This window comes from Mercenaria mercenaria, chromosome 4 (genome assembly GCF_021730395.1).
Source record: "Mercenaria mercenaria strain notata chromosome 4, MADL_Memer_1, whole genome shotgun sequence".
In the NCBI taxonomy this organism is placed as follows: domain Eukaryota; kingdom Metazoa; phylum Mollusca; class Bivalvia; order Venerida; family Veneridae; genus Mercenaria; species Mercenaria mercenaria.
The window spans coordinates 83,412,683-83,551,083 of NC_069364.1; the positions used below are offsets into that span (position 1 = coordinate 83,412,683).

At 36.2% G+C, this 138,401-nt stretch overlaps 3 protein-coding genes across 5 annotated transcripts; 2 read left to right on the plus strand and 1 right to left on the minus strand.

Moving 5' to 3' along the window:
• Positions 1-4,760: 4,760 nt before the first annotated feature.
• On the minus strand, positions 4,761-105,820 carry LOC123553036 (protein mono-ADP-ribosyltransferase PARP4-like). The gene is made up of 36 exons (XM_053542310.1): positions 105,687-105,820; positions 87,011-87,167; positions 86,288-86,486; positions 84,760-84,908; positions 84,091-84,225; positions 81,132-81,287; positions 80,017-80,154; positions 79,078-79,251; positions 78,175-78,335; positions 77,156-77,293; positions 76,481-76,579; positions 75,747-75,930; positions 75,111-75,264; positions 74,171-74,301; positions 66,125-66,349; positions 65,160-65,321; positions 64,210-64,323; positions 63,469-63,606; positions 62,944-63,130; positions 61,340-61,413; positions 59,468-59,655; positions 56,965-57,064; positions 56,490-56,660; positions 54,837-54,917; positions 52,577-52,657; positions 52,057-52,158; positions 51,547-51,639; positions 50,899-51,063; positions 49,754-49,829; positions 37,696-37,799; positions 36,630-36,774; positions 36,079-36,242; positions 33,677-33,753; positions 23,104-23,164; positions 12,536-13,337; positions 4,761-4,840 (listed from the first exon to the last, which is right to left on the minus strand). Exons 2-36 carry the CDS (start codon positions 87,137-87,139, stop codon positions 4,761-4,763), a joined length of 5,337 nt encoding a protein of 1,778 aa, XP_053398285.1. The 5' UTR covers positions 87,140-87,167; positions 105,687-105,820.
• A 74-nt stretch (positions 105,821-105,894) lies between these two features.
• Positions 105,895-120,355, plus strand: LOC123553540 (ras-related and estrogen-regulated growth inhibitor-like protein). Of its 3 annotated transcripts, none has more exons than XM_045343245.2 (4): positions 105,895-106,042; positions 117,610-117,666; positions 118,991-119,067; positions 119,617-120,355. In XM_045343245.2, exons 1-4 carry the CDS (start codon positions 106,024-106,026, stop codon positions 120,085-120,087), a joined length of 624 nt encoding a protein of 207 aa, XP_045199180.1. In that variant the 5' UTR covers positions 105,895-106,023; the 3' UTR covers positions 120,088-120,355. The 3 variants fall into 3 exon arrangements, with proteins under 3 accessions (XP_045199180.1, XP_045199181.1, XP_045199179.1); XM_045343246.2 differs by having other exon boundaries at positions 105,895-106,036; XM_045343244.2 differs by lacking the exon at positions 105,895-106,042 and adding an exon at positions 112,761-113,206.
• Positions 120,356-126,939: 6,584 nt separating this feature from the next.
• LOC123552323 (uncharacterized) lies at positions 126,940-129,738 on the plus strand. The gene has a single exon (XM_045341886.2). It carries the CDS (start codon positions 127,195-127,197, stop codon positions 128,842-128,844), a length of 1,650 nt encoding a protein of 549 aa, XP_045197821.2. The 5' UTR covers positions 126,940-127,194; the 3' UTR covers positions 128,845-129,738.
• The last annotated feature ends 8,663 nt before the right edge of the window (positions 129,739-138,401 follow it).

Genomic DNA, 138,401 nt, shown 5'->3' on the forward strand with positions numbered 1-138,401 from the left:
TGATTATATCATTCAGCCTTATTCGGAAGGATCACAGGATACGATGAAACCGGTGACACTGTGATGGAAATGTATTCTGTACTAGTTCAAAATATCTATATTGACCGTTAACATTCACCAGCGTTAACTTTTACTTGTGTTTAAATGTGCTTATTTAAAGAACTTGACACTTTAAGACATCTTTACCTAATTTATGATTTTGATTACTTATACCATTTGTAATCAGATGTACATGGTGACATTTAGAAATGATGTGAAGTGCCTGCGTTTAGGAGATACATATATTCCTGTTTGTTAACTTTTACTTAGGTTTAAAGGTGCTTATTTGAAACACTTGACTCTAAGACATTTTGCCTAGTTTATGATTATGATTACTTATACCATTTGCAAATCAGATGTACATGGTGACAGTTATAAATGATGTGAAGTGAGGGCGTCAAGGAGATACATATATTCCTGTTTGTCATTTTAAAATTGCTTAGCTTGTTATCTTAAGCCGGTACCAGAACTTATAACTTTAAACTCTAAATATTTTCTTTTACTTTCATCTCTTTTATTTATTTTCTCTCTTCTAATCTTTCTTCTGTCATACTGGCGGAAAATTCTTACGTCTGGGTGCGACTAGGGCATGCCATACTGAGTTGTTAACTGTCAATTACTAAATCTTTTTGCATACTCATGGGTCCCTGACCAGCCGCCGCCATTTACCGGGGTTGGTGACACTCGTGGGTTCAAAATTCAATTTTTTCTGGTTCATTTTTTCGAGCATTTAAGAATTGGCCAGAGAGCGAAAAGGGCTAGGCGTTCTTATAGCTGCTCAACCATTTACATAGGTTACATTTGTTGTTATTAGGTTTATGTTGCGCCAATGGTATCTGGTTCGTATATGGTACATGGTGTACCTGGTTATTGTATGGTACCAAAGGGGTACCTGGTTTGTATAAGGTACATGGAAGTACCTTGTTCGTATATGGTACAAAATGGGTACCGGGTTCGTATATGGTACATGGAAGTACCTGGTCCGTGTATGGTACAAAATGGGTACCGGGTTCGTATATGGTACATGGAAGTACCTGGTTCGTATATGGTACAAAATGGGTACCTGGTTTGTAAATGGTACATGGAAGTACCTGGTTTTTATATGGTACCAAAGGTGGTGCCTGGTTCTACCTGGCTTTGGCGCAACGAGGTTCAAATTATCTAAGGCATGCCCGGGTCGCACCCTTTGTGAGGATTTTCAACTTCAATCGCCATTTAACGTTTGAAGTTGTAAGCCACTATGACCGTCTTTCAATCCACACTTACCCTAAACGTAAAAATAAACTTGTGTTTATAATCGGAAGTGTTTTTATTTTCTTTTAAACAGGAAAGCTTAGGTTATATGATGGTACATCAACCTAGGAATTCTATCCTAGAATAAAAATCACTGCTGGCATAATTTTTGTATTGGAAAGTCTAAAAACAAACTGGTCATGATGGTGCTAAATTGCTAACACAAGTTACAATTTTTGCAGAGAATCATCAAAGAGACATTTCAAGGGTGGGCCTTCAAAATGTGATTAACATTGGTGAAGGACATGTTACAAAATAAAGCAGATTGTGCTATCTGGTTTTAAATTAGTATGTCCTTTCTAGCCTTTAATATCAGCTAGTGGAATCTGCAAGATCTGTCACAGGAGACAGCAGACTTGGCTATTTTGATGCTGAATTGTGAAACTGGGCACATATTTGAAGTTTGAATCAAATAAGTGAGATAGAATAGAAATGCATTACAACTTGAACCTCTGAAATTCTAGCAACAAGAGGGCCAAGATGGCCCTAGGTTGCTCACCTGAGAAACACAGTGTAAACATGTTTGACCTAGTGATTTCATGGAAATATATATTCTGACCAATTTTCTTTAAGATTGGACTAAAATTGTGGTCTCCTAAGTGTAAACAAGTATTTTCTTCAATTTGACCTAGTGATCTAGTTTTAAAGCCAAGATGACCTACATTCGAATTTGACCTAGATTTGATCAAGGCAATCATTCTGACTTAATTTCATCAACCTCAATTGAAAAATACAGTCTCTATCGCATACAAAACGTTTTTCTTTGATTTGTCCTAGTGGCCTAGTTTTTAAACCCAGATGATCCATATTCAAATCTGACCTTAATTTCATCAAAGCTATCATTCTGGCCAAATTTCATAAAGATTAATTGAAAAATACAGTCTCTTTTGCATACACAAGGTTTTACTTTGATTTGACCTCTGACCTAGTTTTTGACCACAGATAACCCATTTTCGAACTTGGCCTAGATTTCATCAAGTTAATTATTCTGACCAAAATTCATTATGATCAATTGAAAAATACAGCCTCTATCGCATACACAAAGTTTTTCTTTGATTTGACCTTGTGGCCTAGTTTTTGACCCAAGATGACCCATTTTCATATTCGGCCTAGATTTCATCAAGGTAATCATTATGACAAAATTTCATGAAGATCAGTTGAAAAATACAGCCTCTTTCGCATACACAAGGTTTTTCTTTGATTGGACCTAGTGGCCTAGTTTTTGACCCCAGATGACCCATTTTTCAAACCTGGCCTAGATTTCATCAAGATAATCATTCTGACCAAATTTCCTGAGGATCAGTTGAAAAATACAGCCTCTATCGCATACACAAGCTACATGTTGACAGACAGACAGACAGACGACAGACGCTGGACATTGAGCGATAACAAAACCTCAACTGAGCAAAAAGGGGGTATAACTAAAAGCATTTTGGTGCCAGTATCATGAACATTATGTCATTTGGAACCCCCATTTTAAATTTGAATAAAATCCATTTAGTAACAACAGAGATGTAAAGAAAAAGGCATCAAAGTTAAATTGAAATTCTAGGTAAAAAAGGGAGATAAGTCACTAAATAATTGTGCAAGAATAATGGACCTTGTAACATATGATGAACATGACAATGTGGAAGAACATTTTAAGTTTGAATCAAATTCATGAAGTAATAACACAGATCAGTGAACATTAAACTGGAAGTCTAACTAAAAGGGGGGAATAACTCATGAAATATTGGCGCCAGATTTATGGCCCATGTGTCATAAGATGTGGGTGATGATGTGCTACAACTATGACAAGTTTGAATCAAATCTGTCTTGTAATAAGTGAGATAGAGTGAAAGTGCACCAAAATTTTAGAAATTGTTACAAAAAGGGGACATGAAAAATTGCTAGAGTTATGAACCTTGTGTCATATGATGTGGGTGTTAATGTGGAACAAATATTTAAATTTGAATCAAATCCATTCAGTAAAAAAAACTTGTAGAACAAGAAATGCCCCATCCCCCACCCCCTTGATGCATTCAGTAATTGCGCAAGGAACAGAAATTATTTGGTCACTGTGCACAAAAGTGCTATTGTTCTTGGTCAAGTTCACCTTGACCTTTGACCTACTGACCTCAAGATCAATAGGGGTAATCTGGTTATGAAAAACCTCTCTATTAAGTTTTGTGATCCTAGACCCAAGCATTCTCAAGTTATCGTCCAGGCACATTTTAGCTGTTCCAGTCACTGTGACCTTGACGTTTGACCTACTGACCTCAAAATCAATAGGGGTCATATGCTTGTCATGATCAACTTCCCTATTAAGTTTTATGATCCTAGGCCCAAATGTTCTTGAGTTATCATCCAGAAACTGTTTAACTGTTCTATATCACTGTGACCTTGACCTTTGACTTCTGATCTCAAAATCAATAGGGGTCATCTAATAGTAAAATTATTTTAACACTGGGCATTCTATTTCATACAAGAAGATTTTTAAAATGTCCACTATATACAAATGTACATATAGGGAAAAGTGACCATGCCCACTGGCAGCCACGATTTTTGAAGAATCATGGTAGAATGTCACACAAGGGCAATTTGAACATCATACAAGAAGATCTTTAAAGTTTCCACTACATACAACTACCTTAAAGCAGGGCATTAGACAACTGTTGGGAACAGGTACTCATACTCTCAGAATGGGGAAATTTTCGTCTTTTTAAGACAAAAAGGGGAAGTTTTTAGCCATATATATGTTACTAATTTTCACACTTATTAATACTGTTTTCAATCATTTCTAACTAATATAACTATATTGCAGCAGTAACCTTCCTTAGAGGCACTATGATATAACTTCAAAAGAGAGTTCATATCTGGTTGTGTCAAACAATTTTTTATCAGGGGAATATTCTTCTGAGAAAGGGGAATAAACATATCATTTTATGGGGGGAATTGGACCCATATTCGGCCCCAAAAATGGCCAAACATTAGTGCCCTGAAAAAAGACCCCTATTGGTTGCCAAAGGTTTGACATAACAAAATAATTTGAATATTCATGGAAGAGTGTTACATAAGGACCATTTGTGTGAAATAATTTTGTAATCAGCCAAGCTGTTTAAAAGATTTACTTTGAAGATCTCATTGATTTCAGTTCTACTGGCCCCTGTGTGCAACCAAGTGGAATGGTTTGAACAATTGAGAAGAAGACCACCCTAGGAATGTTCAGGCTAAGTTTCATCAACTTCATCGCATGGAAAAATTTTCAGGGAAGTTGTTTGAAGTGTGGATGGTCTGAAAGACGCAGGACAACAGTGATCAAAATAGCTCATGATGAGGGGAAACTGTTCGGAGAATAAAGGTGGAAAATAGCTCATGATGAGGTGAAAGTACAGTTTGGAAAATAAAGGTGGAAAGAGGACCCTTGAAATGGTTTTACAACTAATATGTTAATCAGATACCTTTCTCAAACGTAACTTTGCCTCTTCTCCATCCATTCTCATGTCACTAAATCTGGAAACTCCAGCTTCTAAAAAACAAGAGAGCCAAGATAGCCCATGGGCGCTCACTTGAGTAACATACAATAACAGTGTAAACATGTCTAATCTAGTGAGACAAATTGAGACAAACATTCTAACCAATTTTCATTAAGACTGGACCAAAAACGTGGCCTCTTGAGTGTAAACAAGCATTTTCTTTGATTTAACCTAGTAACCTAGTTTTTGATCTCAAGTGACCCAGATTCGAAACTCCAAGACTTCATGATAACAAATATTCTGACCAAGTTTTATAAATATATAGAATCAAACATGTGGCCCCATAGGTAGACCTGAACTTTTATCTCGATGATATCTAGGTCAAGTTCAAAACTGGGTCACATGAGCTCAAAAACTAGGTCACTGTAAATAATAGAAAAAATGACCTCATACTCAGTTCAAAACTGGGTCATGTGGGGACAGGTGAGCGATTCAGGACCATGATGGTCCTCTTGTTTAAAGAATCCACAAGTGTTCATTAATACCCTCCAAGGTGTCCGTTACTACCCGACCTGTTCACTAACTGCCTCCAATATCATGACCAGTCTTACATATTATCTAACATATTGAAAATTGTTGTGTTTTTGGCATTGCTTTCCACTAAATACTGAAGGCCAGGTGTATAATCATTTATAACAGAGTTCAATTTCATTGAGAAGAAAACACAGCTTCACTGCACCAGAATAGCCTTATTTAAGTGTCCATTAATACCTGACCCAGCTACCCCTTTTCTTCTGTATTATGAAGTTGACTGAAAACTACCTACCTACTTTACGGACGGATGCACACACACACCGATAGACGGACGCCATGCGCACATGACCCACTTTCGAACTTGACCTAGATATCATCAAGGTAAACATTCTGACCAATTTTCATGAAGATCCATTGAAAAATATGGCCTCTAGAGAGGTCACAAGGTTTTTTTATTTTTAGACCTAATGACCTAGTTTTTGACCGCATGTGACCCACTTTCGAACCTGACCTATATATCATCAAGGTGAACATTCAGACCAACTTTCATGAAGGTCCGTTGAAAAATATGGCCTCTAGGAGGTCACAAGGTTTTTCTATTTTTAGACCTACTGACCTAGTTTTTGACTGCACGTGACCCAGTTTCCAACTTGACCTAGATATCATCAAGGTAAACATTCTGACCAATTTTCATGAAGATTCATTGAAAAATATGGCCTCTAGGGAGGTCACAAGGATTTTCTATTTTTAAACCTACTGGCCTAGTTTTGGACTGCACGTGACCCAGTTTCAAACTTGACCTAGATATCATCAAGTTGAACATTCTGACCAATTTTCATGAAGATCCATTGAAAAATATGGCCTCTAGGGAGGTCACAAGGTTTTTCTATTTTTAGACCTACTGACCTAGTTTTGGATCGTACGTGACCCAGTTTCGAATTTGACCTAGATATCATCAAAATGAACATTCTGACCAATTTTCATAAAGATCCCATGAAAAATGTGACCTCTAGAGTGGTCACAAGCAAAAGTTTACGGACGGACGGATGGACGCACGGACAGACGGACGACGGACGCCACGCGATCACAAAAGCTCACCTTGTCACAAAGTGACTGGTGAGCTAAAAACACTCAAATAACCTTTTAAACAACAAGAAGTAATTGTAAGACTAACAAATACAATTCAGTTCATTTCAATTTGATCATATACAATTGATAAGCAATGCGAGAAAAGGCACCATCCAACATCATGTTGAGAGCGTCATAAAAACTTTCGAGAAAACCAATTGATTGTGCTAATATTAACTTAATTTTGCAAAATCAAAAAGTAATGAAATAAATATATTTCTCCAAAAATGACGCTGTTTTCTTTGGTATCCTAATTAAACCCTTTCTCTTCTTGGACATAATAGTGAATATTAAACATATCTTCTAACTCAACAAAGTTACTCAAGACCTCACGTCCAGAAACAAATGAGCCGTGCCATGAGAAAACCAACATAGCGGGTTTGTGACCAGCATGGATCCAGACCAGCCTGCACATCCGCGCAGTCTGGTCAGGATCCATACTGTTCGCTTTTAAAGCCTACTGCAATTAGAGAAAATGTTAGCGAACAGCATGGATCCTGACCAGACTGCGCAGATGCGCAGGCTGGTCTGGATCCATGCTGGTCGCAAAGCCACTATGTTGGTTTTCTCATGGCATGGCTCAAATGGTAAAATAACAGATCCACATTTACTGTATGGTTACATATCATACTCAATAGGAGCATAAAAACTACAAAACTGAGTATCATTATGCTTCTGAGCAATGTTACCTTCTTTAAACAATGCATTTAACTGCCATAACCATGACTGTTATATGAAGAACCAACTACTTACAAGACCTTTATGGGAACATTTTGGGCAATGCAATATCATACAATGAGCATAAGTTTTCACATACACAGCAATTCGTTAAAAAGACTATTAAAATTTTGAAGTACAGGAGATCACACCTGATTCATTTTTCACCTTGTTGACAGTAAACTTATGACAATGACACCTGCCACAGAGACATGGAACCACTGTGGCTTCTAGAGTGGTCAAAAGCCTTTCCTTTGGATTTGACCGGGTGACCTAGTTTTTGATTCCACATGACCCAGATTCAAATTTGACCTAGAGGTCATCAAAAAAAGCATTCTGACCAAGATTCATAAAGATTGGGTCACAACTGTGGCCTCTAGAGTGTTCACAAGCTTTTGCTATGATCTTGCCTACTGGCCTAGTTTTTGACCCTACATGACCCAGTTTCAAACTTGATCAAGAAATCATCAAGTCAAACATTCTGACAATGTTTCATAAAGATTGAATCACAACTGTGGCCTCTGCAGTGGTCACAAGCTTTTCCTTTGATTTGACTGGGTGACCTAATTTTTGACCCCACATGACCCAGATTCAAACTTCACCTAGAGGTCATCAAGGCAAACATTCTGACTAAGTATCATAAAGATTGAGGCACAACTGTGGCCTCTAGATTGTTCAAAAGCTTTTCCTATCTGGCATACTGACCTAGTTTTTGACCCAGTTTCAATCTTGACCTAGAGACCATCAAGACAAACATTCTGACCAAGTTTCATAAAGATTGGGTCACAACTGTGGCCTCTAGAGTGTTCACAAGGCAAATGTTGACGCACATCGAATGACCCTCGAAGGACGATGACCGGTCACAATACCTCACCTTTAGCACTCTGTGCTCAGGTGAGCTAAAAAAGTAGTAAAAGATAAAGCAATGAGCAGTTTTAAACTAAAAATACTTCTGAGTTTTAAGTGAATACTTCTGAGTGAATTTCCACAGCCTTGCCTTGCAGAACATAACAAGAGCTGTCACAGGAGACAGTGTGCTCGACTATTTTGATACTGGACAGTGAAACTTGGCACATCTGAGGAAACTGAAGTTGTCACTGGAGTGTTTAATGGTGGATGAAGATATTGTACAACAGCTTGAGTCTATGTCAAAATATTAAGTAATGAGGGAGGTAAAGATTAAGTGTATCAAAACAAGAGGGCCATGATGGCCCTATATCGCTCACCTGTTATCATTGCACTTGAGGACAAGAAGGTCCTCAGAAAAATATCTAAGTCGAAAGGACAGGAACAACAAAGGGAAGAAATTTAACCAAAAAGAAAAAAAAATCTTACAAGGTACAGATATGTTAAAATACACCTAAAAATTGGAGGTACCATCCATGTTGTACCACAGAAAACTGGTCTCGTGTTTTCCGTACGGCCAATAATAAAAATGTTACTAAAAATAAGCTATTTATAGTAATGTAAAAGGGAAGTAATTATAACTAGAGCTATCACTAAAGGTGATGAATGTACCCCCCGCATGCACTGACACAGTACATTGCAATTTGACGCACACAAGATTGCATAATTATGTGGACTGTATGTATATAGAATGTATGTATACAGTATAGTAACAAAAAACAAAGTCCCATAACTATGCAGAATATTTATCTAAAAGAATGTAACATGCACCATGCACAACTAGGGTTGGTACTGATAACTTGTGTGAAGTTTCATTAAATTGTGTCAAGGGGATGAGGAGATATGGTGCGCACAAGATTGTGTCTATGTATATAGTATAGTAACAAAAAAAAACAAAGTCCCATAACTCTGCAAATTTTTTTTCTGAAAGAACCTAACATGCCCCATGCACAACTACTGTTGTTACTGATCACTTGTGTGAAGTTTCATTAAATTGTGTCAAGGGGATGAGGAAAGATGGTGTGCACAAGACTGTGTCTATGTATATAGCATAGTAACAAAAAAACAAAGTCCCATAACTCTGCAATTTTTTTTCTAAAAGAACCTAACATGCCCCATGCACAACTACTGTTGGTACTGATCACTTGTGTGAAGTTTCATTAAATTGTGTCAAGGGGATGAGGAGAGATGGTGCGCACAAGATTGTGTCTATGTATATAGTATAGTAACAAAAAAACAAAGTCCCATAACTCTGCAAATTTTTTTTCTAAAAGAACCTAACATGCCCCATGCACAACTAATGTTGGTACTTATCACTTGTGTGAAGTTTCATTAAATTGTGTCAAGGGGATGAGGAGAGATGGTGCGCACAAGATTGTGTCTATGTATATAGTATAGTAACAAAAAAACAAAGTCCCATAACTCTGCAAATTTTTTTCCTAAAAGAACCTAACATGCCCTATGCACAACTACTGTTGGTACTGATCACTTGTGTGAAGTTTCATTAAATTCTGTCAAGGGGATAAGGAGAGATGGTGCGCACAAGATTGCGTCTACGGACAGACGGACAGACGGACAGACAGACAGACAACCTGAAACCAGTATACCCCCCCTTACAACTTTGTTGTCGGGGGGTACAAAAATATAAATATTGTAAGTGGACCAAAGAAGGATCTGCCAAATAAATCTGTTGACATAAATGAAATTTCAGATCAGTATCTTCATTAGTTATGGAGATAAACAATTTTAATTTGAAATAAAGGGAGGTAATCTGACATAAAATCAGTCCATAGTTATCTACCCTGATTGTCTCAGTTCAACTAATAACAATAATGAAATTTCAAATTAGTCCTGTAAGTACTTACTGATATAAATCCATTTTGATTACAATCAGGGGAGGTAATCAGATATAAAATAAATCTGGAACCTATGATTGGATCTGATTTGTCATGGAATCCAAGATTTATTGTTGTGGAAGATATTTCGGAAGTTTGTATCAAATAAAACCATAAATGAAGTCTCTAAAGTATATGGCTACAAAAGCCAAAATAGCCAATTTTGGACCTTTAAGGGGCCATAACTCTGGAACCCATGATAGAATCTGGCAAGTTGAAGAAAGGAAGCAAGATTTTGTGGTGATACAAGTTGTGCGCAAGTTTGGTTAAAATCAAATCATAAATGAAGCTGCTATTGTGCAGACAAGGTCAAAATAGCTAATTTTGGTCTTTCAGGGGCCATAACTCTGGAACCCATTATGGGATCTAGCCGTTTCAAGAAAGGAACCGAGATCTTATGGTGACACAAGTTTTATGCAAGTTTGATTAAATTCAAATCATAAATGAAGCTGCTATTGTGCAGACAAGGTCAAAATAGCTAATTTTGGCCCTTTCAGGGGCCATCACTCTGGAACCCATAATGGAATCTCGCCAGTTCAAGAAAGGAACCGAGGTCTTATGGTGATACAAGTTGTGTGCAAGTTTGGTTAAAATAAAATCATAAATGAAGCTGTTATTGTGCAGACAAGGTCAAAATAGCTAATTCTGGCCCTTTCAGGGGCCATAACTCTGGAACCCATAAAGGAATCTGGCCAGTTCAAGAAAGGAACCAAGATCTTATGATGATGCAAGTTGTGTGCCAGTTTGGTAAAAATCAAATCATAAATAAAGCTGCTATTGTGCAGACAAGGTCAAAATAGCTAATTATGGCCCCTGAAACTCTGGAACCTATAATGGGATCTGGCCAGTTCAAGAAAGGAACCATGATCTTATGGTGATACAAGTTGTGTGCAAGTTTGGTTAAAATAAAATCATAAATGAAACCACTATCGTGCAGACAAGAAATTGTTGACGGACACACGGACGCACGGACTGACGACGGACGAAGGGTGTTCACAAAAGCTCACCTTGTCACTATGTGACAGGTGAGCTAATAAGTACAATTCTAAGCATAAAGGGAGCAAAATTCATAAGATATTGGTGCAAGAGATATGCACCTTGTGTCATATGGTGTGGGTGATGATGTGAAACAACTACTTCAAGTCTGAATCAAATGTATTTCGTAATCACTGAGATATACTTTAGTGAAAATGCATCAAAATTAACCTTAAATTCTAAATAAAAGGGTGCATAATTCATGAACAATTGGTGCAAGAGTTATGCACCTTGTGTCATATGATGTGGGTGATGATGCTGAACGACTATTTTAAGTAGGAATCAAATCCATTCAGTAAAACCAGAGATAGAGTTAAAGTGAATCGAAACTTTAACCTGAAATTCTAAGTAAAAAGGGGGATAATTCATGAAAAAATTGTGCCAGTTTTATGCACCTTATGTCATATGATGTGAATGATGATGCTGAACGACTATTTTAAGTAGGAATCAAATCTATTCAGTAATAACAGAGATAGAATAAAAGTGCACCAAAACTTTAACCTGAAATTCTAAGTCATATGATGTGGGTGATATTTTAAGTTTGAATAGAATCCATTCAGTAATAATAGAGATAGAATGAAAGTGCATCAAAACTTTAACCTTAAAATCTAAAAGAAATGGGTGGATAAATCATGAAATATTGGTGCCAGAGTCATGGCTATTATGTCAGATGATGTGGGTGATTATGAGGAAAGACTATTTTAAGTTTGAAACAAATCCATCAAGTAATTACAGAGATAAGAAGAAAAAAGAGAAAGTGTAAAAAAACTTTAACCAAGTTGGGGACGCAGAAAGATGCCGACGCCAACGCCGCGTCGAGTAGGATAGCTCTCCTTATACCTCGTACAGTAGAGCTAAAAACACTCAGGTATGAAAAGATTACACGTGCATGTCTGACTATATAATTTTTTCCCCTTAAAAGCATACTGTTTCTTGTCATCTTATTATTAGGGCAGTATGGTTTACCATACCCGACACATAAGAAATGCTAAAAATCGAAAACAGCTACAACTTCCTCATGAATATGTTTCAAAACGTACAAATACGTGTGTCTAATTTTTTGTGGTAATCCCTGATTTTTAGATAACATTTGCAATGACAAATCTTACACTACCACTCATGATTCCTTAGCTGAAGTGCTTATTTCAATTCGAAAACATTTTAGGTAAATATACACTCAACTAGAACATAAAGTAGGAATTAAACAAGCATTTGAATGAGATCTTGCATGTTCACTAATTACCAACAGTTCACGAATACTCCAACCCATTATACCTTTATAGGGGCTAGCCTCGAATGAATATCTGCATATCAAATATCATGTTTATTCAACTTTGTATCTTAAGATTAAGAAGATTAGTAGTTATTTTTCTGTAGTATTGCATCCATTTTAACTAACTTTTTAAAAACACTTTTTAGAGTTTTTCTGTTAACATATTTTATAGACTTTGCAATGTGTTTGAATGAATAAATGTTGCCTGAATTTTCCAGAATCACGATAAGTATCTTTCCTTTTTATCAAAAACTGCTTACCTTGTAAAGCCACTTGTGGTTCTTTAATTGCTCTTCCATCTGCTGCTGGCATTTTAGCTGAGTCTTTCACTGTCATTCCTTCTTTCTCTTCTGCTGTAAGTTCATCTAATTCAGCTTCAAGTTCAGCATGGTCATCCATCTTTGCCATGTCCATACTTATTGCCTCTGAAATGTCTGTGTCTGCATACACATCTTCATATAAACATACATCTTCACAGCCTTGTGCATAAAAGGCTGTGTCTGCACACACATCTTCTTCTAATAAATCTTCAGGTTCATAGGTTTCTGCATAAAACTCAGTCATACCGTAAGGTTCATCTGCCCTTGCTCCATCTGCACGCATAGCAGAACTACTACTTTTCAAATAGCTGGAAATATCTGGAGCACCGAATTCAGCTGCCTTCCTGAATTTAGCTTTTGGCACTGCGCTAAATTTAACCATAGTAGGAGGACTTCCCTTGTCTCTATCTTCATCTCGTACAGCAGTTTTAGCTTTTGTCACTGGCCCAACAACTCCATTTCTTGTTGTTTCAGTAGACTGACCAGTGCTAGAATATCGGTTATACATGTATCTGACACCAGCATCATATTCAAACAGGCTAAATCCCATTTCTTCCTCTGATTCTTCACTCTCACTATCTGCTGCTTTCATAACCTTATCAGCTGAAGAAACTTTCTCCAAAGTTTTCATTTTCACATGATCTTCTGACACTTTTCTAGGACTTGAATCATCTGATTTAAGATATTCTACTGCTGATGATGATTGTAAATAAAATGGAGATAGTGATTCACATTCGGATTCCTGAAATGAAATAAAGAACAGAGGTTTACAGTCTGAATGCTCCACTCTTATGTAATTATACAAAGAACAAGCATCACCCCAGCATTAGAAGTCCCCTGCTGAAGAGAGCATGTCACATTTGCTGCCACTGGAACAAATTAATTAATTAATTATATATAGATTTTTTTCATATTTAAATTAAAGTTCAGGACATGCATATTCTGAAAATAACCCATACACTATTCGCCAAGTTTCATGAAAACATCTCTTGTACTTTTAAAGTAAATGTAAAATCTTTTTTTGATTGAGGGATGGACAGATAGACAAGGATGGACAGTTAACAGACAGGAATGGACAGATAAACAGGGATGGACAGATAGACAAACTGATGCAGAAACAGACAAAATATGATGAGCATTGTTGTATTTTATACTATAGTAATGCTACAGCAAGATTGTCTGTTGCAGTTACTTCCCTTGACTTACAATATATATTAGCTGTGTTGTAATAAATTTGATTCAGTGTTAGTTAGTTAGTCTTACAGTAAAAATCTAGAAATACTACACTCTTATGTCTTTATTCATTCTTTCAGATAGAATTATATTGCCAATAATAACACATAATAAAACAAGCATAATTATTATCCATACTGCCTTCTATTTATGTCCAATGTATCAAGAAAGTATCTACTGTTTAAATTTATAAAGTTATTGCAGAATTCATCATTTGTGACAGATGTCTGCACTGACCTCTAGATTTTGGCTAAAATTTTTTTTTTAAAACTGAAGTCTGATCATATCATGAACATTAGAACCTGAGCTTTAGTTTCTAAACTATCTTAAAAATGCCAAATCAAAAAAGCATGCCCATGTCTAGAATCGAACCTGGGCTGTCCTGGAAATAAAAAAAAATTCCTGTGTTCTTGACCAAAACACCATAGAATAATACACACATAATGAGAGTTAAATATCAACTTTAAAATTGAAACTGAAACTGAATAATTTGATAAAATGCCCATGATGATGATAACTTTATTCAAACAAACAGTCATCACCGCACCCTGCCCCCGAGGCCATTTTACCCCTACTGCCAAATACCAGTGCTTAAAGCCTTACATGTTATTCTCAGACGGGCTGCATAATATTATAGAGGTTAAAACCCCCTGGTCAATGGTGCCATCACTTATTATTTTAACAAGAGGACCATGATGGTCCTGAATCGCTCACCTCTTCCCACATGACCCAGTTTTGAGTATGACTTCGTTTTTTTTCTATTATTTGACATAGTGACCTAGTTTTTAAGTTCATGTGACCCAGTTTTGAACTTGATTTAGATATTATCAAGATAAAAATTCTGATCAATTTTCATGAAGATCCATTGAAAAATAAGGTCTCTAGAGAGGTCACAACGTTTTTCTATTATTTGACCTATTGACCTAGTTTTCGAAGGTACGTGACCCTGTTTTGAACTTTATCTAGATATCATCAAGGTGAACATTCTCACTAAATTTCATGAAGATCTCATGAAAAATATGGCCTCTAGAGAGGTCACAAGGATTTTCTATTTTTATACCTACTGGCCTAGTTTTTGATGGCACGTGACCCAGTTTCAAACTTGACCTAGATAACATCAAGGTGAACATTCAGATCAATTTTCATGAAGATCCATTGAAAAATATGGCCTCTAGAGAGGTCACAAGATTTTAATAATTTTAGACCTACTAACCTAGTTTTAGACCGCAGTTGACCCAGTTTCAAACTTGACCTAGATGTCATCAAGATGAACATTCAGACAAACTTTCATACAGATCCCATGAAAAGTATGGCCTCTAGAGAGGTCACAAGGTTTTTTTATTATTTGACCTACTGACCTAGTTTTTTAAGGCATGTGACCCAGTTTCAAACTTGACCTCGATATCATCAAGGTGAACAATCTGACCAATTTTAATGAAGATCCATTCAAGGGTATGGCCTCTAGAGAGGTCACAAGGTTTTTCTATTTCAAGACCTACTGACCTAGTTTTTGATCACAGTTGACCCAGTTTCGAACTTGACCTAGATATCATCAAGGTGAACATTCTGACCAATTTTCATGAAGATCTTGTGAAATATATGGCCTCTAGAGAGGTCACAACGTTTTTTCATTATTTGACTTACTGACCTACTTTTTGAAGGCACGTGACCCACTTTCGAACTTGACCTAGATATCATCAAGATGAACATTCTGACCAATTTTTATGGAGATCCATTCACAAGTATGGCCTCTAGAGAGGTCACAAGGTTTTTCTATTTTTAGACCTACTGACCTAGTTTTTGACCGTACATGACCCAGTTTCGAACCTGACCTAGATATCATCAAGGTGAACATTCAGATCAATTTTCATGAAGATCCATTGAAAAATATGGCCTCTAGAGAGGTCACAAGATTTTAATAATTTTAGACCTACTAACCTAGTTTTAGACCGCAGTTGACCCAGTTTCAAACTTGACCTAGATGTCATCAAGATGAACATTCAGACAAACTTTCATACAGATCCCATGAAAAGTATGGCCTCTAGAGAGGTCACAAGGTTTTTTTATTATTTGACCTACTGACCTAGTTTTCGAAGGTACGTGACCCTGTTTTGAACTTTATCTAGATATCATCAAGGTGAACATTCTCACTAAATTTCATGAAGATCTCATGAAAAATATGGCCTCTAGAGAGGTCACAAGGATTTTCTATTTTTATACCTACTGGCCTAGTTTTTGATGGCACGTGACCCAGTTTCAAACTTGACCTAGATAACATCAAGGTGAACATTCAGATCAATTTTCATGAAGATCCATTGAAAAATATGGCCTCTAGAGAGGTCACAAGATTTTAATAATTTTAGACCTACTGACCTAGTTTTTGACCGCAGTTGACCCAGTTTCAAACTTGACCTAGATATCATCAAGATGAACATTCAGACAAACTTTCATACAGATCCCATGAAAAGTATGGCCTCTAGAGAGGTCACAAGGTTTTTTTATTATTTGACCTACTGACCTAGTTTTTTAAGGCATGTGACCCAGTTTCAAACTTGACCTCGATATCATCAAGGTGAACAATCTGACCAATTTTAATGAAGATCCATTCAAGGGTATGGCCTCTAGAGAGGTCACAAGGTTTTTCTATTTCAAGACCTACTGACCTAGTTTTTGATCACAGTTGACCCAGTTTCGAACTTGACCTAGATATCATCAAGGTGAACATTCTGACCAATTTTCATGAAGATCTTGTGAAATATATGGCCTCTAGAGAGGTCACAACGTTTTTTCATTATTTGACTTACTGACCTACTTTTTGAAGGCACGTGACCCACTTTCGAACTTGACCTAGATATCATCAAGATGAACATTCTGACCAATTTTTATGGAGATCCATTCACAAGTATGGCCTCTAGAGAGGTCACAAGGTTTTTCTATTTTTAGACCTACTGACCTAGTTTTTGACCGTACATGACCCAGTTTCGAACCTGACCTAGATATCATCAAGGTGAACATTCAGATCAATTTTCATGAAGATCCATTGAAACATATGGCCTATAGAGAGGTCACAAGGTTTTTCTATAATTTGATATACTGACCTAGTTTTTGAAGGCACATGACCAAGTTTCGAACTTGACCTAGATATCATCAAGATGAACATTCAGACCAACTTTCATACAGATCCCATGAAAAATATGGCCTCTAGAGAGGTCACAAGGTTTTTCTATTATTTGACCTACTGACCTAGTTTTTGAAGGCACGTGACCCACTTTCAAACTTGATCTAGATATCATCAAGGTGAACATTCTGACCAATTTTCATGAAGATCTCATGAAATATATGGCCTCTAGAGAGGTCACAACGTTTTTCTATTTTTAGACCTACTGACCTAGTTTTTGATGGCACGTGACCCAGTTTCAAACTTGACCTAGATATCATCAAGGTGAACATTCTGACCAATTTTCATGAAGATCTTGTGAAATATATGGCCTCTAGAGAGGTCACCAGGTTTTTCTATTTTTAGACCTACTGACCTAGTTTTTGATGGCACGTGACCCAATTTCAAACTTGACCTAGATATCATCAAGATGAACATTCTGACCAATTTTCATAAAGATCCCACAAAAAATGTGACCTCTAGAGTGGTCACAAGCAAAAGTTTACGCACGGACGCGTGGACGGACAACGGACGCTGCGTGATCACAAAAGCTCACCTTGTTACTATGTGACAGGTGAGCTAAAAACAGAAATATCACACACTACCCTATCCATAGAGCCTGTACCAGCAAGTACATGTAATTTAACAAACCTTGAAAATATGTGTTGAAATGTAAAATTTTACAAAAACTATCACCTGCTGTTATCAAATATAAAACAATTATCAAAACAATGAAGTCTCTGAAATACAGTCTAGGATTTTTTTTTTTTTTTTTTTTTTTTTAAATATATTAAGTGATTTACTTCTGCGTAGTAAACCCGCCCGCTTAGCTCAGTAGGGAGAGCGTTGGTCTACGGATCGCGGGGTCGCGAGTTCAATCCTCGGGCGGGGCGTATGTTCTCCGTGACGATTTGATAAAAGACATGGTGTCTGAAATCATTCGTCCTCCACCTCTGATAATTCATGTGGGGAAGTTGGCAGTTACTTGCGGAGAACAGGTTTGTACTGGTACAGAATCCAGGAACACTGGTGAGGTTAACTGCCCGCCGTTACATGACTGAAATACTGTTGAAAAACGGCGTTAAACCCAAAACAAAACAAAAACTTCTGCGTAGTTCTAACTGCAGTTCATTCCACGGTTTTGGACCAATAGCACAGAAACTTCTATCACTGAATGTCTTGCACTTGTTGCATGGAACAACATAATGCCATTCAGAATTTTCTGACAATCTGAAACCTTGTCTTCTAGGAAGTTTGATGAAGATCTATTAAGCCATTCAAGGAAGAAGTTGTTAAGGGTTTTCCTACTTTAAGCTCTCCAGTAGCCCTTTACAGTGAAGTAATAGACCAAAGTTTCAGCTCATCTTGCCACTGTGGAACTTTCAATGTATGCGGATTAATTAAGTTATCTCATTCAAAACTAAAGATATTAAGCCGAAACCATTTTTCTATTTTAAGCAATACTGACCTTGACCTTGACCTGAGTGACCCCAAAATACATTCTGATCCTATTTGCTTGATATAAGTTACCCACACAATGGGTTTGCTGACAGTTAAGGTCTACCCTAATAGAAGATATTGAGTGGAAGCCATTTTACTATTTTTACTATCAGTGACCCAAAACAGGATCAAAAGTTACTTCTTCATAAAAGCTTGCTATACAACAAGTTTGGTGACTATAATTTAATCATGACTTGAGTTATAAACATGAAACCACCTTTTTGATGATTACAATGAAAATAACAACCTTTTTTGGTAATTGTAACCCTGACCTTGATTTTTTATCCCACTAAAAATAAACAAGAGTACCGCAATGCGAAGCAATATATGCCAGAAGGTATGACCTTTGACCACTAAGTGAGACCAAAGGGTTATATCAGAGAATTTAAAGAACTTGACTGTTGAAGCCCAAAGGACAGGAACAACAAAGGGACGAAATTCCCAAAAAAAATTCAAAGTCCATAAAAAAAACATCTAAGACCATGAAAAAAATCTATAAAAAAAATTGTAAGTGAACAAACAAGAGGGTCATTGACCCTAAAGCGCTCACCTGTGTAATAAGGCTTCAAGTATGTTTATGTAACATTCTGGTACAAGTACAAAGTTAGATTTCTTCTGCTAGCATAATAAAAGTATATACATGTTACAAACATTTTTGAACTTAGGGCAATAATTTTAACAATTATGGTAGACAGTACAACTCTGATATCACATGCCAAATATCAAGACTCTAACTATTATTGATTCAGAGAAGAAGATTTTTAAAATTTCTTATATATAAGCCTACAGTTAGTACATGTCACGCACAGGGGCATGGACATTTTTTACCTTAGGGCAATAATTTGGACAATTATGGTAGAGAGTCACACCCTTATATCACATGCAAATATCAAAGCTCTAGAGAGAAAGATTTTAAAAGTCTAATAGCTGAAAACCTATTTCTAACCAAAAAGACCCATATGTTCAATGAACTAGAACCATTTGAACAACTTTAAAAGAGGGCTACCCAGAGATCATTTGTGTAAAGTTTCATCGAAATCCATTCAGTGGTTTTGGAGGAGATGTGTTGATGAAAAATGACCACGCCCTCTGGCGGTCATGTTTTTTAACGAATCAAAAAATTTTGAACATTATTTGTAGAAGGTCACACAAGGACCATTAAATTTTGTGTAAAATTATTTCAAAATTGGGCTAACAGTTTTCTACAAGAAGTTTCTCCTATATACAAATAGGCAAAAGTGACCACGCCCCCTGGCAGCCATGTTTTTTGACAAATCAGAATAATTTGAACAATCTTGGGAAAGGGTCACACAAGGACCATTTGTGTAAAAAAATTTTAAAATGGGGCCAACAGTTTCACACAAGAAGATTTTTAATGTTTCCACTATATACATATACAGGGAAAAGTAACCACGCCCTCTGACACCTATGTTATTTGACAAATCAAAATAATTTGAACAATCTTGGCACACAAGGATCATTTGTGTAAAATTAGTTTAAAATCGGGCCAGCAGTTTCACACAAGAAGATTTTTAAAATTTCTACTATATACATATAGGGAAAAGTGACTACTAGACAATGCATCATACCAAATATCAAAAGCCTAGGTCGTATGGTTTCAGACAAGAAGATTTTTTAAGCTTTTTTCTATATAAGTCTATATAAAACTTGGGACCCCCAGGGCAGGGCCTCTTTTCACCCAAAGGGTACAATTTGAACAAATTTGGATGAGGACCATAAGACAATCCTACAAACCAAATATCAAAGGTCTAAGTGTTGTGGTTTCAGACAAGAAGATTTTTAAACTTTTTTTCCTATATAAGTCTATGTAAAACTTGGGACCCCCGGGACAGGGCCACATTTGACCCTAGAGGGATAATTTTAGAACAATCTTGGTAGAGGACCACTAGATGATGCTACACACCAAATATCAAAGCCCTAGGCCATGTGGTTTTGTACAAGAAGATTTTCAAAGTTTTCCCTATATAAGTCTATATAAAGCATGTGACCCCCGGGGCAGGGCCATATTTGACCCTAGGGGGATAATTTGAATAATCTTGGTAGAGGACCACTAGATGATGCTACCCACCAAATATAAAAGCCCTAGGCCATGTGGTTTTGTACAAGAAGATTTTCAAAGTTTTCCCTATATAAGTCTATATAAAGCATGTGACCCCCAGGGCAAGGCCATATTTGACCCTAGGGGGATAATTTGAATAATCTTGGTAGAGGACCACTAGATGATGCTACATACCAAATATCAAAGCCCTAGGCCATGTGGTTTTGTACAACAAGATTTTCAAAGTTATCCCTATATAAGTCTATATAAACCATGTGACCCCCTGGGTGGGGCCATATTTGACCCTAGGGGGATAATTTGAACAATTTTGGTAGAGGACTACTAGAAGATGCTATACATCAGATATCAAAGCCCTAGGCCTTGTGGTTTTGGACAAGAAGATTTTTAAAGTTTTTCCTTTCGGTTGCCATGGCAACCAGAGTTCTGCTTGGAATTCAATTCTTTTAATAAATTTTGTAGAGCTTCACCCAAGGAACATTCCTGTGAAGTTTGGATGAAATTGGCCTAGCGGTTTATGAGGAGATGTCGTTTAAAGTAAAAGTTTACGGACAGACAACGGACGACGGACGAAGTGCGATCACAAAAGCTCACCTTGTCACTCCATGACAGGTGAGCTAAAAACCTGGTTAAAATTGAGAGAGACCTTTACACTGATGCTACATACCAAGTTCGATGAATATCCACTAAGGTGTCCATGAGAAAAAGACGTTTAAAGGTGTTTCTATCTTAAGCTCCGGTAGCCCCTTATAGTGACATAACAGACCAAGTTTGATGAAGATCCATCAAGTGGTTCATTAGTTGTTTTGAGGTACTTCCTTTTTCAATGGAGCCAAGTGCCCTCACTAGAAGAAAATCTATAGATCAAGTTTGTGGAGTTATAACATGCATTTTCAGAGAAAAAGATGTTTCAAAATGATATCCATTTCTGCTTGAGGATCGCTCACCTGAGTAATATGAGCTACATGTTTCAAATGTCAAACTGATGCTAAATATAAGAAAGTAGGTCAGTCTGGTCACTGAATTTCAGTTTTAAGATCGGTGTGCAAAACTGTATATGTCATTCAAATTTCAAGGCTGTATCTCAAAAACAAGAAAGTAGGTCAGTAGGTTAAGGTCACAGTCAAGTGACCCCTAATTACTTGGGGTCATCAGGTAATTATAATTAAACAGTCTAGGAAATATGATCTCATAACTTTTGAAGTATTTTTTTCCTATATAACTCATATAAAAACTAAGTGACCCTCTGGGGCCTCTTTTCACCCCAGGGGCATAATTTGAACAATCTTGTTAGAGAGCCACTAGGCAATGCTACATACCAAAATATCAAAAGCCTAGGCCTTGAACTTTCAGACAAGAAGATTATTAAAAGTTTTTTCCTATATAAGTCTATGTGTGGGGCCTCTTTTCACCCCAGGGGCATAATTTGAATAATTTTGGCAGAGGACCGCAAGGCGATGCTACATACCAAAGGCCTAGGTCTTATGGTTTCAGACAAGAAGATTTTTTAAGTTTTTTCCTATATAAGTCTATGTAAAACTTGGGACCCCCGGGGTGGGGCCTCTTTTCACCCCAGGGGCATAATTTGAACAAACTTTATAGAGGACTATTAGATGATGTCACATGCCAAATATTGAGGCTCTATGCCTTGTGGCTTTGGACAAGAAGATTTTCAAAGTTTTCCCTATATAAGTCTATGTAAACCATGTCATCCCCCAGGGCAGGGCCATATTTGACCCTAGGGGGATAATTTGAACAATCTTTGTAGAGGACCACTAGATGATGCTACATGCCAAATATAAAAGCCCTATGACCTGTGGTTTTGGACAAGAATATTTTTAAAGTTTTTCCTTTCGGTTGCCATGGCAACCAGAGTTCCGCATGGAACTCAATTCTTTGAATAATTTTGAAAGGGGGCCACCCAAGGATCATTCCTGTAAAGTTTGGTGTAATTCTGCCCAATAGTTTTCAAGAAGATTTGTTTTTAGAAAATGTTGACGGACGCACGACAGAAAACACACGACAGACATTGAACTGTCACAAAAGCTCACCATGAGCCTTTCGCTCAGGTGAGCTAAAAAGTGATTCAAATAAAGGCCCTCTGGGGTTTAAATTTTCTGTTATAATTTAGACATGAGCATATTTAAGAAATAAATTTTTTTTTAGGTTGGATTTTAACTTAACTGACACAATTTAGGTCACATGGCCACTTTCAAGCATCTAATTATAGAGTAAGATCCAACATGTCCCTTTGTGTGCTATTACATGAAAAGCTGGGCACCTGGGTTAAAACAATGACATTCAGTAAGTCAATTTGTAACTTCCTCACCTGGAAGCCTTCTACATACAAGGTTTCAAACCCACAGTGAAGAGGGGTAAGTAAATTTGACTTCATAAGTACATTCTATGTTCCATTCAAGGTTTTGAAACACAGTTGTGACTGGTATGTGATTTAAGTCACTCAGTCATAAAGGCCCTAAAAATTGATATAACAGTCAAGCAGATCATTGAGCACAATATTTATTCAAGTGAAAATGTTACCGTTGATTCTGAATCTTCATCCCAATTGTCATCAGACTCATACTCATCTTTCATTGCGGTCCTGAAAAGAAAAGAATGACATTCGTTATAACTAGAGATTGTTTTTGAAATAACGGCTGTTAGGGATCAGAAACACTTGACTGTTCAAAAACTTTGTCACTACTAAAAAATTAAATCAGCAAGAAGGCCTTGACGGCCCTAGTTCTTACCCCAGATAACCTAGTATCTAACATTGCCTAGATTTCATAAACACAAACATTTTGACAATGTTCTATATAACTCAGGTAGATCACTAACCAAATGACATAGTTTTTGATCTCAGGTATCACATTTTCAAAAGTGACCAAGATTTCATACAAACATTCTGACTAAGATTAAAGATGATCAGATTGAAAAGTGACCTCTGAAGTGTTACTAAAGTTTTTCTATGATTTGACCTAATGACTGTTTTTCCCAAGTGACCCTGTTACAAAATTATCATAAATATTACATAGACAAACATTCTAACCAAGTCTCATGAAGATCAGGAAGAAAATGTGGCCTTTTGAGGGCTAACAATGTCTTACTATGATTTACCCAGTGACATAGTTTTTCACCCAGATAACCCATAAATGAATTTGATCTAGATTTGATAGAGACAACTATTCTGACAAAGGGTTATAAAAATCAAGCAGAAAATGTGGCCTCTTGTAACAGTTTGAACATGTTTTTTCTATGATTCAACATCATGACCTAATTTAATACCTCAGGTAACCAAGTTTTGTATCTGTCTTAGATTTTGAAGACACAAACATTCTGACAAAGTTTTATGAATATCAAATGGAAACATGGCCAATCTTTTTCTATGATTTGACCAAGTGACCTCGAAGAAGATTTCAGTTAACCAAGTTTTAAAAGTGACCTAGATCTTATAGAGACCACCCTTTTTGACAAAGATTAATCATGATCCAGTAGAAAATGTGGCTTCAGGAGTGTTAACAAGGTTTTTCCATGATTTGGCCTAGTGACCTAGTTTCTCACCCAGATAATCCATAATTGAACTTGACCTAGATTTCATAGAGAGAACTATTCTGACAAAGTTTAATGAAAATCAAGTAGAAAATGTGGCCTCTAGAGTTAACAAGGTTTTTATATGATTCAACCTAGCGACCTAGATAAAGACCTCAGGTAACCAAGTTTTGAATCTGGCTCAGATTTTGAGTTTTATGAAGATCATGTAGTACAATCCTTTTCTATAATTTGACCTAGCGACCTAATTGAAGAACTCGGGTAACCAAGTTTTAACTGTAACCTTGATTTAATGGAGACAAACATTTTTGACAAAGAATTATGATGATCAAGAAGAAAATGTGGCCTCTGGAGTGTTAACAAGGTTTCTCTATGTATAGGTTAGTGTTTATTAATGTGTATATACAAAGTTTAATCAGCTATGAGTGGCGCAGCTGCGAGGCTGACTAAGTTTTGTAAATGCACATTAATAAACCCTTAACTATTTAGAGTTTGAAATTATTTTTTGTTTCTGGATGATGTCAGAGCTAATAAAATCAATAACACACCTCTTGTCCCTTCTATACTCATGACTTACCTGATTAATAAGGCCATCCTTAAAAAATTGTTTGTTTGCAGTAACGCGACCCAGAATTTTTAGTGTGAGTAGGTAGGTAGGGATTTTTTTTTTTTTCGTTTTTTTTTTTTTTTTTTTTTTTTGTATGCTAATTGTACAATACCTGCATTTCCATTTTAACCCTCTGGTTTATACACCTGGGTACTAACACTTCTCTGTAGAATGCTAACTTGATTGTAACATATCTGCAAGGGTGGTAGTTTTCACATAGTATGAATACTAATATTACTAGTAATATCACCTTTTTAATAACAATAAAAACAACAGATTATAAGCCTGACACCAGTCAGAAACAGAGCTTATTATCTCCATATGAACTTAAAAATTTAAGATTATCAATATATTAAACAAAAATAATTGGCCAGACCTTTTGAATGTCCTTGCACTGGCTAGGGTAATAAAAAACACATTACATTCCTTAGGATTCAGCATTGAAGTACATAGCAAAATCTTTGATATTTTAATACCCTGTAGACCCGAATCTGATTACTAGCACCGCACTCCTTCAAAGCCTATGTATCATGTAATTTTAAGACAATACTAAATTGTTTTACATTGTTTTCTCAGGGCTTAAGCTATGTTAATATTTTAGGGAGAAGTCATTTCTTTCTCAGCTAAGATTAAGGAGAAGTGGAGTGATTTTAGGGAAACGCGGAAAGCTTTTTAATAGCGCCATGACAGGCAAGTTTAAAATGGAACTAAATATACTTAGCAATGTAAACCTAATTTCTTATCCTTGTGAATCTAATGTGATTAAACTGCAAATTAAAGTTTTTTTCGCTCTTGCAATGATTGCCTTAACCAAGAAAAGCCTAATCTGAATATGAATACAATTAAAAAAAGCTAGGTTAATTCAAAGAAGTATAAAATATTTATTTTTATAGCTCTTTGGTTAATTCCATATCAGCAAAAATAAATCAAGCTTCCAGTGCTAATGCACTCAAAGTCAAAACACAAAAACCCATAAAAGCATTTCACAGTCACTTCTTGAATTAAATACATGTCAATAGCAGTGACATCACTATGACATCACACATAATACACGTCTTCTTTGATCTGCAAGTGTCTTCTTTGATCTGCTACTGTCGGCACACATAAAAAGAAACAGTTGTCAAACAGATTAAAGCCAGTTTCTGATGGCAGGTGTCAAAAATTTGCATGAATTTCAGTTACATTATTTAAGTCACAGAAAGTTTCAGTAATAATAACTATGTTTCTAAAGTCTGTGTTTTGAAAAATAGGAAAAAGTGGACCCATCGAAATTTAATTTCACGCAAATAGGAAAATCTGGAAATGTAAACATTATGGATTTCTTTCACTGGTTTTAGTCATTGCATTGAAAGGATGCTTAACTTTATAAAGAAATTTTCAGGTAAGAAAATTTTGTTTGTCTAATATTTTTGACGTTTATTGTGCTCTTTCCAAGTGACTTGTGTAGTGTCACTGCAGTTTTATCCTCGGGGCAGATTAAAAAGATTATGCAACGACAAAAGATCGAAACTGAAATTATTATTTGTTTGCAAAATTGTTTGAGAAATTATGACAGAATGATATCCAAGAATTTATCTTTCCCAGATGTTTTACGTACGAGAAAAATCATTATTTTACAAATCTAAAACTCGGTTAAATACGTCTCCAGTATTGCACAGATAACACTATGTACCACGATTTGTCCATGTGGAATTTTCTAAACAACTTTTTGCATAATTTTGTAGTATATCAGGAAATCGGCAGGGCGTTCGGTAGACCCGAGCTTCTGGGTTTTCACTCGCACTTATCGAGAAAAACTCGTATTTGACCCGCACAAAAAAAATTCCCGTGCGTCGGCTTGACCCGAGGAAATTTTCTTTTATGCGTATCGAGTTCGAAAGAACTGCCCCTTGTCAATCAAAATCCCGGTGAATTCGAAAATTGTTCGCCGCCATAAGGGGAAGTATGGCAGTAGGCGGAGCTTGGTATATTAATCAGCTTCAGGCAGATGTCAATCATGCCACGCACCGACTGACACGTGGGCTTCTCGCGGTTTGTATTTGATACAATAATGTCCGTCATTGCCAAAGGTATTTATTGATCAATGTGTTAAAGTTAATTGATAAACAATGCATAGAAGAGCAGCCTAATATCGTATTTGTGTCACTTGTTAATTAGCGGTATACAGAAAGCGTAACATTCACACATTTTGTTTCTTATCGGTCATACCGATCATTCATGTAGTTGAACCTCAACGAACACTGTCTAGGAAAACTTATACAAATACAAATAGTTACCCAAAAGAAATAACGAAACAGGAAAGAATAAAAACACGGCACCGAAAAAAAAAAATCCGAATTTTAGGTTAAAAAATTGTTTGAGTCGCGGCGATTTTCGTGAGTCGGTCGCGTTACCGCAAACAAACAATTTTTTAAGGATGGCCTAAATGACTGCAAGTTAATGCTGATTTACAAAAATAAATTTCCCAACAATTTGAAAAGTACTGCAATGCCACTGGACAAAAATAATTTCATACACTAAGAAATGACCCTATGACTTTTAGTTTTTCAACTCCTGTAAACCACTTTTAAAAAGTATTGTTAATCGGTTTTGATAAATATATCACATGTCCAGAAATGAGACCGTGTTTTGAAGAGTATTGTCCCTTGATTATTAAGCCAGATCGGTTAAATTTGGTTGTTTCCCTTTATACCACTTTAACGCGGGTATTGACTTTCGTTAATCTCTCTTATCTTGATAATCTTGACCTTACACTGGTTTTGTTAATTAGGGGTATTGCGACAACATTGTGAAACTTTTTACACAAGTGGAGTTTATACCTTGCCCGAGGCAATTTGCAGTGTATTCCTCAAATTGGTGATTTTGAATGATAATCGGGTTTTTGTTTCAAAATTGAGAGCCGGAAAGGATATTCCCATTTTAGATATATATTTAAACTTTTGATTATATCTTTTAAGGGCAAAATATATGTGAATCATAAATTAAAAGTTAATTAATTAAAAAATAATTTTTGAAATTTAAATATTTTTATTCAAACATGTAATTTAAAATAACAGTTTTAACCTAATTTGACAAAGACGGAATTAGGTCGACGTACATGTTTATTACCTGATATACATAACATTCTTATTTCTTCAAATTGGTGATTTTGAATGATAATCTGGAATTTGTTTAAAAATTGTCAGGAAGCATATAATTCCCATTACTCAATGTATTTTTAAAATATGTATTTAATGACCTCCAGATCTGGCTAAAAATAATCTTTCTCTCAAATTGAAGTTTGTTAATACTAGAAGATGTACGTGTTTTTGTGTCTAAAATATCTCGTCGAAACCAATAGCACTATAGCGGAATAAGTGATTTATGACTTCAAAATAAGATTTTTTTTATAATCGAGACAGTTTACCTTGAGTAAAGCGTTACAATCGCTTTTCGATTTTCATCATATAGAAAAACAGCAAATTCTCAAGTATTTCCGTAATATATAGTTAAACTTTGTCAGTAATTAAGTTTTAAAGCCTTCTTAAGAAATATAGCATTTATTTCCATATATCTATAAAAGTATTTGTTCTTGTTGTCGAACGATCTGGAGGATAGTCCCTTTAATTTTTAAAATATTTTTATGAGGGCGAAATATATTATGTATTTCGAGTCTCCTTGAAAATGTGTCTTTTCAATTTAAAAAAGTTTTTAAATATTATGGATCTGTGGCCTATAAATGCGTTTTACTTTACAATAATGTGAATTTGATTTTGAACGTAAGATAAATTATCAAAATTTATAACTCCATATCCATAATTTAGATTTTAACTTTAAAGTGTATTAATGCAAGAGCCGTAATAATTGTCCCTTTAGGCCCGGGGCATGTCAGACAAACAGATACTAATCCAATTTGTAACGGTAATAAACAGAAATATGTCAGCATTCGGTTAACTTATTGTCAAACCCGTTATTTGACTTTATCATACATATATAATCATTACAAAAAGATAAAATAAGAAATTTTTAACAACAATATTATAATACTTACAAACAAGAAACATGAAATTTACACCCGACCCAATGGACTTGTTATATTTACATGTACAATATTCAAGTTTAAATATGAACATGTAGTTCTATATGTTAATCAACTTTATGTTATGTTACGTTTTAATGCAATAAATAATTCTAGTAGTGAAAATGGTATTAAATGAATTAAAAAATGGAATATTTTTATTTAAACATGTAATTTAAAATAACTTTATTTTTATTTAATCTGACAAAGTAATGACATTAAAGATGGAATTAGATTGACACACATGTCTATTTAATTCAGTTTATCCGGTGTCATCAGTACACGTGTACTGTGATGGGCAAAATTTTCCAAATTAGTAAAATCAGTGATATTCAAACGTTTAGGGAAGCAAGACGACATAAAAATGATTTTAAAATAAACTCATTGAAAGAAAGATTAACTTTTCTAGTTTACTTCAATAACTTAATAAATGTTGTGAGATGATTATAAATATAAGAATAAATCATTCTAAAAGACCATGTAAAGCTTAAAATCTGTCATTTCCTACAGAAATCAGTGGGACTCTGGATCAAAATTAGTTACTTATTTCAAACGCTTAGGGAAGCAAGAAGATCATATTTTATTTTATTAAAAATTATATTGAAAGAAAGTGCAAATATTGCAGATTACTTCAATAACTTAATAAATATTGTCAGATGATGCTTTTGATGTCATCTGATGTGTTAAAGATTTTCTCCTTCTATATTTCAATAGGCGTAAATTGACCGATAATAGCTAATCGATACACTCGATAACCTGTTTTCAAGGGAGACAATTTCGCCAATAAGCCAGCAAATTGGCTTAGATTTCTGGGTATGAAAGCCGTATGTTATCCACTTTAAATAAAGTCTTTACCTACTTACTTACTTTTAACCTCGACCTAGGTTTACTGAGGCAAACTTTCTGACCTTTAAGGAGATCAAACAGAAAATGTGGCCTCTACAGTGTGTTAACAAGGTTTTAATGATTTAACCTAGTGTCCTAGTTTTTTTATCTCTGGTAACCTAGGTTTTGATGGAAATGTCTCCCATACCACTCCAAATCTTTGGGAGACATAATTATAAATTATAAATGTAACTGATTAGGAATAGGCTCTTAACTGAAAAGATATGCCAAAACCACCAAACATTTGGGTTATACTTGGAAACAAGTATTGATAAAAAGTTCATAATTCACTCTGCAATAACTATGTAAACTGCCTTTTTCATGAAGAAAATCAGGTTATTTTCAACATTTTCTATCATTGATCAAAAGTAAACTTCAATGAAGTCTTTGCTTGAAAATTCCTGTTCATATCAAAATGTTTTTAAAGAAGAGCAATATACCCCTGAAGGGTTATGTGGTGGGCAAGAAAATATTTTTTTTTGGGGGGTGGGAGGGGGGAGTTCCAAGTTTCAAGTCAATACCTTTAATATTCTTAAAGTTTTGCTTTGGACACAAAATAAGATGGGCAGATTTGACCTTGACCTTGGTTCATGCACTGCACATTGTCTCATCACCACCTACCTACAACTAAAGTTTGAAGTCAATCCTTAAATGGTTAATAAGATATGCTCCAGACACTAAACTAGAAAATGCTTTTGTAAAAAAGCGCATATCTCCCCCAATGCAAAGTCCTATAGGCAAGAAGTCAATAGGGGTCAGGAGCAAAAAGTCAAAGAGACACTGATGGTTGGCTGCAATAGGGATCATCTACTTGGCATGTCCAGTCATCCCGCTAAATTTCAACACTCTTGGCCTAGTGGTTCTCAAGTCACTGTTCAGGCTCCTGTGACCTTGCCCTTTGATCAAGTGACCTCAAAATAAATAGGGGTCATCTACTCTGCATGTCCAATCATCCTATTAAGTTTCAACATTGTAGGTCAAGTGGTTCTCAAGTTATTTCCAAAAAATGATTTTACATGAACAGGCCACTGTGACCTTGACCTTTAATAGACTGACCCCAAAATCAATAGTGGTCATCTACTCTGCATGTTCAATCATCCTATGAAGTTTCAACATTCTGGGTCAAGTGGTTCTCAAGTTATTGATCGGAACTGGTTATCAATGTTCAGGCCTCTGTGACCTTGACCTTAACGGAGTGACCCCAAAAACAATATGGGTCATTTACTCTGCATGAACAATCATCCTATGAAGTTTCAACATTCTGGGAAGAGAGATTCTCAAGTTATTGATTGGAAATGGTTTTCCATGTTCAGGCCCCTGTGGCCTTGACCTTTAACAGAGTGACCCTAAAATCGTTAGGGGTCATCTACTCTGCATGACCAATCATCCTATGAAGTTTCATCATTCCAGGTCAAGTGGTTCTCAAGTTACTGACCGGAAATGGTTTTCAATGTTCAGGCCCGTGACCTTGACCTTTCACAGAGTGACCCCAAAATCGTTAGTGGTCATCTACTCTGCATGACCAATCATCCTATTAAGTTTCAACATTCTGGGTCAAGTGGTTCTCAAGTTACTGACCGGAAATGGTTTTCAATGTTCAGGCCCCTGTGACCTTGACCTTTAATGGAGTGACCCCAAAATCGATAGGGGTCATCTATTTTGCATGTACAATCATCCTATGAAGTTTCAACATTCTGGGTCAAGTGGTTCTCTAGTTATTGATCGGAAATGGTTTTCCATGTTCAGGCCCCTGTGACCTTGACCTTTGATGGAGTGACCCCAAAATCAATAGGGGTCATCTACTCTTCATGACCAATCATCCTATGAAGTTTCAACATTCTGGGTCAAGTGGTTCTCTAGTTATTGATTGGAAATGGTTTTCAATGTTCAGGCCCCTGTGACCTTGACCTTTGACGGAGTGACCCCAAAATCAATAGGGGTCATCTGCTCTTCATGACCAATCATCCTATGAAGTTTCAACATTCTGGGTCAAGTGGTTCTCTAGTTATTGATCGGAAATGGTTTTCAATGTTCAGGCCCCTGTGACCTTGACCTTTGACGGAGTGACCCCAAAATCAATAGGGGTCATCTACTCTTCATGGCCAATCATCCTATGAAGTTTCAACACTCTGGGCCAAGTGGTTCTCTAGTTATTGATCGGAAATGGTTTTCAATGTTCAGGCCCCTGTGACCTTGACCTTTGACGGAGTGACCCCAATAACAATAGGGGTCGTCTACTCCAGCAGCCCTACAACCCTATGAAGTTTGAAGGTTCTAGGTCAAATGGTTCTCCAGTTATTGCTCGGAAATGAAGTGTGACGAACGGACCGACGGACGGACGGACAGGGCAAAAACAATATGTCTCCTGGAGGAGACATAATAAAACAGGCAGATTTGACCTTTGATCTCAATTTGTGACCTTGACCTTAAACCAACAGACCAAATTCATGTTCTGTGCACATTGTCTAATCACTACCTTTCTACATGCCAAGTTTGAAGTCAATAAATTAAATGATTAATAAGTTAGGCTCCCTATATGAAATATGACAGACAGATTTGACCTTTGAACTCAATTTTTTTTCTTAGCCTTTGACCTACAAACCCAGTTCATATGCTCTGCACATACCTACATGCCAAGTTTTGAAGTCAATACCTTGCATGGGTATTTAGTTATACTCCGGACACAAAATATGATGGCCAGTTTTGACCTTTCAGCTCCATTTTTGACCTTGACCTAAAGAGAAGTGTTCTGCACATTGTCTCATTGCTATATACCATCTATATGCCAAGTTTAAAGCTAATACCTTTAATGGTTAAAAAGCTCCGAACACAAATTATGATGGATAGATGGACTAGCAGACAGACAGACAGACACAAGCCCCATCACATCTTTTTTTTTTCAAAATGGGCATATAAAAATCAATAAATTTCAAAGAACTTTGATCTCTTTGGTGAACTTATAATCAAAAACACTGTGATAGTTTTATATTACAATGTAAGTATGACTCTTCACAGGACATATATGGTAAGAATCAAAGAAAGACAAGCACCTGAACAGTGTACCTTAACCTTATATTTAAATACTGCATCATGAATTGACTCAGAGGGAAATATTTTTTATTTAACATTCAAACAAATAAATATCCTTCTTACAACCTATTTTGTTAGTTGTCAGACATATTGCTTACATGAAAACATATACAAGACATACATATATGTTGGCCCTATATTGCTCGCCCGAGTTTAGTTGCTTGCTTGAACAGTTAAAAGCTTCAACTAAATAAATACAAGCAGATAATGTGTATGATTGTGTTTTAGAGGGGAGGGGGATGAGGTGGGGTAAGACATAGAGGAAATGATGTAAATGACAATATGAAACATGATGATTTTTAAAGTTTCCACTACAGAAATATGAGGAATCAGAATAATTTGACCAATTATGGTAATGTATCCCACAAGGACCATTTCTGTGAAATTAATTAAAGTTCAGGCCAGCAATTTCATACAAGAAGATTTTTAAAATTTCAACTATATTCACAAAGGGAAAAGAGACCACACCCCCTGGTGGCCATGTTTTTTGATGAATCGTATTAATTTGAACAATCTTGGCAAGGGTTACATAAGGACTATTTAATGTGTGAAATTATTTTAAAATAAATTATTCAACTAGTCTAGTGATTTAAGAGAAGATGTTGTTGTTAGAGATTTTTCTATGTTTAGCTCTGGTGGCCACTATGTGTAACCAAGTGGAGCAGTTTGAACAAAATTAAAAAAGGCCCCCTAAGTAACATCCAGGCCAAGTTTCATCAACTTCCAAACAATGGTTTCAGAGGAGTTGTAAGAAGGAAAGGGTGGATGGATGGACAGACGGGTGCCAGACAGTGAACTAGAAGTTGTTGGAAAATTGATCGGAATAAGCAGGAGTTTTCTCTTAAAAATAACAACCCTTACCCCATCCCAATCCCCTCCACCAACCTCAGAAATATAAGAAACACAAGCTAGTCTGAAATCCTTACTCTGCTTCAAAACACAATTCAGCCTCCTCTTCATAATCAGCCTCCTCTTCATTAAAGGCCAAACTTTTACTGTGCGACTAAAAATAAAAGTAAAAATTTCAAAAAATGTTTGGACTAAGTATTCTGCATTTCTTCATCTTACATTTCACTAGGTTTTATCTCCAAACAAAAGGATCAAATAGTCCTTGGCCGCTCACCTTAAGACCATATGGAATTATCTTGCTGCAAGAAAATACAGACCCTACTGCATACACAAGGTTTTTCTTTCATTTGACCAGATGATGTAGTTTTTAACCCAAGATCCCCCATATTCAAACTTGGCCTAGATTTCATCGAGACAAACATTCTGATCCCATTTCAAGAAGATCCAGTAAAAAAATGCAACCTCTATTGCATACACAAGGGTTTTTTTATGATTTGACCAGATGACCTAGTTTTTGACCCAAGATGACCCATATTCAAGCCTTGTGTAGATTTCATCAAGAAAAACATTCTGATCAAACTTCATGAAGATCCAGTGAAAATGCATTCCCTATTGCATTCACAAGGTTTTTCTTTTATTTGATCTAGTGACCTTTTTTTTTTCCATCCCAGATAACACATATTCAAATTTGGCTTAGATTTCACCAAGACAAACATTCTGATCAAATTTCATGAAGGTCCAGTGAAAAATGTAGCCTCTATTGCACACACAAGTGTTTTCTTTGTGTTTGACCTAGTGAACTAGTTTTTTACCCCAATTGACCCACATTCAAACATGGCTTAGACTGCACCAAGGCAATCATTCTGATAAAATTTCTCGAAGATCAAGTAAACAATGCAGCCTCTATTGCATACACAAGCTAAGTGTGAACAAACGAAAGACATCAGATGCCGGTTATCGAGTGACTACAATAACTTATCCGAGCATTGCTCAGGTGAGCTAAAAACATAAAATCATCCTCTAAATTTTGCTGGTAGGAGACCAGAAAATTGTCCTTGGTTTATCAATAATAACCTTAGTACTAAGTCTGGAGTATTTGCAATATTTATCTCTGACCTACAGCTAGAAAAAAATAAACAAAAACCGCAGTCCTCAATAATTATCAGACCTTTTGAAAGAGTAGCTAAGGCATTTTCAAGCTATACATGTATATCAAGAAAATTAATTACTTAACTAAATGTGTGTCCATAGGACACAGATGCCCCTGACTCCTGTCATTGTACATAGTATGACTCAAGGTTAAACATGGGGGCCTCTGTGGCAGAGTGGTTAAGGTCGCTGTCTTCAAATCACTTGCCACTCATCGGTGTGTTTCAAGCCTCACTCTGGGTGTTGAATTCTTCATTTGAGGAAGCCATCCAGCTGGCGGAAGGTCCGTGGTTCTCCTCAGGTGCCTGCTCATGATAAAATAATGCACGGAGAGGCACCTGGGGTCTTCCTCCACCATTAAAGCCGGAAAGTCACCATATAACCTATCATGTGTTGGTGCGACGTTGAATCCAACAAGGTTAAACATTTTTTCAAGATGTATGAAATATAAACTTTTAAGAACTTACTGTGTATTTTTCAGTGAAGACCATAACTCTGACCTAGCTGAATGAAATCCTAAAGAGAACACACAGTCCAAAACTAAACAATCCTCTAATGTTTTATGACTCTAGGTAAAGTACATTTTGACATACATGCAGCACATACAACTTCAAACGTAACATCAGTTGTGCAACTTCACATGCTATATAACAATCCTCTAATGTTTTATGACTCTTAACTCAAACTTTTATCCCATTTATGCATATTTTTTTTGACAATCACTCTGGTGTGACTGGTAAAATTCCAGAACAGAACGACATGTGCACAACTTCATATGCTGAATAATATTCCTAGGTGTTTCATGACCCTAGGTCATATACTTTTTGAGATATGTCTGACACAACTTTTATGTCTTTTTATGCATATTCTTTTCCTATGTCAACGGCCATAACTCTGGTCCGAGTGGTTTATCTAGCTGAATAATATTTCTGTAATTTTTACATGCCACACAAATTTAGGCCCTTTTTATGCTTTTTTTAATAAGTCAAGGGCCGTAACACTGGTCTGACTGTGTGAGATCCAAATTTAAACCCCTGGTGGACTGCTTCTAATACTGAATTTCAATCATGTGAGGATTGACGACTCTGTGGCAAATACTTCTTGAGATATATGAACAACATTTTCCATAACCTTGTAATAAATGCTTTTCAATTTTGAACTGAAAAACTAGTAAAAAACAGCTCATTCTTAATAATTAAGTCAATCCTGTTGAGTGCTTACACTTCATTCAGTTGTCTTAAAACACAGAGTAAACAGCTTTAAATACAGCAGTATATACATGTATTTCCAATAACGTTTCACAATTATATCCCTTTATATCATGTCATACCTTAGTATTAATACTATCTAACAGCTCATTTTGTTTTTCAAGTTCTTCTCCCATATCCACTGCCATACATCTAAGGGAAGCAAGCATATCAGATTGTTCCTCCTTTTTTTCTGCTACAGCTGATCTGGCTATCCTTCTCTTTAATACAGGTTCATCTCCAGGACCTTGGCAAATACAGAAGTTGATATTTCAGAATGTGCCACGACGATAAAATTATCCTCTTTTCCACTAAACGAAAATGTTTACTCAACCAGAATCCTTAAAAGTACTTGCAATACAGATATGTGTGGTGACCAAAATACTGTGATGACCAGAATACTAAGTCAATATCTTTAGGATGAATAAAATTCAAATACATTAAAACATGATCTTTTGTGACATTTCAGTATAAAAAAAAACACATTTAACTACGAACATACTTCATGTGGAAATAGAGACAAAACTGTATAATGTAATGCCAATCCAGCTTTGTGTGACCACCAGAATGGTTTGCCTCTGGGATATATTTTATAGTTTCATTAAATATTACAGAATGAGCCAAGTCACCATACCTCCCCTCAGTCTTAACACAAGATGCAACATTGACTCATGCTGGATGTTATAGTCCTGCAGTGATCTACCATCTTCTAACTGCTTTCCAGCAAATATCAATCTCTGTTGATCTGGTGGTATTCCTTCTTTGTCTTGAATCAGTGCCTGCAAAATGCAATCATTGAAGTCACATGGCATTGTGGTCATATGGCAACTTTCCAGCTTAAACATTTGAGGAAAATCCCAGGGGACCCTTTACAGGGCCGCTGGGTAAAACCAAAAGCCTTTCACAAACAAACAGTATAGTTTCTTCAACAAAAATATCAGTGGTAACCTCAACCATTCAGCCTTATATAATTCATCAAAAACAAACACATAACTATAACTATGAACCAATATAAATTCTTTCAACCTAGTACCATTAATGCTCCCAGTGAGTCTATTGTCACCTTTTATTTTTTGTGTTTACCTTAGTAAGATGCTATCATAATTATTTTTAAATAAAAAAAACATTTTTCATTTACCTATAAAACCAATGAAATGTTATAGCAAATGTACAAACACAGTCATGATAACAAATATATTTAAGGCCAATCCACCTATTATTAGCTTGCAAACAAAAGCTTTAGCAAAATTTTCTGAGATGAAAAAGGGACATAAATTTGCATGAGTATTGTTAACTAGAGCTATGAAACTTGCCATATGAGGTCATATTGAAATGCCGGGAGACATACATGCAAAACTTTCACATAATTTCTATATTAAAAGGGGACATGATTTTGATAAAATAAAAAGAGTTATGTAGCTTGTCCTATGAGTTTATCTCATAAGGCCAAACACAAATGTTGAAAAAATTTGACCTAGTGGTTTCTGACAAACCTGTTTACAACCGAGTAAAACTTATTATGCAGACGCCAACACCAACAAAAGGGTGGCAACAAGACTGTAATATTTGAAAAGTTTAGTTGCACTAAAAAATTGGTAACACTTTAATTTAACATGATAACTAACACTATATATACTATCATAAAATGTGTAGTTAACATTTGGCTATATCAACAGATTTCAAATCAGAAAAATCAATACCTTTACATCAGCTATAGTACTGCAGGCATCCAAATCCATACTAACTGTCTTCCCCGTCAATGTTTTGACAAATAAGTGAGAAGTCTTCTGCGTTTTTGGATTCCCTAAATAGTAAATTAATTTAAAAAACATTAAACACTGCTTTTAATAACAAGAGATCACAGAGTGATCTTGGCGCCCACCAATGTGCCATTTTTGAGTGTTCCAAATTTCAAGACTTACTGACTAGCTCAAGGTCAAATTTCATTTCCGTACACAACACTGTGCATGTGGTCCAAATTCAAAAGCTGTAGCTTGAGATGTGAAAGTAGGTCACTAGATCAATTTCAAGGACAAAGTTCTTTGTACACAAAACTATGCATGTGCATCAAGTTTGAAGGCTGTAGTTTGAGAAATTTGAAAGTAGGTCACTAGGTCAATCTTAAGGTCACAGTTTATTTTGGTACAAAAAACTATGCAAGTGGTCCAAATTTGAAGGCTGTAGCTTGAGAAATGTGAAAGTAGGTCACTAGGTCAATGTCAAAGTTTGTTTCGGTACACAATCCTATGCATGTGGTCTAAATTTGAAGCCTGTAGCTACAGAAATGTGAAAGTAGGTCACTAGGTCAATCTTAAGATCAAAGTTCATTTCAGTACACAAAACTAAGCAAGTGGTCCAAATTTGAAGGCTGTAGCTCGAGAAATGTGAAAGTAGGTCACTAGGTCAAAATCAAGGTCAAATTTTATTTCGGAACACAGAACTATGCATGTGGTCCAAATTTGAAGCCTGTACCTTCAAAAATGTAAAAGTAGGTCACTAGGTCAATGTAAAGGTCAAAGTTTGTTCGGTACACAAAACTATGCAAGTGGTCCTAATTTGAATTTGAAGGCTGTAGCTCGATAAATGTGAAAGTAGGTCACTAGGTCAAAATCAATGTCAAATTTTTTTGACACAGAACTATGCATGTGGTCCAAATTTGAAGCCTGTACCTTCAAACATGTGAAAGTAGGTCACTAGGTCAATGTAAAGGTCAAAGTTTGTTTCGGTACAAAAAACTAAGCATGTGGTCCAAATTTGAAGGCTGTAGCTTGAGAAATGTGAAAGTAGGTCACTAGGTCAAAATCAAGGTCAAATTTCATTTCGGAACACAAAGGTCAACTCATGTCAAGGTTCATCTTGCCTCTCAAAACCATACATGTGGTCCAAATTTGAATATTGTAGGTTACTGACAAGAAGATTTTAAAAGCTTTTCCCTATATAAGTCTATATGAACCATGTGACCCCCGGGGCGGGGCCATATTTGACCCTAGGGGGATAATTTGACCAAACTTGGTAGAGAACCACTAGATGATGCTACATAACAAATATCAAAGCCCTAGGTTTTGTGGTTTGGGCAAGAAGATATTCAAAGTTTTTCCCTATATAAGTCTATGTAAACCATGTGACCCCCGGGACGGGGCCATATTTGACCCTAGGGGGATAATTTGAAAAATCTTAGTAGAAGACCACTAGATGATGTCACATACAAAATATCAAAGCTCTAGGCCCTATGGTTTTGAACAAGAGGTTTTTCAAAGTTTTTCCCTATATAAGTCTATATAAACCATGTGACCCCCGGGGCGGGGCCATATTAGACCCCGGGGAAATAATTTGAATCATCTTGGTAGAGGACCACTAGATGATGCTTCATACCAAATATCAAAGCTCTAGGCTCTGTGGTTTTGGACAAGAAGATTTTCAAAGTTTTTCCCTATATAAATCTATGTAAATTATAGAAATAAACAAAGGGCCATAACTCACTAAAAAATTGTTGAACCAGTCTGATTTTCAGAGGGACACAACTAGAGTACCAATACATCATTCTGACAAAGTTTGGTCAAAATGCCCCTGGTAGTGTCTGAGGAGATGCGATAACGAGAAATTGTTAACGGAAGGACGGACGGACGGACAGACGGAAGGACGTCGGACCACAGACGCAGAGTGATTTGAATAGCCCACCATCTGATGATGGTGGGCTAACAATGTGTGTGTCCAAATAAGATAAATTATTTTCAATTAAAAATAATTTGATTTATTTATTCAAGAAATACTTGTTATGCTCGTTGCCATGGTCACACGGTTATCTCTCGGTCTTTTCTTATAACTGGTTCCCGTCTTTCTGACTAATACGAATTACACATAATTACTGGGCCGAGAACAATCTTAATAACGGCTTATAAAAGCAAAAAACACGTGCAGCCTTTCTCACTTACGTCGTAGTCTACCTGTAAAGAACATCGAACTTACAACTTTTCTTCTGCTACGTATATATATATATATACTAGTAAATCTACTCGGATTCTAATGCCGCGTGGGCGTGTTAGACAGCGAGGCGGCAGGGCTAGGGCAGGAAGGCCAGCCAGGGCAAACAGAAATGCCGACGGCCAGCAGAATGAAGCAGGCGGCCAGCAGAATGAGGCAGAACGAGGCAATAACCATCCAAACACCCGCGGGCAGAAACGAAGAGCCGATGACCTTGAGCACGCTGAAAGGACACCGGCACGTGGTCTGGCAGAGCCATCAGATATAGATGACGGAGGCAATATACTGTTACAGGAAAATGCCGGTGGGTCTAATTTTATTGATTTTGAACAGGTTTTTCGTAGTTCAGGTCTTATGTCTTGTAACGGTAATGAGACTAGTTCAAGGTCAAATAGTACTTCTAATATAGGATTTGACAATGGACACGACAAAAATGTACCTCTGCCACCCCGTCAGATCAATGAAACGTGTCAGAATGCCTCCTTTAATCATAACTTTCCATCCGTTCGTTTATCAAATGATGATTTGACTGCACATGTACCATCATCGTTAAAACAACAAATCTGTCGTGGAGAATACGTTAATCTGGCCTTACTCTTAAAAGGGGCTATCGAACTGTCTGAATTTTGTAAGGGTAGTGTTTTCAAACTCTCGGCGGATGGCCACATTGAGTCATCTCATAAAGAGTGCAAAGATAAAATTACATCTAGAGAAAAATGGACCAATGCATTTATAATTTATGCTTCCATTTACCTTCCGACACATAGTGATAAAGTTCACGAGTTACTTCACTATATGTTTAACATATGGGACTGTGCAATGCGCCAAGGGGGCAACGGGTGGAGAATTTATGATGAACAATTTCCCCTTTGCCAGGCTATATGTCCGTCCCCATGGTCACAAACAAATAACGAACTTTGGTGGCGATGTATACAGGTCAAAGATAATCAGTCTGCAAATCAGTCAGTTATAAATCCTCTCAGGTACACGTGCCATGATTTTAACAGAGGTAGTTGTTTCTGGTCAAACTGTAAATATCCTCATATATGCGCAAAATGTTTTGCACCACATCCTGAGGTCACCTGTTCCCAGTCCGGTTCTTCAGGTCAAGGTCAAATGACAAGCCCTCAGTTTAATTTTCGTGGCAGGGGCTTTCGCCGACCGTTCAGAGGACCTAAACGAGGTCAACCAAGAAAACAGTAAAACTGTAAGCTTTAACTCAACAAACAGCCCATCAGTTCAACAGCTCACCAATTTTGATATTTCTAATTTGGCAAAATCACCAGTAAAAGTGGAAGCCTTGAAACAATATGCACTCTTGTACGAAACCAGTGAATCTAAGTTTTTACTAGACGGTTTTACGAAAGGATTTTCCATTCAGTACACAGGTCCTCGCTTACCACGAGATTCAAATAATTTGCGTTCTGTTACACTCAGTCCGGAAATAATAAAATCTCAAATTAATAAAGAGTTAGAAGCAGGAAGAATAGCTGGTCCATTTGTTCATCGCCCATTTCCTAATTTAATAGTTTCACCGATAGGCTTAGTTCCTAAAAAAACACCGGGAGAATTCCGAATGATTCATCATTTGTCACATCCCCCTGGCGGTTCAATTAATGACTTTATTGACCCAGATTTATGCTCTGTCCAATACACTAGCTTCGACAAGGCAGTTAAGTTAGTTCAAGATCTAGGACGAAATTGTAAACTTTTCAAGTCGGACATTAAAAGTGCATATCGTTTAATACCGATTCACCCCGATGATTTTGAATTACTGGGATTTTGCTATGATGGTCATTTTTATTTTGACAAAGCGCTCCCGTTTGGGGTATCAATAAGCTGCATAACTTTTGAAAGGTTTGCTAGGTTTCTTGAATTTTGTGTTAAATTAAAACTACAGTCAGATAGCTTGATACACTATTTAGATGACTTTCTAGGGGGAGACAAATCTGTTGAATCATGTACTCGTGCTTTAGAAATTTTTAAAAGTACAATGTCTGAACTTGGTGTGCCTTTAGCGCTCGACAAAACTGAAGGCCCTACAGAGGTTTTGATCTTTTTAGGCCTAGAACTAGATTCAAACCATATGACGGTAAAAATTCCTATAGCAAAAATGCAGGAGGTTATACAAAAAATCGAAGAAATTCTTTCACGAAATAAAACAACATTAAAGAAAATGCAGTCTCTCATTGGGTCATTAAACTTTTGTTGCAGAGCCATAGTAGTGGGTAGGCCTTTTATACGCCGACTAATAAACTCAGTTTGTGGTCTCACGAAGCCTTTTCATCGCATTCGAATTAAAAAAGAGATACGGCTTGATTTGGCAATGTGGTTAGTTTTTCTAAAAAAATTTAACGGTATCTCTGTTTTTCATGACCGTTATTGGATCACGAACACCGATACAGAGTTATACACTGATAGTGCGGGTGGCAAGGGATTAGGCTTTGGTATATACTTCAAAGGCCATTGGTGTTCGGCGAAGTGGCCGGACACGTGGCACACGTGCGGCATCACGTCAGATATAACAGTACTGGAATTGTTCCCGATTTTGGTAGCTATATTCATTTGGGGAAAGGATCTGATGAATAAAAAAATAAGATTTAACAGCGATAATATGGCTGTGGTTCACATTCTTAACAAATTATCCTCTAAATCAGAACGAGTTATGTGCATTGTCAGGATATTAACGTTGAGATGTTTTAACTTGAATATTTTAATCAAAGCCTCTCATGTCCCGGGTTGTAGCAATGAAATCTGCAACGCTTTATCTCGCTTTCAGTTGAACAAGTTCAGAGAATTAGCTCCAGACGCAGACGTCAGCCCCCATTCAATACCAACTTTTCTATGGGACATCTTCGATCTAGAGCTAGACAACTGCTTCTGTCAGGGATTTCAATGAATTCAAGGCTAACATATAATACTGCCTTTCGGGCATTTGAAAATTTTAGGCGGTTATACAATCTTTCAGACAGTTGGCCTATACCAGAACAACAAATCACTTTATTTATGGCTTATTGTTTCGAAAAAGGGTTGTCACCCAAGACAATCACGAGGTATATAGCTGGGCTAAATTATTTTCACAAACTTTCTGGATATTATGATATAACCCAGGTTTTCATTGTTAATAAATTACTAGAGGGTTGCCATAGGAACCGTATCACACATGATAACAGAGCCCCACTAACTCTGCCTATTTTGACATCTATTTGCAGAGTTCTAAGAGAAATATGCTTCAATGCGTATGAAACAAAACTGTTTACTTCGCTCTTTACTTTAGCATACTTTGGATTGTTCAGGGTTAGCGAATTAGTTGTCTCCTTTAGGGGACAATTTGATGGGCCCATTAAACGATCAGATTTGTTCGTGATTGATAACCAATATCTTACAATTCAACTTCGGCATAGTAAAACAAACCAAAGGGGAAAACCGACTAAAACTACCCAGAGAATCTGGGCCTGTCTGTGCAGTGCAAGCATTAACAGATTTCTTGGCCGTAAGACCAAAAAATGAAGGAATATTATTTTGTCATCAAGAAGGCACCCCAGTTACCAGAACTCAATTTTCAGCCATTCTGTATAAATGTCTGAGTAAAAATCAAATTACTGGTACATTTAAATCGCATAGCTTTAGAATTGGTCGGGCTACAGACCTGGCAACTAGGGGTTATTCAGCGAGTGTAATTATGAAACTTGGTAGATGGAAATCTAATTGCTATAAAGTATACATCCGAACGTAATTCTACAGTAAAGAGATGTTTTCCCACTCTTAACTGTATCAGCGGACAACATTTTTTAAAAGTGCATTGAAGTCAGTTCTTCCTGGTAGTTATTCCGTTTAAAGCGAATTTTCCACATTTAAGGTATTCTTGTCAATTCCATCTAATAACTATTTGTAGATGTGTGGGTCCTGGGAGATTCAATACCGTTCTGGGCTGGTAAACGAGCAGCAGACACCGGTAAACCCAACCTTTCGTTACCCGATATAACTATAGCTTGGTGGGGAATAAGCGGACTTCGATGGACATCATTTCGCCATTCAGTACAGACTCAAGTATTACTGTCATCGCCACCAAGGGCTATCATCTTACATTTAGGTGGTAACGATTTGACAAGTTTATCTTCTATCGAGCTAAGGGAGTTAATAGAGACAGAAGTGAAATATCTACGCGATGCCTTCCCCGAGACAATTATCATTTGGGTAGATATTTTACCAAGGAGGGTCTGGAGGGGGGCCTGTAATCTCAAAGCTATTGACGTCAAACGCAAACGAATAAATAGATCGGGCCGGATTATTACAAGTCGGTCTGGCAGGAGTGATATAGTGAGCCCAGATATTGATACGGCTACTAATTTTTTCAGATCTGACGGGGTCCATTTAAATGAGGTGGGGTTGGAGTTTTATCTGTACTATTTGAAATCTGCCATAATAAAAAATCTCTGTGCGTCTCAATAATAATTTTGGGGGATAAATTGAAATTTATTGTGGCGGTAAAATTTTTATTGGCCGGAAGGTGACCAGGCGTTGCAGTTTCTATGAAGTAAATTTAACAAGTTATTGTTATTTACAATTTCCAATTTCGCTTACTTCGGAATATGGGCGTGACTTCTCTCCTCGATGGCATTCTATTTTGCGTTCAAGAGGAGACATAGCCGTCCGTATTCGGATTTTTCTATCTTATTTCGCAGGTCACTACTTTATGTAAGCTGTTATTGTTACTCTGAGTCACCAGGTTATTTCAATGGTTGTCAACTGGACTGTTGCTTCTGGTTACTTGTTTACTTATTGTTGTCGACCCGAATGTTGCTTCGGGTCACTAAGTAGTGGTAAACTCGAATGTTGCTTCGGGTTTGTTTGTAGTCTGTCGTTGACCTGAATGTTGCTTCGGGTCACTAGGTCTGGCCCATGTAGTTTTGGTAAGGCCTAGTCGACGTGTTTGCTGCCAGTAACGCATTACAGGTTCTACCGGCATACCTCGTATCGAGCTGGTAGTGTGATTATGGGTCCTTTGCTTTCAAGGTTGGTACCGATTCACGGTACGGTCAACTTGGAAGCTGGGGTCTATGACTGCACGATCAGTGGGACTCCTTTGGTAATGCGACACGTAGCAATTGATGCCATTAGTAATATTTTCAAAGGTGACTCGGCGACCGGGATCCTTTTGGCAATTTCACTTGTAATGTTTGGCACGCTTGCAGGTCCCTTCCGGTCGATGAGCTAGCTACCAAATTTGAGCAGCCGACACAACCAAACTTATTAATTTGAAATGATATGAATATACATGTAATTCGTAAGCAATATTTCAAGGTTTTATTATCACGTACCTATATCTATTTGAATATATTGTCGGTACAGATTGGTGACATGTTTAATAAATTTAGAGAAGGCTGTATGTATTGTTTTTTATTTCGAGTAATATCAAATAAGATAAATTATTTTCAATTAAAAATAATTTGATTTATTTATTCAAGAAATACTTGTTATGCTCGTTGCCATGGTCACACGGTTATCTTTCGGTCTTTTCTTATAACTGGTTCCCGTCTTTCTGACTGATACGAATTACACATAATTACTGGGCCAAGAACAATCTTAATAACGGCTTATAAAAGCAAAAAACACGTGCAGCCTTTCTCACTTACGTCGTAGTCTACCTGTAAAGAACATCGAACTTACAACTTTTCCCCGCCCGCCTCAGCCCGCAAAAGCTACCATATTTTTGATTAATAAGATTGTTTCACCTATACTATACCATGTGATAACTATTTTTGGTCAGGAATTGCTGTTGGTTGTATATATTTTCAGGATACCATATTTCAAATTTCTGTTGTATCAATGTTGAATTCTGACGGTGTCACCAACTCATGTACCCAGAGCCATAAGACGAATGCAATTCAGATGTGAAAACAGTATATTGTTATGAAGACTGTGATTTTATCAAATAAACGGTTACAGGCGCCTTAGCGGTACATGGAATTAATGCTGATGTGAACAGTCATTTGTAATATACTTATTTAGTGTGAACACTGATTCATTGGAAGTGATTTGTCAGTTAATGATCATAGTGCTCGGGTATTTGTTTGTTCTTATTACACATTTTATGTGCATTTATATCGTGTGACATTTTGTGCTAGCTTAATGGGACAATTATTTGACATTACATGTATACTAAGCAGCATAATTCTGGACATTTAGTGTATTTACTTCATGAAGACGTAATTCTATGCCTAAATAATATAAATGTATGTATATAAAGAGTCGGACAGTCTATCTTAAGGTTTCATTCATATATGTCGCTCTATTTATATGTTGTATATTGCGGTAAAATTTTTATTGGCCGGAAGGTGACCAGGCGTTGCAGTTTCTATGAAGTAAATTTAACAAGTTATTGTTATTTACAATTTCAAATTTCGCTTACTTCGGAATATGGGCGTGACTTCTCTCCTCGATGGCATTCTATTTTGCGTTCAAGAGGAGACATAGCCGTCCGTATTCGGATTTTTCTATCTTATTTCGCAGGTCACTACTTTATGTAAGCTGTTATTGTTACTCTGAGTCACCAGGTTATTTCAATGGTTGTCAACTGGACTGTTGCTTCCGGTTACTTGTTTACTTATTGTTGTCGACCCGAATGTTGCTTCGGGTCACTAAGTAGTGGTAAACTCGAATGTTGCTTCGGGTTTGTTTGTAGTCTGTCGTTGACCTGAATGTTGCTTCGGGTCACTAGGTCTGGCCCATGTAGTTTTGGTAAGGCCTAGTCGACGTGTTTGCTGCCAGTAACGCATTACAGGTTCTACCGGCATACCTCGTATCGAGCTGGTAGTGTGATTATGGGTCCTTTGCTTTCAAGGTTGGTACCGATTCGCGGTACGGTCAACTTGGAAGCTGGGGTCTATGATTGCACGATCAGTGGGACTCCTTTGGTAATGCGACACGTAGCAATTGATGCCATTAGTAATATTTTCAAAGGTGACTCGGCGACCGGGATCCTTTTGGCAATTTCACTTGTAATGTTTGGCACGCTTGGTCCCTTCCGGTCGATGAGCTAGCTACCAAATTTGAGCGGCCGACACAACCAAACTTATTAATTTGAAATGATATGAATATACATGTAATTCGTAAGCAATATTTCAAGGTTTTATTATCACGTACCTATATCTATTTGAATATATTGTCGGTACAGATTGGTGACATGTTTAATAAATTTAGAGAAGGCTGTATGTATTGTTTTTTATTTCGAGTAATATCAAATAATGCTTCATTTACACAGAAAGATATCTAGCCATATCACAAAGGTATTTCTGTTTTTTGCTCTTGCAGCCCCTAAAAGGTGCTTAAGTGTCCCAAATTTGAATAAATTTGAGAGAGGACCTTACAATGATGCTACAGACAAAATTTGACGAAGATCCATCAAGCGGTTCATGAGAAGAAGTGGTTTAAAGGTTTTTTCTAATTTTAGCCCTAGCGGCACCTTAAAGGGGCCAAGTGCCCTCATTTAAACAATTTTTGGGAAAGCATCTTACAAAATTATTCTACAGACAAAGTTTCATGAAGATCCATTAAGCGGTTCATGGCCAGACAAAACAAGAGCACTGCCTTGCGGGTGCTGACGCTCATCTGATTTTTTTTGTATAATAGAAATATTGTCCTACCTATGATTTTCTAAGTCTAAAAAGGGCCATCATTCTTGCAAAAAGCTGGATAGAGTTATGTTTCTTGATGTACAGCATTCGCTTATGATGATGAAAAACTGTTGCAAGTTTTAAAGCAATAGCTTTGATGGTTTATGAGAAAAGCTGACTTAAACATAATACTCAACCAAGAAAACTGATTTTCTAAGTCCAAAAGGGGTAATAACTAAAAGCAGGACGGAGTTATGTTTCTTGATGTACAGGGTCAGCTTATGATGGTAAACAAGTGTTGCAAGTTTCAAAGCAATAGCTTTGATAGTTTATGAGATAAAGTTGACCTAAACATAAAACTTAACCAAGAAATCTGATATTTTCTAAGTCCAAAAGGGGCCATAAATCTTGCAAAAAGCAGGATGGAGTTATGTTTCTTGATGTACAGGGTCAGCTTATGATGGTGAACAAGTGTTGCAAGTTTTAAAGCAATAGCTTTGATAGTTTAGGAGAAAAGCTGACCTAAATATAAAACTTAACCAAGAAAACTGATTTTCTAAGTCCAAAAGGGGAAATAATTCTTGCAAAAAGCAGGATGGAGTTATGTTTCTTGATGTACAGGGTCTGCTTATGATGATGAACAAATGTTGCAAGTTTCAAAGCAATAACTTTGATAGTTTTGGAGAAAAGCTGACCTAAACATAAAACTTAACCAGGCAACGCCGACGCCGACACAGACGCCGACGCCGATCAAGTGATGACAATAACTCATCATTTTTTTTCAAAAAATCAGATGAGCTAAAAATGACCTAGTATATTTGACCTTTATGAGTGATATTGATCTTTGAGACAGGGTCCTGGGTCTTGCATGGCATGTCATCTCATTATGGGGAACATTAGTGCCAAGTGATTGTAGTATCTCTTGATGAAAGGTAGTTTTTGACCAGAAATGAAACAGATCCTCTTAAGTTTTGACTTCAAAATGTAACCTTAATCTCTGAGCTAGGTGTCTGGGTCTTCAACGCATCCATGCAAAGTAACCAGACACAAAACAGACCCTAATAACATTTGACATCCCAAGTATGACCTTGACCTTGGAGTTGGGGTCTGGATCTTTTGTGCGAAACGTTGTCTCAACATTTGTGCCAAGTAATTTCAAAATCCCTTGATGAATGGCACAGCTGTGGACTGGACATGACACAGACCTGTTAACCTTTCACCTCCAAGTGTGTTCATGACCTTTGAGCTAGGGGTCTTTGTCTTGTGCAACACAGGTTGTCTCCTTAATTGAACATTTTTGCCAAGTTATTTTAAAATTCCTTCATGGTTGGACACAGCCCACTTCTTTTCCCCTTTTTTGTTTCTCAAAAGGTGGGGAACAACTGAAATTACAAACATTTAGTCTACAGGATTTAAGGAAAAGCCCTCTATTGTAACTGTCACATACTAAAAACATGTAGTAATTAAATATCAAGTTAAGGTAGTTCTTCACATCTGCTAAATAGAGTAATGATGCAGCAGCTTCTGACTGGAAAACATAGAGTAAAACCTGGACCAAGCATACAGTAAGGAAAATTGGCCAGATGTAGAGGTCATCCTGTGTTTGCATTTAGGAAAGCATTAAAATTACTTTCGCATAAGATAAAAACAACAAAAAATTGCTGTCACACGAAACAATTCCAAAATGCCCTCAAATCAACTTAAAACTTGCTGATCTATTAAATTACAGGTAAATATCTATAAGATATGGACAGACAAATTTTATTTGATCAGACAATGTTGCTTTTCAACAGTGAAAAGTTTCATTAAAATCTTCCCTGTGAAAAAAATTTAATTGCAAAAATGTCATTAAAATTGTAGAGACCTATTATGCATTCCCCTTTGAAGACATACAGTAGTATTGCTAGTCCCTTTAAAGATATGTATAATATCAGACCATGGCTGATGAATAATGATATGTATAGAAAACCTGTATTTCAAGATCACCTGTGAACAGGGACCCCCTAGCTATCAAGAACAATAGAATCATTTCAAACAGATTCAAACACTTCAAGTACCCTTTCATTTCTGAATAAAGACCATATGCATTTGACCTCTCAGCTGACCTCAAAAGTATTTTTTTTATGTACACTCGGGTTTTTCTGCACACAACAGTTCTTACCTATTCTTTGAGTTCCAAATGCCTGACTGAAGTCAACTTTATCATCCAGGTCCCAGCTGTCAAATGCTTCTTCAAGCTAGAATCAAAAGGAATATATGAATTCTACAACCTGTTAACAACTAAACAATCAAACTGAATGTATGTCTGCCATCTTCAAATATCTCATCATCCTAAAACTCCTCTTACATTTTTTATCTTCTTTACATTCATCAAGTTTTATGTGATTTGTACACCAAGATTACATGTAAAAGAGGATGCAGATTACTGTTTGTACAAATTTGTGTTAGTGTTCTGGGATGATATTACAGCTGGCTATTGCCCCTTGCATTTGTACCAGGATTATCAATATGTTTCATAGCCTACTTCTTTTCAGAAATTTGTCTTATTTTAACAGGAATAAAGTTGTCTTTCCTATGGCTTGCCAGCTTGATTTTAACAACAAAAAGTAGAAAATGTCCTGTGGCAAGCATGTCAAATAGAAATCCATTCAACTTTTATGTAACATAGAGTTCCCCTTTAGTCTGTGCTAAGCGGGTGGGAAGGTGTTGCTCTCATCAACAGATTCAATCAAACAAGTCTGCTATTACTTTTGCTTGGTCGCATTCTATGCTTCCAAAGGATCTTCTTAAAGATTTTATTAACTTTCACAACAGCATTCTTGCTGTGTGGCGGCCCATAACTGGACTCAGTCTGCTTATATTTTCTGGTCCTTTTGGATCATAGAGTCCATTAAATGTTTATGGACAATATAGTTCCCCTTCAGAAGGTGCTATTCAGAAGGTGCTAGTGGAGTGCAAGGTATGCTGAACCTTTCGATACCCCTCATGAACAGATTTAATCAATCCGGGTCTACTATCAATTTTGCTTGGTTGCACTCTTATATTTAAGGATATCTTCTTAAAAGATTTTATTATTCACATAAAGCTTTTTCTTGAAGAAAGGTTATGCATTTCTTAACATTGCCGGAAACATACAATTATTTCTAAAAATATAACTAAACAGTCACATAATTTGCCTAAAAGAAGATTCTGCATTTGTATTAAGACATGTACCACAATGAATAAATACAGTAGAAATAGTATAGAAATAGAAATAGTATTCCACTGTGTACATGTTTTCCTAGAAAATAAAGATATCATAAATACCATCAACATTTTCTCAGTCTGTAACTCATTATCTGTGATCTCTTGAGCCAGTCTGATTCCTTCCTTCAGGAAGTCAATTTGTTTATCAGAGGAGTCAAAGTTCAGCCTTACATTAGTAAGTACATCATCGATTGCCTTCTCATAATCAACCTCTGGCTTCTTCTCCTGCAATATATAATTATCACAAGATTGTTTGTAGCCCTCTTACTATGTATTTTCACCATAGCATTTCTTTTATATATTTGTCTTAGTGTGTATTTCCCGTTTCAGTAACAACACTTGTTTACTGCATTGATTTAACTTGAAAATTCTAAAAAAGTATCTAGCATTCTGTTTTAACAGTTGCATAATCAACAAGCTGTAAAGAGAGATTTTTTTATTGTATGCATTGTTTAAAGTGTGTATAAAATATATATGTGAAATGTACTGCAATTTTCTTTAACTTCCATATTTTGTGTGTGCCAACAGAATGCAAATTTATGAATCAAGCTGTGATTGCCACAAATCTATAACCAATCAAAAATCTTGATTTTCTTAAGGAATGTGGCTGAGTTTGAAATGTGTGCAATGCAAATATAAGTATGCATACAGCCTTTGCTCTTTAGATATACATGTACATGTGTACTGTTAAAATATATCATACTGTACCTCTTCAAAGCCCATATACTGAAGCTGGTCGACATTTTCTCGTTCCACCAGTTCTGACATAGAGGGTGCATCTATAGCCTTTTTCTCCTCATCCTGATAAAAATTACATAAAATCCCTAATTTGAAAACACACAGCATTCTGAGAAAAGATTTTTACTTTAATTGATAACTTTCAATTTCTGGCCATATTTTTACTTCAAAGATCAATATACTTACCTTAACTAAACAGAAGCACAATATCTGATTCAAAAAGGGATATTACTCAGAAAATATTCAATGACTTTAAGAATTTTGATTTAAAGAAATCCTACATGTACCAATTCCATATCAAATTTTATCAGCAAAAATGATTACATGTAGACACTGTGTAATCATGACCTAAATGAAAGCAGGGCTACTTAGCTGATTGAATAAAAATCTATTAGGTGGTGACAGTAAAAGTAAGGTTAACCAATCAAGATGCAAAAATAACCAACTTGTAAACAAAGGTATGAAAATGTGAAAATATACCTTATCTCTTTTCTCTATAGCAACAAAGCTGGTGAACTGTGTTACTATAGTATACTGTTTACTCAGCTCTATAATATAGTCCTTGGTGTTCATCTTCACTATCTGTAATGAAATGTAAATAAAAATGAAATTATGAAACTGGCAGTCTGCCAAGCTGAGCTCCTTCTTAACTCAATTTAAATGTTTATTTGTTTTGTTGGGTTTGACGTCACACCAACACAATTACAGGTCATATGGCGACTTTTAATATATATGTTTCTGTTACATTCTTTTACAGTATGCACATCTACCTCATGAACAGTACAGAATGGACAAGTACCTCAATGTCAGTACCGTTCAAACACCTACCTTATTGTCTGTATGGTATGACCACATATCTCATGATCAAAAAGTATAGAAATCTACCTCATGGTCAGTACGATACAAACATCTACCTCACATTGCTAAGGTAGGGACACCTACCTCATAATCTGTAAGGTATGGACACCTACCTCATGGTCAGTAAAATATGGACACTTACCTCATGGTCAGTACGGTCAGCAGAGAGAACTCCATCCTCCCAGTCACTGATTATTGCTCTTGCTGTTAAACGATGAAGAATCTGGAAAGTGAGAAAAAAAAACGTGATGTTGCCCAATACATATAAATTTTTTATATAATCCAAGAGCACAGACTTTTCATTTACTTATCCAGACCCAAAAGGTTTGAGGACAGTCTCGGAGATAAAAAAGGTATGCTTAATTTAACAAGAAATGTTTTGTAGCTATGTCATAAATTCAAAGCTGCAAGATTTTTTAAACAAGAGGACCATGATGGTCCTGAATCGCTCACCTGTCCCCACATGACCCAGTTTTGAACTGAGTACGACGTTGTTTTTTTCTATTATTTGACATAGTGACCTAGTATTTGAGCTCATGTGACCCAGTTTTGAACTTGACCTAGATACCGAGATAAAAATTCTGACCAAGTTTCATGAAGATCCATTGAAAAATATGGCCTCTAGAGAGGTCACAAGGTTTTTCTATTATCTGACCTAATGACCTAGTTTTTGACTGCACGTGACCCACTTTCGAACTGGACCTAGATACCATCAAGGTGAACATTCTCACCAATTTTCATGAAGATCTCATGAAAAGTACGGCCTCTAGAGAGGTCACAAGGTTTTTCTATTTTTAGACCTAATGACCTAGTTTTTGACCACACGTCATCCACTTTCGAACCTGACCAAGATATCATCAAGGTGAACATTCTGACTAATTTTCATGAAGATCCATTGAAAAATAAGGCCTCTAGAGAGGTCACAAGGTTTTTCTATTTTTAGACCTACTGACCTAGTTTTTGACCGCATGTGACCCACTTTCAAACCTGACCTAGATATCATCAAAGTGAACATTCAGACCAACTTTCATGAAGATCCATTGAAAAATATGGCCTCTAGAGAGGTTACAAGGTTTTTCTATTTTTAGACCTAATGACCTAATTTTGGACCGCACGTGACCCAGTTTCAATCTTGGCCTAGATATCATCAAGGTGAACATTCTGACTAATTTTCATGAAGATCCATTGAAAAATATGGCCTCTAGAGAGGTCACAAAGTTTTTCTACCTTTAGACCTACTGACCTAGTTTTTGAAAGCACGTGACCCAGTTTCGAACTTGACCTAGATATCATCAAGATGAACATTCTGACTAATTTTCATGAATATCCATATAAAAATATGGCCTCTAGGGAGGTCACAAGGTTTTAGTAATTTTAGACCTACTGACCTAGTTTGACTGCACGTGACCCACTTTCGAACATGGCCTAGATATCATCAAGATGAACATTCTGACCAATTTTCATGAAGATCCATTGAAAAATATGGCCTCTAGGGAGGTCACAAGGTTTTTCTATTTTTAGACCTACTGACCTAGTTTTTGACCGCATGTGATCCACTTTCGAACATGGCCTAAATATCATCAAGATGAACATTCTGACTAATTTTCATGAAGATCCATTGAAAAATATGGCCTGTAGGGAGGTCACAAGGTTTTTCTATTTTTAGACCTAATGACCTAGTTTTGGACCGCACGTGACCCAGTTTCGAACTTGACCTAGATATCATCAAGATGAACATTCTGACCAATTTTCATGAAGATTCATTGAAAAATATGGCCTCTAGAGAGGTCACAAGGTTTTTCTATTTTTAGACCTACTGACCTAATTTTGGAAAGCACGTGACCCAGTTTCGAACTTGACCTAGATATCATCAAGATAAACGTTCAGACCAACTTTCATACAGATCCCATGAAAAATATGGCCTCTAGAGAGGTCACAAGGTTTTTCTTTTATTTGACCTACTGACCTAGTTTTTAGTGGCACGTGACCTAGTTTCGAACTTGACCTAGATATCATCAAGACGAACATTCTGACTAACTTTCATGAAGATCCACTGAAAAATATGGCCTCTAGAGAGGTCACAAGGTTTTTCTATTTTTAGACCTACTGACCTACTTTTTGACCGCAGTTGACCCAGTTTCGAACTTGACCTAGATATCATCAAGATGAACATTCTGACCAACTTTCATAAAGATCCCATGAAAAATGTGACCTCTTGAGTGGTCACAAGCAAAAGTTTACGCACGGACGGACGGACGGACGACGGACGCTGCGCGATCACAAAAGCTCACACTGTCACATTGTGACATGTGAGCCAAAAAGACTAGGTATTTTTGTATCAAGAAAATATAAAATTGTGTATCAATAAATTAAATAATTCACAATATGAAATGAAATCTAACATTTCCATCTGTAATGCTGAGATCTGAAGTAGACACCATTGTAGAAACTTCTTCCCCGGCTATGCTTGCTCGCAATGTTGCCTGCAATATAATACTTGTCATCAGGTACCCTACTCCATTGAAACACATCAAAAGAAAAGTCTAAGAGTACTAATAGTAAATCAATGTTAAATAATAAATGATAATCAAAAGACATGCTGTAATTGTGCAATGTATGTTAAAGTGCACATCATCACTATACAATGATAACAATTCTATTTTATAACATATTTTTTTGCAAATCTGAGAATCTTATAGATATAATTAGATACATTTTCAAGATCATTCAAAACTCAAAGAAAGTACTATTATCTGAAATTGAAAAATATACCTTGATCTAAAATCATACAAGTCACACTGATTTAACCCTTACCCTGCTAAATTTCTACAATGAACTTGTCCATCTACCAGTCTTGGCAGTACCATTTACTATTTAAAGTGGTGCTTACCCAAAAGATACTGACTGAATAGCGAACAGTGCAGATCATGACTGCATGGATGTGCAGGCTAATCATGATCTACACTGGTTGCAAAGGCAGAATCAATCATGTCCAGCATAATAATGGTTAATATCCCAAACCAAAATCGCAAGCTTATTTTTTAGCTTGCGGCAAGCTTGTTGCAAGCTTGCAGATGAAGCTTGCTGCAAGCTCAGAATTGGAACCTCGCAAGCTTGCAGTTCATTTCATTTTGCAAGCTTATGCTCATGAACCTTGCTGCAAGCTTAAAATTGGAACCTTGTTGCAAGCTTGCAGGCCCTTGTATTTGATTTCAATTTGCAAGCTTGCTGTAATCTTGCGCAAGCTTGCAGAAATTGAAAGTTCCTAAAAAAAAATTCCTGCAATTAGGTCTGCAAATTAATTAATGAAACAAGAATCCCTGAACTATTACTTCTATATATTAGTTATTATAAAATATTATGACCTATAACAATTATAGGCCATATGGCAACTTTCTAGCTTCTATTGGTGGAAGTAGACACAAGGTGCACGTCTGGTCATTATTTCATATCACGGCAGGCATCTGTATATAACCACTGACTTTCCATATGCCAAATGGACAGCTTTCTAACACTGAAGAGTTCTACACTCAAAGTGAAGTTTCGAAACCACAGCAGTGAAGGGCAAGTGATTCATAGTCAGTGACCTCAACAACTCTGCCACAGAGGCCCCTTTAAACATGATTTTGTAGGAAAGTCTGTATATGTAGTAGCTTGTCCTGTTCAGCCAGAGCCCATATTCATCAATATTTTACATGTACACTTGGACTGGAAAATATTAAATATTTATGATTTTGTTTTAAGTAAATTGCTGAGCTATTTATAGCTCTTAAAACACATTTATGCAAAGTTTTATCACAATTTGTGCAAAATGTGGAAAACTTTGCATGCTTAAGTCTACATCTAAATTTCAGTCTTACAACATTGATAAATGACCTGCACCATGAGAAAACCAACATAGTGCATTTGCGACCAGCAAACAGCATGGATCCTGACCAGACTGTGCGGATGTGCAGGCTAGACTGAATCCATGCTGGTCGCAAACGCATTATGTTGGTTTTCTCATGGTGGGGCTCAAATACTGGCCCAGCTTATTGGAGAGAGAGAGTATTTACCATTGTACAGTTTGGTACATATCCATATATAACTGATCTGGAACCATTGAAGAGTGCCGTGATTTGTCGAGGAGCTTGTACAGGAGATGGTACGTCTGCTCCGTGCTGTTCCCAGTCAACATTTACAGATGTCAGTCCTGGTTGGGCAGCCTTGTTGATTTGAGATTTAACCTTGGAAAAGGAATATTAATGATTCAAAATTAAAACTACACATAATAATCCATGACAGAATTGTTGCAATACAATAAGTTTTAAATAAAGAAACACAGCAGAACAAATTGCATGTGAATTAAAGGAAAACACCTGTTTTAAAGGATGTATCTAAATGGAAATAACACATGCCACATCAAGAAAATAAAGAAAATGAGGGATTCCGCTTTTTTAGGTGACTATCAGGCAGGGGTTTAACTGTTCTACTTTTAACAATTGCTCTGGGGTCATAATATATTGCTACATGCCAGCATCACCAACATACCTTCATTTCCCATTTAGATTTAACTTTGGTATCAAAGTACTCGAAGGATCCTGCACCAACTCTAGCCAACGCTCTTAGTAAATGTCTGTCTGCAGTGCCACTGTAAAAAAAAATATTTGACATCCCCTACTTTAAAGCGCCAGTCAAACAAATTCGCTTTGTACATATTTACTTCATATGGCAGGTCACCAAATATAAATGGTAACCAGAGCAGTATCAACACAGAGTAAATATTCATTTGACAAAAACCTCCACAGTAAGACAGATTAAAAAACAAGAGGGCCAAGATGGCCCTAGGTCGCTCACCTGATAAACACACCATAACAGTGTAAACATGTTTGACATAGTGATTTCATGGAAACAAATATTCTGACTAATTTTCATTAAGATCGGATCAAAAATGTGGTGTCTTAAGTGTAAACAAGCATTTTCTTCAATTTGACCTAGTGACCTAGTTTCTGAGCTAAGATGACCAACATTCGAACTTGACCTAGATTTGATCAAGGCAATCATTCTGACTAAATTTCATCAACCTTGATTAAAAAATACAGCCTCTATCGCATACAAAACGTTTTTCTTTGATATATCCTAGCGACCTAGTTTTTGACCCAAGATGACCCATACTCAAACTTGACCTTTATTTCATCAAGGCTAGCATTCTGACCAAATTTCATGAAGATCCATTGAAAAATAGTCTCTATTACATATACAAATTTTTTTTTTTGATTTGACCTAGTGACCTAGTTTTTGACCACAGATGACCCATATTCTAACTTGACCTAGATTCCGTCAAGGCAATCATTCTGACTGAATTTTATGAGAACCCAGTGTAAAATGCAGCCCCTATTGCATACACAAGGTTTTTCTTTAATTTGACCGGGTGACCTAGTTTTTTATCCCAAAAGACCCATATTCAAACTCCATCTAGATTTCATATAGACAAACATTCTGATTAAATTTCATGAAGATCCTATGTAAAATGCAGCCCCTATTGCATACACAAGGTTTTTATTTGATTTGACCTAGTGACCTAGTTTTTAATCCCTGATGATCCATATTCAAACTTGACCTAGATTTTATCAAGGCAATCATTCTGACCAAAACTCATGAAGATCAATTGAAAAATACAGCCTCTATCGCATACACAAGGTTTTTCTTTGATTTGACCTAGTGACCTAGTTTTTGATCCCAGATGACCCATTTTCAAAACTAGCCTAGATTTCATCAAGGTAATCATTCTGACCAAAATTTATAAAGATAAAATGAAATATACAGCTTCTATCGCATACACAAGGTTTTTTCTTGATTTGACCTAGTGACCTAGTTTTTGACCCCGGGTGACCCATTTTCAAACTTGGCCTATATTTCATCAAGGTTATCATTCTGACAAAATTTCATGAAGATCAATTGAAAAATACAGCCTCTATCGCATACACAAGGTTTTTCCTTGATTTGACCTAGTGACCTAGTTTTTGATCCCAGATGACCCATTTTCAAACTCGGCCTAGACTTCATCAAGGTAATCATTCTGACCAAAATTCATGAAGATAGAATGAAAAATACAGCCTCTATCGCATACACAAGGTTTTTCCTTGATTTGACCTAGTGACCTAGTTTTTGACCCCGGGTGACCCATTTTCAAACTTGGCCTAGATTTTATCAAGGTAATCATTCTGACAAAATTTCATGAAGATCAACTGAAAAATACAGCCTCTATCGCATACACAAGGTTTTTCCTTGATTTGACCTAGTGACCTAGTTTTTGATCCCAGATGACCCATTTTCAAACTCGGCCTAGACTTCATCAAGGTTATCATTCTGACCAAAATTCATGAAGATAGAATGAAAAATACAGCCTCTATTGCATACACAAGGTTTTTCCTTGATTTGACCTAGTGACCTAGTTTTTGACCCCAGATGACCCATTTTCGAACTCGGCCTAGATTTCATCAAGGTAATCATTCTGACCAAAATTCATGAAGATCAGTTGAAAAATACAGCCTCTATCGCATACACAAGCTAAATGTTGACGGACGACAGACAGACGACAGACGACTGACGCCGGACATCAAGTGATCAGAAGGTGAGCTAATAACGAAGAACAAAAAGAATAATTTCACTATAAACTGTCATACAGAACTTTAAACTTGAAATCTCTCTCTGAACAAGGGGTGTAACTCCATTATAAAACTTCTCCCAGATCCTAAATGAAATCTATTCTCTCTCTGTACAGGGGGCATAACTCCACTAGAAAATATCATTTAAACCTAAATGCAACCTATTCTCTCTGCAAAACAAAAGAACTTTATAATCCATCTATGGAGAAAAATGTATGGGAACAAATCCAAGTCCAAGGGCTATAACCCTTAAGGAATATGTGCAACGGCTATTCTCTCAATAGTCAAAATGAAAACCATACCTTTGCAATTTGTTTATGTGATCATCTTTAAACCAAACTCTGCTTTTTAAACTAATTTTTAATTTGCTACGGCCAATAATTTACCTAACTCCAACTGTGAATATCCTGGTATGTTGGCAATTTTTCCTGACACTGCTCAGCAACAGTTCCGAGTTGTTCATGTGTCCGTCAGAGATCAAGAGGACATTCTGCATGGAGCTCTCCGGTTTCATGAGGTAAAAAGTATGCAATGGTCGCACAACCTCTGTGTTACCCATAGTTGCTGAAAGACTCTGCAGGAAGAAAAAAACGATATTATTTCCATGTTAACCCTTGACCTGCTAAATTTCTAAAATGAACTGGTCCATCTTTCAATTTGAGCAATACCATTCATTATTCAAAGGGGAATATTTACTGACTGAATAGTGGACAGTGCAGACCATGTGCAGGCTGATCTTGGTCTGCACTGGTCACAAAGGCAGGATCACTTGCCGCCAGCAGGCTTATGGTTAATGTCCTAAATCTATAAAAACTCATTATCACTCAATTATATAGAATGGCACTGGGCAACTGTTAAACCAGATATATTTAATAGGGATTAATTTTCATATCTTATAAAATTTATGAAAATTAGTCCTCACAAAAAAAGTATGATTTTAGATCTAATTACTTTGTAAGAAAAACTGATTACTCCTGTGAGGATTAAATCTGGCTTTTGAAAACTGTTTTTAAATACTGCAAAATGTTGGCAATGCAAAAATAGGACATTATAGTATTATCTTATTTCACAGTGATACAATGTCAGTATCGAGTTTCCTCAGCAGAAAATACCAGTCCTGTTGTCTAGCTATGCTATCAGTCTGTATAAAGATGACCTCAATACATTTTGAATCCACAAATTCAGTGCTGTATTTATCAGTTATAATGTTCAGATTTTAAGACAAACTATGAGACATTTTTCAAAAGCTATCTTTTACACTGTTCTCAATACAGCAAATGTTAAATGTAGCAATACCTAGCTACAGCAAAATGTAATGTAATTTCCCTTAAAATGCAAAACTAAATTCATATTTGAACACTGAATGCTTTGTTACATGATGAAGATCTAAATCAAACAGAACCAGGAGCTGTGTTCAATAAACGCTCGATGTCCCCGGTGGCATCCTTGTCGATACAAAGCAACCTAAGTCCAAAACGAGGTCAAGGTCAAACTGAGGTCAGGTGATGTCTGAAGATGAGGGATGGTCACAGGTTACATCTGCATTAGTATCAAGTCATTCTAGTTAGGGGTATTGATGCTAGATGAAACAGTCCCATTTGGTTAACCTCGTACGGACGGACGAATGCATGCACGGACAAACGAAGGGGCATAGAAAGTGGAAACCTACAAGTCATCCAACACAACAAAAATGAAAATGTTGAAAAACATATTTCCTGCACTTATGGAGAATATATCTTTGAAAGTACAGTCAAAACTTAGACAATTTTATCAGCAAGACTGACAACGAAGACAAAACTCCGACTTGTACACACAATTTACAAGAAACATCCAGTTTTCCAAACAATACTGTGTCACACCATGACAAACTCTGATACTGGTTTCATATTTACAACTTACCATGACAAACTCTGATGCTGGTTTCATATTGACAACTTACCATGACAAACTCTGATGCTGGTTTCATATTTACAACTCACCATGACAAACTCTGATGCCGGTTTTATATTGACAACTTACCATGACAAACTCTGATGATGGTTTCATATTGACAACTTACAATGACATACTCTGATGCTGGTTTCATACTGACAACTTACTATGACAAACTCTGATGCTGGTTTCATATTGACAACTTACCATGACAAACTCTGATGCTGGTTTCATATTTACAACTTACCATGACAAACTCTGATGCTGGTTTCATATTTACAACTTACCATGACAAACTCTGATGCTAGTTTCATATTACAACTTACCATGACAAACTCTGATGCTAGTCTCATATTTCCTGCTGTTTTCACAACACAAGATGGAAACAATTCTTTCCATGCTGAAAATAAAATGTGTATTATTAAATAAGTTTAGAATATAAGTCATTTAATTGTCAAAATATAGATACTGTCACAACTTTATTTTTTTTAGAATTTTTATCCATAAACATTTTTTGTGCCTGTTCTTAAATCAAGGACAAGTTTATGTCACATTTAGGTAAATGGGCAACTGAAACAAAATGCTATTAAATCCAAAACTAAAAGTACCAAACAGTCTTATGAGAAGATGCATATTCACAACACCTTTACAAATCAATAAAATTCTATCTCTCCAACTGAGAGTATCTTTGACCTAGGACTACAAATGAAACAAGAGTGCCAGACTGTCACAAAATACGCCCACCATAGAACTTGGCCTAATTCAAGGGGCATAATCCAAGAGTGCCTAGGGGGATTTGGGTGGTTATCATACTTGGCCAAGATATTATGCCCACAAACATTGTCAGCAAGTTTTGGAGAGTATCTTTGACCTAAGACTATAAATGAAACAAGAGTGCCAGACTGTCACAAAATACGCCCGTTATCGAACTTGACCTATTCAAGGGCCATATTCCAAGAGTGCCTAAGGCGATTTGGCTGATTATCGATCTTGGCCGAGATATTATACCCATCAATATTGTCAGCAAGTTTGGTGAAGATCAGACGAAAACTGTCGGACTTGGAGAGCGGACAAAGCTAAATTTGCAGTTTTTCGAGTAATTCAAGGGCCAAAATCCAACAGTGCCTGGGGCGATTTGGCTGGTTATCGAACTTGGCCGAGATATTATGCCCACAAACATTGTCAGCAAGTTTTGTGAAGATCGGATGAAAAATGTTGGACTTAGAGTGGACAAGGCCAAATTCGCAGTTTTTTGAGTAATTCAAGGGCCATAATCCAAGAGTGCCTGGGGCGATTTGGCTGGTTATCAAACTTGGCCGAGATATTATGCCCACAAACATTGTCAGCAAGTTTGGTGTAGATCCTATGAAAACTGTTCGACTTAGAGAGCGGACATGCTTTGGATGCTGCCCACTGCCACGGGTGTTCACATAATATGCCCCGCTCTTTCAGAGACGGGCATATACAAAGGGTCACCTTCTAACTAGTTGCAAGAAACCCATGAAAGTTGATGTTAGACTGGAATTCTCACCCAAACATTCTCAAATTACAGAGCAGAAACTATTGATCAATATTAGGTAATATAACATGTTAGAACACGTTTCAATTTTACTTTGTACACATATTAGTAGAGGGAATGCAGGGCAATCAATAACATTTTAACAGGTGATTCAAAGCAGATAGTGATAGAAATTTGTACTTTTCTGGGAGACTTTCCCTAAACATAGATGGATGTTCAAATAAAAATCAATGCGAGTATCCTATTGCTCTATGGTCTTATTGACAAACCCATATTAATGTAGAAAAAAATACTTTTCTATGAGACTCCTTCCCTAAACATAGATGGATGTTCAAGTGAAAATAAGTGGGGTTATCTTCTGCCTCTCTGGTAATATTGACCAACCCATATTTATATAGAAGAAACATTTACCTGTTCCAAACACAACAACATTAAAGTTCCATGTAGGGGGTAAATGCTGGAGAGTCAGCAGCAAGACTTTCTTGGCACTGATGATGGCATCACCCTTCATAGAGTTTGACAGGTCCAGAAGTAAAATCACACTGACATCATCCGACTCACAGGCCTCAAATTCCGGGTAAAATGTCAGCATACATGCCTAGAGAACAATAAGGAAATGTACATGTTATTCATAGATCACTGAATCAATATTTAGTTTGAAATAATAAAATTGATCAACATGAAATTTCTGGTTTATTCCAAGAATGCTATTTTGCCAGAACATAACTTAAGAAAGATGAAATAAATCGGAAATCTATAAATACAGATTTGACTTTGCAGACAGATGTGATTTCAAAATCCACCGAAAACAGTGTTATACCTGCTGATTTTGATCATCAGGTTTTCTCTTCACCCACAATTCTAGACACATGTATTTCCACTAGATCACTGAGGAGTCACAAAATGTCGACATATTTTCATAATTTCAATACTTACCTGGTGATTTTGGTCATCTGGTTTTCTCTCGACCCACATTCTAGGCACGTGTATTTCTGCTAGACCAATCAGAAGCTGGAACCCATCGGCAATAGACTCCCCTTCCATCATCTCTACAGTGGCTTTTGTTAATGTCCTCTATATCACATAAAATAGCTGATGCAAATCAAATTTGGAAAACTGTAAAAGCTTACTTAAATGCTCATTTTAACAATATAAATATAGAAAGATGTTTGCAATGAATTTATTTTCCCAACCTCTGGAAATTAGAGTCACTTGTGACTTCAAACGAGATGTTAACTTTAAGCAACATAATCTTCATATTAATAGCCAGCTACAAAGTACAATTATCATTGTAGTGTATCAAATCATAAAATAAAAAAAAAACTATACAATTATATAGTTCTCAAATCAACAGAGAAAACCTACTGGTATATTAAGATAGTCTACAGGGACTTTACTTTTTTGTACCCAATCATAACATAAAAGTCTTATGCAATATTCAAGCAAGCATAAGAAACCTGTCTGAAGCAATTAAACTTGCATATATTTACCAGAGTACTTGAAACCTAAGAGGAGCAAAAGACATACTGACAGAAGCTGCTGTACCAAAACATCAAGGCACTTAATGAAGTAGCACTTTTAAACCACAAACTTCCAAAGGAATAACCTTATAAAATTGATTAAAACCCAATAAAACTGCTGATAATCATTTGTGATTTTTGTCTATTATTAGCTCACCTTGACTTTGATCTTCTGTGAGGGGCATTCAATTGACCTGATGTCAAAGGGCATCTCTATTGAAACCTGCACACTTGTCTCCCCTTGTGTGACCTCCACTGTCTCAGTTTCATGCTGTAAATGTACTCAAATCATAACTCAAAAAGTCAAACAGATAAATTTTTAGGCACTCTTTTCTTACCTCTGAAAATACAGTGAAACCCCTCTAAACCAGAACCCCTGAAAAGTGGTAACCCGTCAAACCACTTCAAACTGAACAAACACCTTGGTTCATAATAATGTTCTTTTATTGAAAATAACCACTCTAAATTAGAATATCACTCAAAAGTGAATGTTTCCTTTGGTCCAGAGGTTGTTTTGTATATAGTTGTTCCACTGTAGCTGCATGCAACGTTATCACAGTTATGATGGACCAAGGTACAGTGATACTAGTGACTATGGACATCACATTTATATAATCCTACATTTTAACCATTCACATGGTCTTCATCAGGAATACATGAACTACACACAACAACTGCCTGTGTTATTTCCATCATCTACCTGCACTATCTCATTCAATTACCTATTATTCCATAGTTAATTACTCAAGTTGTTTTTCTTAATTTATGTGTCATTTCCTATACTATGCTGTTTACTTTCCTTTAACTAACTGCGTAACCTACGCAGCATTCTTTTAATAATCTGTCATTGCTCTAAGTTACTTATAGTTAATGTAAACTTGTATTTTAGTTATGTTACTTTTTATATGTAATGAAGTATGTTCAGAGTATGTTATTTCCCTAATCCCTTACCTGTGTAGTTCAGTCTTGTTTCTCATAAGGACAAGTGCTTTTTCCTTTCGTTATCTGTGTAACTTCCCTTACCTGTGTAGTTTCCAAATAATACAAGTATTCTTTCTCATGAATACAAGTGTTGTTTCCTTTCATTATCTGAGTCATTTCCCTTACCTGTGTAGTTTCCTTTAAAGAATCTTTCTTCCATGGAGCGACACTTCCTGGCAATCTGAAACTAACCATCTCCCCTTCTACCTGTAATTCTGCCACATATGTGATCTTGATCAAGACCGTAGCTCCTGGTGGAAGATTGCCAACACTTACAGTAAACACATCCTGAAATCAAATAAGAAACTTTTTTGAAGTCTGTGCACAAAAAGAATTTTACTTTTTCATTTAAGGCTTTATTCTGCATGACTAAATGAATGTTTAAACGTTCTCATCATTCTTTCATAGTCTCTGTAAACATCAAATATTGCATCACTGTTAAGAAAAACAACAACCTTATTTGCCACTCATATTCATCAGAAAATAAGACTTCAACTTACAAGAACCAAATTTGCAATACTGTTGTATATCATGGCATTGCATTTTCCATATGTAATGGGTTTGTACTAGTTCAACATCTTTTAGAAGTTTGCCAAAATCATTTTTTTTTACATAAAATTACATGGACATTTTTTGGCATAAAATTAAAATTGCATTGGACAAGTTAAGGTGAATAATGAGACTAACCCATACAGTTTAGGCCAAAAATAATTTCTAACAAAAATCCATGAAAATTGAGTTCTCTGAAAGTGACTTTTGGTACAAATTTATTGACATAAGATTTTTACAAGATATTCTTATAAATAACCAAAAATATTGTGCAGAAGGTAGTAAACTGTTGCAACGCTGCTGAAATAATGCAGAAAATTTATATTCTTCTTGCATTTTTACCAATATCTAACTTTTGTTCTCACCAAGTTTATCATTTTTCTGTGTCATATATGCCAAACTGTGTGGAAATGACCACATTGAAAAATTTCACCCAAACTGTGGGTGAGTAGCTTTAAGAATTTAAAATATGTTCTTACAAGAAAAGAGCAAAAATAAAATTGTTCCTTGTGAAGTCCAGACTTATGATGCTATGTACTTACAGGTGTTTCTTCATCTTGGTCCATGAGGTAGGCACCATGACCTTCACTGATTGCTTTCTTATATTCTTTGTGAGCTTGTTCCTTCTCTTTCACCTCACCAACAATATGTTTACCATTGATAAATGCTTCAAACCCACACACAGCAGCAAGGTCCCCCAGCGGGAAGACATATTTTGCCTCCAGTGGATTCTTACTGTTGTTCTCATACTCTTGAAGAACTATCACCTGTTAAACAACAAAAGTCAAACATCTACATGTTGACTGTAAAAAAACATGTTGTATTTTTTTTTTATTCAAAGGGTCATAACTTGTGAAAATTCAACTAACTCTAAACCCATTTAATGTGTACAACTAATGACTGTTCCTGAGAAGTTTCATTTAAATCCTGCCAATAGTGGAAATTATTTTAGAATTAAAATAATTTAATTTATTTTTTCTCAAACTGTTGCTCGTTAATTACCGTCTGCTAGTTTATTAAACTGTCGTCTGTTTTCGTATATAAACGTGTCATCGATATTGTTACACTTGGCTGATCTGAACTGGTTCCTACTGATACTGGTACCCAGTCGATATAATATAAATACCAATAATCTCGTGCAGTTCTCTCACATTTTGCTAGCTACACCGTCGGTAACGTCAAAACTATTTACATGTTTTGATTTATCATTGCAATGCCTCGTGGTCAAAGGCGGGAACTGATATTTCGGAGGAATCCTTGCAACAGAAATATTCTGCAGTATGCTCCTCAGGACAATGGCAAGAGGGATACTAGGTGCAGATGCTTTAGAAGAGAATGTTGTTGACGGTGTTACCAATCTTCTGCCGGTATGTCGAAAAATAATGTCACAGATTTAGTAGATTGTTTGTTGTTCAAACATAGAGCCTTAAGTTTTGTTTTTTTTCATAATATTCACGAATGGGGTGTGGCGACGCAAATATATATCTACGCACGCGTCTACAGGCTATCCTTTTGACTCTATTTTGGCATACAATATCAGTAAACTCGGTTCCACGGTTATTCAAATTTTACTGTGTATATAACTTTTGATGACATAAGGCAACATGTACTACACTTAGCTCGCAAAATCAAAGGTGTTTTGTATACACAAATGTATAATTTGATTTAATAGTCGCTATTTTGACAGGCGTCTCTGTTCATAGTCATGATTTCCATGCTTTTTCAGTGTCAATTTAAGGTTATAAGGTAGAACTGGAGCAGGTGTCTAACAACAGTTCGTTTTTGTAAACATCATGTTTGTAAAATTAGATTTAGTTTTTGTATCCTAGCTACGATTTTCATATTTTGATATTTATAAGAATTTTGCATGTAGAGAAATATTTGTTTTGAAAACTTGTGGTACGAATGACCTAGTAATTGAACTGTATTTGACATTTCTTTACAAACTTTACGCTCGACAGATGTTTACTTAGCGATTAAGGGTCAGCTTTAATTATAGATAAATAAGGTATTACAACCGAATTGCACAGTCAAAAGTCCGTATTTTGCAAGGGTTTGGTAGTTAATCTGAATAGTTATTAGCGCATTGAATGTACAGAAAAATATTAAGTTTTTCTGAGAAATCTACTAATGAATTCATCACTTACATTTCAGTATACCAGGTATTCTTACAAAATTGATGAGATATTGCATTATATGTATAACTTCAGAGATCGCGCATTGCGTTAGAAGAACTTATTCATTTACGAGTTATGACGATCAATTTCTTTTACGTCAAAGCACTTCAGCTCCATGGTCTAAGTCAAACAATAATTTATGGGCCATTACATGCTGGTGAAATCAGTTAACATCAGTTTTTATGCATATGTATTATGACTGTAATTTCTGTAATCGTACGTGGTTTATTCGCAAATTTTCTTACAATGTAAAGTGTACAAATTTCAACGCGCATATGAAGTCTTTAAGTAATCAAAAGTTGTCGTCTTTTTGTTCGAGCTTCCTTTCTTAAAGGATCACTTCTCAGATTCTGTCAGTTTAGGAAACATAACAGTTGGAACATCTTATCTCTTACACAAACTGTCTTCTAATTTCATTGAATTGCTATGTTCACTTTAAGAGTAATAGTTAAATACGTTTCACTGAATTCAGAATAATCAATACGCAAATTTAAAATAATATTGAAACTGACCGAGTAGCCGGTCCCACTGCTAAATTTCAAGATTTCAGTAAAATGTTTCATTTCACAAAAATATTTCAGGTGAATATAGAGGAACTCACCATTTATCATACAATGAACGATCTTATTAACGGTTAATATAACTGGGTTCAATAATTAGGTCACTTCGGATCTCAGTTTACGTCATTCATGCGCAGCAGGTTCAATTTAACCATTTATAAATAGTTTACGTTATGTAGCATAGAAGTATGTCAAAACATTAAATTCACAGGCGAACACAAATTAAAACTTATTTGTAGATACACGAGGACGTTGACATATCAATTAAAGTAGCGGTCATTTGTAACTTAACCAGGTACATAACATTTGAATAGTTTGCTAGATTTTAGAATCTGCATAAATCAAAGTTGAACACTAATAAATTGTCACATTTCTAAGATTGTACCGGTTCGTCAACATGACAATTTTTACCGGTCAATCTTTACTCGCCGTTTTTGGTCTGACAAAACTATATCATCATACAAGAATTAGGATATTTAACAATGTTATGATTTTTACAAAAAAAAAAAAAAAAATCAGTTGGATTTCAGTTTTTTCTGTTACAAAGATTTATTATTTGTCTTTTGATAGTACCCGGGTGAATATTCCGATTTTGGTATTTATTTTCACCGTCACTGATGACTTGATTTATGATACAGACTGGGATTTACAGCAAACATAACATTGACGGAATTGTTTCCAATCTTAGCGGCGGTTGTGGTTTGGGGATCAGACTTATTAAACAACTGCTGAATAATAAGTAATAAATCTAAAAGCTCTTTTGCCTCAATAGGGCAGTTATAAGTATCTTGTACAAACTATTATGTAGTTGTCAGATTTTATTGCTTTCCTATATACGCTGAACATGTACCAGGTCGTCACGATGACATTTTTGGTTTGTTATTCAGATTCAGATAAGCAGCTCCTGATGTAGATCCATAGAGTTCGAACATTGTTACAATCTTAAATAAAAGTAGCACTTATTCCTCGGTTACATACAATACAGCTATTAAATCATTATATATATAAAAAAAAAAAAAAAAAAAAATCACTTACCGTTTACCTTAACAATGACCGATATCAACCCATCACATTATTTTCTTATAGTGTATGTTGTTTTGTGAAAGACGAATTTAACTTACATTACAGGCTTAAAATCCTACCCCGCTGCTATTCAATTAATTCTGTTGTGTGTATGCAACCATGATTATGATAGGCACGTACCACGCTGTTGCACGCAAAACTAATGGTATTTCATATAGAATTATATATAAAATAGACTCTATTTTGACAGGTGTCACTGTTCATAGTCGGGATTTTCTTGCTTTTTCAGTTACGATTCAAGGTTAAAATGTAGGACGGATGCAGGGCTTTAAATTAATTTCACAAACTGCACGGGTTTTTCATTTACATATGGGTTTCGTCATAAATAAACTGTTAGACGGCTGTCGAAATAATTGTGCTACCCGAGACAAGCGGGCTCTATCGACAAAGTTTTTAATAAAGGTCAAATGCGACTGCTTCCCGTGCACGATATACGAGGAATACGAGTTGAAAATATGTTAGACTTTGTTTATTGTATCATACTTTGGTTTGTTTATGTGAGCAAACGATTAACATACAAATTGTTCAAGTTTCATACTTGTCCGTAGTTGAGAACAAATATGCGTATATAAAATTTCAAAACAATGAAATATGTATCTATCAAAACCCGTTATTTCAGAATTAAGGAATAGAAATCGGGTCACATAAATTTTTCTATAGGCGCAGACAAAATGTCTTCTGTATGTGCATTAATTATCTCAATTAATAGAGAAATGATCGTAAATTCAGGACTTCTACTCGTTAATCTGGAGTAAAATGTCAGTTTTTTCTTTTTTCTGCAGTTTCAGCCAAATCTTTAAAAGGGGAGCTTGTACTGTCTAATTGTTGATGCAAGTTATATCAAAATCATAGCTTTGGAAGTTGTAAGATTAGATTTAGTAATATATGGCCCACCGCAAGTTAGTTTATTCAGGTGGCAAATTCATTATAATTAGGCTTGATATTGATGCTATGCCACATTTTGTTTCGGTCAGATGGAATACATTATAAGAAAGTAGGACTACAGTTTTTTGGTGATTACATAAAAGATGGTTTTTTTTAAGAATAGTTTGAAAGGCCGTAGAATTTTGGCGGATAAATTATAAATTTATTGTGGCGGTAAAGTTCTGTCGGCCGTGAGGTGAGCGGATACGGTGTCTGTATGTTTGCATTCAAGTTGCGTACTTTGGGGTATCATATGTTTACCAGTTTGTGTTAACTGGATAGTAAAAGGTTTTGCCCTAGTACTTGGCAATTCCTAGTGTTGCGTGTGTTGCGTACGTTGCGTTGCTCTCAGTGGTGTCACTTTGCCTTGCCTTGCCTTGCCTTGCCTTTCATTGACTCGTGTTGCGGTTTTGCTCATTCTCGGTGAAACCCGAAATGGGTGGAATGGTAGCTCGACGTTCAATTGAAATTGTTGTGTGTTTGCATTTGAGTGATACCTGTTATAAAGTGCAAAGTGTCTTGTGTTGCTTTGCCTTTGAGTGACACCTGTTACAAAGTACAAAGTGTCTTGCGTTACTTTGCGTTGTTTGAGTGATACCTGTTACAAAGTACAAAGTGTCTTGCATTGCTTTGCCTTGTGGTCCGTTGTGTTATACTGCCTCGCTTTACATTGGCTAGGGTTGTGCATTTGACCGCATCCCGGTGACACCCGGGCTGGGTTGGATTCACAATTCGAAGTTCGATGGATTGCGCAGTTGCGTTGTTTTTGCAAGCCTTGGGTTGGTGCGTCTGTTCTCCTCTCGGTCGACGGATTTTGCTGTGCTTTTAACGACTCTACACGGTGAGACCCTTGTTGAGTCATGAGCGGCCGATCAACTCCCAATATTGTCAATATACTTTTACTGAATTTAATTAAATTATTACAAAATGTATCATGCGTATGTTTAACTATCGTTGAAAGTATCAATGCATATTCTTGATGAATAAAGAGTGTTGTATGAGATAATTGGTTTTTTATTTGAGTAATAAAATAATGGAAATTATTTTAGAATTAAAATAATTTAATTTATTTTTTCTCAAACTGTTGCTCGTTAATTACCGTCTGCTAGTTTATTAAATTGTCGTCTGTTTTCGTAGATAAACGTGTCATCGATATTGTTACACTTGGCTGATCTGAACTGGTTCCTATTGATACTGGTACCCAGTCGATATAATATAAATACCAATAATCTCGTGCAGTTCTCTCACATTTTGCTAGCTACACCGTCGGTAACGTCAAAACTACCCGCCCGCCACACCCTGTATTTATAGGAAACTTTCGAAACATAGAGTTTTGCATCTTTAATTTCGGGCTAGTATGGTAGTTTTAACAACTTGCTAGAATACTTTGTCAGTATTTTATATACACTTTACTGATCTATTTATGTTGATCTTACATCATCTGTGGAATGTTTTATGAAATTGGTTCAAAGTTGTATAGGAAATTTGCATAAAGTCCATCTATTTAACAATAGCTAACGTTGATGTTCTAGTTCAAGTTAATTGTTATTGTCCACCCGGTCTTGACGACTGAGTTGTTAGGTACTGCCGTCTTTTTACTTACAATTGCAGGGTTAAACCGTGCCAAAGTAAATTGATGAGGGTGATATACCGGAGAGCAATAACACTGCAGAAGATAACACATCCAGCCATCAAAATGTATGACGGGGCTAGATGTCATCTTGTTACGTGACCAATGACTTCCAAATGTGAGATGTTCATACCGTGTTATGAAGAAAAAACTGAGACATTTTGATGCAGTGTATATAAATTTTGTTATTTAAGAAAACAGTTTAGCATGGGCGTGACTATATTTGTATAAGACTCTCCAGTATAATTTGAAAGATTTTATACTTCTTTAAAAAGGCACGGGATAGTTGATTGATATTAATATACGTATTTCTAGTATTAAAATATATAAACTAAATGTACAAGAAGACAATAGTGAAGTAATAAAATTATTAGAATAAGTTTCACTTTTTAAGTTAAATGTTTCGTATTGACATGAAATTCAAGGACAGGAAAATAATTATAGGAAGTATTGACTGTCGTAAATATTATTTCATGTGAACTTAAAAACTTTGTGATCACAGTTGGATATCACTAAGAAAATTCTGCTATTATTTGTGGTAACAATTATTATGTAGGACACTGGCTTTTTAACTGTGACATTTGATAGACCTTAATATTAGTTTTTCTTCATCTTGTCATAATACTATAAGTAAAAGGTGTTTATTTATAATACTGGCTTGATGGATATTGTCGCTCATAATATGTTGGCGGTAAAGTTCTGTCGGCCGTGAGGTGAGCGGATACGGTGTCTGTATGTTTGCATTCAAGTTGCGTACTTTGGGGTATCATATGTTTACCAGTTTGTGTTAACTGGATAGTAAAAGGTTCTGCCCTAGTACTTGGCAATTCCTAGTGTTGCATGTGTTGCGTATGTTGCGTTGCTCTCAGTGGTGTCACTTTGCCTTGCCTTGCCTTGCCTTTCATTGACTCGTGTTGCGGTTTCGCTCATTCTCGGTGAAACCCGAAATGGGTGGAATGGTAGCTCGACGTTCAATTGAAATTGTTGTGTGTTTGCATTTGAGTGATACCTGTTATAAAGTGCAAAGTGTCTTGTGTTGCTTTGCCTTTGAGTGACACCTGTTACAAAGTACAAAGTGTCTTGCGTTACTTTGCGTTGTTTGAGTGATACCTGTTACAAAGTACAAAGTGTCTTGCATTGCTTTGCCTTGTGGTCCGTTGTGTTATACTGCCTCGCTTTACATTGGCTAGGGTTGTGCATTTGACCGCATCCCGGTGACACCCGGGCTGGGTTGGATTCACAATTCAAGTTCGATGGATTGCGCAGTTGCGTTGTTTTTGCAAGCCTTGGGTTGGTGCGTCTGTTCTCCTCTCGGTCGACGGATTTTGCTGTGCTTTTAACGACTCTACACGGTGAGACCCTTGTTGAGTCATGAGCGGCCGATCAACTCCCAATATTGTCAATATACTTTTACTGAATTTAATTAAATTATTACAAAATGTATCATGCGTATGTTTAACTATCGTTGTAAGTATCAATGCATATTCTTGATGAATAAAGAGTGTTGTATGAGATAATTGGTTTTTATTTTGAGTAATAAAATAATATAGAAGAATTAGTTCCTATTTCAAAGCACAATATGTCTTTTCTTCACTTTGACATAAAAATACAACAATCAATGGTGTTCAACTTTTTATAAAGCATATGTCATATTCCAGAACTGGTATCTCTGTTAAAACAAGCTTACGCTAGAAAGAAGTCACGTAAACGTGCGGTGACGTCAAAAGTTTTTGTTGCGACCAAGAAAGAGCACTACTATATTTTATCTACTGTTTTAGATTAAGGGCATATTAGAATCGAAATAATTTATAGCAAAACCATGTTTTAACACTATTTATACACTTGGGCGGTAATACGTCGTACAAATAATTTCACTCGGGCTGCGCCCTCAGGAAATTATTGCACCCGACGTATAACCGCCCATTGTGCATAAATAGTGTTAAAACACTCTTTTGCTATAAATTATTTCTTAAATATTTACTGATCTTTATTCATTCTACTGAATGCACAAGTACTGATTTCAGTACAAAACGTAAAATAAATCTATAAACAGAAATGGAAGGACATTTTTCTTCATAGATCTTTTTTTCTTAATCTCTCCCTGTCTTGATTCAGGAATAAAAGTGACAAAAATCCATTTTCAAGCAGTAAAATTTAGAAACTAATGACAATATCTTAAATAACTTTATATAATTTTAAACACTTTAAACCCACCTCAGATGCAAGGTCCATCAATTTTGCTCTGACATGTACAGATTTAAGATTCACAGGCACATCATCATTACAAACAAGACCAGCCTTGACCTTTGACATAGGGTCAACAATGTCCTTGACATCTTTCAGACCTGTGCAACAAAGTAATGATATAGAACACTTGTAAAATCCTAAAAGTCAATATCCTTCTTTCATTTTAACATTTAAGATATATCTTATATAAGTAAAAGATACAAATACTAACTCATTTTGAAAATACAAGAAAAAGATACAAATACTTATTAATTTTGGATTTGTATAAATGTACAGTCTAACATACCTGTAAAAACCACCCTTTGGAAATGAAGAATATGGTCTTTGTTGACAGGACTGGTAGTCCCTCAACAAAGATAAATTTACACTATTAGAGTGTCATCGGGGAAAGGAAATTGTGGCCTTTATAGACAGGTTTTGTAGTAGGGCTCTTTATTCGGAGTTGGTCTTTAGCAAAAGTCAGAATATTATTAAATTCAAGATTTTCACTGATATAAGCATTTTCATAACTTGAGTATTTACAAGAAAAGAATATTTTGAAAAGAAAACTACAATGCTGATATAGTTCACTGATTAAGCGTTCAATCTAATTATATTTCTTGAAGATAATATTTCAGATAAGATCATAAACACTGTTGTACTGTACCTATAACAATATGTTATTGTAGAAGAAGACCTCTATAAGCTGTTGCTTTCGGCTCTGATACTTTTTCAGGCATTATCTTCTGTACTATGTATCATGAATTGTAAATACTGCAATCATTGTTTGAAATAACCTACATATGTATGTTTAAACTAATGCTGATATGTTTACACCAAAAATTGTTATAAAATAGGGATATAATCTGAGTTTTACTAAACCGATCTGGAATTTGGCACTTTATTGTGTATGTGATTTAATACATACTGATTTCATTAGCATCTTCATCATCTAACTCTGATATTTCCTCTGTATTTACATATTCTTCAAAAGTCTCTTTAATCACATCAGTATCGGTTGTAAACTCCACCAGATATTTCAGTCTCTGTTGATCCGGACTGTACACAACATACTCATCATTCTGTGCAGTATAAGTATATACATGTAGTTTTGGTTAAGCTTATAAGTAACACCAAATCCATTTCGGTCATATGGCAACTTTCCAGTCTAAAAGGTGGAGTAAGACCCCTGGTGCACCTTCAGCCATTATTTCAGGCAAAGTACGAGTGATTTGAAATTGTTGACCTTAACCACTTGGCCAAACATTTATAAATAACACATATAACTATGCATACATCATAAATCTATTTCTATGCATATTTCTCCACTAGTATTTCAATTTCAAGACATGAAGCCGTTGTATAGTTAAAGGCAAATACGACAATGATGATAATTGTGGTGTTTCTAGAGAAGGAATTACAGTATTATTATTATCATCTTGATATTGATGATAAAATCAATAATTGATATGTATGACAACTACCTGATAATGATAAACATGACTTCATGAACATATATCTTAATCAAGCTAAAGCCTAATTTCATTTAGGTTGAAAAACTTACCTTGAAAGCAGACGGAAATTCTTCAGATGTTTTCACACCATGAATACTGTGGTAACCTTCAGGTGCACAGGTCAAGGTCAAATCCTTTTGATACATAGTTTTGCAGTTGCCAAGGGCAACCTCACTAACTAGCATGAATCTTGTACCCTTCTTTTGACTTGGAGAGGAATAGCCCACACTAGTACTAAAATAAAGTACTGCACATTATTGTGTGTCAAAGTAAATGAGCTGCACAAACATAATCGGCAGTTAAAGTGTAAACGTTTTACTGAGAGTTAAGTTATCTTCGTGTACTTACAATAAAATGTTGACAACAATCAAACCATTTCAATTTAAGCTAATCAAATTTAACTTGACTGAGTAAAGCTCAATGCTAATTTGAACAATAAATAAGTCTATTTCCTCAAATAAAAAGTACTCGTTACAATGTTATGTTTGAGCTTGGAGACCAGTCTGAGAGTGCAACTCTGTCATTGGTAGATTTCCAATCTGTTTTCAGAAACAATCAATCAGATGCTGGAGTTTTGAGACTGGTTTCTAACCTCAACTTTTATATTTCTGGGCCCTGATGGTACATAAGAAGACATCTTTGTGACCCTCCCAACAGTTAAATCAACAACCTCTGAGCTGGGCCAAAGACACCTTATTCGCAAGATCACAGCTAATATTCCTTATTTGAATCAAATGTTTCCCAGCAAACAAAATCACATGTGAAATAGCATTAAAAGTTTTACCTGGCTGCACTTGCGAAGTAAATTCCTGAACCAAGCATGCCTGGATCAGACCTTGTACCTCCATGGTCGTCAACCACAACTCTAGGCATTAATAATCCTCTAAAACAAACAGAAATAGATCAAGTGTTAAGAAATTGAAAGGTTGTATGTTAGCTATCAATACACTCTGTGAATATAAAAAAACACTGTTTAACATCTTTGGCATTATTCATATACACACTAGTGTGAATAGTGCACTGTACTAAGTGAAGATACTTTTACGAAAGTTTGAAAGTTCCACTTATAACTTAAAGAAAAAACAAATCTTAGATTTTATCACACATTATCCATCAATGAGAAAAACAAGGAGCTGCATTAGTATCAAGTCATTCTGGTAAGGGGTATTGATGCTAGACGAAACGGTCCCATTTTGCTTAACCTCGTATGGATGGACAGACGGACAGGACAATCACTATATGCCTCCCGCATCAGTAGATGCTGGTGGCATAAAAATATCACAATCGCATTTCTCTTATTATGCAAAAAGTATCAAATTAATAATTTCAAGCTATTTTTCAAATTTTCCTGAAGGTTTTATAATTCATCTACAATACAGATCTATAGGTTACATATATACAACGCACATTAGGATGTATACATACTGTATCCCTATTGTAAAACATTTAGAATACTTGCCTTGACAAGATTCCTACGATATTATTGGCCTTGGAAGCATGGAAGAGAAGTTGTTTATTGGGAATATCACATGTGAAATTGGTGCTCTCCACTGGACGATTCACAGCAAATACTGCCTGAATTTTTATAGTACAGTCTCTGAAATAAACAAATAATGCATAATTATATACATTGTAAATCATTACATTATTTCACAAACACATTCACCACAAAACATTAACAGTGAGAGATCAATAGACCAATAAATTCTGACCATTATTTTTCAGTATCATTTGCTACCATCATTAACACATACTTGGGATTTAGGCATGCCAGCCAAGGCCAATCTTTTTTTTTATGATGAGCATACCTTACAGCAGTTAAATAATAATAACGGCAAACTGAAAGTTGATGCTCTTGAAAGGCTTATCTTGCAATATCAAATTACGCCTCAAAACAAGGTATACTAGAAATTTTTTTAACTGATTTAAGTTAGGAATATACTTTCTTTAAGTTTAAGAAGAATATGCAAAAGTTTGGGACAACATCAACTGACATGCAAATGACATGTCAGAAACAAAGGGGAGCAACTCAAACTATCAGAACTCCAAGTGTCTCTGTCATCATACAGTTCTATAAAACTACAAAGTCATAGCCCAGTGATAAAAATTCAGTCTGTAAGGGGAGATAAACAGAAATCTATTTCAAATAGACCTCTTCTGCTTTTATCTTTCTTCTCACTGTCATCTAATATAATGCATCAAGTAGTGCTTCTTTAAATTCAACAGAAACGATATTGTCTTGACGCAAAAATATTGAAATATAAATTGCATAATGTGAAATAACTCAGACGCCATCTAAGACAAAGTTATTTTGGTTCCTGCAATTTGAACTTCCATTCCACTGACTGTGCAAGCAAGTTTCTTTAAATTCCCTCAAGTTGGAAAATTAATGTCTAGACAAAGTACACTTTCTACATCCAAGTTTTACTTTTACCATATGTAAACAATTTAACAATAACAACTAATCAGAGATCTCACCCAGTTAGTGACTCCTCTATCAGCTGTTTGACAGTATGGAATTCAGTACTTGTTGTACTTAAACTGTCAATCCCACATCTTAGAGCTCTATATTTAGCTGGTGTACTTGCTCGCAGGGAGAAGTCTGTGGCTTCACTAACTGATATCATGTCCTTCACCAGCTGTAAAACACCGTACAAAGACAATTTCAAAGGCAGTCATTCATACATTTTGCTAAAAATGAAGTCTTTAAAAAAAAAATATTTGTTTCAATTGTTCACGGTATGACCTTTTGTACAAATTCAATGACATGTAAGTTTATTGCAAATTATATTTGCAAATAACAAGTACAATTATTCGAAAGAAGTGTATGTGATGCTCTTGAAAAATCACAAAACTGGCACTCAGTCCTGGACATTTAGAAAAAAAAAAGGGAAAGCTGTGCTAGCTTCAGAAATATAGCTGAAACTCCGTATCTCGAATTCCAAATGATGAAGCGTTTTAGTTCGAGATGAACAAAATTTGACTCAAAATGATATTTTGTGCATATATTTTTGGGCCGAGAGTTGAAAATGTCTTTGAGACAGCCAGAGTTTTGAGATAAGCAAATACGAGACTGTAATTGCTGTTGTACAATGATCTGCTGGGGTTTCCCTGCTTAAATGGATATGGAAGTTACCCAATAACCTTTCAGACATTTTAAACATACAGTGAATCACTGCTTGTCAAAAATATCCAGGCTTGCTCAAGCAGTTCATGTAGTACCCACCCATATTTCTTACATTTTTGTAACCATTTCAAGCCTTCAAATTATTGTTAAGAGCATTTTCTTTGCTTTTGAGGCTTTTGATTTCAGCTGGGTATACCACTGTATTTATAAATTTATAGGCAGACTGTGACAAAAGTTTTAAAGAAAGTTCGTACCTGACAGATATCTTGTTTCCTTGACAACCAGTATTTAGTAGGTACCATCACTCTATACTGATGCCTGTGGGGGAGTGCAATATAGAACTCATTCATCAGCTTAAAAATCTTACTGCTATCCCCGCTGTCTAGGGCAGACTTGATCTGCTTCAAAATGGCTTCAGCTTTATTAATCTAGAATATCGAAGGTTAAAATTTTATGTGAGTCATAATTAAGAAATAATATATCTCATTCAGTGATCTGTCAGTGAATAAAATCATTGTTTGGAGTTCAGATGCGAAGGAAATAGATCACAAGGGCACAGCACAAGTGATATATTAATACACATCTGAACAATAAACAATGATCTTATTCAAGAGAAAATCATTAAATGAGATATATTATTTTGATTTTAACACATTATCAAGGTATATTATCTACATCTTTGAAAATATTCAACAAATACTTGCTGTTTTTCCCACAGGCTGCTATGACATTTTACACTATGACGTTAAAATTGTGACGTAAAATCGGTGAGTGTTGCATAATATTAAACAGTTTCGATCTTCTTTAGTTTAACAGGGAAATGAATCGGGCAGTGTTAGAATACTGAATATAATAACCTCACAAATATGAAAATGACATTGCGCAAAAGAATTTTTTTCACTGACACTGGAGACTTTTATTTCACTTTTACCATACTCATTTACATGCATATTAGAATGTACTTTCAGAATTTGCATAAGGCAAGAACAAAATGAGGGAAAGGCAACTTTTCTATGTACATCACAATACTCCTACGTATTATTTCTTGACACCTTCTGTGCCAACAAAACAAATTCAAAAGCACTACTCCATGTTAACAATAATCTTTGAAATAGAGAAAACCTAAATAAATCTACTCCAAAATGTATTACCTTGTCCTGTTGTTATAACAAATCTAATATTAAATTGAATACCTGTTCTTCCTTGATACTGGTGACATTACTGGAGAGAATTGTTTCCACTTCCTCGTTAGCTTCTAGCCATATATGTTCTACCAGACATCCAACATCTTCTGTCATACTGCCACACTCCAAACCTAGCTCCCCCATCATCTAGTGACAAAATGTGTTTTAAATATAAACATTGTTTAACCAGCTTCAGTGTTACTGTCACACAAGTGTGTTAATTATGGGCAGGATTTGAATGACACATATAAAGAGTGCTGCGAGTTTCTAAACCATTTAATGAATACTGTACTATTATTTAATTTTTGAGGGCATTGAATTTCATGGTATGGGCTAGATGGGGTATTTTGCAGAGATATAAATCTGCAGAGTTAAGGTAGTGGGCCTGTGAGGACAATCTCAAATTAATGTTCAATTAAGTATACTCTGTAAGCAATTTTCAGCATTCTCCAGTATGAACAGAAAGTCAGGTGCTTGTGTGAGCTACAGTATCCTCCAAGGAATGCTAAAACCTTATACAGGTAAACATATTTCCACGGAAACTACCGACTGCAATTATGTTTCCACTACCTTAAACTTCTGAAGGGATTTTGCTTGTTCGTTAGGTTTAATTTTGTCGACTGACTCAACTGCAGAGATAAGTCCCCCACCAATATTAATGATTTCAAAGTATACAATAACTACTTATCACAACTGAATATGATATGAGCCGAGCCATGAGAAAACCAACATAGTGTGTTTGCGACCAGCATGGATCCAGACCAGCTTGCACATCCACGCAGTCTGGTCAGGATCCATGCTGTATGCTAACAGTTTCTCTAATTCCAATAGGCTTTGAAAGCGAACAGCATGGATCCTGACCAGACTGCGCGGATGGGCAGGCTGGTCTGGATCCATGCTGGTCGCAAACCCACTATGTTGGTTTTCTCATGGCATGACTCATAATTATATGTGATAACTGTGCTGCTTATAAACAAAGTAGCAAAATCACTCACAGGCTGGACTACCCCACCCACTTCAAACAAATATATCAAACAAGGTTTCGCAAATAACACCAATATACCTTTGCAATTTAAAGGAATGCAAAGATATTAAAACTTTGTATTATGGCATACATGTAATACCTGTTTAAATTTTTCTGATCCAATATGCCTGGAGAAAAGGTCATGGGTCAAGGTCATACCAAGTTGCTGCTGTTCTCTGTATAAATGACTGAATACTGCCAAAGTCTCATCTACTGTGTTACAGAACCTGAATTCTGTTGTGCCCGGTGCCCCTTTCTGTATGAGAACAAATACACAGCTACATTATATTTCATATTTATTTCTTCATTTGTTTGCTTGTATGGATTTGATATTAATTTACAACAGTAATTCAGTTATGTAACTGTGGTCAGTTAACCTGACTAATGTTCATAGATTCTGCACCAGACCTAACTCCATCTCCACCAGTTAGTTACACAACTTGTCCACATTAATAACGGTGAAAGACAAACAACTTCATACACATTGATTTCTTTTAAACTGTAATGAAGAACATTAAAAAAATTTCCTTGCTTTTGAATCAACCTTTATGACTTCCTGATGCACAGTTCTTATGCTATTCATTCAAATAAACTTCCCTATCACAACACAACTGTGTGTAATGTAATACCAGATTTCCTGCAGACCACAAAATGTAGTTATCTGAAGAAAACAGTTGTCGTAGCATATATTGTGTTTGTGTCATGCATTGGCAATGCAGTATGTGCCTGATGTTCCATACATATGTGACTAGCATGCTATTTACAGATATCCAATGCCCAATTTTCACTCAAATATTTTATCTTTAGATATTTAATTTCAAATGTAGCAAAGGCCACATCAAATGTATTTAACTTTACTAAGTATGTAAATCAATTGTGTATGTAGAACTTCATGCTTCATTAAATGCCATACAGTAACACTAATTATGTATTATTATGTTTAAAAAAAACAAAACTTTAAGTTCTTTCTAGTGGTAGCACATATTAATACTGTGTTTAGCTTTACACGTATTAAATGTGACACTGTACTTTTTCAAACCTACATAGCACTGTCAAGTCAGAGTGTATATCAAAATCCCCTTGATCAAAATCCCCTCCACTGAAAAATGACTGGGTGTTACAAAATCCCCTTCACACATTTGCAGGGGGTATCATAATCCCCTCTGTGATTAACGTTATAGATATATAGATATCAGTGCTCCAAATTATATTATGTTTGCTAAAGGCATTGTATTTACGTGCTTTATGCAATAGACTTTTAAGTTGTATATAGTTGTATTTGAACTTGATGAAATAAGTAAAAATCACAGAGGGGATTATGATACCCCCTGCAAAAGTATGAAGGGGATTTTGTAACACCCTGTCATTTTTTAGTGAAGGGGATTTTGATCAAGGGGATTTTGATTGTCTCCCGTCAAGTCACATAAACATGTTATTTTATGTTTTATAGAATCATATCAATACACAAACACTTTGTCAATATTGCAGTGTTCTTCAATCATATTTCAGCTCTCTGTCATTAATTACGTCTTTCTTAGTGAAATATACTTTTTTTGGAGAACTATTAGTTTTGTTTTCATTTTTGTTGGGTTTAACGTCACAAACACAATTATAGGTCATCTGGCAACCTTTCAGCTTTGATGGTGAAGTCCCCAGGTGCCCTTCCATGCATTATTTCATCACAGGCGGGCACCTGGGTAGAACCACCAACATTCCGTAAGCCAGCTGGATAGCTTCCTCACATGAAGAATTCAACGCCCCGAGTGAGGCTCAAACCTACATTGATGAGGGGCAAATGATTTGAAGTCAGAGACCTTAACCACTAGGCCACAGAGGCCCCTTTGTTATGGAACTCATCAGTTGTAATCAAACTATCAACAATTATTACTGTTCAGTATTCATCTGCATGTTAACCTTTAGCCTACTGGTTGCAAGTGATGTTGCCTTTGTGGCCAGTGTAGATCAAGATCAGCCTGCATGCTAACCTTTAGTCTACTGACTGCAAGTGATGTAGCCTTTGTGGCCAGTGTAGATCAAGATCAGCCTGCATGTTAACCTTTAGCCTACTGACTGCAAGTGATGTTGCCTTTGTGGCCAGTGTAGATCAAGATCAGCCTGCATGTTAACCTTTAGCCTACTGACTGCAAGTGATGTAGCCTTTGTGGCCAGTGTAGATCAAGATCAGCCTGCATGTTAACCTTTAGCCTACTGACTGCATGTGATGTTGCCTTTGTGGCCAGTGTAGATCAAGATCAGCCTGCATGTTAACCTTTAGCCTACTGACTGTAAGTGATGTTGCCTTTGTGGCCAGTGTAGATCAAGATCAGCCTGCATGTTAACCTTTAGCCTACTGACTGTAAGTGATGTTGCCTTTGTGGCCAGTGTAGATCAAGATCAGCCTGCATGTTAACCTTTAGCCTACTGACTGCAAGTGATGTTGCCTTTGTGGCCAGTGTAGATCAAGATCAGCCTGCATGTTAACCTTTAGCCTACTGACTGCAAGTGATGTTGCCTTTGTGGCCAGTGTAGATCAAGATCAGCCTGCATGTTAACCTTTAGCCTACTGACTGCAAGTGATGTTGCCTTTGTGGCCAGTGTAGATCAAGATCAGCCTGCATGTTAACCTTTAGCCTACTGACTGCAAGTGATGTTGCCTTTGTGGCCAGTGTAGATCAAGATCAGCCTGCATGTTAACCTTAGCCTACTGACTGCAAGTGATGTAGCCTTTGTGGCCAGTGTAGATCAAGATCAGCCTGCATGTCCCTGCATGCTCACCTTGGTCTGCACTGTTCCACAAGTCTGTAAATTTTCAGTGAACACCCCTTTGAATAATAAGTGGTACTTCTCAAAATGAATGATGGACCAGTCCATTTTAGAACTATAGCAAGGTAAAGGTTACCAGTAAGTTATAGTTAACATCCAAGAACCACAGACAAATTATTAAATGGTTAAGTGATTGCTGTCACTCTGTAAGTTTTTTACTAACAGCACAAACACCCTATTTGCCGTCAAAATACTTAAAGAACCCCAGAAACTATCCTAGAAGTCTTAATACTTACTTCCACAGTGTTCAGTGTACCAGAATGGGAGGTAACTCTGTATTTATGGCTCGTGCCAGAGTTACCTGCACTGAATGTTTCATCAACATGGACTTCTAGAACAGCAAATGTTTTTCGTACCTTCTTTTCTGTCTTCTGTAAATCAAAACATTCAGTATGAGCTAATCTCTAATGCAATTCCATAAAATATTAATTTTTGCTTTTCACTCAAACTTAGAAATTAAAGATATAAAACTCTACTCATTAGTGTCATTTTCCAAGTAAGCTTATCAACAATGATAGTATACAAATATAAAGTATTGATCTTTTGCTATTTTCTTTAGCGCATACCCGTTAGTTTTCTAAGTGTCTGAAATACATAACACATTAGCAGGGCAACTGAATTCTGGAATATGCTTTATGACCAAAGAATAGTACTATGGTGTTCTGAAATATTTGAGCTATTTGCAGACTGATCTAAGTACAACTGAATTTGGCGCCTTGGATTCAGACCTGGTTAAATCGTGGCTTATAAAGAAAGCCACATCACTGTTATAGTCTAAGACGGATCCTACTATTAAACTACTTTGAACCAGTGTTCTACTCTTTTATTTGCCAAAAGTTAGGAACATCATTCTGAAATCAAGGTCACAAAGGAATAAACCAGAAATGTAATGAGATATGCATTACCTCCCCTTTAAAGAGGGCAAATTTTGCAATTTGGAAATCCTTGGTGAAAGTAGGACAGTTTTTGTCATCTTGTTTCCACATCTTGAAGCTGCTTATGTTAATAAAGGGTTTGATACTTTTCTTTTTGTCCTTTTTCTGAAATCTGGAGGCTGAAGATATAAAGAGCAACTAAATATTTTAAACCTTAATTTGAGGTAAGACTTTTTGTTAATCATCAAATTGATGTACTGTATGCTGATACCCTCATTTTTTGTTGAGTTTAATGTCACACGACACAATTATAGGTCACATGGTGACTTTACAGCTTTCCATGGTGGAGGAAGATCCCAGGTGCCCATTCAGGAATTATTTCATCACAGGCCGAGGCACCTGGGTAGAACCACCAACTTTCTGTAAGCCAGATGGATGGCATCCTCACATGAAGAATTTATGCCCCAAGAGAGGCTTGAACCCATACTGATGAGAAGCAAGTGATTTTGAAGTCAGCAACCTTAACTCCTCCACAACAAAGGCCCCAGGTCAAACAGAACTTTGGGATATTGATGGAATTAAACAAAATGGGAAATACAGAAAATGGTGATATTTATTTCCCATATATACATGTTCTGAAGATATAAAAAACTTGAAATATGTACACTGCTTGTACAAATACTGATATTTGATTGATAGATTTCAAAATATTCAAACAATGACCGCCCTACCATCCAATATCATCTAAGACACCCCAACTCATGCATTTAAAACGCGGAAATTCTGTAAGAAATGTTTACTCTTTTTGAGACCTTTAAATCAAAATGACCTTATGCATTCCATGCTACAGAATTTAAACATTTTGCTCTAATTATACCAACACTGTTTGCACTGATCATGGGCATGTTTTAAGTTTTTCCGAGATCAATACAATTGATCTCAGTTATATACATTACCTACTTGTAGGAACAAATTATACAAACAGACTAGATATATTGCTTTTGGTAAACACATTTATCTCTCAGTAAGACCTCAATGGCTTCCTTAAGCAATGATATTAAGGTGTATACATAACTTTATATGTGTGCATATAAATAGATACTGTGAAATCATTTAATTTCCAGGGCATGAAATTTCGTGATTTTGGTCAAAACGGCAATTTCGTGGGGATATGAATTCGTGGATTTCAATTTTTGATTTGTTTGAACATACAATATATGGCAATTTTATTTTTTCGTTGCAATGGGATCAAATTTCGTGGATTGACTCAACCACGAAATCCACGAAAATTAGTCCCCCACAAATATTAATGATTTCAAAGTATTGTTCTACCTAACATTTGTAAGCACTATTTTTTAAACCACCACAATTTAATTACATCCTTTATTCATGCTGTTGCAACCTGCTCTAATGATTTCTGTATTGCAAATTAAGGCCTAGAGCTGATAGTTTACAGTCTCTCCTGTTCAACTGAATTTTACAACATGATCTTTTTTAATATTTTTAATGACCCTGTGTATAAATCTACTTTAAAACATTATTTTAATATACTATATACCTGATATCTTTCCTTCCTTGAGTCCCTCAGATTTAGATTTTCCCGCCATCAAATAGTCATCTGTACTGAGCTGGTGCCCGGCTTCAATACTCATCTTGATCCAGTCTACAGACACAACCGGAAAACCGTACTTGGCCGCCATTTTACATTTATATGAGAATTCTGCCTTCTTGCTATCATCACACACAACATGTGTACTCTGAATATGTAAATATATATATGTATGGGTATCACAATAAAAAGGACCACCACGATAGATTTCCTCAAAACCTTTTCTAGTGGTTAAGCTGTCCAGTGAGAACCTTTTTTGTATATCTGCATCATAGTTTAATGAAAGAGCATGTTAATACAGTAAACGAAAATAGATTAAGCAGTTTTTAATATATTAAGTGCCTTTTCTACCACATTCTGTATTGTACTGATGCAAAAACAGAGTTTCCAAATTTTAGTGTGAAGACAGCTTAAGTTCTGTTAGTGCCTCAGTCCTGGTCATCAATGACATTTTTTTTTTCTTTGATTTTACAGGATCTTGAAAAACTTTTATTTCAGACAGAAAATTATGTTCTGGAATATAAATTAAATTGCTATAGCATAGTACATAGTAATAAGAGGATTACTTTCTATCTATCTTCAGTTGGTATAATGCATGTGATTTTATCTCCATACTAATGTTCAATCAGATCTTCAGTTCCCAAAACTTACAGAATGTGTAATTTGACATACCTTTTTAGTAACAATGAAAGAAACGATGCCTCCATTTGATGTTATATCCTTTCTTATAGCTGTTTTTTCTTTAAACTTGACAGCTGTGGTCAAATCTAGAACAATCTGACAGCCTTCAAACAATGCCATTTTCTGTTTATTCTGTAATCACATATAGCTGAAAAAATATGACTGATATTAAGAAAAAAATGAAACTAGACTCTTTGCCATCAATACATTTTTAATCTTTAGCCTGCTGGCTGCAAGTGATTTTGCCTTTGCGACCAGTGCATACCATGAGCATTGTTTTTTACAGTACTTCCAAAATTCTGCCTTGACAGAAATTGAAACACAAAATCAGACAGAAACATTTTATATTATCTTTAGCATTTCTGTTTGTGAATGATTTATAAACTGAATGTTAATGCTATGTTAACAAACTAAAACAAGAATGATGTGTTTGTAAAATGCGCATGCCTCTCATGCTGGCTTTTCCTGATCACTATGACCTTTGTCCAACTGACCCCAAAAAAATATGGGTAATCTACTGACCACAGTTTGATGCCTGTAGACCAAAGTGTTCTCCACTTATTGATTGGAAACCATTTTCAGTCTCAAGGTCACTGCAGCCTTGACCTTTAACCTACTGACCCCCAAAACAATATGGCTCATCAATTGCCACAGCAGGCAATGCTCATTAATTTTGCAGATAATGTGAAGATAGAAATGTGTTACGTATAAGTTAGATAATACATAAAAGTGTGTTACCGGCTAGTATCATCATGCGCGGGGGAATCTCAGGGAACGTAATTTGGGTAGCAAACGAGCCTCGTAGAAGCGAGTTTGCTATCAAATTACGTTCCCTGAGATTCTCCCAAGCATGATGATACTCGCCGGTAACACACGAGTATGTATTGTCTAACTGATTTATTGCATGATTAAAAAGAGTAAAATTAACACATTTTTAAATATCATAAATTTAAAATATTTAAAAATATTTCCCCTCTTGAGCCTCCCTTAGGAACATTTCATGATAAACCCCCAACTGCCTTATAAAAGCCAGAAGATGGCGCTGGGCAGGTTTTTATATAAATTATGCATGCTTCACATCAGAGATCCCTTTTTCAAAATTTTAAATAAATTACTGAAAAAAAAGTTATAAAAAAGTGAAATACACATTGAAACATTCTTTATTGATTGTTGTAATTATTTTTTAAAACAAAAAGTTGTAAAATAGAGTTTCAGAAATAATTTAAAGTAACTGCTAAAAATTTGAATTTGCCAAGAGGCGCTAACGATGTCATGAACCCTGGAGAAATAGAGAATGCAAACAATTCCCACGTGGCTAATTTTATCAACAAACCTGATAAGCAGAAGGTTTCATGTAGGCTATCAATGGAATTAACACCTAGAGCATATTTTTAAACTGAATAGAATATCATAATCATTTTTGCAGTTATATTTTTATGTTACTTAAAAAATCAAGTTTTAAATCAAGATGTAGAGAACTAAACTACAGACATACAGTAATCAATTATTTCAAATAGCTTATCATTTCCAATACCTTATCACAGCAACACTTGCTAATTTATGTATTGTTCTACATCCCAGACAGAGAAAACTGTGAGCGATACCTGTGTGCAACGGAATTTAGAGCACGGCTAACCGTGGCGATACCAGAATTTAGAAAACAGAAAACTTCAAAGGAAAATGCCGCAGTCATGCAATAATGTACATTCTCTTCCAAATTCGAATATTAAAGTATCAGTAGAGTGGCAGAAACAGTAAGTGATGTTATTCCACCTGGAGTGTTCCTCCTTATCCAAACTAACACAGATTTTTCTGTTGGTACTTTTATTTTATAATACTGATTATTTTCACATCTCAACAAGATATATAAACAATCCATTGCTAGCATTTTTTTTTCAGTGAGCTGTATGATGAACATTCATGCAGACCAAATGTGTATTTTCTTATTTGAGATATGTTGCAGCCAAGTCAAATGTGAAACTCACAGAAGATAAATGATAGGTCTCATATTGATGACAAAGACATGCAAAGAAAATTTTGACTCACTGACAGTCTTGAAATATTTTAAGCAATACACTATTTTTAATGTTTATGCAAAATGAGTCTTTATGATATGCCTTACATTTTTATCATGACACAAAAATGGTACTTGTTTCTTATGAACATAATTTATTGCTGGATGTGCTTGAGCTATGTGAAGTTGAAGAGACAGATTCAAATATATAAGAGACCTGGGTGTGATACCCTAAGCTAGCTCACTGCAAACTAGTCCCAATCTGTGACTCTAGTTATCTCCCCTAACAATCAGGGTAATCAACGTACTTCAGTCTTTGAGACATGATTGCTAACACAATGGTGATTTAATGGCGAAAAGGAAAATATTTCTGAATATTAGCAAATTTGCTTTTGTGCTTGGTTATGTGTAATACACCATATGCCATGTCAGGAGCACTTTGCAGTACCTGAAAAGTCAAGCACTGACCTAATGGTGATGTCACATCTTTATTACGTCACTGTTTGCACATTTGTTTCAGCATCATGTACTGGTACTTGATAGCAGTAAACTGAGAGCACAACATTTCAGGCCAATTCTAAGTGTATTAGCGCAAAATAATTTAACTAGACAAATGACCACCCTAGACAGTCAAGTGTATTATCACTAGACAATTGACCACCCTAGACAGTCAAGTGTATTATCACTAGACAACTGACCACCCTAGACAGTCAAGTGTATTGTCATTAGACAATTGACCACCCTAGACAGTCAAGTGTATTGTCACTGGACAATTGACCACCCTAGACAGTCAAGTGTATTGTCACTGGACAATTGACCACCCTAGACAGTCAAGTGTATTGTCACTAGACAATTGACCACCCTAGACAGTCAAGTGTATTATCACTAGACAATTGACCACCCTAGACAGTCAAGTGTATTATCACTAGACAAATGACCATCCTAGACAGTCAAGTGTATTATCAACAGTCAAGTGTATTATCACTAGACAAATGACCACCCTAGACCGTCAAGTGTATTATCATTAGACAAATGACCACCCTAGACAGTAAAGTGTATTATCATTAGACAAATGACCATCCTAGACAGTCAAGTGTATTATCACTAGACCAATGACCACCCTAGACAGTCAAGTGTATTATCATTAGACAATTGACAACCCTAGACAGTCAAGTATATTATCACTAGACAATTGACCACCCTAGACAGTTAAGTGTATTATCATTAGACAAACTAGAGCTATCACTAAAGATGATGAATATACACCCCCCCCGCATGCACTGACACAGTACATTGCAATTTGACGCACACAAGATTGCATAGTTATGTGGACTGTATGTATATAGACTGTATGTATACAGTATAGTAACAAAAAACAAAGTTCCATAACTATACAGAATATTTACCTAAAAGAATGTAACATGCACCATGCACAACTAGGGTTGGAACTGATCACTTGTGTGAAGTTTCATTAAATTGTGTGCAAGGGTTTGGTAGATTAGGCACGCACAAGATTGCATATGCAGACTGTATGTACATAGTATGTTAACAAGAAACAAAGTCCCATAACTCTGCAATTTTTGTCGCTGAAAGAACCTAACATGCCCCATGCACAACTACTGTTGTTACTGATCACTTGTGTGAAGTTTCATTAAATTGTGTCAAGGGGATGAGGAGAGGTGGTGCGCACAAGATTGTGTCTATGTATATAGTATAGTAACAAAAAAACAAAGTCCCATAACTCTGCAAATTTTTTTTCTAAAAGAACCTAACATGCCCCATGCACAACTACTGTTGGTACTGATCACTTGTGTGAAATTTCATTAAATTGTGTCAAGGGGATGAGGAGAGATGGTGCGCACAAGATTGTGTCTATGTATATAGTATAGTAACAAAAAAAAAAAGTCCCATAACTCTGCAAATTTTTTTTCTAAAAGAACCTAACATGCCCCATGCACAACTACTGTTGGTACTGATCACTTGTGTGAAGTTTCAAAAATTCTGTCAAGGGGATAAGGAGAGATGGTGCGCACAAGATTGCGTCTACGGACAGACGGACAGACAGACAACCTGAAACCAGTATACCCCCCCCCCTTACAACTTTGTTGTCGCGGGGTACAATGACCATCTTAGACAGTCAAGTGTATTATCACTAGACAAATGACTACCCTAGACAGTCAAATGTATTATCATTAGACAAAAGACCATCCTAGACAGCCAAGTGTATTATCACTAGACAAATGACTACCCTAGACAGTCAAATGTATTATCATTAGACAAAAGACCACCCTAGACAGTCAAATGTATTATCACAGTAGACAGTCAAGTATATTATCACTAGACAAGTGACCACCCTAGACAGTCAAATGTATTATCACAGTAGACAGTCAAGTATATTATCACTAGACAAGTGACCACCCTAGACAGTCAAATGTATTATCACTAGACAAATGACCACCCTAGACAGTCAAGTGTATTATCACTAGACAAATGACCACCCTAGACAGCCAAGAGTATTATCACTAGACAAATGACCACCCTAGACAGTCATCAGTGTATTATCACTAGACAAATGACCACCCTAGACAGCCAAGTGTATTATCACTAGACAAATGACCACCCTAGACAGTCAAATGTATTATCACTAGACAAATGACCACCCTAGACAGTCAAGTATATCATCACTAGACAAATGACCACTCTAGACAGTCAAATGTATTATCACAGTGGACAGTCAAATGTGTTATCACTAGACAAATGACCACCCTAGACAGCCAAATGTATTTAATATCACTAGACAAATGACCACCCTAGACAGCCAAGTGTATCACAGTAGACAGTCAAGTGTGTTATCACTAGACAAATAACCACCCTAGACAGCCAAATGTATTTAATATCACTAGACAAATGACCACCCTAGACAGCCAAGTGTATTATCACTAGACAAATGACCCCCCTAGACAGTAAAGTGTATTATCATTAGACAAATGACCATCCTAGTCAGTCAACTATATTATCACTAGACAAATGACCACCCTAGACAGTTAAGTGTATTATCATTAGACAAATGACCATCCTAGACAGTCAAGTGTATTATCATTAGACAAAAGACCACCATAGACAGTCAAATTATTATCAGAGTAGACAGTCAAGTATATTATCACTAGACAAATGACCACCCTAGACAGTCAAACGTATTATCACTAGACAAATGACCACCCTAGACAGTCAAGTGTATTATCACTAGAAAAATGACCACCCTAGACAGCCAAGTGTATTATCACTAGACAAATGACCACCCTAGACAGTCAAGTGTATTATCATTAGACAAATGACCACCCTAGACAGTCAAGTATATTATCACTAGACAAATGACCACCCTAGACAGTCAAATGTATTATCACAGTAGACAGTCAAGTGTGTTATCACTAGACAAATGACCACCCTAGACAGCCAAATGTATTTAATATCACTAGACAAATGACCACCCTAGACAGTAAAGTGTATTATCATTAGACAAATGACCACCCTAGACAGTCAAGTATATTATCACTAGACAACTGACCACCCTAGACAGTCAAATGTATTATCACAGTAGACAGTCAAGTGTGTTATCACTAGACAAATGACCACCCTAGACAGTCAAGTGTATTATCACTAGACAAATGACCACCCTAGACAGCCAAGTGTATTATCACTAGATAAATGACCACCCTAGACAGTCAAATGTATTTAATATCACTAGACAAATGACCACCCTAGACAGTCAAGTGTATTATCACTAGACAAATGACCACCCTAGACAGTCAAATGTATTTAATATCACTAGACAAATGACCACCCTAGACATTCAAGTGTATTATCACTAGACAAATGACCACCCTAGACAGTCAAATGTATTTAATATCACTAGACAAATGACCACCCTTGACTGTCAAGTGTATTATCACTAGACAAATGACCAACCTAGACAGTCAAGTGTATTATCACTAGACAAATGACCATCCTAGACAGTCAAATGTATTTAATATCACTAGACAAATGACCACCCTAGACAGCCAAGTGTATTATCACTAGACAATTGACCACCCTAGACAGTCAAATGTATTTAATATCACTAGACAAATGACCACCCTAGACAGCCAAGTGTATTATCACTAGACAAATGACCACCCTAGACAGTCAAATGTATTTAATATCACTAGACAAATGACCACCCTAGACAGTCAAGTGTATTATCACTAGACAAATGACCACCCTAGACAGTCAAATGTATTAATATCACTAGACAAATGACCACCCTAGACAGTCAAGTGTATTATCACTAGACAAATGACCACCCTAGACAGTCAAATGTATTTAATATCACTAGACAAATGACCACCCTTGACAGTCAAATGTATTTAATATCACTAGACAAATGACCACCCTAGACAGTCAAATGTATTTAATATCACTAGACAAATGACCACCCTAGACAGTCAAGTGTATTATCACTAGACAAATGACCACCCTTGACTGTCAAGTGTATTATCACTAGACAAACGACCACCCTAGACAGTCAAGTGTATTATCACTAGACAAATGACCATCCTAGACAGTCAAATGTATTTAATATCACTAGACAAATGACCACGCTAGACAGCCAAGTGTATTATCACTAGACAAATGACCACCCTAGACAGTCAAATGTATTTAATATCACTAGACAAATGACCACCCTAGACAGTCAAATGTATTATCACTAGACAAATGACCACCCTAGACAGTCAAGTGTATTATCACTAGACAAATGACCATCCTAGACTGTCAAAGTAGTTTAATATCACTAGACAAATGACCACCCTAGACAGTCAATGTATTTAATACACTAGACAAATGACCACCCTAGACAGCAAGTTATTCACAAAATACCACTGCTGTCAAGTATTAATCACTAGACAAACGACCACCTAGACAGTCAAGTGTATTATCACTAGACAAATGACCACACCATATTAGACAAATGACCACGCTAGACAGTCAAGTGTATTATCACTAGACAAATGACCACCCTAGACAGTCAAATGTATTTCATATCACTAGACACATGATCAACCTAGACAGTCAAATGTATTATCATTAGACAAAAGACCACCCTAGACAGTCAAATGCATTATCACAGTAGACAGTCAAGTGTATTATCACTAGACAAATGACCACCCTAGACAGTCAAATGTATTTCATATCACTAGACACATGATCAACCTAGACAGTCAATGTATTATCACTAGACAAAAGACCACCCTAGTACATGCCTAAGTAGTATTATTATCACTAGACAAATGACCACCCTATGACAGTCAAGTGTATTTGATCCACCTAACACAAATTAGCACCAAATCCACTAGACAGCAAGTGTATTATCTAAATCCACTAAGGTACAACAAATGACCACCTAGATCAAGTGTATTATCACTAGACAAATAAGTGAATGAAGTATTGCCATGCAATACTAAGTCCCTTACTGGAAGGCACCTAATTTTCTCTACTGCAGTATAACATAATGAACTGATATTTGTCAGTGATGTATAAACAATATTGTACTATACTAATCCCCATTGATAACGTGGTTCCCGCCGAAACGCAAGGACGAGTCTAATTCATGATAACTGATGTAATAACAATTCATTATGCATGCACATTACTTGACAAGCAAATATTAGTATTTCTTTCATTTTAGATATCCACTGTGTATATGGCAACATAGCTCAGTTGGGTAAAATGCAGACAACAGCTGGATATCAGCAAATCGTTTTATGGTTTCGAATCCTCATGAGTTTTTTTCAGAATTTTTTTTTGTTTTCTTTTTCTATTCATTTTCATTTTTGCTTCCGTATTTTTGTTTGTTTCTTTGATGGTTTGTATTTATATAACACAATATTGTGTTCATTACATGTATTCGTATGGCTTAAGTGCATGCATTTAATCAATATCATCTTTGATATATAATAAACTGCCATACCGCAGTAGATACCTCTCTGTCGTGTTGTCACAGAGCTCATGAAGGAATCTTATTTTTTATGCAAAAGTGAAAAAAAAATTAAATGTCGATGGTGAGTTTCGAATCCACACGGCAAAAGATCTGTTGAACATGGACAGTATGCTTTACCACTGAGCTAATTCGTAATTGGTACAAAATCTAGAAATATTTAGATTGTAACATGTTAGAAAAATGTTGAATTCCCTATGTCCCAGTTTCATCTATATATAGTCATGTTTGTAAATATCAAATTATTGTTGGGGCATAGTATATGTTATAACAACACACTTGGATTAAAATGTGCATATATAAAAACCCACAGTTGTTTTCATATTGAATTGTTTTGGCTGATTATAAAAATGTTATCATGTAAGTTATTTATAGTAACAACAAAGGGAAATTAATCTTAAAAAAAAAACAAAAAAAAACAAGAGATCACAGAGTGATCTTGACGCCCACCATTGAGCCATTTCTGATTGTTCCAAATTTCAAGACTAGCTCAAGGTCAAATTTCATTTCAGTACACATCACTGTGCATGTGGCCTATGCATGTGGTCCAAATTTGAAAGCTGTAGCTTGAGAAATGTGAAAGAAGGTCACAAGACCAATTTCAAGGTCAAAGTTCATTTCGGTATACAAAACTATGCATATGCTTCAAATTTGAAGCCTGTAGCTTTAGAAATGTGAAAGTAGGTCACTAGGTCAATCTCAAGATCAAAATTCATTTCGGTACACAAAACTATGCATGTGGTCCAAATTTGAGGGCTGTAACTTGAGAAATGTGAAAGTAGGTCACTAGGTCAAAATCAAGGTCAAATTTCATTTCGGAACACAAAACTATGCATGTGGTCCAAATTTGAAGCCTGTACCTTCAAAAATGTGAAAGTAGGTCACTAGGTCAATGTCAAGGTCAAAGTGTTTTTCAGTACACAAAACTATGCATGTGGTCCAAATTTGAAGGTTGTAGCTTGAGAAATGTGAAAGTAGGTCACTAGGTCAATGTCAAGGTCAAAGTTTCTTCGGTACACAAAACTATGCATGTGGTCCAAATTTGAAGGTTGTAGCCTGAGAAATGTGAAAGTAGGTCACTAGGTCAAAATCAAGGTCAAATTTCATTTCGAAACACAAAACTATGCATGTGGTACAAATTTGAAAGCTGTAGCTTGAGAAATGTGAAAGAAGGTCACAAGACCAATTTCAAGGTCAAAGTTCATTTCGGTATACAAAACTATGCATGTGGTCCAAATTTGAAGGCTGTAGCTTGAGAAATGTGAAAGTAGGTCACTAGGTCAATGTCAAGGTCAAAGTTTTTTTCGGTACACAAAACTATATGCATGTGGTCCAAATTTGAAGGCTGTAGCTTGAGAAATGTGAAAGTAGGTCACTAGGTCAAAATCAAGGTCAAATTTCATTTCGGAACACAAAACTATGCATGTGGTCCAACATTGAAGCCTGTACCTTCAAAAATGTGAAAGTAGGTCACTAGGTCAATGTCAATGTCAAAGTTTTTTTCCGTGCACAAAACTATGCATGTGGTCCAAATTTGAAGCCTGTACCTTCAAAAATAAGAAAGTAGGTCACTAGGTCAATGTCAATGTCAAAGTTTTTTTCAGTGCACAAAACTATGCATGTGGTCCAAATTTGAAGGCTGTAGCTACAGAAATGTGGAAGTATGTCACTAGGTCAAAATCAAGGTCAACTCATGTCAATGTTCATCTTGCCACTCAAAACTATACATGTGGTCCAAATCTGAATGTTGTAGGTTATTGACAAGAAGATTTTAAAAGCTTTTCCCTATATAAGTCTATATGAACCATGTGACCCCCGGGGGCAGGGCCATATTTGACCCTAGGGGGATAATTTGAACAAACTTGGTAGAGAACCACTAGATGATGCTACATAACAAATATCAAAGCCCTAGGCTTTGTGTTTGGACAAGAAGATTTTCAAAGTTTTTCCCTATATAAGTCTATATAAACCATGGGGATAATTTGAACAATCTTAGTAGAAGACCACTAGATGATGTCACATGCAAAATATCAAAGCCCTAGACAGTCAAGTGTATTATCACTAAACAAATGACCACCATTAACAGTAAAGTGTATTATCACAAGACAATTGACCATCCTAGACAGTCAAGTGTATTATCACTAAACAAATGACCACCCTAGCCAGTCATGTGTATTATCACTAGACAATTGACCACCCTAGACAGTCAGGTGTATTATCACTAGACAAATGACCACCCTAGACAGTCAGGTGTATTATCACTAGACAAATGACCACCCTAGACAGTCAGGTGTATTATCACTAGACAAATGACCACCCTAGACAGTCAGGTGTATTATCACTAGACAAATGACCACCCTAGACAGTCAGGTGTATTATCACTAGACAAATGACCACCCTAGACAGTCAGGTGTATTATCACTAGACAAATGACCACCCTAGACAGTCAGGTGTATTTTCACTAGACAAATGACCACCCTAGGCAGTCACGTGTATTATCACCAGACAATTAACCACCCTAGACAGTCAGGTGTGTTATCACTACAAAATTGACCCCCCTGGACAGTCAGGTGTATTATCACTAGACAAATGACCCCCCTAGACAGTCAGGTATATTATCACTAGACAAATGACCACCCTAGACAGTCAGGTGTATTATCATTAGACAAATGACCACCCTAGACAGTCAGGTGTATTATCTGCCACTAGACAAATGACCACCCTAGACAGTCAGGTGTATTATCATTAGACAAATGACCACCCTAGACAGTCAGGTGTATTATCACTAGACAATTAACCACCCTAGACAGTCAGGTGTGTTATCACTACAAAATTGATTCCCCTAGACAGTCAGGTGTATTATCACTAGACAAATGACCACCCTAGACAGTCAGGTGTATTATCACTAGACAAATGACCACCCTAGACAGTCAGGTGTATTATCACTAGACAAATCACCACCCTAGACAGTCAGGTGTATTATCTGCCACTAGACAAATGACCACCCTAGACAGTCAGGTGTATTATCACTAGACAAATGACCACCCTAGACAGTCAAGTGTATTATCACTAGACAAAAGACCACCCTAGACAGTCAAGTGTATTATCACTAGACAATCTGACACTCTATCTTAATAATCTTTGAACAAATTATTTTTAAAGTTACATGTACTATGATTTGCAGTGGAACAGTAGTTAAATTACCTGCGACTGCATTCTACAGTATTGAGAAAAATGCCAATTTGCAATTAATTTACATCAAATGATGCAGGTGTGTATCTATCTATGTAATAATTATAGGTTATTATACAAGGCTGGTGTGCCTTAAGGCGATATTGGCATACTAGGAGAGGTATAGGACCGAGGGCAAATACCAGTCTAGTATGCTAATATCGCCTTAGGACACACTAGCTCTGTTTTATAACCTTTTTATTGCATATGTTCTACTGTTAAAGTGAAAACGAGAAAACTAAAATAATTTAATGTTGCAGAGCGACACTGAATGTTCATGTAATGCGCGGGAACGTCAATGCTGTCTGATGAGGCTGACATCTATGGCACGCCAATTGTCCAATAATTACGTGAACCCAGGTTCACAGTCGAAAAACTAGGATTAACGATCGATAAACTAGGTTTTTCGAACGTAAAACCAGGTTTTTCGAATACTAACCTATATTTTCAAGCAAAAACATAAGATAACCATAGTTTATGCTCGTGAACCCAGGTTTACGTTCGATAAACTAGGTTTCTTGACTGAACTATGAATTTCTGTTGTTATCCTAAGTTCATGAGTGTGAACCTATATTTACGGGCGTAAACCTATATTTACGGGTGTTTACGGGCGTAAACCATAGTTTATGAACGTGAACCTATGTTAACGACCGTGAACTTGGGTTTACAACCGTAAACATAGGTTCACACTCGTGAACATAGGATAACGACCTAAAATCATAGTTAGGTTTGAGAAACCTAGTTTATCGAATGTAAACCTAGGTTCACGTTTGTAAACTATGGTTCACGCTCGTAAACCTAAGTTCACGGTCATAAACATAGGTTCTCGCTCGTAAACATAGGTTCACGTCTGTAAACTATGGGTCACGGCAAGCCAATTATCCAATAATTACGTTCTTGGTCGAAAAACTAGGATTAACGAATACTAACCTATATTTTCGAGCGAAAACATAGAATAACGGGCATAATTGTCCTTGGTTTACGTTCTTGAACCCATGTTAACGATCGATAAACTAGGTTTTTCCAATTGAGCAAGAACATATTTTTATGGGCGTGAACCTGGGTTCACAAGCGTGAACCATAGTTTACGAACATGAACCTATGTTTACGACCAAAAATCATAGCTTTGTTCGAGAAACCTAGTTTATCGAACGCAAACCTATGTTCACGCTCGTATACCCAAGTTCACGTTCGCAAACATAGTTTCACATTCGTAAACATAGGTTACGTTCATAAACAAAGTTTCACATCCATAAACTATAGTTCACGGTCATAAACATAGGTTAACGTCTGTAAACATAGGTTCATGGCCGTAAACCCATGTTCACGCCCGAAATTAATAACTGATTTTATAATCCTAATATATCAACCGTAAACCATGGTTTACGTATGATAATCTAGGTTTCTCGACTGAACTACGAATTTCAGCCGTTATCTTATGTTTACGGTCGTTATCCTATGTTTACGCTTGTGAACCCCAGTTCACACTCGTAAACCTTAGTTTACGACCATGAACTTGGGTTTACAAGCGTGAACCTATCTTTATGAGCTTGAACTATGGTTTACGGCGTTATCCTATGTTTTCACTCGAAAATATAGGTAAGTATTCGAAAAACCTGGTTTTACGTTCGAAAAACCTGGTATATCGATCGTTAATCTCAGTTTTTCCACCGTGAACCTAGGTTCACGTAATTATTGGACAACTGGCGTGCCATAGACGTCATTTCCTTTCAAACATTTGTTTTAAATTCATGCATTCTAGGGCCATAGTTTCTTGTGTCAACCTTATTCAACAACACTAAGAGGAAGCTAATGAAATTATGTTAATATACCATGCATTCTTGTTAGTTTGTATATACTTCACATTCTGTCAGTGGAAGTATAAAATCTGGATGTTTTGCCAAACAGTTGTTTATTTATAATATATATGCCTCACTTCTCTTCTCTTTCATCACACTAACATATATACTTTACATATTTACAAGTCTTGAACTCATATGTCAATAATTCGTGCGGACCATTTTACCTTTGACTCAGGGTGGGTTTTTTTTTGCCATTTTTATACAGTCGACATCGTACTTGCGACCACCTCTATTAAGCGATATTTGCATTAAACGACCAGTCAAAATCCCTCCCGAACGTTTTCAGTATATATATTCATTCCATTAAACGACTTTTTTATTAAACGACTAGCGACCACATTAATGTAGTCCCAACAGGTAAAATATTCGACAAAAGTATCTATTAAGCGACCGGGTACCAAAATTCTACCGGGCATTTCTTCATCTGTGTTATTAGCGAGTACGTTTTGCACATGACTGAATGCAATTAACCTTTGTATCAGTCAAACTGACAAACAATCTATTCATAATTTTCACGGTGTGTGGTCTTGGAAAAGTGTTCCCGATGTTAAAACAGATTTTGAAACCATACATGTATGTTCATAATAAATAAAGTTACATTAACAGTTAAAAATAACTTCCCTTTTCATCTGACTGAAATTCATTAAGAGACCATTCCATTAAGAGATCACTTTTTAGCAGTCCCTTGGGTGGTCTCTTATACAATGTCGTCTTTAGCTATTATTCGGCTATATTCCCAATGCCAAAAATGAGTGCAAAAATTCCCAATCCACATTCTGAAAAAAAAAATTCATCAAAATTACACAAACATTGACCAAATTATGGACAATTTTGTAATGGTAGTATGTTAAAGAGGTTGTACAATGTGAAACAAGTGTATGAGAAAGTGCTTAAACACATCCTTACTATATCCTATGGGACTAAATATTTCCCAATTCAGAACATTTACGCGTCAAAGTCCCAATTTTTGGGGTATAGGCTATGTTACCGAAACAGCAAGAGAAAACCCTGCTACTACAATGTGTTACATTGAAAAGCGGTTTGTGTCCTGATGTTGCAAGTGTAACAACAAATATACAGAGTTCATTATGATCTTATTTTAAACTTATCATTTTGTTTGATCTGAATCTTCATAAAGTTGACATAGCATTCCAAAGCCCATCTCACTAAAGAAGTATCTGAGGGTAGACATCTACAGTTAGAAATGAGTAATGGCAATAGTGATTTTGAATACCCATAAATAACTCGAAACTGCCAAGGTCACCGAGGTCAGGACTCCTGCAAAGGAAGTGATATTTCATAAATCAGACGATGCCTTTGTATTTGCAATTTAATGATGTATTTATGAATATGTAAAAATGATATTGTACATGCTGAAGCATTTGTCCAATTTTCATTTTTATAATAACTGGTTCGGAATACCAGGGGTAACACTGTATACTCTCTGGGACATCAAAAGAGATGGGATAACTCTAAAATTATTATGTCATACCACAGTCTGAGTCTAAGTGAGTTCAGATTGGACATGCTCGTAGCTGCCTGTATGCAAATACGCAGTTGTGTAATGAAATTCTGACAGTTTAATTTTTTGTCCTTCCCAAATCACCCAAATTTGAAATACTGTATAAGTGGTTAAGTTAGAGAGGCGGAAATATTGGCGAATTTCGTGAATTGACAAAATTCGCTAACATTTTCTCAAACATAAAAAATTAATATCAGCCAACCCATCATAAAAACACCAGCAGTAAATGAGAGAAACAGACCCTCTGTCTCTGTCTGTACACTGTACACGTTTTTAAAGCTACCTTTTATGGCCTTAAATACGTCAAAACAAAAAAGCCCGAGTTGTTTGGTTATATTTCATACAGGTAAAGATTATCTTAATTTGATTAAATTCCATTCATTTGTTGACAGATACAAAACTAGCTATTTTTAGCTATTTACCGTAAACTGACATAGGCGAGTATGGAAGCGAGAAAACATACTGACTTTTAAAAATGCATTTCACACCTTTACAAAATGTAACAAAAGGATTTACTTCAATGCATATTGTTAGCCTTTTTTCAGGTTGATAGTTACACATATTTTGCTTTCCTTTAAACAAATACTAGTACGCTTTCAAGTAATAACTTTTTATAAAAAAAAGAGAAAACAATAATTTTAGTAATGTGCAGCACATTTTCTTATATATGAACATTCGCTGGCTCCATTTCTTATGAAAAGCTGTTTTTGTTTTTACGCAAGTTAAAAAAGGGGAATTCGCTAATATTTCCGCACGCCAAATGTCTGGAATTCCGAATTCGCTAACTCTTGGAAATAACCACTTATACAGTAAAAAGCAGAGGGGGTAGGGGGTGAAGGGGTTAATCGGCTGTTCACAAATAGACCAAATAAAATTGCAGTAGCAGAAACGCAGACTTTTGTTGTCCGCTTCACTGTCCAATAATCACAGTCATCTCCAATCAAATGCTATTTTACTGTATGTTTGTATAACGCTTTTTTTATCATGGTAAATATACAGTGTACCGCACTGTGTGACGTATTTTGATATTGATTGAAAAGTAAACATGGCGGCAAAATTCTGGTTCAAGCTTTAATCCACCATATCCTATGTGTTAGGAAATAAAGACCACACTTTAACTGATACAGAAAGATGTCATTCCTCATATCTAAATGGGACCAAACCTTGAAACAATAAGTAACACCACAGAAATGTTGACAAAATTGTGTTCCAATATATTATTATATATACATAAAAATTGTCAAAGAATGTAAGAACAGTCTTTTTTTTTTATTAGAAAGTACTACTAGTAGTATGTGGAGTTTGAATGGATGTGAACATCTCAATGGCATGTTGCTATTCATGTTTTTCGTTGAAAGTAACCTAGTGGTAAGAAATTTAATGCATATCTAAAACATACATCTAATCACATTAAAATTAGAAGACTGAGAAAAATGAACATGTTTAAAGTTATCATGGATTATTTTTTGTCCGGAAATGCATTCAACGGGCCCTATTTCAACGAGTAAAATCTAAAATTTTCTTGGTGGAGGCCCCCATGAACCCCCACCTGTGGGAGGGGGCCACCCCCCTCCCACACCTAGTACCTAGCCTTACTCATTTGGCTTATCAGGATAACTTTTTTTATGATCTGATATTTTATAGCTGTCATCCCTCTAAGCCTTACCGGTATCTGTATTTTACTGTTAGGAAAACAAAGACATTAAAAAAAAATCCAAAAAGTCATAAAATACTGGTCAGATTACTTGTTTTAATAAATTAAACATTAATATTCATGTAGAAACTTCACACGAGTTGAACTTATAATTTTAAATAAAAGACTAAATCTTCGAAAATATGATGTGACAGATGCAAGGACATATCTACCCTAACACTAGTTTCAATAAACAGCCAACTGCCGATGACACTAAACTGCAGAAACAAAACACAAAATAAACATTCATAAAATGTCAGCAAGGAAATTTTATGCTTTAATGTCAACATAAATTCATTTTCAGAGATGTAATCATTACAAATATTATGTACATATACCAGAAAACATTCCCAATGGATTTCATTGGGGATTTCCTAACAGGAATATGCAGATTAAATTTGGACGTGACAGAGACAGTCAACAGTCAAAAGTTATCACGCCATCCCGAAACGTCCTATTATTTGGACTAACACCTCCACCTCAGATCTGCATAATGACAAAATCACTCCAGCTTACGTGCCTGTTAGAACATAACATTTTCCAGTAATAAACTCAAAAACTTCCTACTTGAAACTTATTAAAAACCTTAGATTTTTCTTAAGGGTCCTTATTGTACCCTAAGTCACCACTTAGTGGTCCTTAGTGCTCACTTTGAGGTCCTTAGTGGTCCTTTGTGCCTCCTTAGTGGTCCTTAGCGGTCCTTAGTGGTTTATTGCAGGACCGATTAAAAACCTGTTAAGGCTGATCACTACCAAATAGAATGTAAGCCTCCGCAGGTCTAGTCACAAGTAGTCCAAATATAAATAGTACTAATCTTTTTTCCTTTCCTAGTGCATTTTCTCGGCAGCAACGTGCTTACTTTTACCCTACCGCGTTTCAGTATGTATCACTTTGCATTCTATTGAAATCAGCATGTTCCTATTGCATGCTAGATAAAAATGGCGGCGTAAGAATTTAATGTCACGAAAAGAGAAACTGAAAGAAGCGAAAAGTAGTAAATTCAGCGGGTTGTATTTAACGAACTGTAGTTTTCTTATATAAAAGTTAACATCCCATTTTCTTTTTGTTTTTCTAAAGTAGCGATCTAGTTCTTTATGGGAATATAAGTCTCTGAAAATCTGATATGCTAGAAAATGTCGAAAAACCGTTATGAAGTGAGTGACTTTTATATGAAATAAAGAACAGCTGGATTTAGTGGTGTTCAGCCTATAAGGGGCAATACATGGTATTTTCTGAAACCCCTCGAAAATGAATGGAAATGCCATTAATCTATTCTTTATGATGTAAAACGGTAACAAATGGCTAAAAACGCTTAAATTTCTTGTGTTTTTGGAATTAAGATCAAATTTTCGACCAGGTGGCACTATTTTGGTTCGTTTTAAGACCTAGTAAATGTCTATTCTCGATTTTAGCACTTCAGTTGCCTAAATAATATTGAAATTAGCATGTTTCTGAATGAAAATGACAAACATCGTAACGATTAAATGGATGTTAAATGTAAATTCCACGAATAAGGTAAAATAAATTGAAATATTGCCTGCACAGGGCTAAATTTTGCATATTTTTGGGGATGGGGGTGACCTGTAATGAATTGTCATTTCTCTACATTTTCTCAATATTTTGCACCAAAACTAAGCAGAATCATTGTAAAATAGGTGTACCTTGAAAATGAATGCAAATTCATGGAAAAATCAAACAAAAATTTTCTCTTATAGGCTGATCACTACCAAATAGAATGTAAGCCTCCGCAGGTCTAGTCACAAGTAGTCCAAATATAAATAGTACTAATCTTTTTTCCTTTCCTAGTGCATTTTCTCGGCAGCAACGTGCTTACTTTTACCCTACCGCGTTTCAGTATGTATCACTTTGCATTCTATTGAAATCAGCATGTTCCTATTGCATGCTAGATAAAAATGGCGGCGTAAGAATTTAATGTCACGAAAAGAGAAATTGAAAGAAGCGAAAAGTAGTAAATTCAGCGGGTTGTATTTAACGAACTGTAGTTTTCTTATATAAAAGTTAACACCCCATTTTCTTTTTGTTTTTCTAAAGTAGCGATCTAGTTCTTTATGGGAATATAAGTCTCTGAAAATCTGATATGCTAGAAAATGTCGAAAAACCGTTATGAAGTGAGTGAATTTTATATGAAATAAAGAACAGCTGGATTTAGTGGTGTTCAGCCTTAACCGAAATATGATACCGTTCGAACCAACAGTCGTTAGAGAAGTATCCAAATTTCGAATAAGGTAGATGTGACAAACGAAACTGACTGAAAGAAACATAATAAATAATCTGATTTAAAGATCTGATTTACCTTACATGCAAAACTCGACGCAAAACACTTTAGATAAGGAAATATTCAACACTTCCGCAACAATACACATCAAGAAATCTGGGTTAGTTACTGTTTGTTTAATACATACAGTAATAAGCGTTTGGATGATTGAGAATCACCCGCCAAAATGTCATCGCTCAAAATAACAAATGAGTCCATTTATCTACATATTTGTCCTTGGGTTAACAGTGCAAACAAACAATGTATATCAAAAACTGTCTTTTTTTGCATAGTTAACTGCAAGGGAAAATGATTTGATTACAAATTATGTTAAATCTACGTGTCGTATAACTATCCAAAGACGATTGGAGGCTGCATGGAGGTAAAAGGTAAAGGTAAGTTTTATTTACCGTCGCTTGGTGAAACAATTAACATAAGCTCTATAGAGCTTTTCTGCGACCCTATATTAAGAACAGTTAAAACCAATTATACCTCACCCCCAGCAATTTGCTGGTACCCATTTACAGCTGGGTCGGCTGAGGCAATCGATAAATTAAAGTGCCTTGCCCAAGGACACACCGCAATGGGAGTAGCCAGGATTCGAACCAGAGGCCTTCACCTCCGTAGGAAAGTGTCTTAGCCCTCTCGACCAATGCGAGGTTGTATTTGTGGTCAAATTGTCATTCAAAGGAAAGACGGATGACGGGTTATAATATGGCGCCAAAAAACGGACGGTGCTGAAATTTTGGTTTCACTTCATCTATCTATCTTCCGATAATGTCAAAACCCCTCACGGGGACGTAGGCATTATTAGGCTGAAATGGAAAAATGGAAAAATAGCAGCTATCATGCAATGTAGGTTGAGACATGATCAATGGCTACATCGAACTGGGTGGGCAACAGCAAGAGACACAGAGAGATAATTCCAGTGATATGCTGTTCTACAGCTTGTGTATTGAATGAGGGGAACTAAGTAACCTTCTTTGGGGATGGCAACTAGTCCATGATTGATTTATACATAAGGGAAAGTCTGTTATCAATACATCGGAGTTCTAGTCGACTTAGGTTTAAGGGAGTGTAACATATCTGTAATACTGGAGGTTTGACGGTAGCCAGCCTTAATCCCAACGAGCTGCCCGTCTCTGAACACCCTCTGTCTGGTCTATGAAGGATTGAGTACAAGGTGACCACACTTCAGAACCATATTCCAACTGGGGTCTAACAAGTGCTTGGTAAGCCATGGACTTTGATGGTCACAGTCAGATTTGACCTTGCTGTTTCTGCGCAGAAACCCTAATGTTTAATTGGCTTTCTTTGTTGAACTTTTGATATGGGCGTCCCATGAAAGATTGTCTGATATATCCGCGCCAAGGTATTTGGCCGAGGTGACTGCTTCGAGCAGGACTCCATGGAGGTAGTACTGGGTGGGAATAAGATGTTTCCTTCTTGTGACGTGGATGGTTTGACATTTGGAGAGGTTTAATTTCATATCCCACTCCAAACCCACTCCTCTAACATTTTGTGGTCATTTTGGAGGGTAACTAATGCATTTGCAGATGACAGTGTGAGGTAGATTGCTTTATCATCTGTAAAGAGGCGTACTTTAGAGCTGATATTTTGTGGGAGGTCATATATATTGACTAAAAAGAGCAGGGGTCCAAGGGCGGAACCCTGTGGAACACCAGGCATCTGAACTGATGTCATTCAGGATTCTGCTATCAAGAAAACTTTTTATCCTCTTTAGAGTTTGACCTCTGACTCCATAATTGAGCATTTTCAGTAGGACTTTCTCGTGGCTGACCTTATCGAAAGACTTACTAAAATCTAGTTAGCAGTAATATGAGATCTACTTCTTTCTAATCATAGACTGAGGTTATCAGGTCATTTACTAACATTGCTAGTTGGGTGACACGTGATCTTTTCCCCGAAACCCATGTTGCAGGTTGTAGAGGATACTTTGGCTGGTGAAATGTTTTACTATTGAGGAGGGAACTATGCGTTTTAATACTTTGCATAGAAGACATGTTAAAGAAATAGGACTATAGTTGGCGGGTTTGACCTTTCAGTTTTGTTGTAAACATGGGTTACATTTGCTGACTTCCACTGGGATGGTAGGGATCCTTCTTCACAGGATCTTGCATATTTAAGATGAAATTACCATTTTGATTAACTGACATATCTTGAGGTTTCATTTTACAAAGTGAAGCAAGTGTCAGTGGAGATTTTGGGCTGAAGACCGACTGAAACTGTTTGTTCAGTACTGTTGCCTTGGCGTTATCTTATGACAGAGCTTCGTTTCATACTTCAGGGATGACATGGAGGACGACTCTTGTTTGGAATGTTTAATTAATGAGTAGATTTTCTTTAAATTTGGTCTACTTGGAAGGTTGGGGTCAGTACTATGTAGATTTAGGATGTCTTCAAGATATTGGTGATAAGCCGCTTTGACGTTTTTCCGCACTAAGTGTCACGGTGGGGAAACCAAGAATGCAACGTCATCAAAACCCAGCGCAAATGAGCTGACCACACACAAATTTACGTCGATTCAGGTCAGAAAAGTCTTGTAACTTTTTTATTACTGCAGCTTCCGACTCGAGATAAAGAGCACCGTACCCGGCCTGGAGTATACTATTCTGCGGTAGTGTTCCATATTGTACGTATAGCTTGGTTTTTGCTCGAAAACTCGAACAGTTGGCAAAGAAGGTATGAGCTGTACCACACTTTTGTCTAAGAAAGTGAGTTTTGACCGCATTTTCGTGAAATGAGGACAAATTTGAAGCTCATTTAATATCAGTGACTAGCATAACAGTCAATCATTGTTTTATTTTGCTATTTTCAAGGATATCTGACGATATTTTTTCAAAACAAACACCGTTATTAAAATGAGAACATCCACACTGACGACTTTGTTGGAGAACATCCACACTATTATCATGCACTATTTAGAAAAATCAAGACAAAACCGTTTTTGTTTTAAAATCTGACATGTGAAAAAGTAAGGTAAAAGTGATAAGTTTCACTGCATTCAATCTGCGCGTCATTCGTTATTTTGTTTCAGATGGCAGTATTTTTTCTTTTTATGACATACTGCAAATTTAATAATGTCAATTTGAAAATGTTGTTGCAATCCGTAGGGCATTTGATCTATATAAATATTTAGTAGAGTAGATTCTACATGAATAAGATCGTGTTATATATAATAATTATAATATAAAATATAAAAATGGAAAAGAAAACATAAATCTTTTTTCCACCTTTTTAGTGTTTGAAATTACTTTTCTCCAATGTCATTGCAGTATTTTTGGAATTATGGGGAAATTAATTTTGGTAAATCAAGATTTACTTTCATTCGTTTATTAACCCGGTAAGTCACATATACTGTACGCAGAGCTTAAATTTGTAAACAAAAAATAATTTTAAACACTAAACAGGTTAGCCAATAATTAGAAAAATAAAACTTCTCATCCCATTTAAATTATTTTAGCACCAATAACATATGCGAGATAACAAAGTCTATGTAAATTTCTTTTACCAAACCACAAACTTATACTTAAACACCCTTACAATTTTCCTGGCTGAACTATTATTAACGAACAATACGGCTCAAGCTCTATAAAACAATTTGAAATTATTAAGATCTGCTAATGTGAATAGGTGCCCGCAACTAGTAAATTATTAATACAGTTGTAACAGTATTTAGTGATTGAAATTATTTTGTCCAATGGCATTGCAGAACATTTCAAATTATGGGCAATTCATTTTAATAAATCAGCATTTGATTGAAGTGCGATATTAGGGGCTAAGCTTCAGCCGGAAAACCTGCTCTGCGGGAACACTTAAGACAGTCACAGCGGAGAGAGTATGGAAAGGTGTATAAATACTGACGAAAGTTTAAGGTGTTACATGAAAATCTTTCCCGTATGATGCTTAAGGTAGTTCGGATCCATTTTTGTTTTCTTCACTGATTTGAAATTTGATTAAACTCCCGATTTTTCAAAATTATAGAATAAACTTGCAACTGTTGGCAAATGTAAATTGATAGAGTCACGTGCTTTTTCTGCTGAACAAAATGTTTTGACCTTAAGTAACTTTTTGTAATATGTGCCTATAGGAAATCATCTTTTCAAAAGTAAATTGTCCCCAATGAAGCTTTTAATGAATCTTCTCAGTCAAAAATATAAGCTACGGTCTTACATGTGATTAAATCAAATGTATAAAACCGTGTTTTTATGTTTGCCTTTATTTTAGTTTATACAGAATTCATTTTAGGTCGATTTTGAAGGAAGTTCTATAACTTACATTCATCACTCTCGACCCCTCATTCCTGATGGGATCAATCGCCACGGGGGTATGAGAGAAGAGGCCAGTTTCCCTTTTAATGCTGAACGCCAAGCAAGGGAGCTACTGGTACCATTTTTCACGTCTTTGGTATGACGCGGCCGGGAATCGAATCCACGACCTCACGCACTCAAAGCGGACGCCCTAACACTTGGCTATAGACCTTGCCTTTATTTTAAGAGATCAAGCTGATTTAAAGACACCATTTAGAACTATTTAATGTTCAAACAATTTTAATATCATGTTTTATCTTTAGAAATATAATATTGTTGTCATGGGATTGCCATTCAATAAACGAATTTCGGTTCCGTATGCAGAACCCAGGCTTTAGTCTACGTAATGATAATACATTGTATGCCTTTCTATCGGTTTTTTATGTATAAGGTTGGATTGTATTTGATATTTGAAAGAGACTTCCATTTGCTGAAATAAGATTTAAAATATCTAACAGTTATAATATTTAGTTAAAGTACTAACTATCCGTGTTTTATGCACTTTGGGATGGATATAGTTCTAAACAAAATAACAATACAATAACTATTTCAATCCTCTATTTGCTTTTAAACTTTGTGTGCAGGACTTTTATGCGACTTTGTCTTGTTATCTTAAAATAATGTTTTTCCTAAGATGCAATCAATCTGAACACCGTGTCCTTATGCCACACTTTACACAGAGATTAATGTTAGCCTAACATGTGCTCAGCCATTGCTATATAATTTGGCAGATCTATTTTAACTGGTCTACAGACTTGCGGTAAATGGTATGAACTGCTGATTGTATGTATAGACGACATTTGTTGTTGAACAACGTAGCTTGACTGCCTAAGACACAGCTTTTAGGAAGCATTACTGCAATAATGGTAATTAAGAGTGTGGATGTTCTCCAACAAAGTCGTCAGTGTGGATGTTCTCATTTTAATAACGGTGTTTTTTTTTAATAAAATATCGTCAGATATCCTTGAAAATAGCAAAATAAAGCAATGTTTGACTATTATGCTAGTCACTGATATTAAATGAGCTTCAAATCTGTCCTCATTTCACGAAAATGCGGTCAAAACTCACTTTCTTAGACAAAAGTGTGGTACAGCTCATACCTTCTTTGCCAACTGTTCGCGTTTTCGAGCAAAAACCAAGCTATATGTACAATATGGAACACTACCGCAGAATAGTATACTCCAGGCCGGGTACGGTGCTCTTTATCTCGAGTCGAAAGCTGCAGTAATAAAAAAGTTACAAGACTTTTCTGACCTGAATCGACGTAAATTTGTGTGTGGTCAGCTCATTTGCGCTGGGTTTTGATGACGTTGCATTCTTGGTTTCCCCACCGTGAGTGTGTTAGGTCTAGGAACTTCTTCCGAATAGAAGACTTGTTTGTCTTCCTAGCTTTTTAATAGGCCCTATTACGTCTTCACATATAAGTTGCCCCATAACCACAAAGGACGCATCTGACTCCCGAGCTAGTGAATGAGCTAGCTGATAGAGCAGCTGTCTTTCGCAGTTGTCAGGTCTGTAAGGGTAAACCACAACACTATGTCAGATATCAACTTTGCAATTATCATCTCGTTTGGAATTTAAGGTCCTCTTCTCTTTTTTGCAGAGACTAGAATCCCTCTCCTATGTCTCATTCCTCTGGACAACTGTAACATTTTGCGTGTTTTAAGCTTAATTGTAGTCGTACCCATCTGTTGGCTCTTCGTATTTATGAAGGTAATTTGATAGAACCAAACAACATCCGCGGGTTGCCGAAACAAACTAATTAGACGACAGGTGACAGGAAAGTGATTTATAGTCACAGCGAACTTATCAATTTCACCCTGATCAGTGTTGACTTTTTTATTATATTGGAGACATTGCTTTAAAACTCTGAGAAGGATTACTAGTATCATATCAGTAGTCTCGGTAATTTTAATGAAAAGGCGGTGTGCACGGAATTTCTTAAGTCACAGAGCTCGATTTCACTGATCGGTAGGAAGTGGAAAATGCAGCAGTAGCCTTTAATAAGTTGACTGTTACTACTCCATGGAACGCATATAATTATATATATATGTGTATTTACAACCTTTGGGCTGTGCGCACTTGTATTATCAGCTTCAAACAGCGACAATACTAGCTGTCATAAATTTTGTGCAAATCAGTGAAGAATGCCTATTTTGTTCATGATTTCAAAAGTCACGATTTTTGACACAAAATTAAAAGCTGAATTTTAATTTATGTTTACAAACTTTGATTTTAAGCCGTGTTGAGCAGGCCCAACAAAACAGAATAAAACTGTGATAAAATATATCACAACATGAACGTGTAGTGTTTATTAAAAATCATTCGATCATTCATAAACTGGTAGGGAAAGCTTTAGTTTATTTAAGTTTATGCCATGCAAAGGAACACTGGAAAAAATGTGAGACCGTATATCACAAATGATAAAATCTGTGAAAAAATCCTTTGGAAGCATAGAAAGCAATCAAGCAACAAACATATGAGCCGCGCCACGTGAAAAATCAACATAGTGGCTTTGCGACCAGCATTGATCCAGACCAGCCTGCACATCCGCGCAGTCTGGTCAGGATCCATGCTGTTCGCTTTCAAAGCCTATTGCAATTAGAGAAACTGTTAGCGAACAGTATGGATCCTGACCAGACTGCGCGGATGCGCAGGCTGGTCTGGATCCATGCTGGTCGCAAACGCACTATGTTGGTTTTCTCAAGGCTGGGCTCAAAAATTGATGTGAATTGATTTTCACTTGGTTATTGCAGTTAGCTCCAAGTATACCTACTTGAAACAAAAAGGAAGACGTATTGAAAAGAAAATAGAACCATAAAGCGCAGGTAAAGGACGGATAATAAAAGTTGGGACCAGAGAGTTCAATATAAATCCAACTAATGCATTCGCTAGCTACGTCCGCAGATTATGAAAAGTTTGTAAACACCTTATGTTTGCTCAAAAGCTAATATCATGACTGCAATACTCGACCTGGGATAATTTGATATTGGAAATATTGAAATTTAGTTTATACCATCAAATTTTAACAGTTTAAATTTTTAAACTTATAAATGTGGACTTTCTTTGAATGTTACCGCAGCTTATATATTGGAACTTATTTTCTAATTTAATTTTACTTAATTTTAATTAGTGTCGAAATGTGATTTTCGGTATTAAGAGATATGTCAGTGAAAATGACGTCTCTCAGGATTGCAGTTTTCGGGGATAAAAATGTTGGAAAATCAGGTGAGACACTTTGCTAAAAATTTGGCACCTACCAATATTTTGTTATTACATGACTCCTTCTACAGCCGACTGTATTTTTGCTTAAGACAGGCCGTCAGTGGTCAGTTATAGACTTCTGACCATTTCTCACGCCACGTATGGGGAATGCAGAGTTTATGGTCTAGTTCCGCTCTCACTGACCGCGTATGGGGGATGTAAATTTTATGATCTAATGCTACTTTCACTGGGATTTGAACACAAAGAACTCATAATTTCAGATAGGCCTATTACAAAAGTAAAATTGAGTGTAAAGACACATTTTTAAACATCCTAAATTCTCCCAGCATTTTAGGCGACAGACACCCTTGAATCATAGGCACCTCGAAAAAAAAAAAAACAAAAAACAACACAGGAATTAGTTTCAGGGTATACACCAGCGCTTTTTCAAAATATTTGAGTTAGTCATCTATTTCATATCTATCTTGTAGCCTCCAGCGTAGACAGCCCGCTTGTGACATATTTACACTTCGTGCGACTCTTAAGTATCACTTCACATCTTCTCATCATCTTTGAATTAAAGTAAAATTTATTGTCGATAATTCAGGCAGATGGAGAACTGCTTAAGTGTAGCTCTAATGATTCCCATTTAGATTTGAATGAAATATTGCATTAGTGACAGATGGGAGTTTCCGCATTATTTCATAATTTCATGTAGGAGCCAAAATCAACAACGCACAAAAACGTTGCGTTCTTTATAAAAAATCTCCAAGTTCATAACACTTTATTTGTTTCGCAAACAATTTATTGTGAAAATAGTTTGCTAAAAGAATTCTTAGATATAAGTCAGTTATTGAGTTTGTTTGTTTATAAATGTATGTTCAAAGAAGGAACGCAAACAGCTTTAAAACTTTTACCGCATGTTTTTAAAAGTAAGTAAACATGGCCGGGCAGTTTTCAGTGCTGATATCTGCCATACCTCTGCTAATTGTTTGTGTTTTTCTTATAATGCTAATGGATTTACTGACTAGCATGGAATACAGCCAGTGCATAGTTTAAAGGCCCTGCATGACAATATACATGCAAAGTATTTTTGTTACAATTCAGTATTGATACATTATTGAAGTGGCCGCCGTGGCCGAGTGGGTTTGGTGACTTCGAATCATTTGCCCCACACCGCTATGGGTTCGAGACTTCTCTTGGGATGTAGAATTGTTTCATGTGAGAAAGCAATCCAACTGACAATTAACGGAGGCCAGTGATTCTACCCAGGTGCCCGCTTGTGCCTAAAATGATGACCTGACTAGTATCAGGGGTCTTCTTCCAACAACAAAAGCTGGAAATTCGCCATATGACCAATGAATTGTGTCGGTGCGACGTTAAAGCCGACAAAAATATTCATTATTTTGCAGGAAAACCGTGACATTCACAAAAATGTACTGGATATCAAATTCTGCTATTAAATATGTATATAATTATATCATTTCGTTTGTATAACTATAATTTATGGTGGGAAACATTTATATTTAAGCGGGCCTTATGTCTCGTGTCGCTTGCACTTAGAAACTGTATCTTACAGTACATTAAGTGAATTGCCATGCTTTTTGCATAACAAGATTATTGCTGTGTGACGGACAGATACTTTTAAAGTTTGCTTATTTGTTTCATACAGCTTTAATCCAAATTTAACCATCGGTGTCCCAGGATTATGTACTAGTCCTTACTTTTTCTTTTCACGAAACAGACAAGTTTCCGTCATGAAACAGACGTCATTCAGTCTGCCATGAAAGGCTCGAGACCTCTAGTCTGGTTTTCTCGCGAGCTAATCGAACGGACTGGCAAGAGTTCTAAAACATATATGCACAAGATATGAACATCTTTCGCGAAAGGGTGATAATTTAACATTTATTAGATGAAATGTGATTAATCTTAAGTCGGCGGCATGTCAAATATTTAACTCGTAGACGCTTGTTGATCTCCAAGATAGGACAGCTGTAATATGGCATGAAATCTCCCATTAACCTTCGTAATTTTAAATAATGTTATCATTATCATTTAAGACTGTCTAAAACTTTAATCCGTGTAATCTAAACCACGTATCCCGTTTGAACATAATATTATTATTTACTTGATAAATTGGAATTGAATAAATATTGATTGATGGGCTTTTAAATAAGTCGATTCAAGTTAAGTGTATTTATTGTTCAATATGACTGTTTCTGTTTTCTGTTGAAAGTTTGGCCGTCATTTTTATTGTAGTTGGTAAATGTTTGTCATCTAGCAAGGCCTTTTGTTTATGTGAGATGAATATATCCCCGAGAACAAACTAAAACAGCTACAGTTAAAAACCCTTAGATGTTATAGTATTTTACCGGTAGTATATTGCCGTAATATGGTATAAATCTTTGCACCGTCGAATTGTTCCATTTATTATTTAACAGAAAACAAGAGATATTTGTAAAATACGTAACCCTCACCTCCGTGATGTATTATCCCATTTCACTCCCGTGATCACTATGACATTGACTTTTGACCTACTTACCCCAATTCAATGGGGTCATCAATTTCTTAAGCCATGTCATGCTACCAAGTTTGAAGATACTGCGTCAAGTGGTTCTCAAGTTATTGAGTGGAAACGGTTTTCAATGTTCAGGCCCCTGTGACCTTGACCTTTGACTTACTGACTCCAAACAATAGGGGTCTTCTACTTCATTACGCACAATAACGCATCCACGGTTTAAGGTTCTTGTTCAAAAGACTACGAAGTTACCGTGCAGAAATAGTTTTCAATTTTCAATGTTAAGGCATCTGTGACATTGACCTTTGACCTGTTGGCTCCGAGAACAAGACGAACCCCCTCGGTAGCCTAGTGGTAGAGCGTCCGCTTCGAGTGCGGGAGGTCGTGGGTTCGATCCCCGGCCGCGTCATACCAAAGACGTAAAAAATGGTACTGGCAGCTTCCTCGCTTGGCGCTCAGCATTAAGGGGATAGTGCTAGGACTAGTCAGCCCGGTGTCAGTATAATGTGACTGGGTGGGGTATCATGCCACGTGTCTACGGCGTGATATTCCAGTGAGGCAGCACTATAAAGTTGGGCATTGTGCTCACTGCTACAAGTAGACAAAGTCGTTTATATGACTGAAAAATTGTTGAAAAAGACGTTAAACCCGAACACACACACACACACACACACACACACACACACACACACACACACCGAGGGTTATCTACTTCGTATTCCCAATCGTGTTATCAAGTTTGAGAGTTCTTGGTCGGGTGGTTCTCAAGATATAATGGGGAAACCGTTTTCAATGTTCAGATCTATGAGCCTTGAAAACTGTTTCTGCCCAGTAACTGGAGAACCACTTAGCCCAGAACCTTCAAATTTAATAGCCTGACTTGGTTTAGAAAGTAAATGACCCTTATTATTATTGGTGTTTGTCAATCAAATGTCAAAGTCACGGGGGTTTGAACCTGAAAACCGTTTCCGCTCAATAATTTGAGAATAACGTAAGCCAGAACCTCCAAACTTGACAGCACGACTGGGTTTATAAAGCAAATGTCCCCTATTGTTTTAGGGATCAAAAGGCCAACAACTTGAGAACCACGTGACCAAGAACCTTCAGGCTTAAGCTGATGGCCCCTATTACATCTTGAAGTCAATAGGTCAAAGTTCAAGGTCACAGAGGCCTGAACATTAAATACGCTTTCTGTTTAATATCTTGAGAACCACTTGACCCAGGATTTTCAAGCTTGATGACATGATTATGCTAATAAAGGAGATGACCCCTATAGTTTTTATCAGCAAGTCAAAGGTCACAAGTGCCTGAACCTTGAAAAGTGTTTCTGCACAACTTGCGAACCGCTTGGCATAGAACCTTCAAACTTGATTGCATGATTGGGCATATGAAGTAGATTACCCGTATTGTTTTGATGTCAATAGGTCAAAAGTTAAGGTCTAAGGAACTACTTGATCCAGAACCTTCAGTCTTGATAGCATGATTTGGCTTATAAAGAAGATGACACCTATTGTTTTGAAAGTCAGGAAGTTCAAGATCAGAGGGGCCTAAACCTTCAAAAATCGTTTCCGCTCAATATCTTGAGACTCACTTGACCCAGTACCTTCAAACTACGATAGCATGATCTGGCTTGTGAAGTAGATGGCCACTAATGTTTTGGGCGTTAGTAGGTCAAGATCATGGTGATGACGTGATCAGGGGGATGGTGGCATTCGTGTTTTACAAACATCTCTTGTTAATTCAGTTTTACTTAAAGGTTGATAATCTTTACTTACGGGATACGTTTCTGTCCAGATACTCTTGCTTATAAGAGGCTAATACCGAGGAATTCATCCAACAGAAAAAATATGTCGCTGTTGAGATTGTTCTTTGGGGCGTAGTAAAATACTTTTATGTTTTATCATTTCAGCCGTAACAGTGCGATTCTTAACGAAACGTTTTATTGGTGAATACAATTCGGATATAGGTAAACAAGAAAATAATTGTATACTTAATCTTTTTGAACACTGTTAGTATTTTAAATTTACTTTGCTGTTCTAGAGTGTATTATACAAAAGTTTCAAATTTTTAATACGTCATAGTTACGTCAAAACGTTTTGAGGTTTAACTGAAAATAATGCTGCGTTTACACTTAGCCACGATGTCCACGATTTGAGAGAAGCGTGGTGAGCGTAGGGGTTCGTGGGATCGAATCGTGGTGATCTTGAGGGAACTTGGTGGAATCGTGATCATTGTAGGGATCGTGACAAAATTTTTGACAGTCAAAAATTTTGCCACGATTACCCCGATTTATCTTAAATCTTGAAAGAGCGTGACAGAACGTGGAAATCGTTGTAGAGCTTAACAGACCTTAACGTAGCGCATCAGACCTTGATGCTCCATCGTATGGGGATCTTGGTGAACTTGGAAACACGATTCTAAGTTCCACTAGATCTGGAGGCATCCTTACATAGTTGACGTTGGAGCCAACATCTTCACGCCTGAGTTCTGTGTTGAAAAGTGCCTTCGGTTTTCTCTTAACCATGATCTCATCCAACAGGTCTTGTGCCTTCTATTTCTTCTTCTCCTTCCTATCTCTTCTATCCTGCCCTGTTCCGTCCCTTGTTGCTGCTGCCGACAAGAAACTATTATAGGCATACACGAAAATTGCAAATTCAGCATCTTGTTCAGCTCTTTGATGCATAGCTCGTTCCTCTTTGGAATCTCTGGAGAGAATGTGAGTGTGACCCTTGCCTCCTATTTATACTCCAATCGTGCTCAAAACGTGACAATCTTGATCAAATCGTGGCCATAAATCGTAAGAGAGCTTAACAAAACTTGATAACGTGAGGGATCTAAACAGAACTTGACAAAACGTGATAGCATATCGTGGTAATCGTAAGAGAACTTGAAAGAACGTGATGAAAATCGTGGCGGAGATCGACCAGAATCGTGTTAGCTTCGTAATAAAACGCTGCAGGTAGTAACAAAACGTACTGAGAGCGTAAGAAAGTGGAGGAAAGCGTAGTAATACAAGATTCGAGCAATAAATCGTGGAGCTCCGAGCTTTTCTTTAAATCGTGGACATCGTGGCTAAGTGTAAACGCAGCATAAGCAACGCAATAAAAGCTCTTGATAATATTGTTGGCCAGCTTCTCCACCCCTCAAAGAGTTTACTGAAAACTGTTTCTAAAGATTAACCCCCCCCCCCCCCCCCCCCCCCCCCCCCCCCAAAAAAAAAAAAAAAAAGCAGAATCGTCCTGGTAGTTCAGCGTTTACTATAATTCTATAATTCAGTGTCTTTTTTCCAGATTTGCTATACCGTTCCAGCATTAAACAAGAAGATTATATTACAGATATAGAAATACTAGATACATGCTCAAAAAATGTAAGTATTTGCTCGGAAAAATATACGGTTAATCTTTATTTCATTTACATGTATATTCAATTGACCATAAAATTATACAAAGTACATATATAATCCGTCCGCCTAAAATTCTATCGTTTGCGTGGCAAGACTCGAACTCGAGCCTACCTGACTCGGTCCATTTACAATGTATCATCTATCCTTTGATCTCTCAAATCCAGTTCGCTAATTGGTCATATTTATTTGTAAAGTCAGATGTTACATAAATTTGAATCTGTTTCGCGTATGTTTTGCAGTGTGGAAATCAAAATATAATAATAATGCTGCGGGCGTATAGTCCTCCACATATGCATATTCAAAATCTTTTGGCAGAAAGATACATGTTATGTTTTTTTTATCAAAATCTTTCTGTTATTACAGGGTGGACAAAAATACTTAAAAATCATGGCCTATTTTCCAGTTCTTCCAGCATAGAAGAGTTGCGTATTAAATAACTTGCCATCAAAACTGATACATTTTTTCTACACTCACATAGATATTTTTTTTAATTATTTTTGATTACCATTTCAGCGAAACAGTAGCCCATCTGAATCCCACGTTCAGTGGGCCGACGGTTTCGTAGTAATTTACGACATCTGTGTAAAAGAGACTTTCGAAGCGGCGCGTGGCATCATACACTCCCTTCACAAAATGAAGTCACCGTTTATTGTACCCATGTTGCTTCTCGCGAACAAACGAGACCTCGAACACAGACGAGAAGTGGGTGTGGATGTAGGTCATGAGCTCGCGTTGGAATATGGCTGCCAGTTTTACGAGGTTTCGGCAGCCGATGTTTTTATGCCAATAAGCATTGCTTATCAGGCACTATTAAGAGACGCAAAGATTACTCAGCAGCAGAGATCAACAATTCTCCGACGCCGGCGGAGTTCTTTAATGACAGTTTCAAAGAAACTTGTTTCTATATTTGGAAAGAAAGAATCTGATTTGGAAAAGAAAAGACCATCATGTGATGCTGTTCCTGATTTTGCATTATCTATTTAAATGAGTAATAATGCTTGCCTATATTTTTGGCAATGTGAATCTTTTCATAAAAATATGGTTTACAGTGTTAGTCATTTTGTTAGGTAAATGAATTAAGCATGTGCAAGTTCTTCATGCCACTATAATGATGATTGTTATTACTTTTATTTCATTCTTTTGAAAATATTTATACATGTCTGTGATATTACTGTAAATAAATGCTTGTTTTCTTCGTCATACTGAGGTATGTATTCAATACAAAACTGCGTAATAAAATGATAAAGCGTTGTATATGAATTATTCCTTATTCAAGTGTATCTATCAACCATGAGTGCAGTCTAAGAGAAGTCATATCCCTCGTCGCATTGTCTTACAGTAAAAGTAGAGTACATCAGTATTACTCAAGCTGAAATTAGTGAGTTGATTACTCATTTGATACAGTTTGTAATTAAATTCCATTTAGTAGTTGCAAAGCTATTGCCTGGACAAAAAGAGCAGTCCGTAAGACAGCGCGCTCCACTCTTTGGCGATTTGACAGTAAAATGAATTGAAAAAAAAACAGTCCAAGAAACTACATGCACATAAATTATAAAGACTTTGCTAAACTCAAACTATATTTCTATTTATTTATTTTTTTTTGTTTTATTTATTATTTTATATATATATATTGTACTAAAGTTATGATCCAAAAAACGAAGATTGCCAAAAAACTTTAAGGATGAAAGGGGCATAATTCTGTCAAAAATACAATTAGAGTTATGGGGATTGTAACCACACATGCAGATGATGATTATAAAGAAATATATTTAATTTCAAGTCATTATCTTTTAAAGTTCCAAAGATATGTCTATAAACGAAGCTTTCGACAACTTGGTGGTCTTGACCTTAGATATAGGCCTAATGGGCCCAGCCCCTGCAATACTGTGTTTGTATGCTGAACAATGTTTATGTGAAGTTACAGTAAGATATAAGCAATAGCTACAAAAACAAAGGTTGCCGAAAAACTTTAACATTTAGAATAACCTAAGTTTAACACCTTGGTGACCTTGCCCTTAGATATAATGGACCCTGTCCCTGCAAATACTTTGTATGTTGGACAATGTTTATGTGAAATTACAGTAAGATTAAAGCAATAGTAACAAAGATACGACAGAAAACAAAGGTTGCCGAAAAACTTTAACCTTTAAAATAACCTAAATATAACACCTTGGTGAACTTGACTTTGGGTATAGCGGGCCCAGCCCCTGCAAATACTTTGTTTGTCTGCTGGGAAATGTTTATGTTAAGTTACAGAAAGATATAAGCAATAGTAACAAAGAAAAACAATGGTTGCCGAAAAAATTTAACCAAGAAAGCTCACACCGACGCCGGCACCGACGCCGGGGCTAGTAGAATTGCATCCCTATTATCCGAATAGTGGAGCTAAAAATGTGGCGGAAACAATACAAAAGGGAAAATGAATTGATCAGGACAGATTTACAATTCTTTAGTACACTCATTGTAATTTACATCATTATGGTATTTAAAGTTGTTATATACTTCATATTACTTTCTGTAGTAGCAAACGCATCCGCGCAAAGGTAAATATGTACAGAAAGAAATAAAACTTGGAAATAATTCAAGACAGACTTCAAAGGGTCTTGCACTGCACATTTTCCCTCATTGACGAGTTCTAAATTACTATTATCATTACACATGATAATGAGCAAAATCATTTTCTGGACAAAAAATTTAAAAAAGAAAAACAGCAAGCTATTATTCAGTATGTTTTTATTAAGTCTGCAATCACACCCCACCACCACCCCTATTCATTTTTATCTTTAATTCTGTCAAGTTTTATCAAATTTCCTTTTTCAAAACAGTCTCACGGTCTGTATTCAGTATATACATACCTCCTACAGCGACGGATGATACTTTATTCTTTACATGATACATGTATGAATGAGCAGCTTACGGTTCTCTATGTTTATCTTCAAAAACTGACTTTAAACAACAACAAAAGCTTATATATGAATAAAAAATGTCGACTTACTTAAATGAAAAGATTGTGTTATGCCTCTGCACAAAACATCACGTGACCATTAAATTATTATTATTATTATCTTTATTTCCCCAATAACTGAAGATCATTCAATTTACATGATAAATATAAAAGTACAGGAAAGGAACACATTACAAACACAATATAAATAAGTACATTTTTTCGTAAATAACAGTAAATGTAACGCAGTATTATAGTTACAATATATACAAGTACATTTGTCATTAAGAACTACATCAATATTATATAATGTAATCGGTTAAAACCAAACAGATGAAGAAAACAAACATTTGTGTTCTTTTTTTCCCACTAGAACATTAATTGTAGCACACCGAGAAGGCCTAAGATAGCCCTAATCGAAACGAAATATTAAGGCAATGAAATCCAATCTAGCAGAAGTTGACGATAACATCACAGACTTACGTATGATACGAAAAAATCGTTTAAACGAATGTAAGATCGCTAATGTTTCATGATTAATGCAACAAAGTAAGATAAGAACAAGAGTTGTCCGTAAGACAGCACCCTCGACTTTTCTCAGTGCTTGATTCTTAGAGCTTTGCCAGTAAAAGGGGCATATATCTGTCAAAATTCTAATCAGAGTTATGGGGGTTGTTTCTTTAGGTGTAACCTTTGATAGTAAATAATTATTTTAAGTTTCAAGTCAATAGCTTTGATAGTAACAGAGATATTGGACGTTATATAAAACTTTAACTTAAAAAGGGACATAACTCTGTCAAAATTCAAATCAGAGTTATGGGGGTTATTTCTCCTGGTGTAGATTTTGATAGTAAATAACTGTTTTAAGTTTCAAGTCAAAAGCTTAGATAGTAACAGAGATATACGTCTTCATCAAAAACTTTAACCAAAATATTCTAAGTTAAAAAGGGACATAACTCTGTCAAAATTCAAACAGAGTTATGGGGGTTGTTTCTCCTGGTGTAGATTTTGATAGTAAATAACTATTTCAAGTTTCAAGTCAAAAGCTTAGATAGTAACAGAGATATTCGTCTTCATCAAAAACTTTAACCAAAATATTCTAAGTTAAAAAGGGGCATAACTCTGTCAAAATTCAATCAGAGTTATGGGGATTGTTTCTCCTGATGTGTAGACTGTGATATTAAATAACCGTTTCAAGTTTCAAGGCAAAAACTGAAACTGAAACTGTTTTATTTGATTAAACGCCTATTTTTACGCAAAACATATTCAATGGCGTCAAAAACATAAAAATACGACAAGAATAAGATATTTAATGACATATAACATAAATGAACATAAATATCATTGTGAATAAACTATTTAGTAAGCATTAAAAAAAGATCAGACATCAGATAAGATTAATAAAATATTAGAATATTAAGATACAGTAAGACAGCTGTTTGTTATTAAGTAAGAATAAGTGGGCTATTGCGACATGCCCAGAAGTTATTACAAACAACTGTATTTTGTATTTGTTATAATATAGTTCATATTCGAATATATTTACACAATAAAATCATCCAGTTCACGTTACTTCAATCTCTTAAAAATTACAGTCACAGTCTCTAAAAGAGTGCAAAGTAATTTCCAAAATAATGAGTTTTCAACTTCTTTTTGAAAACATCTATTGTGTCTGAGTTCCTTATTTCGAGAGGCAATTCATTCCAGAGTTTAGGTCCAACAGTACCAGAACTTCTGTCGCTGAACGTTTTGCGCTTGTCGAAAGGAACAACGAAACACCCAGTAACGGAATTTGAAGAACGCAAGTTCCTTGTCTGTGTTTGTTTTATGAGAAGTTCAGAAAGATGTTCTGGAGAGTTTCCAGCTGAACAATTATACATGTAGGTGAGCATTTTGAATGTGATTCTGGCTTTGATTGGTAGCCAGTGAAGGTCATACAGCGCTTGCTTGGAACTGTCATATTTTCTTCGATTTAGGACAAGTTTTGCACACATGTTCTGAATTCGTTGCATTTTGTTTGCTTCGCTTTGAGCAATACCATACAGATTGACATTACAATAATCTAAATGGGATATCACCAATGACAGGACAAGGGTTTCGGTAGCCTCTTTGCTACCGGATACATTTTATTCTGAAGTAGTTGAGCATTGCTGTTCTACACTTTCGTTTTACATGCTCTTTTAGATTCAAGTTTTCATCCAGGAATGCACCTAGATATCGAATAAAGCTCACTGATTTCACTTCATCACCTACAATGCATACTTTGTCAGTTGAACATTTAGAGAGCTGTTGCCTACTACCAAACATGATGAACTCGGTTTTGAAAGTGTTCCTTTTAAGCTTATTTTCATTCGTCCAGTTGTTGATTGTTTTGGCACATAGTTCAAGATCTCGTATTGCCTGGGATTCTACTGTTAGAGATGATGGTTTAAAGCGTTTATTAGCAGTGTGGTCATCCGCAAAGCCGTAAACTGAAATCGACGGCGGAATAACATCAAACAGTGTCCCCGCATATGTCAAATATAGCCACGGTCCTAAGCAGCTCCCTTGTGGAACGCTACAATTTAATTGGCGTGGAAATGACATTGAACTGAACTTACACACGACAACTTCTGGGCGCAGATAGGAATCAACCCAGCTCAGTGCTGTTCCACGAACGCCATACTGCTTGTTTAACACATCAACAAGAATGTCATGATCTACAGTATCAAAAGCGGCACTGAGATCGATGCAATTAGCGCCGTAACTTCTTTCTTCTCCATAGCATCCAGTAAATCATTTACAAGACGTAACAGTGCTGATTCGCAAGAATGGTTTTTCCTGTAAGCAGATTGTTTTTTTGGTAGAAGATTGTTTTTGTTTACATGATCATTGAGCCTGAACAGAGCTGCTTTTACAATTAATTTTGACAGAAACGATAGATTACTAACAGGCCTGTAGTTTGCGAATTCAAGTTCCAGTCCCATTTTCTTCAACAAAGGTCTTACAATTGCCTGTTTCCATTTTGTTGGAAAGATGCCGTCGCGCAACGACAAATTTACAAATTTGGTAATAACAGGCAGCAACTCATCTAAGTACGATTTTAGCACTTTTGTTGGTAGAATATCAAGTTCACATGATTTTGTCTGTAGTTGGTTTATAAGTTTTCTAACTTCTTCCTCGCTCAGATCTTTAAAACTGTCAAAACAAAGAATATCTTTTTCGCATGGTTGAAACTTATCGAAATGTTTGATAATGACAGAAATATTTGACTTTATCAAAACCTTTTACCAAAAATTTCTAAGTTAAAAAGGGGCATAAATCTGTCAAAATTCAAACAAATTTATGGGTATTGTTACTCCCGGTTTTAGACTGTGATAGTAAATAACCATTTTAAGTTTAAAGTCAATAGCTCTGATAGTAACAGAGATATTTGACTTTATCAAAAACTTTAACCAAAAGTCGATCGATCCCTCTCCGGTAACATGCGATATACCGAATGATATATTTTACTATCGAATTAAAAAAATGTGTACTTCCGACACTCGCACAGAGCGTCTGACTTCGGATTTTTTTGGAAGAATACGCCTTTTCCTTGTGCCCAATAAGCGTCCACATACATCTAACTTGTCCGAACCGCACATCAGTACAAATACGGGCAGTCTTGTTTTTATTCCAAAATCTACCTTTAAATTGATAGGGAATCGATCCTGAGCGAAGCGACGAAAATCGGGATCGATGCCTCTACAGTAACATGCGATATACCGAATGAGATATTTACTATCGGCTTGAAAAATGTGTCATTCGGTCCATGCCGTCATTAGACAGTTCTTTTCAAATGATATGGGATGAGTTGAAGTCGGATCGATCCCCGAATTTCATATTAGGTACGATACTAATACTAGGTCGGTCAACGTAAAATATTTAATGGTAAGCACCATATTACCCAAGTTAAGAATAATCGTGTAAACGTACCCTTTAAAAAGATTATATATACGTACGAAATACATATCGACGGTGTCGATCGAAAATCCCGAATAACGAAAATGCCTATTTTTTTCTTTGCCGAATAATATTCAGCATTTTCCCGCGCACATTCTCTCCAAATCTGGGGTCAATAAGCCAATGGGAAAGGGGTGAAACGCGAAGAAATAAAATACCGAATAATGAAAAAAATAGAAAATGTCGATTGATTTCGCTGTTTGGAAAAAAAGCCGAATGGTGAATTTCAACATTTTCTTAAGTTACAAGTGTCTGTTCAATATTTTTCAATACTCAAGCACGTAGCTCATCCAAATACCAATTAGCATTGCAAGTATGGATGTTCTGTGTTGTTTACTTTTTCAGAAATTGATCTGAAAAATTCATTATTCGGTATTTTATTTTTGATTTAGAAAAGGCGGGAAAAACATTAAATATTAGTTTTTTGCCTCTCCTGAAAACCACCTTTTCATTTTTCGGGATTTTCGATCGACACCGTCGATATGTGTATTTGCCTATTATGAATAGTCGATTTTATCTTACATACAATATATAGACAAATTTTGCCGGTTGACACCCGAGTATAAATAAAAATTTATATATTGTACATAGAGCAACGCAATTTTTAGTCCAACCCGAGTGAGGTACGTAGTTATACGCAGATCTCGATGCACTTTAGGTTAATGGGTCGTGTGCCTTTTCAATGTGAGCTCGTGTATTTTGATAGAAAAAGATGATTGACATATTATCTACTAGATACTACAATTGAACATGATGTCTTTCTAATTCTCCCACCGTGATTGAAGGTACACACGCATTGCATTTGTACACTATAAACCTTAAACCTAACTTTAACCGTTAGTCAGTATAGATCTATTATACACCATTTGGCAGGTAAAGAACTATCCTTCAAATTAAACCTGAACATAGACGCTTGTTTAATATTGTTTTTGTTAAACACCTTTTAACACGGAACAGGAATATTTTGAAATAATTCTTTCGAGATGCAGCGTTTTTTTAATGCTGGTTTCAAAACATAGACAGTTTAACAGATTTGTTTTCATACTACTAAACTTTTGAATGATAATGCACAATTACAATATCACTTGGCGCAACGCATTAGTTCAATGTCACCCGCGTAGTCAATGACGCTTGAAGTATCTTGAAGGATAGTTCTTCAAAAAATCATGAGTAAAATAAATGCGTTGAAATCCACGCTTTATATGAAAATAAATACTACAGAAGATGTATCCAGAATCAGAAATTGTTTCGAAAAGTGTGATAGAGAACAGTTATTATCGTGGACGGATAAGAATGGCTACGATATTCTTCATCATGCTATCATGTCAGAGAACATTGAAGCGGTTGGAATAATCTTTGCTCTTGGTCACTTTAAACCACCGCACGAGCCAAAATTTCATTCTTATATACATCTGGCAGCAAACTTTGGAAACAGAACAATAGTGGCTATGCTTTTGCAAGAAAGACCACGCGATTATTCTACGAAGAAAACAAAATTCAAATGGGTTAATCCTCCGACAGAGGCACCACAGTATTCTTCTGATGGAACGAGTATGGCGACACCTCTAGATGTTGCCGCAGAAAGTGGACATGTTGCATGTGTGAGATCAATTTTGGATGTATCTTCTGTGAAAACCAAGTTGGAATTTGGATCAGATAATCATTTATCTGCAGCATGTGCTAGCAATTCTCCTTCTGCTCTACGTCTGTTGCTCAAACAAAAAACATCATCTGATGATCTTAAGTCAGCAGTAGGCACAGCTTTAAAGCTTGCAAATGCAGAATGTTTAGATGTTCTTCTAAGATGTAATCCATCTCTGGCCTCACTTTTCAGTGGGATGAACTTGTACCACGTACTTTACTCATACAGCTTGTCATTTAAGAAGGAATGGTACGAATCTCTACTGACAGTGACCTCTGTCTTACTTAAGTACAAGCAGAACCCTGTAGTAAATATCCCGTTTCGCACTTACCCCCTGTACAGTTTACTTAGCCATACACCAGCCTCCGACTTCGGTAAATCGTCTCCATATATAGTAGCATGTATGGTTGTTCTACTGAATGCAGGAGTTGACCCAAATTTCAACGAGGTTAAGTTTGAGGCTGAACACGAATCGTTGCAGATACAATCAGCGTTTGGTAGATCTGCATACCCATCCGCGCTTCATTGCCTTTACGACAATGTAACAACATTAGTTAGACACTTTGAGGATGATGCCACAAACATTAAACGCTTTGTTACCAAGTGTACAGAAACTTTATTACGTCATGGCGTTGATCCTTCAGTACGAGGCCCCATAGGCGACATGCCCAGTAGTTTGGTAGGAAATGCATTACATGCATTTTTGAAAGTTTCGATATTGCTTGGATTGGATGAACGCAGCATTACCGTGTTTCGGCTGTTGATGCAAAATGGATCTGATCCGAATGAAAATGTGTCGGGAAAATATCCTCTTAACACATTCTGTGACGAGATTTTAACACATTCTAAAAGGTTTGAAAAACTACCAAAATCTGAAGAAACTGCACAGTCTGAATACGTTAGAGAGGTTGCTGTAACCCTGCTAGACAATATGACAATGTCGTCTGTCAGCAGCGCGTGCAAAGTGGAATTTGGCGGGAAACCCATTCATGAACTACAGAAGAAACTTTTTAAAACATGTAAAGACGAGATGCAGAAGAGATCTTCCACAGTTTGGAACTTAAAAGTTCTCTGTAGACTGAGCATTTTGCAAGCATGTGAATGGCAATCGACAAAGGTGGTTGAGCTACCCATACCGACAGCGTTGAAAAAATACATAAATCATGTAGATTAAGTTGTATTGAAAGGGGCTGCACGTGAAAACCCGTATGGCTAACGGTGAACTTTAAGCATTTATAAGGTTTGTTATGGATTGCTGTCTTGTTTTTAGATAAGAAGTGTTTTGAAGTTGTGTTAAAGACATTTGAGAAGATTCGCATTTATGTGACTGACAGTCTGCAAAAATATTTAACTAAATTGAAGCCAAATAATTTGCGACTGGACTACATGTGTATATCTTTGCCTTGAAATAGCCATATGAAAACGAAGTTTTACTTTAAAGCATTTCGAATTTTGTTATCAAAGGACTGATTTATTTATTTAATGGCTTGGGGTATTTCATAAACTATGTATGGCCTAGAGACAGTATAACAATTTAAATGCTGACATAATACATAATGTACTGTTAAAACGTTAAATTTATTCTGTCTTTAAAAACAGACATTCGTTAATATGATTTTGATCACTTAAAAAAGTTATTTCTTGATTTTATTCATTAAACGATTGTCTGAATTTAATATTACACATTAACCAAACAAAAGCCAACATACAGGATAGGTCTGTGCATTATTGTACATAAGGAAGACTGCTAAATCTGTTCAGTAAATTTTTTGTTGTCGGTTGAAATTTTTCTTTTCTGCAAACAACTAAAACCACACACCAAGGCATTTAGATGTTATGCGTGTTCGATACTTGCCCATTGCCTCCTTATAAGAGCATTGCTTGCTGCTCTTGTAACAAGACAATAATACCCGTGTCCTCTTCATGCTCGATCTTTTTCCTATCTGTATGACCGCAATAGAGTTGTAGGATGTATAATTTTGCTTGGAAAAGGTGGTTCAAGTCAAAAGTATACCAGATCTTTTGTAATTGTAAATAAAACATGAAAAAAGAAGTGTAAAATACTAAGCGAGTACGTAGTCTTTAAGTTATTGTATATTTTGCTTGCACTTTACTTCCTCATGTATACAAGGATTAATTATTACACAATAGGAAGAATTTTAGTTGCGCGTTATGTCTTACACTTCTTATATCAGCCTGAATGGCGCTGTTTATAATTTTGATATTTAACAGAAGTCGCTACCCGTTTTAAAGATATTTGTAAAATATCAAAAGTTACTTCTAGAATTTTGTCAAAACAGTTTCTGGAACGAGGGATCTTTTGCCCTTTAATCTAAGTTAGTTCTGCACGTTTTGAAAGACGTAACGTCATTATCCGTAAAACATAGAATAAAACTCAGTTCCGGCATAAGGAGTCGCAAATCTGACCACGAACCCTAATGTTAATATCTAAAATAAGCAAGGTCCCAATGTATGGGTAGATAAATCGTTTTATTATCAGAGTACGGTAAATGTTTGTGAGGCACAATGATTATGTTTAATGGATAAATTCCTTCATTCTACAGTGACTTTCTAGATTAGCCTTCTCGTATCTTTAATATAATCGTGTTTCACGCTCATAGTATGCCCAAACCTGATGTAAGTGAGCTTTGCTATGTGCGATGTAGGTTTTCGTTAGTTTGTATAGCGTGTAGGAATAAAATGGTAAAATCACCTGTGTTGTATTGTTTGTAAAAACTACGAACAGTACATGTTATATATAGAGGATATTACATGAGTGTCTTTTCATATTGAATTTATTAAACGAGTTGAATAAAATAATAAAATGCGAGGCTCTGCCGAGCTTTTTATCAATTTTATTCAACGAGTTGAATAAATTCAATGTGGAAAGTCACAAATGTAATATTCTTTTTTGTTAGCCTTTCTTGTCGAAACATCAAAAATCGACTTTCTTTTACCATATAAACAAGACAATTTGACCGACGTCGCCTAAACTATAAATGACGTCGACGTCAAAGCTTTATTACACTAGTGTATTATCATTTTTATTTAATGGCTTTATTGCACTCCCGCGACGTCAAAAATGTGATAAATCCAAATAAGTGTTTAGAAATAATTAACCAAATTATGGAGGTAGTATAGAGATGGAGTGCGGACGAAAGCACTTTATAGGTACTTTGAGTGAAACTGCGGTTTTTGTCTATAAGTACTTGTCAATTAGTAACAATTAGTCTTAATCACATAACTTGTCTTTTATATAGAGATGGAGTGCGGACGAAAGCACTTTATAGGTACTTTGAGTGAAACTGCTGTTTTTGTCTATAAGTACTTGTCAATTAGTAACAATTAATCACATAACTTGTCTTTTATTATGGAGTTAACAAACTAGAACCAAAGAGCTATAAAAATAATTTGTATTTTATACTTCTTTGCTAGAACCAATAAACAGTCGGAGTAATCCTATATTGGGATCGGGATGGTCCAATATTTTCCGAAACGCATTCTAATCCTAATGGTTATTTTGTAGAAGCTTGTATCATAGCACTAAATATATATCCTTTTTGACTTAACATTAATGGTCCGTCGACATATTTCATGTTGTTTGGGGAAATATTTTTTTAAAGAAAATGTTAAGGAAAGTTACGAAAATAGATTTCGACGGACTTGATTTAAGTAATAATGATTGGCCGTATTTTATGTATTTTTCACGTGCGAATATGCAAAATGCGAATTTGAGTAGTTGCAATACTCATTTGCCGATTCGATCAGACCGTGTCCCTGGACAGCTTTGTCCAGAATAATAAGAACAGAGAAATGTATATTTAAGGCGTTTTTGCGCTTTGTTAAAACTAAAATCACAATTTGCATGCGCTGATTGAAGGTACTCTCGATTAGTATGAAGTAAACGTTGTGCTGAACAGCGATTAATTTAATGGCAGGTTCAGGACCGAACGAGGGTCGGGTAAGAAACCTTTGCAACATCTGAGCGACCTTATAGACCTGAAAGAAAATCTTTGCAGATACAGCGGAGAGGGGATTACACTTCACATAGACTTGCTCTCGTCCCTATATTTGTTCAGTCGTATTTCTCGTTATAAGTTTTCTTCAGTAACAGTGGAATTAACTCCAGCAAGTTCTTTCTATATTGACATTTTTTTATTGTCCCTTGTTCCGAGCACGGGGTTCAGCCATCAGATTAAAAAGTTTAAAATGAATAGTCAGTGGTTGCAGAGATTAACCCGTTAGACAGCGGATGAAAATGGCATGATTGCCTTGTAAGGGGGATAAGATAATCTTCGACGGGGATCAGTTGATTTGTTATTTTATACATAACAGAGAGAGATAGAGAGAGAGAGGGGGAGGGGGAGAGAGAGAGAGAGAGAGGGGGGGGGGGGGAGAGAGAGAGAAGAGAGAAAGAGAGAGACCTCACACTCCTACGCAGTGATCTTCCTTGCTGCTTCGCTCATATCTATGAGGAATATCACTGCGTAGGAGTTTGCAAAGACCTAGCCTGCGCGCCATTTTAGACTTTATAGATATAGCCCATCATGCTGCTCGTCTTTGGACAACATCTGTTTGGTTTATCTGGGTTTGTGTGTACGGAGACCAGACTTCGAAGCTATATTCCAGCTGTGGTCCGACGAGGGTCGTTTGAGTTATCCACGCCAAGGTATTTTGCTGAGGTAACAGATTCTTTTAGTGTATTATACAGATAATATTTTGAGGGAATAGGATGTTTCCTTCTTGTGACGTGGATAATTTGACACTTGGGGGAATTGAATTCCATATCCAGTCCAACTCCAATTTTCTAGTGTTTTAATGTCATTCTGGAAGGTATTTGATGTATGACAGAGGTAAGTGGTATGTATATTTCAGTGTCATCTGCAAATAGACGCACTTTAGACTAGATATGTGTGGGAGGTCATTTATATATGCAAGAAAGAGCAGGGGGCTATTTAAGTACGGACCCCCTGCGGAACTCCAGAAAAGACAGGTATGGGCTCTGAGCTTTTACCGTTTAGGATTACGGATCGAAGCCAGTCGAAGAAGCTCTTAATCCATTTCAGGGTTACGCCACGTATGCCGTAGTGTTGGATTTGTCTCTTGATACACACGCACGCACACACACACACACACACACACACAAAAGTACGCTTCCTCAGTGAGCTGTCAACTGGCAACAGCTGCCACCATGTGTTACTGATAGGCTTATAAATTCCTTCAATTCACAATTACAAATTGCAACCTGCTCTCTTAAAATCATGTCTGCCAACTGAGGAAAAGCGGGATCCTGTGATTATATAACATCATAAAACAGCTGGAACTTGCTGTAATGCTTAACTGGTTACCAAATGTAAGAACAGGTCAAATGGAAGCAACACCTTCAGGAATGACTTAATACCCAGAATATTCTACCCTGTTACAGTTGGCTGGGTCTGGTCTGTCGCCCCATTCAAATTTGCATTATTTTTCAACTGGGAAGGTATAGATCCCTCATCTGAAAGATAATGTTCAGGATTGGTGACTGTTCCTTTGAAAGTGTTTTGAGAATGATGGGCTGTATTTTGTATGGCCTACATGTCTTATGAGGGTTAAGATTTGATAGGAGCTTTTCTATGCCACTGGCATTTTACATGGATATTTGGCATTCTTGGGGAGGTTTGACAGGCTGAATCTTGTTTGGACTGTTTGAGAAAGGAACAGAATATTTCTGGTGTTTGGTTTTGATGTGGGGGGAGGCATCAGACTGGTTTATATAATTACAGTTAGATTATCTTCAAGGTATTTTTGATCAGCCTCTTTTATTATACGCCCGAAGGGATGTATTATGTTATGGTCCCGGTGTCCGTCCGTCCGTCCGTTAGCAATTTCGTGTCCGCTCTGTAACTCTTGAACCCCTTGAAGGATTTCAAAGAAACTTGACACAAATGTTCACCACACCGAGACGACGTGCAAAGCGCATGTTTTGGGTATCTCATTTCAAGGTCAAGGTCACACTTAGGGGTCAAAGGTCATATGAGTGTGTTTCGTGTCCGCTCTGTAACTCTTGAACTGCTTGAAGGATTTCAAAGAAACTTGGCACAAATGTTCACCACACTGAGACGACGTGCAGAGCACTTGTTTCGGATGACTAGCTTCAAGGTCAAGGTCACACTTAGGAGTGAAAGGTCATATATGACTTTGCTGTGTCCGCTCTGTAACTCTTGAACTGCTTGAAGGATTTCAAACAAACTTGGCACAAATGTTCACCACACTGAGGCCACGTGCAGGGCGCTTGTTCCGGATGACTAGCTTCAAGGTCAAGGTCACACTTAGGAGTGAAAGGTCATATATGACTTTGCTGTGTCCGCTCTGTAGCTCTTGAACTGCTTGAAGGATTTCAAACAAACTTGGCACAAATGTTCACCACACTGAGGCCACGTGCAAAGCGCATGTTTTAGATGGCTGACTTCAAGGTCAAGGTCACACTTAGGGGTCAAAGGTCATATATGACTTTGCTTTGTGTATATCGCTATGCATTGCAATGCTCTTGTTTTTATTTGGCAGATCCCTTTTTTTTCTCTTACAATAAATTTTTTTAATTACTTTCCTTTTTTGTTACTATAAATAGCTTATTTTAAAACTTTTTTTATTATTGGCAGTTGGGAAAATTCGAGACCACTTTTCTGTGGTACAACATGGATGGTACATCCAATTTTTAGATGTATTTTGACATAACTTTACCTGGTAAGAATTTTTTTTTTAATTTCTTTTTTTTTTTTTGGTTCCTGTTCTTTGGGCTTCAACAGTCAAGTTCTTTATGCTCCCATCCTCTGATGTAACCCTTCGGGCGTATATTGCCCCGCTTGTCGGCGCTCTTGTTTTTTTGTTTCTGATTGTATGTTTGAGGTCCAAGAAATACTTACGATCAGAGGATTTGTTTGATTTCCTAATTTTTTTAAAGTCCATATCACACCTTCTGATTATCCTCTTTAATATTTAGACTTTGATACCCAGGGAAGGTGGTTTCTCATGGAGGACATTTTTGACGGAATAAATTGTGCATGTTCTAATCTCTGTCCTCAGTCTTTAAACAGCCAGACACCATAAGATTTTATTCAGTGCCTACACGTAATTTTCAAAGTTAAGAAGGATTGTAGTGACTAGAAGAAGAAGAAGGAGAAGAAGATGATGATATCGGTAACTAATTTTCAATTAATATTGGCATACAGACACTAAAAGCAAAAATGGCGCCGAAAATGTTATAATGGCGGATTCAAATAGTCCCCAATATTTTTGCTCTGTAGAGCTATTTTCCTTTTTTTGCTTATAATTTTTTGCTGAAATCACATCATGACATTTAGGTAGCATTTTTATAATGAAATAATAACAAATTTAAATTTAACCCAAAGAAAACTGAATGTCTTCTCTTTTCAAGAAAAATACACCAGTTCCCCCATCCACCAATCATAATGCAGAACCAAATCTTTCAAGAAGTTCAAAATCACAAACACTTAGGTGTACTATTTTCTAATGATCTTCGATGGAACCAACATATTGAATACATTAAATCCAAAGCTTAAATATAATGCGGAAACTCAAATTCACTTTAGACCGGAAATCATTAGAAACAATGTATATTGGTTATATACGACCAATACTTGAATATGCAGATGTCCTTTTTGATAACTGTACAACTGAAGAGTCCGATGAACTAGAAAAAAATCAATATGAAGCCGCCCGCATCGTGACCGGTACTACTAAATTAGTTTCTATCCAGATATTAACGAAAGAAGTGGGCTGGGACACATTGGAAGATAGAATAAGTAAACATAAACTAATTCTTTTTTATAAAATGAAACAAGGTCTTACGCCTGAATACTTGTCATATTTAGTTCCGCCTCTCGTAGAAGATAGGTCTAATTACAGCCTCCGCAACGCAGACGACATACAAGTTCCACGTGCACGCATAACACTTTATCAAACTCATTTCTTCCTTCAGCTGTACGTCTTTTCAATGAATTGCCACGACCTACTCGGGAAGCTGAATCACTATCTAGTTTTAAACACCACCTCAACTCGAATATTGTATATGTTCCTAAATATTATTATTATGGGAGTCGAGAAATTCAGGTTTTACATACTAGGTTACGTATCAGCTGTAGTTCACTTTCGCAAGATCTTTATTCAAAGAACATTATTGACTCTCCAAACTGTACTTGTGGCTACGCTGAAAGCGCTAATCATTACTTCCTTCACTGTGAAAGGTACAGTGACCTACGAATGAGTCTCCTGGAGACAGTTTCTGGTTATTGCCAGGTATCTTTAAATGTTCTCCTTTGTGGTGACCAGTCTCTCTCGTACGAAGACAATACTACTATCTTCTCTGCAGTACACAGATATATAGAGAAATCGAAACACTTCCTTAGATAATTCACCATTGTACAAAACTAACAACCCTGTCGCCTATCTTCATCTTCATGTCCATTTACTCTCTGATTTCTTTTTACTTATCTAGAATCTATATTATATTTTGATTTTGATTAATATACTTTTGTTTTGTTTTTGCTAGTTTGATATGTTTCTTTTCCGATAACTTAGATCAACTCAAATACAATATAAGAGAGCATTTCCTTTTTCTAAGTTCGATAACGCCAGGATTCTGTGTAAATTGATTATATATATGGAGAGGACTTTAATAAGCCTACTGGCTTCCAGTCCAATCCAGAATTTATGTATGTAAATAATCATTTGAAATGTACATATTGGGAAATAAAATATGTTTAAACCAAATAATAACAAGACAGAATTGTCATGGAAACTTAGATCATACATCACCACTAGCTGATTTTGCAGTTTGTGTGTTTGACTAAAAATATTTTTCTGGCAGTGGCTAGGTAGCCGGTTGTATATATACAATATCGTATATGAACATGTAAGTTAAGGTAGCCGGCTCTTTAATAAACTGTATAATAAAGAATCATTATATTAGTTAAATAAATTACATTTCTTGTGATTTCCTTAGATGTACCTTTGTGCAGTAACGAATCTGAGCGTTCAGTTGTGACGAGATGAATTTCCGATTCATCGTTTCTACCTTTCTATTAATAAAATGAATGCATGCGTTATAAAACAAATCTAAAAACTTTGATCAAATACGTTACTGTCATAATTTTGAAATTTTGTATAATTTTTTATTTCAGATTCATCCTGTCATATCCAGGCCACATCCCGAGGAGGCGCTCTTTACCATAGCCCGCTCCCCACCCCCCGCCACTCCCACCCCTGAAAAACAAATATTTACTTAGTCTATTTCGACTCAGTCTGCAGTGTTCTGTTATGACAGGATGAATTTCCGACTCATCGTTTCTACCTTTCTATTAATAAAATCAATGCATGCGTTATAAAACAAATTTAAAAGCTTTGATCAAATACGTTACTGTCATAACTTTGAAATTTTGTACAATTTTTATTTAACAAATAATGTATAGAAAAAACCGTGTTTAATAACGTTAATTAATACACAGAAAGAGGTTATACGTCGGCGGAATAAGTTTGCGAGTGCGTAGCTCAGTTGAATTATTCTGGCGATGTATAACCGATTTTGAGTGTATTAATTTAGGTAAAACACGATTTTACTATACATTATTTCGATTCTAATATGCCCTTAATCTAGAACAGTAGATGAAATATAGTAGTGCTCTTTCTTGGTCGCAACAAAGTTATTGACGTCATCGCACGTTAACCTGGCGTAATTTTAGTGCAAGCGTGTTTTTATAGGTTAGAGAACACCAATTGTTTTCCCATAGACTTCCATTATAACATTATGGCGTGTACGGCCTTCCATAAATCGAAACATGTATATCCAATCGCATTTTTTTCAGGAACTATATATCTTAGTTCCATCAAAATATCAGACGAAAAAACATATGAATAGTGATACTTTATTTAAGTAATTTTCGTATGAATGAGATGACCCCCCTTGTTTACATCGTTGTCATGGCGGGAGAAATTCATTTGATAAAACTGTTTTTCAATACACATTAAATGTAGCAAATTTTGTCAAGATATATAATGAAATAATGTAAATGCAGTAAAAATATTCCATTTTGATAAAAATAATCACTTCTTGGGTTTGTTTACATGACTGACCAATCAGAACGCACAGACGCTACCTTATTCCCAGGTATACACTTACCTCATTCCCAGTAAGTTCCTGTACTTTTTTGAATTGGTGGTCTCTGACCAACAGAAACAAGCATATTAGAATTAAAATTCATCATGTCATATTCACGCCACACCCTGAAGAGGCGCTCCTTACCATGCCCCCCCCCCCACCTCCCACGAAAAACAGATATTTACATAGTCTGTTTCGACTCAGTCTGCAGATTGAAGCATGCTTTTATTCAATCTGTTTTTATTCTACTAGTATTTATTTTTCTCTCTTTTTCTTTTCTTTTTCTTCTTCTTTGTCTTTTTTTAATCTCCTTTTCTTTTCTTTTTTTATACCTTGTCATGGAAATTAAGATCGGCTGCAGGAAAACCAACACTTAAAAAAGATAAATTAGGTTGTAAACGATGAAAATTAACCTGCGTAAAGCAGCAGTATTTCCATGCCGTATTCATTTCTATATTGATAACACAAGGCTGATCCATGTGTATCTGCCGGCTACCTTGACTTACATATATGTTCATATACGATGTGTATATATAGAGTCGGCTACCTAGACCTTTACTCAGCCATAGATATTG

Bases quoted from the DNA above. Each gene is read 5' to 3' on its own strand.
- LOC123553540 (XM_045343244.2), top strand. From the start codon at position 113,143: ATGTCAGTGAAAATGACGTCTCTCAGGATTGCAGTTTTCGGGGATAAA. The intron at 113,207-117,609 runs GTGAGACACTTT...TTATCATTTCAG, and splicing joins TAAAAATGTTGGAAAATCAG to CCGTAACAGTGCGATTCTTA. The intron at 119,068-119,616 runs GTAAGTATTTGC...TTACCATTTCAG, and splicing joins TAGATACATGCTCAAAAAAT to CGAAACAGTAGCCCATCTGA.
- LOC123553036 (XM_053542310.1), bottom strand. From the start codon at position 87,139: ATGGCATTGTTTGAAGGCTGTCAGATTGTTCTAGATTTGACCACAGCT. The intron at 57,065-59,467 runs GTAAATTATTGG...TTTTTTTTACAG, and splicing joins ATATTCACAGTTGGAGTTAG to TGGCACTGCAGACAGACATT. The intron at 33,754-36,078 runs GTATGACATGAT...TTTTATTTTTAG, and splicing joins TAGATAGTATTAATACTAAG to TCGCACAGTAAAAGTTTGGC.
- LOC123552323 (XM_045341886.2), top strand. From the start codon at position 127,195: ATGAGTAAAATAAATGCGTTGAAATCCACGCTTTATATGAAAATAAAT.